The sequence below is a fragment of the Canis aureus genome, chromosome 4, assembly GCF_053574225.1.
Source record: "Canis aureus isolate CA01 chromosome 4, VMU_Caureus_v.1.0, whole genome shotgun sequence".
NCBI classification, from domain to species: domain Eukaryota; kingdom Metazoa; phylum Chordata; class Mammalia; order Carnivora; family Canidae; genus Canis; species Canis aureus.
The window spans coordinates 63,791,770-63,913,665 of record NC_135614.1 but is presented as its reverse complement, the minus strand read 5'-3'; the positions used below and the strand labels follow the sequence as shown (position 1 = coordinate 63,913,665).

At 37.7% G+C, this 121,896-nt stretch overlaps 1 long non-coding RNA gene and 1 pseudogene across 1 annotated transcript; one reads left to right on the top strand and one right to left on the bottom strand.

The window, feature by feature from the left end:
• Positions 1–1,149: 1,149 nt before the first annotated feature.
• Positions 1,150–119,922, bottom strand: LOC144312875 (uncharacterized). Its single transcript, XR_013378518.1, has 2 exons — positions 119,648–119,922; positions 1,150–1,284 (listed from the first exon to the last, which is right to left on the bottom strand). It is a non-coding gene; the product is annotated as an uncharacterized LOC144312875 (long non-coding RNA).
• On the top strand, positions 53,750–54,623 carry LOC144311913 (leucine zipper transcription factor-like protein 1; annotated as a pseudogene).
• Positions 119,923–121,896: the final 1,974 nt, after the last annotated feature.

Below are 121,896 nucleotides of genomic sequence, written 5' to 3'. Positions count from 1 at the left end.
GGTGGCCCGCACTGAAAACGCCTACTTGGAAGAGATGTTGGGGTATTCATAGCTGATCAAGGTTTTCTGAATGTAGGTAAAATATCTCTAAGCAACCCTTCTTCCTATTTTCCAATGATATATTTATGATTATTAATTTGACCCCCAAATACATTGATTCCAGGAAGAAGGAAGTAGTCCCCAAGGATGTAATACACAAAAGTTATGGTAATTGAGGATGGAAGTGTTCCATTATAAATTAAAATTTTGGAATTCTGGACTATATATCAGCCTTTTTTGGATTAAGGTAGTATGAATCTGTTACTATAATCCTGATCATTTTAGAGTATATGAAATTGAACAGAGTATTAACTTGTCGGACTAAGAACACAATGTGAAATGTAATGACCCATTGGTCAACATTTCTATCTGAATGTCAATATCTCAGCAATATGTGAAATTAAAAACTAGCCACCAGGTTGTTCGTAAAAATTAAAGAAATTGGGTATGTGAAAATCTCGGACACAAAGTTTGACTTATAAAGTTTCTTAAAGATTTTTGTATAAATACATTTTTCTATTTATCCCTTTATTATCATTAAAATTACAAGTATCATTTGTGTTCAATTAGTGTTTCTAAAGGAAGGAGAACAAAATATTCCATGTGTTGTGCTCTAATGAGTGAGAGGAAATATTGTCTAAAGTTTTGATTTTGTTAAAAGAAAAATTACAGAGTTTCTGCTAGTTTTTTTCCCTCTACTGTTAAATTTTAGACATATATGGTAGAAAGCCTTTTAGATTAGCAGAGCTTCTTAAAAGTTTTATGCTGTGAAATGAGAGCCACAGACAGTAGAAAGTCCTTTCTGTTAAAACATGCTCAATTACATGTCTAGTTTAGAGTAGCAGGCTGAAAACTAAATCGTATTGCCTAAAAAACTAATAGGAATTTGGGGGCTGGAGGCTAGCAGATAGAACCAGAGACAAAAAGATGAAGGCAACCAAAACTTAAGGAGGTCATAGGTAAAGCAAAAATTATGTGAAGATAGGAAATTGGTAATGAATGTTAGAACAATGATAAATTCTATTTCTTGTTTTGTCTCTATAGTTTTACCATGTAATCACTCTATTACTGTCTAGTTTCTGCTGCTATCACAAATTACCATAGACGGTGTGGCTTAAATAACAAACATTTATTTCTTATGGTTCTGGAGGCTGGAAGTCCAAGATCAGGATGCCAGTATGACTGGGTTCTTGGTGAGGCCCCTCTTCCTGGTTATGTCCGTACGTGGCCTATCCTCAGTGTGCACTGCAAAGAGAAAGCAAACTCTTTTTTGTCTCTTCTTTAAAGGGCACAAATCCTATCATGAGAGCGCTCTTCTCATGACCTCATTACCTCATAAAGGACCTATCTCTAAATACCACAATACCAGGGATTAAGGTTTCAAAATGTGAATTTGGGTAGGATACAAACACTCAGTCTGCAGCAAATACCCTCAAAGTAAAACTCTGCCACATGCTCAGCCTTGTTTTATTGGCAGTTTGGGGAACCGAAATAAGCAAGGCAGTGTCCAGAATGGGGCAAAGTGATATGAAGAAGAGAGAAGCAGTCACATAAAGTAAGATTCACAGTAGAGACTAGGAATAATAAGAAATAAGAACCCCTGGAGAACCCCTGGAATCCTTAGAGGTTGGGGAGATAAGGAATGTAGTTGAGGATGGTGGTTACCCAGTTGGCACTGAGGCTGGACTGGTGACCTCAGTAATCTGGGAGGATTGGAAATATTTAGGCTGTTGATATTTGGATCACACTTGTGGGGCTCAGCACCCCCAAAATGTACAGTGTCCTTGTTGCCTAATGATGATGATGGTAATAACAAAGGTTGCAGCCACCAACCTAGCTGTGTTACCCTCCCTCTGGGCACCTTGGTTCTAAAACCACAAATCACAACCTACACACACTTATCTATGAAACTGAGACAGATCCTCTTGGCCTCTTCAAATAAATGCATACTTTCTAATCATCTTTCCAATATGTACAACTGTAAAAATTATTCATACTGCTTTATTTTCCGAGAATTCACCTGTACAGACACACTTCTGTGTTGCATAACAGCACTCTGTAGGGTTTATGTATGTTGAATTTTTAAGAAAATTTTTGTCAATATGTTCCTTCTCTCAAACTTCTTACCTTGCACACATCTCCTTTCTTCTGTTATTTTTTTATTTTAACTCTAGTATAATTAATATTGTGTTATGTGAGTTTCAGGTGTACAATATAGTGATTTAACAATTGTGTATGTTACTCAGTACTCATCATAAGTATACTGTTAATCCCAGTCACCTATTTCATCATTCCCCTCTCACATCCCCTCTGATAACCATCAGTTTGTTCTCTGTGCTTAAGAGTCTGTTTTTTGATGAGAGACTCCTAACTCTGGGAAACGAACTAGGGGTGGTAGAAAGGGAGGTGTGGGGGGGTGACTGGGTGACAGGCACTGAGAAGGGCCCTTGATGGGATGAGCACTGGGTGTTATTCTATATGTTGGCAAATTGAACACCAATAAAAAATAAATTTATTTTAAAAAAGAGTCTGTTTTTTGGTTTGTCTCTTTTCTTCTTTGTTTCTTAAATTCCACTTGTGAGTGAAATCATCTGGTATTTGTATTTCTCTGACTGATTTATTTTACTTAGCTTATACCCTCTAGGTCTGTCCACATTATTGCAAATGGCAAGATTTAATTCTTTTTTATGGCTGAGTAATATTCCAGTGTGTGTGAGTGTGTGTGTGTGTAACTTCTTTATCCATTCATCTATTGATGGACACTTGGGTTGATTCTATAACTTAGCTATTATAAATATTCCTGCAATAAACGTAGGGGTGCAGATATCTTTTCAAATTAGAAAACATCTCCCTTTTTAACTCGCATCTACAAATGTTGCTTTAACTGTGACAATGCCCATTTTATTATGAGTGTTACCAAAACTGAAGAGTCCCATGTACCTAACTTACCTCCTTTCTCTTGCCTAAGCCTCTAGGTTTATAACCTCTTCTTTATTTTTATCATATTAAATTATTGTCAAGGCCTCTGTCTTTCCATCTCAGTTGAATACTTTCTCAATATCCAATACATTCTTCTTTTACCTTGCGTGATTCTAGATGTGTAGACTACAGCTCAGGTGAAAACCCAATTCTCATAAATGAAAACAAAAAGCACTGTCACTGTTCTCCTCTGAATGACATGGAAATGCTTCCATTTGGCATTTGAGGGTAGCTGCCTTTTTTGTGTGTTTTTTGTTTGTTTGTTTTTGTTTTTGTTTTTTTGTGTTTTGTTTTGTTTTGTTTTGTTTTGTTTGAGGGGATGAAGAGCAGGAAAGCTCAGTTTTTAAAGAGGGACAATGCTGGGTGAAAGGGAAACTCTTACGATTAAAAAAAAAAAAAAGAATTGCTCATGTCATGTAGTAAAAAAAAAAATATCCTTAAAGACAATATATGCCTACAGCTTCAAAACACATCTTGGAAAAGAGTAGAAATTTTTGGTATTCCAATTCTCAACTCTGACATTTATTTTTTTTTTTTTTTTTAATTTTTTATTTATTTATGATAGTCACACAGAGAGAGAGAGAGAGAGAGGCAGAGACACAGGCAGAGGGAGAAGCAGGCTCCATGCACCGGGAGCCTGACGTGGGATTCGATCCTGGGTCTCCAGGATCGCGCCCTGGGCCAAAGGCAGGCGCCAAACCGCTGCGCCACCCAGGGATCCCAACTCTGACATTTAAATTGTTTCCTTAAAAAAAAAAAAACCCACTTGATGAAAAGACAAAGGGCTATTGTTGCTAATTGGCCAAAGAAATGAGTTAGAATATAAAACATGGAATTACTATATAACTATATAACTATATAACTATATATATATATATATATATGATAAGACCATTATTTTTAAGTTTCTTTTTATCTTCATCCTTATATGTCCTAAATTTCTGTCTCTAAATACAGATCTTTGTCTGCACTAAATACCTACCTTAACTTAGCCTTAGCAGGTTCCTCTGAAAATTTAGTCATGTGAGATTACTAAAGTGCATTTATTACCAACTTAAAGCAAACAATTAATAAGCAAATGTCTACCTGCCTGTCCTCAGCTGAAATGCTTGCATACACATTCACATACACGCTCACACAGAGACACACACAATCCTCTTCATCATACTCTCTGCTCCCTCTCCTTAAGTTTGCTCCGTTATGATACCCAACAGGAAGTAAGAATAGTGCGTGATAAGTTAGAAGCAAAATTATTTAACAAATTATACTGTCTGGCTCTTTGTACTTTAGGCTTTGCTAAACTAATTGTACAAATTAATAACAACTTTGCATTGTCTTCACAAAATGGAGTTATAAGGTACAAATATGTATTACAATCCTCACCAAAATAACACATCCTAAATGAAAACATGACCTCACACAAGCACATATAAATATACCTTCTGGGATTCACAACACGACACTGGATATATGCTTATTGCTTTCTTTTTTGTTAACATTATCATATTGTATGAGATATTGTTGTATTGTAGTTACTTATTTAAATGTGTTTTTTCCCCTCAGACAAGCCTCAGAAGCAGAACCACCTACATAATTCATAGACCCAATGAAAATGAAAATGCAGGGCCCCTTGTTAAAAATCTTTAAAAATTTCAGGACAGGGACACCTGAGCTTTAAGCCAAGCATTGGGCCTTCTGAGAATGCGACCCTGTACCACTATAAAGGTTGCATACCTATGAAGCCAGTTTTGCTCCAATAATCTATCTTATTATATTTGTAACACCCAAGCTTATTGCAGTGTCTGAGAGCAAGCACTCAGTAAATGAATGTTGGAAGACAAATCAATAAGCAGCAAGCCCCCAGAATTATATATTATTCTATAATAAAGAAAAGTAGAACTCATTTGCAATAAAAAATTAAAAATTTGCTCCTGTTGTACACTTATTATACCTGGAATTTCTAGTAGATGAAATTAGAGGTTAATTAATCAGTTAAAAAGTACTGGCTACCTCATATATACAGACCTCTTTTCTACCTATTTCAGAGACTTTTAAAAAGTTAAAAGCCATAAAGAAATATGTAAATGTATGCCAATACCCAAGAGACTGGATTCTGATATTTTATTAGGAAATTAGGAGGCTGAGAGCAAGGATGTACTTCTTTCCACACTTGATTCTCTTCTCACCACCACAACTTCCCATTCAGGCCTCCTCTATATGTACACTTTGCAGTACAACATTGCAACTTCATTCTTGCCCTTTTTTTTTTTAATTTATTTTTTATTGGTGTTCAATTTACTAACATACAGAATAACACCCAGTGCCCGTCACCCATTCACTCCCACCCCCCGCCCTCCTCCCCTTCTACCACCCCTAGTTCGTTTCCCAGAGTTAGCAGTCTTTACGTTCTGTCTCCCTTTCTGATATTTCCCACACATTTCTTCTCCCTTCCCTTATATTCCCTTTCACTATTATTTATATTCCCCAAATGAATGAGAACATATAATGTTTGTCCTTCTACGACTGACTTACTTCACTCAGCATAATACCCTCCAGTTCCATCCACGTTGAAGCAAATGGTGGGTATTTGTCATTTCTAATAGCTGAGTAATATTCCATTGTATACATAAACCACATCTTCTTTATCCATTCATCTTTCGTTGGACACCGAGGCTCCTTCCACAGTTTGGCTATCGTGGCCATTGCTGCTAGAAACATCGGGGTGCAGGTGTCCCGGCGTTTCATTGCATTTGTATCTTTGGGGTAAATCCCCAACAGTGCAATTGCTGGGTCGTAGGGCAGGTATATTTTTAACTGTTTGAGGAACCTCCACACAGTTTTCCAGAGTGGCTGCACCAGTTCACATTCCCACCAACAGTGTATGAGGGTTCCCTTTTCTCCGCATCCTCTCCAACATTTGTTGTTTCCTGCCTTGTTAATTTTCTCCATTCTCACTGGTGTGAGGTGGTATCTCATTGTAGTTTTGATTTGTATTTCCCTGATGGCAAGTGATGCAGAGCATTTTCTCATATGCATGTTGGCCATGTCTATGTCTTCCTCTGTGAGATTTCTCTTCATGTCTTTTGCCCATTTCATGATTGGATTGTTTGTTTCTTTGGTGTTGAGTTTAATAAGTTCTTTATAGATCTTGGAAACTAGCCCTTTATCTGATATGTCATTTGCAAATATCTTCTCCCATTCTGTAGGTTGTCTTTGAGTTTTGTTGACTGTATCCTTTGCTGTGCAAAAGCTTCTTATCTTGATGAAGTCCCAATAGTTCATTTTTGCTTTTGTTTCTTTTGCCTTCGTGGATGTATCTTGCAAGAAGTTACTATGGCCGAGTTCAAAAAGGGTGTTGCCTGTGTTCTCCTCTAGGATTTTGATGGAATCTTGTCTCACATTTAGATCTTTCATCCATTTTGAGTTTATCTTGGTGTATGGTGAAAGAGAGTGGTCTAGTTTCATTCTTCTGCATGTGGATGTCCAATTTTCCCAGCACCATTTATTGAAGAGACTGTCTTTCTTCCAATGGATAGTCTTTCCTCCTTTATCGAATATTAGTTGCCCATAAAGTTCAGGGTCCACTTCTGGATTCTCTATTCTGTTCCACTGATCTATGTGTCTGTTTTTGTGCCAGTACCACACTGTCTTGATGACCACAGCTTTGTAGTACAACCTGAAATCTGGCATTGTGATGCCCCCAGATATGGTTTTCTTTTTTAAAATTCCCCTGGCTATTCAGGGTCTTTTCTGATTCCACACAAATCTTAAAATAATTTGTTCTAACTCTCTGAAGAAAGTCCATGGTATTTTGATAGGGATTGCATTAAACGTGTATATTGCCCTGGGTAACATTGACATTTTCACAATATTAATTCTGCCAATCCATGAGCATGGAATATTTTTCCATCTCTTTGTGTCTTCCTCAATTTCTTTCAGAAGTGTTCTATAGTTTTGAGGGTATAGATCCTTTACATCTTTGGTGAGCTTTATTCCTAGGTATCTTATGCTTTTGGGTGCAATTGTAAATGGGATTGACTCCTTAATTTCTCTTTCTTCAGTCTCATTGTTAGTGTATAGACATGCCACTGACTTCTGGGCATTGATTTTGTATCCTGCCACACTACCGAATTGCTGTATGAGTTCTAGCAATCTTGGGGTGGAGACTTTTGGGTTTTCTATGTAGAGTATCATGTCATCGGCGAAGAGGGAGAGTTTGACTTCTTCTTTGCCAATTTGAATGCCTTTAATGTCTTTTTGTTGTCTGATTGCTGAGGCTAGGACTTCCAGTACTATGTTGAACAGCAGTGGTGAGAGTGGACATCCCTGTCTTGTTCCTGATCTTAGGGAAAGGCTCCTAGTGCTTCCCCATTGAGAATGATATTTGCTGTGGGCTTTTCATAGATGGCTTTTAAGATGTCGAGGAATGTTCCCTCTATCCCTACACTCTGAAGAGTTTTGATCAGGAATGGATGCTGTATTTTGTCAAATGCTTTCTCTGCATCTAATGAAAGGATCATATGGTTCTTGGTTTTTCTCTTGCTGATATGATGAATCACATTGATTGTTTTACGGGTGTTGAACCAGCCTTGTGTCCCAGGGATAAATCCTACTTGGTCATGGTGAATAATTTTCTTAATGTACTGTTGGATCCTATTGGCCAGTATCTTGTTGAGAATTTTTGCATCCGTGTTCATCAGGGATATTGGTCTGTAATTCTCCTTTTTGGTGGGGTCTTTGTCTGGCTTTGGAATTAAGGTGATGCTGGCTTCATAGAACGAATTTGGAAGTACTCCATCTCTTTCTATCTTTCCAAACAGCTTTAGGAGAATAGGTATGATTTCTTCTTTAAACGTTTGATAAAATTCCCCTGGGAAGCCATCTGGCCCTGGACTCTTGTGTCTTGGGAGGTTTTTGATGACTGCTTCAATTTCCTCCCTGGTTATGGCCTGTTCAGGTTTTCTATTTCTTCCTGTTCCAGTTTTGGTAGATTGTGGCTTTCCAGGAATGCGTCCATTTCTTCTAGATTGCCTAATTTATTGGCGTATAGCTGTTCATAATATGTTTTTAAAATCGTTTGTATTTCCTTGGTGTTGGTAGTGATCTCTCCTTTCTCATTCATGATTTTATTAATTTGAGTCTTCTCTCTCTTCTTTTTAATAAGGCTGGCTAATGGTTTATCTATCTTATTAATTCTTTCAAAGAACCAACTCCTGGTTCTGTTGATCTGTTCCACAGTTCTTCTGGTCTCGATTTCGTTGAGTTCTGCTCGAATCTTTATTAACTCCCTTCTTCTCTTGGGTGTAGGATCCATTTGCTGTTTTTTCTCTAGCTCCTTTATGTGTAAGGTTAGCTTTTGTATTTGAGTTCTTTCCAGTTTTTGAATGGATGCTTGTATTGCGATGTATTTCCCCCTTAGGACTGCTTTTGCTGCATCCCAAAGATTTTGAACGGTTGTATCTTCATTCTCATTAGTTTCCATGAATCTTTTTAATTCTTCCTTAATTTCCTGGTTGACCCTTTTATCTTTTAGCAGGATGGTCCTTAACCTCCACGTGTTTGAGGTCCTTCCAAACTTCTTGTTGTGATTTAGTTCTAATTTCAAGGCATTATGGTCCAAGAATATGCAGGGGACGATCCCAATCTTTTGGTATCGGTTCAGACCCGATTTGTGTCCCAATATGTGGTCTATTCTGGAGAAAGTTCCATGTGCGCTTGAGAAGAATGTGTATTCAGTTGAGTTTGGATGTAAAGTTCTGTAGATATCTGTGAAATCCATCTGGTCCAGTGTATCATTTAAAGCTCTCGTTTCTTTGGAGATGTTGTGCTTAGAAGACCTATCGAGTATAGAAAGAGCTAGATTGAAGTCACCAAGTATAAGTGTATTATTATCTAAGTATTTCTTCACTTTGGTTAATAATTGATTTATATATTTGGCAGCTCCCACATTCAGAGCATATATATTGAGGATTGTTAAGTCCTCTTGTTGAATAGATCCTTTAAGTATGATATAGTGTCCCTCTTCATCTCTCACTACAGTCTTTGGGGTAAATTTTAGTTTATCTGATATAAGGATGGCTACCCCTGCTTTCTTTTGAGGACCATTCGAATGGTAAATGGTTCTCCAACCTTTTATTTTCAGGCTGTAGGTGTCCTTCTGTCTAAAATGAGTCTCTTGTAGACAGCAAATAGATGGGTCCTGCTTTTCTATCCAGTCTGAAACCCTGCGCCTTTTGATGGGGTCATTAAGCCCCTTCACATTCAGAGTTACTATTGAGAGATATGAGTTTAGTGTCATCATGATATCTATTCAGTCTTTGTTTTTGTGGACTGTTCCACTGAACTTCTTCTTAAAGGGGAATTTTAAGAGTCCCCCTTAAAATTTCTTGCAGAGCTGGTTTGGAGGTCACATATTCTTTTAGTTGCTGCCTGTCTTGGAAGCTCTTTATCTCTCCTTCCATTTTGAATGAGAGCCTTGCTGGATAAAGTATTCTTGGTTGCATGTTCTTCTCATTTAGGACCCTGAATATATCCTGCCAGCCCTTTCTGGCCTGCCAGGTCTCTGTGGAGAGGTCTGCTGTTACCCTAATACTCCTCCCCATAAAAGTCAGGGATTTCTTGTCTCTTGCTGCTTTAAGGATCTTCTCCTTATCTTTGGAATTTGCAAGCTTCACAATTAAATGTCGAGGTGTTGAACGGTTTTTATTGATTTTAGGGGGGGATCTCTCTATTTCCTGGATCTGAATGCCTGTTTCCCTTCCCAGATTAGGAAAGTTTTCAGCTAGAATTTGTTCAAATACATATTCTGGCCCTCTGTCCCTTTCGGCGCCCTCGGGAACCCCAATTAAACGTAGGTTTTTCTTCCTCAGGCTGTCGTTTATTTCCCTTAATCTATCTTCATGGTCTTTTAATTGTTTGTCTCTTTTTTCCTCAGTTTCCCTCTTTGCTATCAACTTGTCTTCTATGTCACTCACTCGTTCTTCCACCTCGTTAACCCTCGTCGTTAGGACTTCTAGTTTGGATTGCATCTCATTCAATTGATTTTTAATTTCTGCCTGATTAGCTCTAAATTCTGCAGTCATGAAGTCTCTTGAGTCCTTTATACTTTTTTCTAGAGCCACCAGTAGCTGTATAATAGTGCTTCTGAATTGGCTTTCTGACATTGAATTGTAATCCAGATTTTGTAACTCTGTGGGAGAGAGGACTGTTTCTGATTCTTTCTTTTGAGGTGAGGTTTTCCTTCTAGTCATTTTGCTCAGTGCAGAGTGGCCAAAAGCAAGTTGTATTGGGAAAAAGAGAAAAGGAGAGGAGAGAAAGAAGGAAAGAAAAGAGAAAGAGAAAAAAAAGGGAAGAGAAAAAAAAACGAAAGAAAAAAAAAGAAGAAAAAGAGAAAGAAAAAGAAAGGAGAAAAAAAAAGGGGGGTGGGGGAGGAAACAAATCAAAAAGCAAAACAAAACAAAACAAAAAAAAAAACAAAAAAACAACAACAACAACAAAAAAAAAAGAACCACAGGGGAGTATCTTCTGATTCTGTGTACTTTAAGTCCCTTGGCTTCTCCTGGAAGTTGTCCGTCCAGCTGGTGTTCTGGGGGAGGGGCCTGTTGTGCTGATTTTCAGGTGTGAGCAGTTGGGGGAGCTGCTGTGCCCCTGCCTGGTGCAGGGCTCAGTGGGGGTTGTTTACCCCGTGAGGCCGCAGGAGGAACAGCCCCAGTGGCGGGGCAGCTCTGGAAACCTGGAGTCAGCTCCGGCAGGAACTCCGTCTGCAGGGCCTGGAGGCTCCGGGGCGGGGCCGCTGATCTGCTCAGCTGGGGCAGGAGCGTCCTCGCTGTCCTGGGCCCTCCCGGCCTCTGCCTGTCCCGGGGGAGGCCGGATCCTGGGCTGTGTCCCGGCGCCCTGTGCTCCGGGGCCTGCGCTGGTGGATTCGCGCTCCCGGGCCCCGCAGCCCCCTCCGCGGAGCCGCCGCCCGAGCCCCTCCGAGCTGCTCCTGGAACCGCGCAGGCCCCTCCGCACGGAGCCTCTTCCTCTGCCCGAGCCCGGCCGAGCTGCTCCCGCCCCGCAGCCCCCTCCGCGGAGCCGCCCCCGAGCCCCCCCGAGCTGCTCCGGGTCCCGCCGTGCGCGCTGCAGCCCTTAGGGAGCTCGGCGCACTCTCCCGGGGCGCAGGTGTCTGTTAGTGTCCCCGGGAGCCCGAGGGCATCCCCGCCCTCCTGGTCCTGCTCCAACTCCCTGGAGCCCCTTTCCCCCGGGAAGGTCGGTGCAGCTCCTGCTCCTCCGGGACGGGGCTCTCCTGTCCTGGGGACACTCGCCCCGGCCTCAGCCCGGCTCCTCGCGGGCCCCTCCCCCTTGGAGGCCTTTGTTTCTTTATTTCTTTTTCCCCGTCTTCCTACCTTGATAGATGCGCGAACTCTTCTCACTGTTGCATTCCAGCTGGTCTCTCTTTAAATCTCAGGCCGAATTCATAGATTTTCAGGATAATTTGAAGGTTTTCTAGGTAGTTTGGTGGAGACAGGTGATTTGGGGACCCTACTCTTCCGCCATCTTGCTCCTCCCCCCCATTCTTGCCCTTTTTATTCCTCTATGTTCCATACTCTAAACTTAGTGGTTCCTCTCATTCCAGAAAACTTAAATCTTCAGCTGGAATTTTTTTTTGTCTGTTTATGTACACATGACTTAAGATTTGCAAGTCTAACCTATTTGATGTACCAGTTGAAATTCTTCTATTACAATAACATTGTCCAACATTGTTCACTTGAAACAGTTGCCTCTCAGCAGACAGATGACTCAAGTAGAGACCTTCAGCCCAGAGGCCCATCAAAACCACCACCTGGATGAAGGAACAAGCTTACAAAAATAAGAACCATCTGCCTTCCGTCCTTCAGAATCTTCTAGATCATAATCTACACAGAACTTTCTAGGCTCTTTCAAAATGACCATTATTTTTCTTTTAATATATCCCTATTCTGAGTTTTTTACTTTGGGCCAAGACCTAAGCTAGCACTGGATAAATTTAAATATAATAAGAAAAGCTGTTCTCATAACATTTATGACCTGATGGAAAAGAAAAACTACCAGAAAAATCATAGCAAATCATCTTATTCTAAAATTTCCAGTCCAGATTTGCTGACTCTTAAGAGTATTCTGGGTTTGGAGAAGTACCCATATCAGGTGCTTCCATAGACTTGAGCACCAGTCTTGATGTCATCTTATCACTTGCCTAGGTTAGATCCTGATCAAGTTCCAAATCTCCAGCCCATACTGGATGACTCCAAGGACAGGGACTGTGATATCGGAGTTGTTGCAATATAAATGGATAGCCTGCCACAGCAATCTTCTTGAGTGATATATTCTTGGTCAAGTTTGTGTGAAACAGGCAGGAAGAATAACAGACCAACCACATACAGCTGAATTTGGAAGAAATGCTATTAGAGCCAGAATTTCAAAGACCTGGAAGAAATTTCACAAGGCCCTCAGCGAGTAGAATTTGTAAAGACAGCAACCCTCAACTCTGTATTTGTGTCACAGATTTTCACCTGTCTAGAGCAAATATTCAGGCATTGCTCTCTTGACTTCTTTCTCTACTCCTGTGGAGCCCTCTTTTTTATGCCCCATATCAGCCTTCTTTAACATTCTTTTCATTGATTCTCACCCTAAGCAAATTGATGGGTAAATCCCTAAAGGGATTTGAAGCATCTCTGCCTTCATAGAAAAGGGCCTGAACAACTTTTATTTATTATTAGATAAAATCAATTGTCTGTGTTTTCTTTTGGTATTTTTGGCATGTGAAAGATTGCTGACAAAGCCAACTTCAAAATTATATAGTTAATGAAACTAGACCAAATGTACTAAAATGTTGGGCCAGAACAACTTTGACATTTATCGAATATTTCAATAACCACACATGTGGCTTCAGTAAGGCTTCTAGCATGCAAATAAAGTGGTTTGTTTGTTTTTATTATTTTGGACAGTTTTCAGATTCAGATCTTCTGATCTATCTTGTTTATTCCTGCTGAGATGTTGATTTTTGCAAGTCACTGAATATCTTCTCTCATTATCATAACTTTAAAAGTATACACGCCATCTCTGTCTACAGGGCAGATGGATGATCTTATCTCTCCTTCTCATTTCAGCTATTTAAAAATTATTAATGTCACATCTCTAACTACAAAAGTCCACTTATGTCCAAGTTCAAAAAATTAGATTTGTGCCTAGTTTGAAGGTCCTAATTATTGCCTAATATAAAATCTTCCCAAAGTACATTTGTAAACCAAAACGGCTTCACCTGTGCTCTAGTCAGCGGGCTATGAGTCTACTGGTTCTTTTCCAAGACATGTGATTGAGTCATGCATTCATTCCAGGCACTCCCAGGCAGGCATACAGCCTACATTCCTTTCCAAGAAGAAGATACATGTGCTCACAAGTCACTGAAACAGGCATGCCCACCACTTAGGATTTGAACCTTCACATTTCCTGGCTGCTATAAGGTAAAGGGTCCCAAACCATTTTGGGGAGTAGAAGTTTGGCTTACTTACCCAATGCAACATACACAGTATCTATTATTTATGTAAACACATACACATAACCTATGTACATATACATGTACGTGTGTATATACATATGCTTGGTATGTTTGGGATAGCTCTTGGATCAAATCTTTCTTTACTGAGAAATCCTTTGGTTATAACTGATGGTGTTCAAAATTAGTAACAACCAACATTCCTGGAAATTTGTTTTATGCTTTATTGTAAGTCAGTTTCCCTAGAAAGAGAGCCTATGATGAGGATTCTTGTGCAACAATTTATTGAGAAAATAAAATAAGGAGAAGGAAAATAAGGCATGCAAGGTAGGGCAGATAATCTTATCTCTCCTTTCATTCCAGCTACTTATAAGTTATTGTATCAGTGTAATAGGACTTCATTGCAAAAGTTGTCAGGGAGAGGGGAGGAAGCTAAGGAAAAAAAAAAAAATATATATATATATATATATAGTGACTAACTCTAGGCTGATCTCACAGGGAGCTCTGAAGCAAGAACTGCATCATAAAATTGGTCCCATCTTAAGGCAAAGAAGCCATATTTTCGTACCCTGGGTCAATCTTCTGGAGAGAAGAGTCATCTCCCACAAAGGAGGGCTCCCATTTGGCCAAAGGCAAACCTCCAGAGAAGGAGGCAGCTATGAGCCATTAGGCAGCCAACATTCACAGCAGCTAGGAGTTAAGTACACCTTCCTTTAAAGAGGTTCTACACAGGACACCAACATCAACTACAGTCTACCCGTCACACTGCTCAGACCCACCTGATTATCACATTAAGTTTACTCCTTCCAGGAATAGTTTCTCCAAGATTTAGATCACTTACAAATTCAGTGAAGACTACAAAATGTAGTTTAATAGATCAAACTACAATCAACCAACTGCTGCAGTTGCTTCCAACATTGTAACTGATTTCCTCTATAGCCAGCATCTGTGACTAAGTAAGTAGTTTGCTTGGTGGGCCCTCATTCTTGAGAAACTAAATCCTAATAACCATCTCCTTGTCAGGCTGTGGTAGCTATGGTTACATTTACACTTAAAATTGAACATGGTAAAATGAAAAGATACCCAAATGGATCGACTTAGTAACAAAAGCACTTTTCCATGCCCCCATCATGTAGCAGAAGCCCTACCTCCTCATGATAACTGGGGTCAATTATCCTACCATTATGTAACTATAACCTTAGCCTGCTGATCTACTGGCATGAAAAGCCCCAAAATAACCATGCACCAAATGTTTAAATGGATTTTTACTATGTCTTCTAGAGGAAGAATTCTCCCTCTGACAACTAGAACCTCCAGATACACAGAGCTTATAGTTGCAGGAATGAGAAGCACAAGTTCCCAAATGGGTCAAGAGAAGTAATAGTGAGTACAGCCACTTCTACTTCTACCTGTTGGTTCTCAGACACATAAAACAGCATATGATAGCCATCAGTTTAATGTATACCTCACATCCTGAAGGATGGTACCCCATCCACACAAGATGTCATCCTCAAGTTGATACCTCACCTGAAAGAGGCAATTCTACTGCTCTACCAGGCCATCCAGTTTTGGAATGGTGTGTTAGGTGGTAGGACCAGTGGATCCCATGGTCATGTGATTATCATCACACTCGCCCTGCCATAACTTGGTTCTTTGTTCAAGCCAATATCAAATGATATCTTATGTCAATAGATTAGATAGTTTGGGAACATTTGGATGGTGATTACAGCCAAGGTAGGAAAGGTCAATACACCCTGAAATACAAGAAAATCCTGGCAGAATGAATCATTGTCCCTTTTAGGGTAAAAGGGAGATCAAAGCAAAAACTTTCCCCCAAATAACTCCTTGGTCTCCTTGAGAAATGGCAGCTTAGTAGGGACTCAGTATTTGTCTTGGTGGCTGATAGATTGGACATTAATAACAGCAGTATTTGCAAATGAGAGAGAACTTAAATTGTTGGGTCATTCAAAGATTCACTCACTATGGCCTCCAACTGTGGACACTCCATTCAGAAGCTCATTGCACAAGCCCTGACGTGACTGAGGGGAGAGGAAGGCTGATATCTATCTTGTCTGGTTAGTTGTTTAGTACATCTTCTGCATTAAGGTACAATATAAAGTTACTTACACTTTGCACTCTTTTCTAAAGTTCTGACCATATGCCTTTTTCCCAGACATCATTATCACTGATCTTCCAATCTTGCTCTTATCAAGCTTCTGACCAATCAGCTACACCATTCACCACTGCCCATGAGTTTACATATATCCAACCAGCTAAACCATTCACCACCACTCATGGTTCTGCAAACACCATATCTCAGGCCACCTTCCACTCCAACAAAGTGACTAAGTCAAATCACTAAATCACTGAATAACTGCCCATTTGAAGGATTTCCTCTTACCACCGTCATTCAGTCGCACCCTTGCATGTAGCTATAGCAGAGCAATAGTCCATTTTTAGTTTATAGCCACATATCAAGTTGAATGATCTGCAAACCAAGCTCAGGCTTTTGCCTCTCATCATCCATTTGTAAGAAAGCCCCAGAGGCTGTAGATGTGAGCTGAGGGAGAGGCATTGGTGAAACACTGGTCTGTGACATGAGTGTTTCATGCAGCTTACTTTGCTCCCTGGAATTGCCCAAGCCCTAGCCTGGATCTACCACTTCCAATTTACAATGGATTGATGTTGGGCCCAAATTTACTACTTGGTGGGCTGATAGTATCCAGCTCATAATGGGAAGTTATGTCAGAATGGTCACTTGGTACCACATGATTAGATGTTCAACTTATACCAGGGCTTAATAGCATTCCAGGATCTGTTTTACAAATGGGAAGTAATTCTATTACAGGTGGCATGACCTTGATCCAGAACCCTTTGCTGAAATTCCCTTATTGGGACTTTCCAGATGCTCCAGATTGTGCTTTTCTCTAGTAGAAATACCTCTAGCACCACTGAGTCTGTCAGACCATATTGTTCAAGAGTACAACTGCTTGTTGCACAGCCTGGACTTGCTTCAGAGTTCTTTCTTGCTCTGAGATCCACTCAAAACAGCCTTTCATCTTCTCAAAAAATGGGTCACAGCAATACTCCTAAATATATAATAAAAACCCAAACAGGTCTAAAGAATGTGCTTCTTTCTTAGTGCTAGGAAGTGTATGGTGCAACAATTCATCCTTTATATTCAATGAAAATGTTCTAACATGCCTCACAACACTGGAACCTGTAAAAAAAAAAGTCACTAATGTTAAATGACACGTAATGTGTCACTAATCTGAATCTTTTTAGAATTCATCTCTTTCCCTCAGGAGCACATGTGTCTTACCAAGGCATACATTAATCACTTCTTGCTCATCAGATCTAATTAATAAGATATCATCAATAAAGTGGGCCAATGTACTTTCTGCAGAATGACCAAATGATCCAGTTGCTTTAGTTTACGTTGTGACAAAGAGAGGAAAATTCTCTGGGATAAGATTGCAAATGTGTATTGCTGCCCACCCCACGTGAATAGGAACTGCTTCTGATTCTCATTTTTTATGGATATGGAAAGCATGTATTTGCCAGCTGAATAGTTTTATACCACATAAGGAGGCTGTGTTATTCTGCTCTCATGAAGATACCAGATTTGGCACAGCAGCTGCAATTAGTTAAGTTTGCATTAGTCCACTGTCATCCTCCCATGAGACATCCAGTTTTTGCAAGAACAAGACTGGTGAATTAACTGGGATAAAGATTACCAGCCCTGCATCCCTTAGGTTTTAATCTACCAACCCTTTCAAAAATATCATTTTAAATGATATTGTTTTTACTTATTCTGACAGGGTGGAGGCAGTTTCAAATACTTCTACCTGGCTCTCTGACTACAATAGCTTTTACTCTAAAGGTCAAGGAACTGGGATGCCTGGGTGGCTCAGTGGTTGAGTGTCTGCCTTCAGGTCAGGGGGTGATCCTGGGTCAGGGGATCAAGTCCCACATTGGGGAACTCTCTCCCCACAGAGAGCCTGCTTTTCCCTCTGCCTATGTCTCTGCCTCTGTCTGTGTGTGTCTTTCATGAATAAATAAATGAATAAATTTTAAAAAATAAAAATAAAGGTCAAGGAAGTAATATGAAAGCCCTGCTGACTACAGAGTATGTTCTTTCTGATTATGCATTCAAAAATAGAGGAAATGACCACTAGGTGAGTCTCTAACCCCAGTGAACAGAGCGAATAGACATAGACCAAGACTTTGGGTTTGTTTTGTTTTGTTTTTTTCACCTGATCTTGTATGTTGCTACTCTAACAGGGGACAAATGAGGGACTTTGGGTCCCTAGGCATCAGGATCAACAAAGACAGGGATCCATCAGTTAGTGAAATGTTAGGGTGTATCCTTCTCCAAAGTATACAGTTAGTTACCCAGGTAAGTGGCAGTAGGTATCTTTGAGGGAAAGATGGAGTATCTCACTGCTGTATATACTCATGGTGTTGCTAAGTCTTTTTGCATGGATTTCTGACTGCTCTTTCAGTTGATGGGCTGTATGTCTAAGAATCTCCTCAGGATAAACTGGGCAAGGAATTGTGACTTTTCTGGCAGCTGCCTTTGGCTTTCTGATCACATATTTATGATCTATTCTGATTGCTACGTTTATTAAGCAATAAATACCCTTGTTTGTTGCCCATCTATCTTGCCCCTAGGAATGTGATGCTATATTAGCAATCTCCATAGATCCCTGTGAATAATCCCTTCCTGGCTGCCATTCCAAGCTTCTGCGCATTATGGTAACTATGCCCACCTTGCTCTAACAATTAAGTGCTACCACCTGGCTATTCCCATATCCTATCATCCCCAGGTCTGTAATAGCATCTCCTACTCAGCCCTAGTGTATAGAACAGCCACCTCATAGCTACTTAAAAATACTGGCTCTCTCTTACTGGCACACTCCTTATTGTTATAATAAGTAAAATCTCCTCCAGGACCTCCCAAGGAATACAGTCAAATGGTGGCTTTTCCAGTCTTAAGTAACAGCCCCATTCTAACATGCCTACTTTCTAAGCCTTTTAATACTTTCCTTCATAGTCTGCCACAGAAATGTTGGCACCTCTATCTCATTAAGTGTGGAGCAGCAGTTGGCAAACTATGACCCTTGAGCCAGATCCAGCCCTTTCCTTTTTCTGTAAGTAAAGTATTATTGGAACACCCAATTTATTGGCTACACCCATTTGTTTATATATTGGTTATATTACACTCAAGTTCTAAAATATTTGCTATCCTGCCCATTACAGAAAAAGCTTGCTAACACTTGATGCATGGCATTGCTTTTTCCAATCTTCTAAGAGCCATCCCAGTAGGGCATTAAAAATGCCTCTTTGGACCTCTGCCAGAGTGTTAAATCCTGTGTCACAGAAAAGTGCCCCCATATCAATATACTATCCCTAATCCTTCCCAGTAGCTTCAAGATCCACTCCTAGGCATCATCTCTTTGATCCTGACAGTACGTGTTAACTAAGTCCAGCGGCTTTTTTTGTATTCAATACCTCTTCTTTAATAGGCTAACAATTCTCCAATCTAATTTTGCTGAAATTTGACCCAAGTTATGGGTATGGTAGGCAGAAAGACAAATAGAAACAGCTCCTGAGGAAGATTTTCCCAAAGATGCCTTTCTCCTTTGAGATCTTTACATGGTCTTTAAGCAAGAGAGAGAAAATTTTATCTTCCAATAAAGGATAAAGGTCAATTCTGAAAACTCAGAGAGTTAAGGAAAATCTAGGAATTCAAGGTACTCAAATGCATCTATTTAGATATTCCCATCTCAGGCTCCCATTTCTCTCATATCAAACCTCTACCTTTAGATTAGGAGACCTTCTAAGGCTGAGAATTCAACTTTCTCTAAAGTTTCTTGCCACTTGCAGTTAAGTCCTGTTCCAGGCTATTGGCTTTGTCTGCCTTCAATCTACAGAAATTAGAGGATTTCTGACTTATATTTTGCTTTAAACTGCTGATTAATAGATTGGAGATTGTCATCATCTCTCTTCAACATATAAATGCCATTTTGCAAAAGCAAACCATTTCACAATCCATAGAGTTACTCTTTTCCTTGTACCTTTCAATTGCCAGAAACACTGAACCAGTTAGTATACCTCCTTCCATCTGTACCCTATGCCAATTCACCATAGGTGAGCATCTTAGCAACTGCACTTCTGCAGCATGTCAGGAACTATCAAGGCTCCAGCTACCCAAGATGGGGTTTTCACTGCCATCTGGCCAGTGACTAACCCACCTCCAGAATCCTGTCTGCAGAGAGCACTTCTTAGTACTATTCCTAGTACCAAATGCCCTAGGAGCAGAGCCTGAGATGGAATTCTTATATGACAAATTTACTCAAATATTATTTTCAGAAGAGGGCAAAGAAAACCAGATATGCCATGATAAAACTAAACAAGAATGAAGCCTCAGCTAGAGATCAGCTTTGCCTAATATATATAGGAATTCTGAAGCATGAATGTATCACAGATTTGTTCCTACATTAAGGCAAAGGGTCTCTGCACTGCTGTGTTCAACTCCTCTCCTACCCACGAGGCATAGCAGACAAGATGAAGTATCTCCCATTAGGTCATGAGAAATTGTCTAGAGACAGAGACTACTCTGTCTTTAGGAGCTGACACTCATAGATGAGGGATGGGCACACAAGCATGGTAAATGGGATCTAGATGGGTACCAACAGCCTACTATATACTAAATATACAGGTAAAATATCATTGTTTAAACTGAACAGCGGTATTCTTGGGGCTCTGATTCATGCCTTCCAGCTCCTCTGTCCTATTGAATATTGGCTGTTCTTAATGGCCTTTTGGGACAAAGGCCACCCTTAGATGTAGGAGGAATGGAGGTTTGGCTTAAATTTTAGGACTGCTAACCAGTCTCTTGATTATTCTAACATAAGTATTCATTTGTTTTATATATTTTTTATTGAAGCTCTATTTGCTAACATATAGTATAACACCCAGTGCTCATCCCATCAAGTGCCCTCCTCAGTGCCTGTCACCCAGTCGCCCCATGCCCCCTGCTCGTTTCCCCTTCTACTTCCCCTTGTTCATCTCCCAGTTAGGAGTCTCTCATGTTTTGTCTCCCTCTCAATTTTTCCCACTTATTTTCCCTCCTTTCCCCTAAGCCTCATGTCCATCAACAGATGAATGGATAAAGATGTGGTACATAAGTATTCATTTGTTTTGGCTAAACAAGAAAACCCTGAAATGTAAACTTTTTTCAACAGGATCAAACACATCAACATTTTATTGTGAATTCTGTTGTCAAGTCTTTCCAACCAGTATTAGAACAAATATTCAGAGAGAAATGAGGAGGAAAGAGGGAGGTTTGAGCCAAGGCAATAAGTTTAGGATGTCAGACACTTGAGGAAGAACTAGAAAAGCAAAAGGTAACATGAGGAAACCACATCTTTGATAAAGGTTCATCATTAGGCATATCCCTGCGGGAAGGCGGAAGGAAGTAAAAAATAAACTTCACTAGATTTTCTACAATAATGTACTTGGATTTGACTTTTGGTAGGCAAGACTCAGGAAGGACTTCAGTTTCCTCTGAAAATAAGAATTATCCCTGATCTCCGATAATTATTCTTAGTTTTCATATAACATTGTTACCACAACAGAAAATAGGTTATTCAAGGCTAAAGCACCACTGAGAAAAGAAAAAAACATCTTTATTTAGCATTTGTTTCACATCCAGGCAACTAATGCATCCACTGTATTCCAATAAATGTAACCGGAATAGCAATGCTGATAATACAGCAGAGACAAGAATAAAATGTTATCGGTAATTAAGGGAAAGAGTTTTAAGAAAATGACAAGATGAGCAAAATCATTGTTCTCTAAGTTACAAAAATTGTTGGATTCGATATTGTGTGAGTTTGGAAAAGCTGTAGCAGTTCTAGGTGTCCCATAGGCCCCAAAGTAAATAATACTGAGTAAATAATACTGAGTATAATACTAATACTTAGTGACCTGGGATATTCTGTACTCCGATGACTGATCACAAAAGAGACTAAGAAAGGGGATACAACCCAGAGGAAGAAAACCAAAGTCTCTAAACAATCTTATTGCTGGAACTAGTACTAGATTCTGAGCTTCTTCACTGTACAGGCAGTGCTGCTTCTACTCACACGCCTTCCCTTTTCCCACATCCCCTGACATATGATTGCCCTCTATACAGAGCTAGAACAATTCTGTCTGGAACCTAGCCTTACTTGTTACCTTGTTTGGTATACAAACAAGATCAAAGCATTCACCCAAATGTTCTCCCTGGCTGCTTATCATTATATCTAATGAATAATTTATTGAAGTAACATCAGAGAAAGGGATCGAAGGGAAGTTGTCTCTCTACATCAGGATGTTTTAGACCAATGGTATGACCATCTCACTTAAAAATGAAATGGAGATATCAATAATCACTACTCTCACTTTTCCCAAAGATCGTCAATACCCAGGGCTTATACATTTAAATCCCCCCAGCAAATTTATTTTTAAATTAGGACACATACAACTACCTATAATTGAAATGGTCTATTTGCTGTTTCAACTCTCACTATATCTGGTGTTTTCTGTCAAGGAGTCACACTATATAGAGAGGAGGAAAAATTAGAAATGCTTTCTGGAATTCTACATCTGCTGTTTCTTTCTGTAAGTTCTTAGAGAGCAAAATGAGTATTTGAATTGAAATTTAAGAATATGGATGATTCCAGGAGTCAAAGAAAAGGTTAGAGGATGATATTCCAGATTAGAAAACAGCATGGTTATAAAAGTAGAGAAAGAAAAACACAGAACATGTATAATGTTCAAAAAGATTTCTGTAACACAGATGTCATCTAGATCTTCCCGCCTTTTTAAGATATATATATATATATATATATATATATATATATATATATATATATATCTTGCTTCTTACCACCATTTACCTTTAGTGGTTCTCAAACATCAATGTACATATAAATCAAATTCTAATTCTGTAGGCTTGAATAGAAGCCTAGGATTCTGCATTTTTAACAAACTCCCAGGCAAGGCTGATTCTGCTGGTCTGTGGGTCACACTTCTCATAGCAAGAACCTAACACATACATGCACGCATATGAACATTCACAGGTTTGATGTGAGTGTTTGTTGTTATTTTTGGTAGAATTGATGAGATGAGCTAAGTGACATATCTGGATGACATACTAGGGACTAGGGAGTAACCTGCACAGTTGAAGAGAGAAATCCCTAAACTCAGCTAATTTAAAAGAAGTAGGAACTCAGATTCTAAGTCTCCATGATACTCTAACTCTCCCAGAAATTCAGAGAGTTATTGGAATAGGTTGTTCCTATTGTATAGGACTTCTATATGAGGTGAACTAGGGTGTTAAATCTATTTTACCAAAAGGGCTGGGAAGATCTAGGTAACATCTGAGTTACAGAAATCTTTTTGAATGTTACACATGTGATATGTTTCTCCTCCTCTACTTTTATGACCATGCTATTTCCTTAATCTGGAATACCATCCTTTAACCCTTTCTCTGACTGCTAGAATCATCTATATGCTTGGAGACTCTATTCAAATGTTCACTTTGCTCTCTAACAAGTTACAGAGAGGAATGGGATATGTAAGACTTCAGAAAGCATCTCTAATTTTTCCTCATCTCTGTATAACATGATTCCTTGAAAATAAGGCACCAAGGGCACCTGGGTGGCTCAGCCGGTTAACAGTCTGTCTTCAGCTCAGGTCTTGACCTGGGGTCCCAGGATCCTGCTCAGCAGGGGGTTTGCTTCTCTCTCTCTGCCTCTGGCACTCCCTCTGCTTGTGCTCTCTCTCTTTCTCTCTCTCCCTCAAATAAATAAATAAAATCTTAAAAAAAAAAAAGATTTCCCACCAAATGCACCAAATGTAGTGGGAAACTGAACATTGAACAGACCATTTCAGTTACAGGTAATTGGGGGGAAATGTACAACAGCATTCCTTATATGGTATGTCTGCTGTCCAGACATAGTAAGCATAAATAACCTCAAGAACATACGTAACAGTATAATGTAGTAAAACCACTAGAAAACATGATTGTTGAGTATTTTTACCTTTGTTTTTAATATGGTTATTTAATTATAAGTTTTCATAATTTAACTTTTAATAATAGCTGTATTTAACAACCGGTTTGCAGAATTCCTGAAATTTTAACAATGGGCTCTTGTGAGCCAGTACAAGCCAGTTCCAGTATGTCATGCCTCTATTTCTAATCAAGTCAGTTATACTGTTACCAAGGGTTGAGCTAATTAGTTTTTCCTAGTGTCTGAATGTCCCCATTCAAGTTTAAAAATGTAAAACCATCTCCTATATTTCCATGTTTCTGTATTAAATAACTTGATGAATTCTATAGTCACTACAAGTCTACTGAAGGTAATGAAGTGAATAAGCTCTCAGTTCCAAGGACAATTTGAAAAGAAAACAAAATAAGCACTCTTCTATTTTAGTCTGTAACAAAGAACACTTGCACGGTGTTTTGAAGGGTTTTCCAGAGGCCCATGTGAGATTGTCTTCACTTGTGATGTTTATCCCCATTGTGTCTGGCACCTGGATTCTCCACAGATTAAGTGGTCTAGGCTGTCAGCTTTCATTCTACCTGAGCCACTCACTAACCCTGTAAGGATGATGGGACAAGTCCTGTGACCTCTCGCTGTTTCCTGAAGTGTAAAATAAGATAAACAATGCAGAGTAAAATTCACATGATTGTGTAAGGATTTCTTATTGGTTGCCTGGAAGCCTAGAATTTTTGCAATGGGACTCCTATTGCTTGCCTTAGAAATCTTAAAAAACACAATGTTATAATGTAAGTTTTGTTTCATTTTATAAAAAAGTACAATATATTATAATCTTATATGCTTTAGAATAGCACTGTCCAATAAACCTTCCATGATGATGCAAATGTTCTATATCTATACTGTCTAACATCATAGTCACTAGATGCATGAAGCTATTGAGAGCTTGAAAGGTGGCTAGTGTGACCAATGAACTGAATATTAACATTAGAAATTCAATGAGTGGCTATTGGTAAGGCCAAGCCTTACCAAGGAGTATTTTCCTCTTTGAGATCTAGTTTCTCATATTCCAGTTGTGGCACTTTACAAATTAGGTGATAACCTTCGTATGTAAAATCAGTACATTCAAGAAGAAGTTTTAGTTCCCAGAAATTATTTAGATGCTTCTTATAGATGCTTCTTATATTGGAAATTTGTTCAATTGAACAATTATATCATATATTTCTCCATTTTATCACCAGAGATTCTGAAATTGTCACTAAAATTGGATTCTGATTCAGCAACAGAACCATTACCCATCCAAATCAATCCTCTGAAAACCCTAAAACCAAAGTGATTACTGAACTACATTCCTTAGATATCAGCAGATTATGCTACCCAATCCTGACATGTATTAGAAGCTAATGCTTTATCATCTGGAATAATTAGATCTCAGAAAAGCTCTTAAAGAATTCCTGGCTTGCCTTAAATACTTTTCACCCATTTTGAAATTTCAATAGAAGAAAATCCATGGTCTAGTTCAAGAGTCTAGCAGGAATGTGGGGAGGGAATTCAAGAGAATGTAGAAAGGGATCATGAAGAATACAGTTCTAGGATCAATGCACAGGAAAATGTGCACTAGATGTGAATCTTTTGGCAGGAGTTATATGGCAATACAAGCCAAATTTTATTAGTGAATTCCAAAGACAGTGGAAATATCTCTGTTTTACATTGAATGTCATTTTAAATAAGTGAGCCATTGGCCAGGGGTGTGGATATGCTCTTTTCTATTAACTTTTCCATTCTAGTGACATATTTTGTAATGGGATGTGACATGTAATACAAACATAGTTCCCAAAGCACGTAATATTCATCTCAGTTACTAACAATACTAAAGTTGGTTTTATTGTTTTCCCCATTTTAAATCATGTACTGCCTTACCAATAGCCACTCATTGAATTTCTAATGTTAATACTGATTTCTGTTGGATAACTAGGTTAGAATACCAGTTTTTATTTTTAGCACCTGGAGGTGCATTTATTGAAATGTAGGTTGCACAAAAAAATAAAATGGGCTAATAAAGTAGATGTCTATTTATAATATTTCACAAGATTTTCTTGAATGCACAAAATAATGTGGATGGAAATAAAAAATATTCTATCTTACCCATTTGAAAAATAGTAGTTGGATAGATTACACATAAGTTTAGTACTTTAATATTCTGATTTCAGTTTTGAATGCTTTGAATTAGACAACATCCTTCTATTGCTGAATTCATATTCTAATAATTTTAATCAAGAACATAACTTGAATAAGACTGCACTGAAATATACCACTTCTTATTCAAAAAATCATAATTTTACGGGCAAACTGGAAAGAAAACTTTTTCTAAGTGACCAGACATATAGCTTTACTTCCTCTATAGTTCAATTCTACCTCTACAAAATGAACATAGGGCTATCCTGATTCTATGAAAATCTGTTCTTCAGTATAAAGAGAAAAATCCCAAGAGAGGCATCCATGCCCATGTCCTTTACAGGTACAAACATTCACACAGAAACTCACACAGGAAAGGTTATGATATATTATTCTCATTTACTAAGTTTGTAGTATCCTAAAAGCCAAGAGGGCTAGGGCTCACAGCATTCTTGTGGTACATCTACAAACAATGTAATGATGTAGCAACTCTAACACCCATCAGCAGACATGCAGCCAAGAGGATTTATGGCATGGGAGTGAAGGGGAGTATCTACGCATTTAACAGTAGAGATGAATCTATGTACCATATTAGGACTTAAGGAGGCAGATACATGAATACATAACATCCCCTCTCAGATCCCATTAGGCATTCAAACCAACTGAGAAATAGGCATCAAGGTCAGACAGAGGAAAATTAAAATGTAAGCTTATTACAACTAAATCTGATACTGGAGAATGAGATCACCTTAAAAATAAGATCATGGCATTTTACATGTCTGTCCTTTGCCTATTTAATGCCACACTTAAAAACCAAGAGATTCAAGGGAGTGGACAGATGGTGACAAAGTATAATTACCCTAGGCTTGCCCATTCCATGAATACAACTAGATAACTATCAAACCATCCTAAATACCCTGCAAACTGACCTAAGAATGACAGAGCAAAGTCCACAACTAAAGGTAGAGAAGAGGCAACATCAAAGAAGGTAGAATATACAGAGACACAGTTTGGGAGAGAAACAGATCATAGCCACTGTGGTGGCAATGGGGTTGAACTCAGAGAAGAGCAAGAAACAGACTACCACACAGGTGAACGCAGGGGGAAGACAAATACCCATAGCAACTGGCTTAGAAAGTAAGAGGGGCCAAATTTCATGGCTTCTGGCAACCAGTGCAGCTTAAAGCCTAGAGTTTTACAATCCTAAGATTTGTATGGAACCATAAAAGAGCTCCAAATAGCCAAAGCAATTTTGAAAAAGCAAAGCTGGAAGCATCACATTATGAACTGCAAGTTATATTACAAAGCTATAGTGATCAAGGCAGTATGATACTGGCACAAAATCAGACACAGAGATCAATGGAACAGAATAGAAAACCCACCAATGAACCTATAGCTATATGGTCAACAAAGCAGGAAAGAATAGCCAATGGAAAAAAAAGACAGTCTCTTCATCAAATGGTGTTGAGAAAACTAGATAGAAACATACAAAAGAATGAAACTAGACCACTTTCTCACACCATACACAAAAATAAATTCAAAATGGATGAAAGTACTAAATGTGAGACAGGAATCCATCAAAATCTTAGAGGACAACACAGGCAGTAAGTTCTTTGACATCAACCATAGCAACTTCTAACTAGATATATCTCCAGAGGCAAGAAAAACAAAAGCAAAAATTAACTATTGGGACTTCGTTGAGATAAAAACAAACAAACAAACAAATATCCAATAAAGGGTTAGTATCTGGGTGCCTGGGTGGCTCAGTGGTTGAGCATCTGCCTTTGACTCAGTTCATAATCCCAGGGTTCCAGGATTGAGTCCCACATCAGGCTCCTCGCTGAGCCTGCTTCTCCTTCTGCCTATGTCTCTGCCTCTCTCTCTGTGTCTCTCATGAATAAATTTTTTAAAAAATCTTCTAAAAAATAAAAATAAAATAAAGTGTTAGTATCTAAAATATATAAAGAATTTATAAAACTGAACACCAAATAAACAAATAATCCAATTTTAAAATGGGTAGAAGAGGGCAACCCCAGTGGCTCAGCGGTTTAGTGCCACCTTTGGCCCAGGGCGTGATCCTGAAGACACAGGATTGAGTCCCACGCCAGGCTCCCTGCATGCAGCCTGCTTCTCCCTCTGCCTGTTTCTCTGCTTCTCTCTCTCTCTCTCTCTCTCTCTCTCTGTGTGTGTGTCTCTCATGCATGAATAAATAAAAAATCTTTAAAAAAATAAAAAAAAATAAAATGGTAGAAGACATGAATAGACATTTTTCCAAAGAAGACATTCAGATGTCTAACAGACACGTGAAAAGATTTTCATCATCAGGGAAATAAAAATCAAAGCTACAGTGAAAAAATCACCTCAAACCAGTCAAAATGGTTAAAATGAACAACATAGGAAACAATAGATGTTATTGAGGATGCAGAGAAAGGGGAACCCTCTTACACTGATGGTGGCAAAGCAAACTGGAGCAGCCATTCTGAAAAACAGTATGGAGTTTCCTTAAAAAATTAAAAATAGAGCTACCCTATGATCCAGCAATTGTGCTACTAGGTATTTACCTAAAGGATACAAAAATGCTAATTCAAAGGCACACATGCATCCCGATGTTCATAGCAGCATTATTAACAATAGGCAAATTACAGAAAGAGCCCAAATGTCCATCCACTAATGAATGGAAAAAGAAGAGGTGATATATAAATCATATATACATATCCTATATCATATATATAATAGGATATTATATATATTGTAATAGGATAATATGTATATAATAGAATATTACTCAGCCATAAAAAAGAATAAAATCTTGCCATTTGCAATGATTGGATGGAATTAGACAGTATTATTTAAGTGAAATAGGTCAGCCAGAGAAAAACAAATACCATATGATTTCACTCATATGTAAAATTTAAGAAACAAAACAGATAAACATAAGAGGAAAAGAGAGCCAAAGCAAACCAGGAAACAGACTTAACTACAGAGAACGAACTCAGGGTTACCGGAGGGGAGGTGGACAGGGACCATTGACTAAATAGGTGACGTGTATTAGGGAGGGCACTTGTGATGAGCACTGAGTGTTGTATGTAAGTGATGAATCACTAAATTCTATACCTGAAACTAATATTACATTATATGTTAACTAACTGGAATTTAAATAAAATTTTTGGGGAAAAAAGGAGCCTAGGAGGAGTAGTGGGACTCTAAGTTTGTCTCATCCCATGAATACATCTAGATAGTTATCAAATCATTCTGAACACCCAAGACATCAATCGGAGGTTTGAGAAACAAATGCTGCAAGTCTATAAGTAGAAAAGCAACCACCATTTGAAAGACAAGACAGAGAAATACACACCAAAAGAAAGAATAGGAGATAATACTCACAGCTAGAGATTTAATCAATACAGATATAAGTAAGATGTCTGAACTAGAATTTAAAACAATGATTATAGGACAGCCCAGGTGGCTCAGCGGTTTAGCGCCACCTTCAGCCCAGGGCGTGATCCTGGACACCCGGGATCGAGTCCCACATTGGGTTCCCTGCATGGAGCCTGCTTGTCCCTCTGCCTTTGTCTCTGCCTCTCTCTCTCTCTCTCATAAATAAATAAATAAATAAAATCTTTAAAAAAATAATGATGATTACAAAAGATACTAGCTGGACATGAAAAAACATAGAAGACACTAGAGAATCCCTTAGCATAAAGTTAGAAGAACTAAAGTCTAGTCAGGCCAAAATTTAAAATGCTGTAACTGAGATGCAGTCCCAGTCCCAAATGAAGCCCATAAAAATAATGATGAATGAAGCAGTAGAGGAAATCAGTGATATAGAGGATAAAATTATGGAAAATAATGAAGCTGAAAAGAAGACTGAAAAAAAGAACTATTAGATCATGAAGGTAGACATAGAGAACTCAGCAATCCCATAAGGTGAAATAATATCCATATTATAGGAGTCCCAGAAGAAGAGCAAGAAAATGGGGCAGAAGGATTATTGGAACAAATTACAGCTGAGAACTTCCCTAATCTGGGGAAGGAAGCAGGCATTCAAGACCAAGAGGCACACAGAACCCTCAAAATCAACAAAAATATGTCAACATCACAACATATTATAGTGAAACTTGCAAATTACAGATGAACAGAAAATCCTGAAAACAGCTCAGGACAAGAGGTCCTTAACCTACAAGGACAGACACATAAGGCTGCAGCAACATGTCCACAGAGACCTGACAGTCCAAAAAGAACTGGCATGATATAGTTAACATGCTAAATGGGAAAAACATGCAGCAAAAAATAGCTTATCCAGCAAGACTGTCATTTAGAACAGAGGGAGAGATAAAGACTTTCCAAGACAAAGAAAAACTAAAGGAATTCATGAACACTAAACCAGCCCTGCAAGAAATATTAAAGGGGAAAGGGAATCTAAAAGTCATAAAGACCAAAAAGGAACAGATACAATCTACAGAAACAGTGACTTTACAGGTAATACAAAAGCACTAAATTCATATCTTTTAATAATTATTCTGAATGAAAATGGATTAAATGCTCCAATCAAAAGACATAGGGTATCATAATGGATAAAAAACAGAACCCATAAATATGATGTTTACAAGAGACTCATTTTAAACCCAAAGCCACCTCCAGATTGAAAGTGAAGGGGTGAAGAACCATTTATCATTCTAATGGGCATCAAAAGAAAGCTGGAATAGCCATACTTATATCAGACAAACTAGATTTTAAACAAAAGGCTGTAAAAATAGATGAAGAAGGACCAATATCATAGGAGTCCCAGAAGAAGAAGAGAGGGGGAAAGGGAACAGAAGGTTTATTTGAGCAAATTATAGCTGAAAATTTCCCTAATCTGGGAAAGGAACTAGACATCAAATTCCTGGGAGGCACAGAGAACCCCCATCAAAATCAACCAAAGCAGGCCAACACCAAAACATATAGTAAAAATCGCAAAATACAGAGAAAAGCAAAAATCCTAAAAGCAGCCAGAGTAAAGAAATCCCTAACTTACAAGGGAAGACAAATGTTAGCAGCAGATGAATCTACAGAAACTTGACAGTCTAGACAGGAGTGGCATAATATATTCAACATGCTAAATGGGAAAAATATGAAGCCAGGAATACCTTCTCCAGCAAGGCTGTCATTCAGAATAGAAGAGGTAAGGAGTTTCTCACACAAACAAAAACTGAAGGAGTTCATGACCACCTAACCAGCCCTGCAAGAAATATTAAAGAGGACGCTTTGAGTGGGAAAGAAAGACTAAAAACAAAAAAGAATAGAAAGGAACAGAGAAAATCTCCAGAAACACCAACCTTATAGGTAATACAATGGCACTAAATTCATATCTATCAATAATCACTCTGAATGTAAATGGACTAAATGCTCCAATCAAAAGGCACGAGGTACCAGAATGGATAAAAAAAACAAGACCTAACTATATTGCTGGCCATAAAAGACTCATTTTAGACCTAAAGGCACCTGCAGATAGAAAGTGAAGGCACGGAGAACCATTTATCATGCTAATGGATATCAAAAGAAAGCCAAGTGGCAATACTTTTATCAAACAAACTAGATTTTATATTTTTTTAATTTTTTATTTATTTATGATAGTCACAGAGAGAGAAAGGGAGAGAGGCAGAGACACAGGCAGAGGGAGAAGCAGGCTCCATGCACCGGGAGCCTGATGTGGGATTCGATCTCGGGTCTCCAGGATCACGCCCTGGGCCAAAGGCAGGCGCCAAACCGCTGCGCCACCCAGGGATCCCCAAACTAGATTTTAAACCAAAGACTGGGAGGGGGGAGGAGCAAGATGGCGGAAGAGTAGGGTCCCCAAATCACCTGTCTCCACCAAATTACCTAGAAAACCTTCAAATTATCCTGAAAATCTATCAATTCGGCCTGAGATTTAAAGAGAAACCAGCTGGAATGCTACAGTGAGAAGAGTTCGTGCTTCTATCAAGGTAGGAAGACGGGGAAAAAGAAATAAAGAAACAAAGGCCTCCAAGGGGGAGGGGCCCCGCGAGGAGCCGGGCTGAGGCCGGGGCGAGTGTCCCCAGGACAGGAGAGCCCCGTCCCGGAGGAGCAGGAGCTGCACCGACCTTCCCGGGCGGAAAGGGGCCCGCAGGGAGTTGGAGCAGGACCCAGGAGGGCGGGGATGCCCTCGGGTTCCCCGGGACAGTAACAGCAACTGCGCGCCCAGGAGAGTGCGCCGAGCTCCCTAAGGGCTGCAGCGCGCACGGCGGGACCCGGAGCAGCTCGGGGGGCTCGGGCGGCGGCTCCGCGGAGGGGGCTGCACGGCCCGGGAGCGCGAATCCAACAGCGCAGGCCCCGGAGCACAGGGCGCCGGGACACAGCCCAGGATCCGGCCTCCCCCGGGACAGGCAGAGGCCGGGAGGGCCCAGGACAGCAAGGACGCTCCTGCCCCAGCTGAGCAGATCAGCGGCCCCGCCCCGGAGCCTCCAGGCCCTGCAGACGGAGAGCTCCGGAGTTCCTGCCGGAGCTGAATCCAGGTTTCCAGAGCTGACCCGCCACTGGGGCTGTTCCTCCTGCGGCCTCACGGGGTAAACAACCCCCACTGAGCCCTGCACCAGGCAGGGGCACAGCAGCTCCCCCAACTGCTAACACCTGAAAATCAGCACAACAGGCCCCTCCCCCAGAAGACCAGCTGGACGGACAACTTCCAGGAGAAGCCAAGGGACTTAAAGTACACAGAATCAGAAGATACTCCCCCATGGTTCTTTTTGTTTGTTTGTTTTGTTTTGTTTTTGTTTTGTTTTGTTTTGTTTTGCTTTTTGATTTGTTTCCTTCCCCACCCCGTTTTTTTCTCCTTTCTTTTTCTTTCTCTTTTTTCTTCTTTTTTTTTTTCGTGTTTTTTTTTTACTTCCCTTTTTTTTCTCTTTCTCTTTTCTTTCCTTCTTTCTCTCCTCTCTTTTTCTCTTTTTCCCAATACAACTTGCTTTTGGCCACTCTGCACTGAGCAAAATGACTAGAAGGAAAACCTCACCTCAAAAGAAAGAATCAGAAACAGTCCTCTCTCCCACAGAGTTACAAAATCTGGATTACAATTCAATGTCAGAAAGCCAATTCAGAAGCACTATTACACAGCTACTGGTGGCTCTAGAAAAAAGTATAAAGGACTCAAGAGACTTCATGACTGCAGAATTTAGAGCTAATCAGGCAGAAATTAAAAATCAATTGAATGAGGAGGGAGGAGCAAGATGGCGGAGGAGTAGGGTCCCCAAATCACCTGTCTCCACCAAACTACCTAGAAAACCTTCAAATTATCCTGAAAATCTATGAATTCGGCCTGAGATTTAAAGAGAGACCAGCTGGAATGCTACAGTGAGAAGAGTTCGCGCATCTATCAAGGTAGGAAGACGGGGAAAAAGGAATAAAGGAACAAAGGCCTCCAAGGGGGAGGGGCCCGCGAGGAGCCGGGCTGAGGCCGGGGCGAGTGTCCCCAGGACAGGAGAGCCCCGTCCCGGAGGAGCAGGAGCTGCACCGACCTTCCCGGGGGAAAGGGGCTCCAGGGAGTTGGAGCAGGACCAGGAGGGCGGGGATGCCCTCGGGCTCCCGGGGACAGTAACAGAGCAACTGCGCGCCCAGGAGAGTGCGCCGAGCTCCCTAAGGGCTGCAGCGCGCACGGCGGGACCCGGTGGGACCCGGAGCAGCTGAAGGGGATCGGGGGCGGCTCCGCGGAGGGGGCTGCGGGGCCCCGGGAGCAGCTCGGAGGGGCTCGGGCAGAAGAAGAGGCTCCGTGCGGAGGGGGCTGCGCGGTTCCAGGAGCAGCTCGGAGGGGCTCGGGCGGCGGCTCCGCGGAGGGGGTTGCGCGGCCCGGGAGCGCGAATCCACCAGCGCAGGCTCTGGAGCACAGGGCGCCGGGACACAGCCCAGGATCCGGCCTCCCCCGGGACAGGCAGAGGCCGGGAGGGCGAGGACAGCAAGGACGCTCCTGCCCCAGCTGAGCACATCAGCGGCCCCGCCCCGGAGCCTCCAGGCCCTGCAGACAGAGTTCCTGCCGGAGCTGAATCCAGGTTTCCAGAGCTGCCCCGCCACTGGGGCTGTTCCTCCTGCGGCCTCACGGTGTAAACAACCCCCACTGAGCCCTGCACCAGGCAGGGGCACAGCAGCACCCCCAACTGCTAACACCTGAAAATCAGCACAACAGGCCCCTCCCCCAGAAGATCAGCTAGACGGACAACTTCCAGGAGAAGCCAAGGGACTTAAAGTACACAGAATCAGAAGATACTCCCCTGTGGTTCCTTTTTTTTGTTTGTTTGTTTTTTGTTTTGTTTTTTTTGTTTTGTTTTGTTTTGTTTTGTTTTGCTTTTTGATTTGTTTCCTTCCCCCACCCCCTTTTTTTCTCCTTTCTTTTTCTTTCTCTTTTTCTTCTTTTTTTTTTTTCGTTTTTTTTCTTTTTCTTCCCTTTTTTTTTCTCTTTCTCTTTTCTTTCCTTCTTTCTCTCCTCTCTTTTTCTCTTTTTCCCAATACAACTTGCTTTTGGCCACTCTGCACTGAGCAAAATGACTAGAAGGAAAACCTCACCTCAAAAGAAAGAATCAGAAACAGTCCTCTCTCCCACAGAGTTACAAAATCTGGATTACAATTCAATGTCAGAAAGCCAATTCAGAAGCACTATTATACAGCTACTGGTGGCTCTAGAAAAAAGTATAAAGGACTCAAGAGACTTCATGACTGCAGAATTTAGAGCTAATCAGGCAGAAATTAAAAACCAATTGAATGAGATGCAATCCAAACTAGAAGTCCTAACGACGAGGGTTAACGAGGTGGAAGAACGAGTGAGTGACCTAGAAGACAAGTTGACAGCAAAGAGGGAAACTGAGGAAAAAAGAGACAAACAATTAAAAGACCATGAAGATAGATTAAGGGAAATAAACGACAGCCTGAGGAAGAAAAACCTACGTTTAATTGGGGTTCCCGAGGGCGCCGAAAGGGACAGAGGGCCAGAATATGTATTTGAACAAATTCTAGCTGAAAACTTTCCTAATCTGGGAAGGGAAACAGGCATTCAGATCCAGGAAATAGAGAGATCCCCCCCTAAAATCAATAAAAACCGTTCAACACCTCGACATTTAATTGTGAAGCTTGCAAATTCCAAAGATAAGGAGAAGATCCTTAAAGCAGCAAGAGACAAGAAATCCCTGACTTTTATGGGGAGGAGTATTAGGGTAACAGCAGACCTCTCCACAGAGACCTGGCAGGCCAGAAAGGGCTGGCAGGATATATTCAGGGTCCTAAATGAAAAGAACATGCAACCAAGAATACTTTATCCAGCAAGGCTCTCATTCAAAATGGAAGGAGAGATAAAGAGCTTCCAAGACAGGCAGCAACTAAAAGAATATGTGACCTCCAAACCAGCTCTGCAAGAAATTTTAAGGGGGCCTCTTAAAATTCCCCTTTAAGAAGAAGTTCAGTGGAACAGTCCACAAAAACAAAGACTGAATAGATATCTTGATGACACTAAACTCATATCTCTCAATAGTAACTCTGAATGTGAACGGGCTTAATGACCCCATCAAAAGGCGCAGGGTTTCAGACTGGATAAAAAAGCAGGACCCATCTATTTGCTGTCTACAAGAGACTCATTTTAGACAGAAGGACACCTACAGCCTGAAAATAAAAGGTTGGAGAACCATTTACCATTCGAATGGTCCTCAAAAGAAAGCAGGGGTAGCCATCCTTATATCAGATAAACTAAAATTTACCCCAAAGACTGTAGTGAGAGATGAAGAGGGACACTATATCATACTTAAAGGATCTATTCAACAAGAGGACTTAACAATCCTCAATATATATGCTCCAAATGTGGGAGCTGCCAAATATATAAATCAATTATTAACCAAAGTGAAGAAATACTTAGATAATAATACACTTATACTTGGTGACTTCAATCTAGCTCTTTCTATACTCGATAGGTCTTCTAAGCAAAACATCTCCAAAGAAACAAGAGCTTTAAATGATACACTGGACCAGATGGATTTCACAGATATCTACAGAACTTTACATCCAAACTCAACTGAATACACATTCTTCTCAAGCGCACATGGAACTTTCTCCAGAATAGACCACATATTGGGTCACAAATCGGGTCTGAACCGATACCAAAAGATTGGGATTGTCCCCTGCATATTCTCGGACCATAATGCCTTGAAATTAGAACTAAATCACAACAAGAAGTTTGGAAGGACCTCAAACACATGGAGGTTAAGGACCATCCTGCTAAAAGATAAAAGGGTCAACCAGGAAATTAAGGAAGAATTAAAAAGATTCATGGAAACTAATGAGAATGAAGATACAACCGTTCAAAATCTTTGGGATGCAGCAAAAGCAGTCCTAAGGGGGAAATACATCGCAATACAAGCATCCATTCAAAAACTGGAAAGAACTCAAATACAAAAGCTAACCTTACACATAAAGGAGCTAGAGAAAAAACAGCAAATAGATCCTACACCCAAGAGAAGAAGGGAGCTAATAAAGATTCGAGCAGAACTCAACGAAATCGAGACCAGAAGAACTGTGGAACAGATCAACAGAACCAGGAGTTGGTTCTTTGAAAGAATTAATAAGATAGATAAACCATTAGCCAGCCTTATTAAAAAGAAGAGAGAGAAGACTCAAATTAATAAAATCATGAATGAGAAAGGAGAGATCACTACCAACACCAAGGAAATACAAACGATTTTAAAAACCTATTATGAACAGCTATACGCCAATAAATTAGGCAATCTAGAAGAAATGGACGCATTCCTGGAAAGCCACAAACTACCAAAACTGGAACAGGAAGAAATAGAAAACCTGAACAGGCCAATAACCAGGGAGGAAATTGAAGCAGTCATCAAAAACCTCCCAAGACACAAGAGTCCAGGGCCAGATGGCTTCCCAGGAGAATTTTATCAAACGTTTAAAGAAGAAATCATACCTATTCTCCTAAAGCTGTTTGGAAAGATAGAAAGAGATGGAGTACTTCCAAATTCGTTCTATGAAGCCAGCATCACCTTAATTCCAAAGCCAGACAAAGACCCCGCCAAAAAGGAGAATTACAGACCAATATCCCTGATGAACATGGATGCAAAAATTCTCAACAAGATACTGGCCAATAGGATCCAACAGTACATTAAGAAAATTATTCACCATGACCAAGTCGGATTTATCCCTGGGACACAAGGCTGGTTCAACACCCGTAAAACAATCAATGTGATTCATCATATCAGCAAGAGAAAAACCAAGAACCATATGATCCTCTCATTGGATGCAGAGAAAGCATTTGACAAAATACAGCATCCATTCCTGATCAAAACTCTTCAGAGTGTAGGGATAGAGGGAACATTCCTCGACATCTTAAAAGCCATCTATGAAAAGCCCACAGCAAATATCATTCTCAATGGGGAAGCACTGGGAGCCTTTCCCCTAAGATCAGGAACAAGACAGGGATGTCCACTCTCACCACTGCTGTTCAACATAGTACTGGAAGTCCTAGCCTCAGCAATCAGAAAACAAAAAGACATTAAAGGCATTCAAATTGGCAAAGAAGAAGTCAAACTCTCCCTCTTCGCCGATGACATGATACTCTACATAGAAAACCCAAAAGTCTCCACCCCAAGATTGCTAGAACTCATACAGCAATTCGGTAGTGTGGCAGGATACAAAATCAATGCCCAGAAGTCAGTGGCATGTCTATACACTAACAATGAGACTGAAGAAAGAGAAATTAAGGAGTCAATCCCATTTACAATTGCACCCAAAAGCATAAGATACCTAGGAATAAAGCTCACCAAAGATGTAAAGGATCTATACCCTCAAAACTATAGAACACTTCTGAAAGAAATTGAGGAAGACACAAAGAGATGGAAAAATATTCCATGCTCATGGATTGGCAGAATTAATATTGTGAAAATGTCAATGTTACCCAGGGCAATATACACGTTTAATGCAATCCCTATCAAAATACCATGGACTTTCTTCAGAGAGTTAGAACAAATTATTTTAAGATTTGTGTGGAATCAGAAAAGACCCTGAATAGCCAGGGGAATTTTAAAAAAGAAAACCATATCTGGGGGCATCACAATGCCAGATTTCAGGTTGTACTACAAAGCTGTGGTCATCAAGACAGTGTGGTACTGGCACAAAAACAGACACATAGATCAGTGGAACAGAATAGAGAATCCAGAAGTGGACCCTGAACTTTATGGGCAACTAATATTCGATAAAGGAGGAAAGACTATCCATTGGAAGAAAGACAGTCTCTTCAATAAATGGTGCTGGGAAAATTGGACATCCACATGCAGAAGAATGAAACTAGACCACTCTCTTTCACCATACACAAAGATAAACTCAAAATGGATGAAAGATCTAAATGTGAGACAAGATTCCATCAAAATCCTAGAGAAGAACACAGGAAACACCCTTTTTGAACTCAGCCATAGTAACTTCTTGCAAGATACATCCACGAAGGCAAAAGAAACAAAAGCAAAAATGAACTATTGGGACTTCATCAAGATAAGAAGCTTTTGCACAGCAAAGGATACAGTCAACAAAACTCAAAGACAACCTACAGAATGGGAGAAGATATTTGCAAATGACATATCAGATAAAGGGCTAGTTTCCAAGATCTATAAAGAACTTATTAAACTCAACACCAAAGAAACAAACAATCCAATCATGAAATGGGCAAAAGACATGAAGAGAAATCTCACAGAGGAAGACATAGACATGGCCAACATGCATATGAGAAAATGCTCTGCATCACTTGCCATCAGGGAAATACAAATCAAAACTACAATGAGATACCACCTCACGCCAGTGAGAATGGGGAAAATTAACAAGGCAGGAAACAACAAATGTTGGAGAGGATGCGGAGAAAAGGGAACCCTCTTACACTGTTGGTGGGAATGTGAACTGGTGCAGCCACTCTGGAAAACTGTGTGGAGGTTCCTCAAAGAGTTAAAAATATACCTGCCCTATGACCCAGCAATTGCACTGTTGGGGATTTACCCCAAAGATACAGATGCAATGAAACACCGGGACACCTGCACCCCGATGTTTCTAGCAGCAATGGCCACGATAGCCAAACTGTGGAAGGAGCCTCGGTGTCCAACGAAAGATGAATGGAGAAAGAAGATGTGGTTTATGTATACAATGGAATATTACTCAGCTATTAGAAATGACAAATACCCACCATTTGCTTCAACGTGGATGGAACTGGAGGGTATTATGCTGAGTGAAGTAAGTCAGTCGGAGAAGGACAAACATTATATGTTCTCATTCATTTGGGGAATATAAATAATAGTGAAAGGGAATATAAGGGAAGGGAGAAGAAATGTGTGGGAAATATCAGAAAGGGAGACAGAACGTAAAGACTGCTAACTCTGGGAAACGAACTAGGGGCGGTGGAAGGGGAGGAGGGCGGGGGGTGGGAGTGAATGGGTGACGGGCACTGGGTGTTATTCTGTATGTTAGTAAATTGAACACCAATAAAAAATAAATTAAAATAAATAAATAAATAAAAAATAAAGTTAAACCAAAGACTGTAACAAGAGATGAAGAGCACTATAGTATAAATAAAGGGGCCTATCCAACAGAAAGATCTAACAATCATAAATATTTATGTCTCTAACTTGGAAGCAGCCAAATATATAAACCAATTAATAACAAAATTTTTAAAAACTGATATTAATACAAAAATAGTAGGATACTTTTACACCTCACTCACAGCAATGGACAAATAATCAAAGCAGATTAACAAGGAAACATGGGCTTTGAATGACACACTGGATCAGATAGATTTAATAGATATATTCAGGGCATTTCATCCTAAAGCAGCAGAACACACATTCCTGTCAAGTGCACATAGAACATTCTCCGGAATAGATCACATACTGGGTCACAAATCAAGACTCAACTGGTACAGAAAGATTGAGATAATACTATGCATATTTTCAGACCACAATGCTATGAAACTTGAAGTCAACCATAAGAAAAAATTTGGAAGGACCACAAATACATGGAGGTTAAAGAACATTCTACTAAAGAATGAATGGGTCAACCAGGAAATTAAAGACGAATTTTTAAAATACATAGAAGCAAATGAAAATGAAAATATGACAGTTCAAAACCTTTGGGATGCAGCAAAGGTGGTCCTAAGAGGGAAGTATATAGCAATACAGGCCTTCCTCAAGAAGTAAGAAAAGTCTCAAATATACAACCTAACATTACTTCCAAAGGACCTGGAAAAAAGAACAACAAATAAAATCTAAATACAGCAGAAGAAGAGAAATAATAAAAATCAGAGCAGAAATAAATGTTATAGAATTAAAAAAAAAACAGTAGAACAGATGAATGAAACTAGGAGCTGGTACTTTGAAAGAATTAACAAGATTTATAAACCAAGAGCCAGACTTATCAAAAAGAAAGAAGACAGGACCCAAATAAGTAAATCATGAATGAAGGAGGAGAAACCACAACCAACACCAGAGAAACACAAACAATTCTAAGAGAATACTATGAGCGATTATATGCCAACAAATTAGGCAATCTGGGGGAAATGGATAAGTTCCTAGAAACATATAAACTACCAAAACTCAAAGAGGAAGAAATAGAAAGCCTGAACAGACCCATAACTAGCAAAGAAATTGAATCAGTAATCAAAAATCTTCCAACAGGGATGCCTGCATGGCTCAGTTGGGTAGAGCATCCAACTCTTGATTTTGGCTCAGGTCATGATCTCAGGGTCCTAGAACTGAGCTCCATGTCAGGTTCCATGCTGAGTGCAGTGTCTGTTTGTCCCTCTCTCTCTCTGCTCCTCCCCTACTCATGTTCTCTCTCAAAGAAATAAGTAAAATCCTTTTTAAAAAACTCCCAACAAACAAGTGTTTAGGGCTGGATGGTTTCATAGGGAAATTCTACCAAACATTTAAAGAATACCTATTATTTTGAAACTGCTCCAAAAAATAGAAATGGAAAGAAAACTTCCAAACTCATTCTGAGGCCAGCATTATCCTTGATCTCAAAACCAGACAACCTCCCATCTAAAAAGGAGAGTTACAGAACAATTTCCCTGAGGAACATCAAAGCTAAAATTCTCAACAAGCTACTAGCTAATAGGATCCAACAGTATATTAAAAGGACTATTCACTGTGACCAAGTGGGATTTATTCCTGGGCTGCAGGTAAAAGATACCTGGGAATAAACCTAACCAAAGAGGTAAAGGATCTATACCCTAAAAACTATAGAACACTTCTGAAAGAAATTGAGGAAGACACAAAGAGATGGAAAAATATTCCATGCTCATGGATTGGCAGAATTAATATTGTGAAAATGTCAATGTTACCCGGGTCAATATACACGTTTAATGCAATCCCTATCAAAATACCATGGACTTAAAAAAAAAATACCATGGACTTTCTTCAGAGAGTTGGAACAAATCATCTTAAGATTTGTGTGGAATCAGAAAAGGCCCCGAAGAGCCAGGGGAATGCTGAAAAAGAAAACTGGAGCTGGGGGCATCACAATGCCGGATTTCAAGTTGTACTACAAAGCTGTGGTCATCAAGACAGTGTGGTGCTGGCACAAAAACAGACACATAGATCAATGGAACAGAATAGAGAACCCAGTAATGGGCCCTCAACATTATGGTCAACTAATATTCGACAAAGTAGGAAAGACTATCCACTGGAAAGAGGACAATCTCTTCAATAAATGGTGCTGGGAAAATTGGACAGCCACTTGCAGAAGAATGAAACTGGACCATTCTCTTACACCATACACAAAGATAAACTCAAAATGGATGAAAGATCTAAGTGTGAGACAAGAATCCATCAAAATCCTAGAGAAGAACACAGGCAACACCCTTTGTGAACTTGGCCACAGTAACTTCTTGCAAGATACATCTATGAAGGCAAGGGAAACAAAAGCAAAAATGAATTACTGGGACTTAATCAAGATTTAAAAAAAGCTAATTGAAAAAAAAAGATTAAAAAAAAGCTTTTGCACAGCAAAAGAAACAGTCAACAAAACTTAAAGACAACCTACAGAATGGGAGAAGATATTTGCAAATGACATAGCAGATAAAGGGCTAGTATCCAAGATCTAGAAAGAATTTATTAAACTCAACAGCAAAGAAACAAACAATCCAATTATGAAATGGGCAAAAGACATGAACAGAAATTTCACAGAAGAAGACATAGACATGGCCAACAAGCACACGAGAAAATGCTCTGCACCACTTGCCATCAGGGAAACACAGTGAGATACCACCTTACACCAGTCAGAACGGCTAAAATTAACAACTCAGGAAACAACTGATGTTGGTGAGAATGCAGAGAAAGGGGAACCTTCTTATACTGTTGGTGGGAATGGAAACTGGTGCAGTCATTCTGGAAAACAGTATGGAGGTTCCTCAAAACGTTAGAAATAGAGCTACCCTATGATTCAGGTATTTATCCAAAGAATACAAAAATGGTCATTCAAAGGGGTACATGCAGTCTATTTTTATAGCAGCAATGTCCACAATAACCAAAATATGGAAAAAGCCCATATGTCTATCACAGATATACAGATACTACACTAACAATACACTATATATGTTAACTAAATTTAATTCAAATCAAAATAAATTAAACCTGGAGTTTTAAAGGGCTTGGGTGAGATAAAGCCCAAAGAGCGCTGTGCTTCTCTTGGAGAGGAGGCAGTTTCCTGTCTCCAGAAGACCAGCCCAAACCCCTGTTCACATTGCCTTGCTCAACCTTGGAGTTGTGTGAGGCCTTTGTTCCAGTGGTGTGGTAGCAACAGATTTCAACTCACAAATATACCAGCATACCTAGTTAAAAAGTGCCACATTCAGGCCAGGGACAATACATTGCTCACAATATGCAAAGAGAACCTCTGAAGATGAATGGCCTGCAGGTTATAGTGGCCAGGATAAAACAGCAAAGCATACACAGCACACATTGGAGACACTCCTGGTGAAGAGGGTACCCTACACAGCAGGGCACTATAGGACCAATCTTCATAAGGCCATTACCCTCAAGAACAGAAGATGTAGCTGACTTTTCTAACACAGAGAAACAGGCACAGAGACTTAGACAAAATGAAAAGACTGAGAAATGTATTCCAAATACATTTGGAATCTGTGGCCACACCCATAGATCTAACTGAAACAGATATCAGTAACATTCCTGATAGAGTATTAAAAGCAATGATCATAAGAACATTCACTGGATTTGAGAAAAGAGGGGGAAAAATTAGTGAGACCCTTAACACAAAGATAAACAGAATCAATCAGAGATGAAGAGTGCAACAAATGACATTAGAAACAAGCTTGATAGAAAAAAAAAAAGAAACATACTTGATAGAATGAACAACAAGCTGGAAGAAGCAGAGGAATGAACTAATGGCCTAGAAGACACAGTAATGAAAAACAATCATGAACAAAAGAGAGAAAAAGGAATTATGGATAGAAAACAACAATGGGCAGGGAACTGAGTAACTCTATCAAATATAGTAACATTCATATTATAGGAGTCCCAGAAAAAGAAGAGAGAGAAAAGGGGACAATTTATTTGAAGAAATAATAGCTGAGGGTCACCTGGATGGCTCAGTCAGTTAAACATTTGCCTTCAGCTCTGGTCAGGACCCCAGAGTCCTGGGATCCAACCCTGCATCAAGCTCCCTGCTCAATGGGGAACCTCCTTCTTCCTCTCCCCTATCTCCCTGCTTCTGCTCGCTTGCTCTCATAAATAAATAAATAAATAAATAAATAAATAAATAAATAAATAAATAAAAAAAACTGAAAACTTCCCTAATCTGGGGAAGAAAACAGATATCCAGATCCGGGAGGTAAAGAGAACCCCCAACAAAACCAACAAAAGCAGATCTACATCAAGACATGTTTTAATTATTTGGTGAAATATAGTGATAAAGAAAAAAAATTAAAGCAATTAGACAAAAAAAAAAAGGACAGTAACATACGAGGGAAGCCCCATAAGGCTAGAAGGGGATTTTTCAGTGGAAACTTTCCAAGCTAGAAGGGATGGGCATGATATATTCAAAGTGCTGAATGGCAAAAATCTGCAGCCAAGAATACTCTACTCAGTAAAGCTATCATTCAGAATAGAGAGATAAAGAGTTTCCCAGACAAACAAAAACTAAAGGAGCTCATGATCACTAAATCAGCCCTTCAAGAAATATTAAAGGGGACTCTTTGAGTGGAAAGAAGATACCAAAAGTGACAGTATGAAGGCAGGAAACACAAAAGCAGTAAAATTGAATATTTCTGTTAAAAAAATAAAGGAATTCACAGAATAAAAGGTATAAAGTATGATTGTATATATCTAAAATGTGGAGAGGAGAGGGGTAAAGAATGGGTTCAAATGTAAACAACCATTAACTTAATATAGACTGCTATTTGCAGAAGAGGTTATATATAAATATAATCCTAACTACACAGCAAAAACTACTAATATGCAAAGAAAAAGAAAGCCAAGCATGTCAGTAAAATTAGCAAACTATGAAAGAAAGACAAGAAAGGATCAGAGAAAATCTTTAGAAACAACCACAAAACAACAAAATGACATAAATAGATATCTATCAATAATTACTTTGACTGGAAATGGGCTAAACTCTTCAATGAAAAAACAGAATGGATTATAAAAACAAAACCCATCTATATGCTGCCTACAAAAGACTCCTTTTAGACCCAAGATGTCTGCAGATTGAAAGTGAGGAGGTGATGGGCAAACATCTATCAAGTAAATGGGTGGCAAAAGAAAGAGTAGCAACACTTATATACTTATATTGAACAAAATAGACTTTAAAACAAAGACTATAACAAGAGACAAAGAGGGACACTATAATAATAAACAGTAAAATGTAACAAAAAGAGATAATTGTAAATATTTATGCATCCAACATATTAACACATATGCACCTGATAACACATAAAACAGTTAATAACAAACATAAAGGAACTAATACATAATAAAGCAATAATAGTAGGGAACTTTAATACCCCACTTACATCAATGAACAGATCACCTAAACAGAAAATCAACAAGTAAATAGTGTCTTTGAATGACACACCAGAACAGGTGTTTTTAAAATATATATTCAGGACATCCCATCCTAAAACAGCAGAACACACATTCTTTTCAAGGACACATGGAACATTCTCCAGAACAGATCATATATTAAGCCACAAAACAAATTCAAGAAGTTTGAAGTCTTCCCATACATCTTTTCTGACCACAGTGCTATGAAACTAAAGTCAACCACAAGAAAAAATATGGAAAGACCACAAATACATGGAGACTAAATAATATCCTACTAAACACTGAATTGGTCAATCACGAAATAAAAGAAGAAATTTAAAAATACATGGAAAGAACTTAAAATGAAAACACAATGGTCCAAAACCTTTGGCATACAGTAAAAATGGTTCTAGGAGGGAAGTTTATAACAATACAGGCCTACTTCAAGAAGCAAGAAAAATCTCAAACTAACTTTACACTGAAGGGAGCTAGAAAAATAACAAACAAAACCTAAAACCAGCAGAAGGAAGAAAATAGTAAAGATTGAAGCAGAAATGAATGATACAGATACCAAAAAAAACAAGAGGACAGATCAATGAAACCAGGAACTGGTTCTGCCGGGGGGGCGGGGGGGGGATTTATAAACCTCGAGCCAGAATTATCAAGAAAAAAGGAGAACAGACTACAATAATAAAATCACAAATGGGAGAGGGGAAATAACAGCCAAAACCACAGAAATACAATTATAAGAGATTATTATAAAAAACTATATGCCAAAAAATTGGACCACCTAGAAGAAATGGATAAATTCCTAGAAACATATAAACTATCAAAACTAAAAGAGGAAGAAATAGGAAATTTGAACAGATCAATTACCAGCAAATAAATTGAATCACTAATTTAAAAACTAACAACAGGGATCCCTGGGTGGCGCAGCGGTTTGGCACCTGCCTTTGGCCCAGGGCGCGATCCTGGAGATCCGGGATCGAATCCCACGTCGGGCTCCCGGTGCATGGAGCCTGCTTCTCCCTCTGCCTATGTCTCTGCCTCTCTCTCTCTCTCTCTGTGTGACTATCATAAATAAATAAAAATTAAAAAAAAACTTTAAAAAATAAAAAATAAAAATAAAAACTCCCAACAAACAAAAGTCCAGGACTAGACAGTTTCACAGGCAAATTCTACCAAACATTTAAAGAGTTAATAACTATTCTTATCAAACTATTCCAAAAAAAGTATAAAAGGAAGCAAAACTTCCAAATTCATTCTATGAGGCCAGAATCACCATGATACCAAAATGAGATAAAGACACTAATAAAAAAGAGAACTACAGGGATCCCTGGGTGGCACAGCAGTTTAGCGCCAGCCTTTGGCCCAGGACGCGATCCTGGAGACTCGGGATTGAATCCCACGTCGGGCTCCCGGTGCATGGAGCCTGCTTCTCCCTCTGCCTGTGTCTCTGCCTTTCTCTCTCTCTCTGTGACTATCATAAATAAATTTTTTAAAAAATTTAAAAAAAAGAGAGAGAACTACAAGCCAATATCCCTGATGAATACAGATGCAAAAATCTTCAACAAACTACTAGGAAAGTGAATCCAACTTACAGGTATTTAATGTATTGTCACCACAATCAAATGGTATTTATTCCTGGGTTGCAAGGGTGGTTCAATATTTGCAAATCAATCAACATGATACATCATATCAATAAGATAAAGGGTAAGAATCATATGATTATATCAATAGATGCAGAAAAAACATTTGACGAAGCACTACATCCATCCATGATAAAAAAAAAAAAAAAACCTCAACAAAGTAGGTCTACAGGGAATATACCTCAACATAATAATTGATCTCATTTACAAATGCATCAAAAGCCATAAGATATCTAGGAATAAACCTGCCCACAGAGGTAAAGGATCTGTACTCTTAAAACTACAGAACACTTATGAAAGAAATTGAGGAAGACACGAAGAGATGGAAAAACATTCCATGATCATGGATTAGAAGAACAAATATTGTTAAAATATCTATAGTACCCAAAGCAATCTACATATTTAATGCAATCCCTGTCAAAATACCACCAGCATTTTTCACAGAACTAGAAGAATCCTAAAATTTTTCATGGAATTACAAAGACCTCGAATAACTAAAGCAATCTTGAAAAGGAAAAGAAAAGCTGGAGGCATCACAATTTCAGACTTCAAGTGATATTACAAAGCTGTAGCAATCAAAACAGTATTATACTGGCACAAAAAAATAGATATTTAGATTGACAGAATTAAATAGAAAACCCAGAAGTAAACTCCCAATTATATGGGTAATTAATCTTCAATAAAGCAGGAAACAATATCCAATGGATCAGTCTTTTCAATAAATGGTGTTAGGAAAATTGGTCTACAACATGAAAAAGAAAGGTAAAACTGGACAACTTTCTTACACTACACACAAAATAAATTAAAATGGATTAAAGGCCTAAATGTCAGACCTCTAACCATAAAAATCCTAGAAAAGAACACAGGCAGTAACTTCTTTGACATTGGCTGTAGGAACTTTTTTCTAAATATGTCTCCTGAGGCAAAGGGAAAAAACAAAAATGAAGTATTGGGACTTCATCAAAATAGAAAGCATTTGCCCAGCAAAGGAAACAATCAACAAAACTAAAAAGCAACCTACAGAATGGGATAAGATATTTCCAAGTGATATATCCAATAAAAGGTTAGTATCTAAAATAAAGACCTTATAAAACTGAATACCCAAAAAACAAGTAATCTAATTAAAAATGGACAGAAGATATGAACATTTCTCCAAAGAAGACATAACAGACAGCCACCAGACACATAAAAATATACCCATGGTAAGCACCATCAGGGAAATACAAACCAAAAGTACAATAAGATATCACCTCATATCTATCAGAATGGTTAGAATCAACAATACGGCAAGGATGTGGGAAAAAAGGAACATTCATGCACTGTTGGTGGAAATGCAAACTGGTGCAGCCACTATGGGAAAGAGTATGGAAGTTCCTCAAAAAGTTAAAAATAGAATTACCCTAAAATCCAGGAATCTCACTACGGGGTATTTATTCAAAGACTAAAAAAAAAAAAAAAAAAAACAGATTCAAAGGAATACGTTAACTCTTATGTGTTTAGCAGCACTATTTACAAATTATGGGAACAGCCCAAATGTCTATCAATTATGAATGGATAAAAAGATGCAGTGTATAGATAGATGATAGATAGATAGATAGATAGATAGATAGATAGATGATAGATAGATAGAGATATCTATACACACACACACACACACACACACACACACACTGGAATATTATTTGGCCACAAAAAAAGAACAAAATCTTGCCATTTGCAACAACATGAATGGAGCTAGAAAGTATAATACTAAGCAAAATAAGTCAGAGAAAGACAAATACCATATGATTTCACTATTATGTGGAATTTAACAAACTAAAGAAACAAGCAAAGGGAAAAAAAGAAAGAGGGAGAGACAAACCAAGAAACAGACTCTTAACTATAGAGAACAAACTGATGATTACCAGAGGGAAGGTTGGTAGGGGGATGGGTTAAATAGGTGATGGGGATTAAGGAGTGTACTCATTATGATGAGTACCAGGTGATATATGGAATTGTTGAATATTAGATACCTGAAACTAATATAACACTATGTTAACTAACTGGAATTGAAATAAAAACTTAAAAACAAAACAAATAGATTCAGTTTAGGAAGATGAAAAAGTTCTATAGATGGTTAGTGGTGATGATTGCACAATAATGTAAATTTACTTAATGCCACTGGACCGTACACTTAAAAATAGTTAAAATCAGGGCATCTGGGTGGCTCAGTGGTTGAGTGTCTGCCTTTGGCTCAGGTCATGATCCCAGGGTCCTGGGATCCAGTTCTGTATCCGGCTCCCTGTTGGGAGCCTGATTCTCCCTTTGCCTATGTCTCTGCCTCTCACTCTGTATCTCTCATGAATAAATAAATAAAATATTTTTAAATAGTTAAAATGGTAAATATTGTTATGTATATTTTATACAATAAAGGCAAAATAAATGCAATATATAAATTTATCAAATCAACACTCTGTATGCACCTTAAACTTACATAATGCTATGCATCAATTACTATTATATCTCAATAAAAATAATACAATGAAAAAGTTTTAAAAGCAGACTAGATTTATATTGATGATTTTTTCTGATTATATCAAAATGCTTTTGGTTTAAAAAAATCAGTGCAAAACCATTAAAAGAAAAAGAAGTGAATAAACATTGTTAAAATGTCTATGCTACCCAAAGCAATCTACACATTCAGTGCAATCCCTATTAAAATACTGTCAACATTTTTCACAGAGCTGGAACGAATAATCCTAAAATGTGTATGGAACCACAAAAGACCCCAAATAGCCAGAGGAATGTTGAAAAAGAAAACCAAATCTGGGGGGCATCACAATGCCTGACTTCAAGCTATATTGTAAAGCTGTGATCATCAAGACAACATGGTACTGGCACAAAAAAAGACACATAGATCAATGGAACAGAATAGAGAACCCAGAAATTGACCCTCAACTCTATAGTCAACTAATCTTTGACAAAGCAAGAAAGATTATCCAATGGAAAAAGGACAGTCTCTTCAATAAATGGTGCTTGGAAAATTAGACAGCCACATGCAGAAGAATGAAACTGCACCATTCTCTTACACCATACATAAAGATAAACTCAAAATGGTTGAAAGACCTAAATGTGAGACAGGAAACCATCAGGATCCTACAGGAGAACAAAGGCAGCAACCTCTTTGACCTTGGCCACAGCAACTTCTTGCTAGACACATCTCCAAAGGCAAGAGAAACAAAAGCAAACATGAGATTTCATCAAGATAAAGTTTTTGCACAGCAAAGGAAACAGTCAACAAAACTAAAAGGCAACCTACAGAATGGGAGAAGATATTTGCAAATAACATATTAGATAAAAGGCTAGTATCCAAGATCTATAGAGAACTTATCAAACTCAACACCCTCAAAAAAACAAATAATTCAGTCAAGAAACGAGCAAAAGATGTAAACAGACATTTCTCCAAAGAAGACACACACATGCCCAAGGGACACATGAAACAATGCTCTACATCACTTGGTATCAGGGAAATACAAGTCAAAACCACAATAAGATACCACCTCACACCAGTCAGAATGGCTAAAATTAACAAGATAGGAAACAGCAAATGTTGGTGAAGTTGCAGAGAAAGAGGAACCCTTTTACAGTGTTGGTGAGAATGCAAGCTGGTATGGCCTCTCTGGAAAACAGTATGATGATTCCTCAAGAAGTTAAAAATAGAGCTACCCTATGACCCAGCAATTGCACTACTAAATATTTACCACAAAGATACAAATGCAGTGGTCTAGAGGGGCACCTGTACCCAATGTTCATAACAACAAAGTCCACAATAGCCAAACTGTAGAAAGAGCAGAGATGTCCATCAATAGATGAATGGATGAAGAAGATGTGGTATATAGGATGAATACATTGACGTGGATGGAACTGGGGGATATTATGCTGAGAGAAATAAACCAATTAGAGAAAGACAATTATATGATTTCACTCATATGTGGAATATAAGAAATAGTGAAAGTGACCATAAGGGAAGGAGGGGAAACTGTGGGGAAAAATTAGAGAGGACAAACCATGAGACACTCCTGACTCTAGGAAGCAAACAAATGGTTGTGGAAGGAGAGGTGGGTGGAGGGATGGGATAACTGGGTGACAGGCATTGAGGAGAGCACGTGATATGATGAGCACGGGGTGTTATACTATATGTTGGCAAAATGAATTTAAATTTTTAAAAACTTTAAAAAAAGAAAGGATGAATACTTACCATTTGCATGGACATGGATGAAACAGGAAGGTATTATACTGACAGAAATAAGTCAGAGAAAGACAATTATATAGTTTCACTCATATGTGGAATATAGGAAACAGCACAGAGAATCATAGGGGAAGAGAGGAAAAACTGAATGGGAAGTCATCAGAAAGGAAGAAAAATCATGACAGACTCATAACTATAGGAGACAAGCTGAGGGTTGCTGGAGAGGAGGTGGGTGAGGGGACAGTGTAATTGGGTGATGGGCATTAAGAAGGGATGTGATGTGATGAGCACTGGGTGTTACTATGCAACTGATAAACTGTTGAACACTACATCTGAGACTAATGATGTTAGCTAATTTAATTTAAATAAGAAAGAAAAGAGGAAGGCAGGAAGGAAGAAAGGAAGGGAGGGAGGACATTTCTGTGGGTAAGCACACATATACTGTGATTGTTAATTTTACGTGTCAGCTGGACTACAGGGTATCCAGATATTATTCTGGATAATAAACATTATTCAAACATTATTCTGGATGTTTCTGTAAGGTTGTTTTGAATTAGATTTATATTTAAATTGGTGAACTTTTAGTAAGGCACATTGCCCTCCACCATGTGGATGGATCTCATCCAATCGGTTGAAGATCTGAATAGAACAAAGGCGGACCTCTCCGGAGCAAGAGAGACTTCTCCAGTAGACTGTCTTTTTTTTTTTTTTTTCTTAAAGATTTATTTATTTATTTATGATAGACACACACAGAGAGAGAGAAGCAGAGACACAGGAGGAGGGAGAAGCAGGCTCCATGCCGGGAGCCCCACGCGGGACTCGATCCCCGGACTCCAGGACCGTGCCCTGGGCCAAAGGCAGGCGCCAAACCGCTGAGCCACCCAGGGATCCCCTAGACTGTCTTTTGACTTCATCTGCAACAGCAGTTCTGGATTCTACAGCAGACTGCCTTTAGAGTAAAACTGCAACTCTTTGCAGCCTGACAGTATCCCCACCAGACTCATCACACATCTATAATTGTGTTAATCAAGTCCCTAAAATAAATCTCACTTGTATACACACACATCTTATTCTGTTTCTCTGGAGAACTCTAATATACATGCATACATACATATATTTAGACAGAGATAAATACACATTTACAGTTTATGCACAAATCCCTTCTGCATTATACATTATTCCTTCTTTATTATAAGCAACTTCTTTGGACTATACACACAGCTTTAGTTCACACTTCCCGATGGCCACAGAATAATCCATTCTATGGATTTATTCAGCCATCTTCTGTTGATGGGAATGGAGTTGAATTTGATTTGTAAAGATTACAAAGACAACAGGAATAAATATTCTTGTTCATACATTTTTCACAATTGTCCAACTTCTTATGATAAATTCTGGGAAATGGAATTGTTGTTTCAAATTATAATTACATTTAATTCTTCTTGATCAAATTCATAGAGATTTGATTTACAGAAAAAAAATATAAGCATGCAGTTTAATGAGCTTTAACAAATGAATTTTGACAAATACATCCGTGTGACTACCACCACAGTCAAGATATAGAGTACATCAATATAAAAAGCTTCTTCATGATCATTTACAGTCAACATTAGCCCCACCACTTGCCCTAGGAAATCAATTATTTGTTTCCTGTCAGTATTGACCTGATTTTCTTTTTGTAGAATTTCACAAAAATGAAATCATACAGTATGTAATCTTTTATGTTTGCATCTTCCATTCAACATATTTTTGAGATTCATTCACATTATTACACATATCCATAGTCCATTCTTTTTTTATACTCAACAGCATTTTGTAGCATGGGTATAAACAAAATTTATTTAATCACTTATCTGGTCATGAAAAATTGGGCTAACTCCAGTCTGGGATATTATTAATAAAGATGTCTTTATTCACACACAAATCTGAGTGGATATGTGGGTTTCTCTTGGGTAGAAATTATGGAGTGGGGCAGCCCGGGTGGCTCAGTGGTTTAGCACTGCCTTCAGCCCAGGGTGTGATCCTGGAGACCCAGGATGGAGTCCCACGTCAGGCTCCCAGCGTGGAGCCTGCTTCTCCCTCTGCCTGTGTCTCTGCCTCTGTGTGTGTGTGTGTCTAATAAATAAATAGAATCTTTAAAAAATTATGGAGCGTAATTACTGGGTTGTGTTGTAAATATATAGATAATTTTATAAAAATCTGCCAAACTGTTCCAAAGTGGTTTTACTACTTTACATTCCACCAGCAACCTGAGTTTCAGCTCTTCCATATCCTCGCAACACTTGATATTGTCAGTCTATTCAATTTTAGCCATTCTACTGGGATATGATGTACAGTGTTATCTTTTTGTGCTTTTAATTTGCATTTTCCTAATAAATATCGCTGTCAAACATCTTTTCATATGCTAATTTGCTATTTTTATATCTTTTTTGAAGTGTCTACTCAGATTTTTCCCTATTTTTAACTGAATTGTTTGTCTTATTATTGAGTTGTGTTCTTTATAAATTCTAGAGTACAATCCTTTAAAAATATATCTGTACTGTAAATCTTTTTCTCAGTCTGTATCTTTCCTTTTAATTATTTAAATTAAATCTCTCATTAAAGAAAGATTTTAATTTTAATAATAACCAACTTATAATTTGTAATGGATCATGATTTTGGTATGCCATTTAAGAAATCTGTGCCCGAGCACCTGGGTGACTCAGTCAAGCATCTGACTTCAGCTTAGATCATGATCTCAGGGCCCTGGGATTGAGCCCCCTCCTCCTCCATCCCTGCCCCCACAGGCTCCATGCTCAGTGGGGAATTTGCTTCTCCCTCTGCCTCTGCCCCTCCCCCTACTCATGCACTCACGCTCTCTCTCCCCCTCTCTCAAATAAATGAAAGAAAGAAAGAAAGAAAAAAGAAGGAAGGAAGGAAGGAAGGAAGGAAGGAAGGAAGGAAGGAAGGAAGGAAGGAAGGAAAGAAAGGAAGGAAGGAAGAAATCTGTGCCTATGTTTTTTGGCCCAACACCCTCAGTGACCATAGGCTTGGTGGAGCTTCTCAGGGCTGCAACCTCTGCTACCGCCATGGCAGAGTTGCGCTTAAATGAGCACAATCAAAATGAAGTTACTAAGTACATGCATTTTGCTTGTTCAAAAAGAGGCTTAAGACTCAAAAGTATAGATTCCTGCCTTCAAGACGTCAAGCAAAGCAGGCTGGTAGAGGAGACCTTCACTGTAGAAGAGGTCTCCAAGGTCCTGAGAGGGCTGCCCGCTGTGGTCTACAGCAAGGTGGAGTTTGAGCTCATAAACACAGCTCATACCAGTGTGTTACTTCTGCAGCAGCTTTTCTCACAAGCTGAGAAGGTACCTCAAGCTACAGACAGGTATCTCTGAACTTGAAAACAGAATTATTAGAACAAGTTGCAGAATTTACATCTTCAAATAGAACACCCATCATAGATATCACGAAGCCGAAACTTGCACCACTTAACGAGAGTAAAACAACAGAACTTCTGAACAAGGAAATTTTAAGATTTCAAGGAGAATGAGAAATTGAAGTCACAGCTGAAGGCCACTGAAATATAGGCAACACATGCATTAGATGAGAAGTCAAAGCTAGAAGGGGAACTGCAGGATCTACAGCTTGACCAAGGAAATAACAAGGATTTTATAAAGGCCCAAGACTTGAATGATTGGAAAACACATTTGTTGCTTTAAAGAGTGAATTTCAGAAGACACTTAATGACAAGACAGAAAACCAGAAGTCCCTGGAGGAGAATCTAGCAATGGCCAAGCATGACCTACTCAGGGTTCAGGAGCAGCTGGGGATGGCTAAAAAAGAATTAGAAGAGAAATTCCAACAACAACAGCTTATTGAAACATGAAAGAGATTCACACCAAGAAAAATGAACAAATCAAAGATCTGAGATGACTGGCCAAATACAAACCTGAAGATTAAAACCTGAAGATTTCTTCTGGAAGCTGACACTGTGAAAGTATGAACTATTTCTTACCTCCATATTTCTTACCTTACCTCTTATTTCTTACCTAGCATATATGTGAAGCAATTTGTCATATTCCCTCTCCCTCTCCTTATTTTTTAATTGAGAAAAGGGGAACCTGCTGACTGATTTTGTCCAGTCATCCCAAACTCCTTTGCTGAGAGCTTTAGAGTTCTAGTTCCAATGCAGTAAGAATTCTTTATGGTACAGAAGAGGTGTTTAGAGTGGGAAGAAGAGTTTTATCCTTTTGCATTAGTATAAAGAGTACACCATTTCAATAAATGTTAAAGTAAAAAAAAATATCTATGCCTAACTTGAAGTCCAGAAGATTTTCTTTATACTTTCTTCCTGTAGGTTTATACTTCTAAATTTTATGCTTGGGCATAGGATTCATGTAGAGTTAATTTTGTGGGGTGTTATGTAAATGAGTATGAAATAAAGGTTTAGATTCATTTTTTCCCAAATGGATATCCAGTTTTTCAGCACTAGTGTTTAGAAAGATTTTCCTTCCCCCCATTTAATTACTTTGGCATATGAATATTAATTGGACCTATATATATATACATATGATATATATAATATATATATTAGAATCAATTGACCAGTGGACCAATATATATATTGTTCCCATATATTTATATGAATCAATTTGTGCATTTCTTCCAAAACACTTGCAAGGATTTTGATTGAGAATAGGTTGACTATATGGATCAATATGGGAAGAACTGACCTTTGTAACAAAACAGTCTTCCAATCAGTCAGCATAATTCTCCAATTATTTAGGTCTTACTTAGATTTTCCTACCCATGTTTGTAACAGTATACAGGTTTTGCACATATTTTGTTAGATATACTACTAAAATTTTCTATTTTGATGCCATAAAATCAAATATTTGAAATTTTGCTTTCAAAATGTTATTGCTAATATATATAAATGCAATTAACCTTCGTATATTAACCTTGTTTCTAAAGACCTTGCTAATTTTCCTTCAGGTCTGGTAAGTATAGATTCCTTAGTATTTCTACACATTCAATCATGTCATAGGAGAATAAAAACAGTTTTTCTTCTCTTTTTTCCATTGTGTATACCTCTTCCTTTATTTTCTTGCCTTTTTGCACTGGTTAAGCTTTTCAATAAAATGATAATAGAAGTGGTGAAAGTGAACAGCCTAGCTTCATTCTCTACCTTAGTAATAAATTTTTTAAATATAATTATTGTATATTTTCATAGAATTTACCTTCCATTCATAGTTTGCTGGATAATTTTATCATAAATGAATGCTAAACTTTGTCAAATATTTCTTCTGCATCTATTGAAATAATTATATTGTTTTTATGTTTTATTATTCATATGGTAAATAACACTTATTGATTTTCTTATGTTAAACCAACATTTTTCTAAGATAAACTCCACATGGCCATGGTGTATTGCCCTTTTCAGAAATAACTGGATTCAATTTGCTAATATTGTATTATGGATTTTTACATCTATGTTCATGAGAGATATTTGCCTTTCAGTTTTCATTTTTTGTAATTCTTTGGTTTTGGAATCAAGGTAATGCTGGCCACATAAAATAAGGTGGGAGTTATTGCCTTCTACTCCATTTTCTGAAAGAGTTGGTATGATTGGTATTATCTCATCCTCAAATATTTCGTAGAATTCGCCCGTAAGTCCACCTGGTACTAGAGTTTTCTTTGTAGAAAGAAATTTACTTACTCAATTTCTTTACTAGATTTAGGGATATGCACATTTGAAAGTTGTTTTAATTTCTGTAGTATCTGTGGTGCTATTCTCTCTTTCATTCCTGATATTTGCAAGTTGTCCCTTCCTCCTTTTCCTTGATCAAACCTCCTAGCTAGAGGTTTGCCAATTTTGCTTATGTTTCCAAACATCCAGTTCTTGGTTTGATTTTTCTCTATTAGTTGTCCATATTCTCTATCTTCAATAACCTCTTTTATTCTAAATTACCTTTCACATGTTCTTGTTTTTCTAGCTTCATAAGATGGAAATTTAGATAATTGATTTTCAATGTTTCTTCACTTTAATATGAACACTATTAACCTTTAAATGTCTCCTAGCATTGTTCTAGCAGCATCCAACAAAATTTTACATCCTAAGCCTTTGTTTTCATTAAGTTAAAATGTTTTTAGTTTCCCTATTGATTTCTTCCTTTTGATTGTTATTTTCTGAAGTGTTTATTAATTTCCAAATACTTAAGAATTTTCCAGACAATATTTTATCATTAATTTCTAGTTTAATTCTGTTGTGGTCAAAAACATACTCTATGATTTTTATTTCAATAATTTTAAAATTATTTATACCTATTTTATGTTCCGGCACATGGTCTTATGGGACATTCCAAGTATGCTTGAAAACCATAAACAATCTCCTAATGTTGTGTGGAGATGTGGAGTATTCTATAAAAGTCTAATAGTTGGGTACAAAACTATATGTCAATGACTACAGGAAAACTGGGAAATTCACAAATATGTGGAAATTAAACAACATGCTCCCAGACAACCAATGGGTCAAAGAAGAAATTGAAAGAGAAATAAAAAAAATATCCAGAAACAACAATGCAAACACAGTATACCAAAATATATGAGATGCAGAAAAAACAGTTCTAGGGAAAGCATATAACAATAAATGCCTATATTAAGAAAAAAGAAAGCCCTCAAATATACAGCCCAACATTACACTTCAAGGAACCAGAAAAAGAACAAACTACCCAAAGTTAGCAAAAGGAAGAAAATAACAACATTAGAACAGAAATAAATAAAATAGAAACTAGGACAATAGAAAAGATCAATAAACTGAGAATGAGTTTTGCAAAAAATAAATAAAATTGACAAACCTTTATATAGACTAAGAAAAAAAAAGAGAGAAAACTCAAATAAAATTATAAATGAAAGAGGATATATTACAAATGATGCCACAGAAATAAGAAGGCTTAAGAAATTACACTTGACCCTTGAATAATGTGGAGGTTAAAAACAGAGCACCAACCCCCTATGCAATAGAACATTCATGTACAACTTTTGACTACCCAAAAATTTAACTAATAGCTTAGTGTTGAACAGAGCCTTACTGATAACATTAACAGTCATTAACACATATTTTGTATGTTATATGTATTATACACTGTATCCTTACAATAAAATGAGTTAGAGAAAAGAAAATATTATTTTTTTAAAGATTTTATTTATTTATTCATGAGACACACACACACACACACACACAGAGATGCATAGACACAGGCAGAGGGAGAAGCAGGTTCCATGCAGGGAGCCTGACGCAGGACTCGATCCCAGGTCTCCAGGATCACACCCCCGGCCGCAGGCGGCGCCAAACCGCTGCTCCACCGGGGCTGCCCAAAAGAAAATATTATTAAGAAATCAGAAAGAAGAAAAAACATATTTACAATACTGTGCTGTTTAAAATCCAGTAAGTGGACCCTTGCACTTCAAACCCATGTTGTTCAAGCATCAACTGTACTATGAAAAATCATATGCCAAACAAGTTGGATATCTAAAATAAATAGATACATTCCTAGGAACATACCACCTACCAAAGCTGAATCATGAAAAAGTAGAATATCCGAACAGACCAGAAACAAGTAAGGAGATTAAAATAGTAATCAAAAACTTCGCAACAAAGAAAAGCTCAGGACCAAATAAAAAAACTCACTGGATAATCCTACCAAACATATAAAGAATTAATACTAATCTTCACAAACTCTTTCAAAAAATTGAAGAGGAGAGATTACTTTTAAACTCATTTTACAAGACCAGTATTATCTTTACACCAAAACTGAATAAGGACACTACAAGAAAAGAAAATTACAGCCAATATTCCAGATAAACATGATGAAAAAAATTTCAACAAAATAATAACAAACTAAATTCAACAATATGTTAAAAAGTCATACATCATGAATAAGTGGGATTTATCTGTAAGATGCAAGAATGGTTCCACATATGCAAATCAATAAACATGATACACCACATTAACAAAAAAGGGAGAAAATCATGTGATCATCTTAATAGATGCAAAAAAAGCATTTGTCAAAATACCACATTCATACATGACAAAAACTCACAAAAGATTAGGTATGGAAGGAATGTACCTCAATATAATAAAGGTCACATATGACAAGCCCACAGTTAACGTCATACACAATGGTAAAAAGCTAAAAGCTTTCCTCCAGGATCAAGAAGAAGACAAATACGCCTATTTTCACCACTTTATTCAATATACTACTGGAAGTCCTAGCCAGAGCAATTAGGCAAGAAAAAAATATGTAAAAGTCATCCAAATTGGAAAGGAAGAAGTAAACTATCTCTTTTGGCAGATGACATGATCTTACACATAGAAAACCCTAACAACTCCACAAAAGTTATCAGAACTAACAAACAAGGGACACCTGGGTGGCTCAGCGGTTGAGCCTCTGCCTTCAGCCCAGGCTGTGATCCTGGAGTCCTGGAATCAAGTCCCACATCGGGCTCCCTGCATGGAGCCTGCTTCTCCCTCTGCCTGTGTCTCTGCCTCTCTCTGTGTGTCCCTCATGAATAAATAAATAAAATCTAAAAAAAAAAAAAAAGAACGAACCAACAAAATTAGCTTACAAAATAAACGTACAAAAATCAGTTGCATTAAAAAAAAAAATCAGTTGCATTTCTATACACCAACAGTGAACTATCTGAAAAAAATTAAGAAAACAATCACATTTACAATAGCATCAAAGAGAATAAAATACCTAGGAATAAATTTAACCCAGAAGACGGGAGATATGCACATTGAAAATCTTATGACACTGATGAAAGAAACTGAAGAAGAGACAAAGAAATGGAATGATGCCCTATGTTAATGGACTGAAAGAATCAATACCGCTAAAATGTCCATGCTACCTATCCAAAGCAATCTACAGATTTGACCTAATCCCTACCAAACCTCTAATGGCATGTTATACAGAAATGGAAAAAAAATCCTAAAATCTGTATGGAACCACAGGAGACCCTGGATAACCAAAGAAATCTTGAGAACAAAGCAAAGCCAGAGGTGTCACACTTCCTATTGTTTAAACTACCATGAAATCTTACCTCTGTTTCTTCAACTTAGTGAAACTGACCTACTTTTGGGGGATCTCCTCCCTGCACAGTGATCCAGAAAGTACCTCCAGGCAGAAAATCACAGATATCAGACATACTGTTTTTCTTTTCTTAGACATCAAATTTTGCACTAAAAACAGATATTTCATATGCCTGCTCAACTTTCTAATTGTTTACAGCAAAATATGAATATCATAAATTATAGAGTTAGAACCTGGGTGAAACTTTTGGCAGCTTACTCCTAAAGAGGCAATCACTCTGGGGTTCTGACTGGGTCAGTCAGTGGAGCATGTGACTCTTGATCTCAGGATTATAAAGTCGAGCCCCATGTTGGGTATAGAGATTATTTAAAAATTTTATAATATTGAAAAGAAAAAGAGGCATTCACTCTTGGGGTTACACAAATGCAAGACCAGAATCTTAAAACTTTCACCCTAGGCATCTCACTTGCCTAACCCTAGCTCCAATCTCAATAAATAAAATCATAAAACAAAGTAGAAATTATAGAAAATACTTGTAATATATGTGACAAGCCAAAGAATGATATCTGTTATATTTAAGGCTCTTACAAATACAAAATATAGAAGATATAAAAATAGTTAAATAGTGAAAAAAAAGGAAGTGAAGCCACTATTATTTCATCATGGTCAGAAATAAAATCTGTGTATTTAAATCTTTTATAATTTATGCCAATATAATCTTCAAGAAATATTACACCAATTTAAAATCTCATTGGCCGGAATATTACTCAGCTATTAGAAATGACAAATACCCACCATTTGCTTCAACGTGGATGGAACTGGAGGGTATTATGCTGAGTGAAGTAAGTCAGTCGGAGAAGGACAAACATATATGTTCTCATTCATTTGGGGAATATAAATAATAGTGAAAGGGAATATAAGGGAAGGGAGAAGAAATGTGTGGGAAATATCAGAAAGGGAGACAGAACGTAAAGACTGCTAACTCTGGGAAACGAACTAGGGGTGGTAGAAGGGGAGGAGGGCGGGGGGTGGAAGTGAATGGGTGACGGGCACTGGGTGTTATTCTGTATGTTAGTAAATTGAACACCAATAAAAAATAAATTAAAAAAATAATAAATAAAATAAAATAAAATAAAATAAAATAAAATAAAATCTCATTGGCCATATTTGAAAGTTCCCAATTCTCAACCCTCCACTTCACTAAAGACAAGAGTGTGCACTGTGCTTGAGCAAAATGATAATAATTTGGAATTGCTCCTTTGGTGAGTTAGTACAAGAACTGACAATGGATGTGAAAAAATCCATCTGAAAGTTGTCTACAAATTTTCAGTAGCACCATTTTGAGCAATTTTATCACTTCTTCCGGCTGCTAAGTTGTAGGAGCATAGGCAAACATTTGAGTTGATTAAAGGTTTAATGAATAGATGGGTATCAGCAGGACAAGAAGGCACTATTATTAAGAATGTTGCCCAGGAGAGAGTTTTAAGTCAGAAATCACCTTGAATAAGGTCCAGTGCATAATAAAACTTTTTTTCCCAGAGAAATTTAGCTACATAAGACATATAAATAGAACTCAATATCAAAGACAACTTATGCTAGTGTTTAGAAGCGATAAGACAGTGCTGTTCTTTCATACTTGTCTCAAGTTTCAGTGATGTAATGGCAACTGTTATCATATAATCAAATATTTCATCAAATCTTTGCAAAGCAAAACTGGTTCATTGCTATGGAGTCATCACTTGGATTCTGGTTGTTACATTTAGTTAATAAAGAAATAAATAGCTGAACTCTGTTTGCCTTTTATATCCCATTCTCTTTGCCAAATACGCAAAGCTTAGGGAGGGTCACTTCAGCACAAACTTGCAAATTTCCAGAATAAGTGCTGATTCTGTAATCTCTTATTGTGTAATAAGACTCTGGAGAACTACCTTCTGAGAGTTAAGACTGCTTCTCTCAGCAAAACTTGCCATTTGCTATTGCAAAATATAGCTGAAGACAACTCATAATTTTGGGGTACATAATTAGGGAAACTTTCAAAATAATCTTCCTGAAAAAGATGATAGACTCATGATCCACCCGTACCTACACCTCAGTTCCTTTATTAAAAAAAAAAAAGTCGAATCACTTCTAGATGTAGAAAATTATCTTTTTAGGACACAGGCCAGGTGCCACATCAGACTTCCTGCTGGGAGGGGGAGGGAGTCTGCTTCTCTCTCTCATTCTCTCTCTCTCTCTGCCCTCCTCCCCGCCCCCCGCTCATTCTCTCTCCCTCTCTCAAATAAATAAATAAATAAAATCTTTAATAATAATAATTTAAAAAGACACAGCCCAGGTGTTCTTCCTCTAATACAAAAACCAATCCTTGAAGAAGTTGCTCTCTGCTCCATCCCATCTTAGTTCTTTCTTTGGCATCCTTCACCACTTACACCTCAGATAAAATTAGAGATGTCTCTAAGGGCTGTTCACACTCCTGGTTTAATTAACTGTTCTACAGAGGAAAAAATAAGTCTTGTCTTTTATTACCCTAAGAGAGTATACCTCCTTGTTGGCAATAAACACAATTCTTTTAATCATTTAGGGGCATTCCTATTTGCCTTCTAGTTGCAATACAACAAACTGCATTGAACTAAAACCAAGAGTAAAACTGCAACTTGGATTGGACTCTTCCATACTCCTGATGTTTTCCTCCAATTCCAGAGTAGTTCAGGCTAGGAAGTGTTTGCTAAAGCTGATGAAAGCAAGAAGAGGTACTAGATAATGACTAAATTTTCTTGTCCCCAGGCTATGAGCTCCCTGTGGATAGCATAATGTCATAGTTTGTGAGAAGGATTTTCCCAGTGGATGATATGCAAGAGGGGATTTGTGAAGGAACTTGTGCTTAAATGGATGATTAACCCAGGTATTTGTGTTATATGTTACTGTGTAACAAACCACCCAAAAACATGGAGATCTAAAGTAACAGCCATCTATTTGTTCATGATTCTGCAAACTAGGGCTGATCACAGCAATGCTTTTGATGTTGTCATTGTTGCTGGATTCATCTAGAATCTCTCACTCTCTCTCATGAATTTGTGATTTGTCTGGTGGACTGAAGGATTGAATGATACTATAAAACCCCAGACCTCACTTATGTCTCTGGAGCTTCTTTTATCAGTGAATCTCCATAGATTCTAAACGTTTCTTGCAATCGTAACTTTTCCTCTTTCCCTTCTTCCCTAGTTTAATTTAGGAGAACTCTCTCAGCCGGGATATCTTTCTTTCTTGAATACTCTCAAATGAGCCTGTGCATTGTCCCCCCTCTCCCCGTTGCCTACATTATAGCTTCATTGCAACTGCCTTTTAGCTTCTCTACATCCTCACCCCCCACTCATCCTACGCCTACTTCAGACTCCATCCACACCTCTATTGCTAACACATAGATTAGTCTGTCAGTTGCTGATAAGCAAAGTCTTCTTGTTCATGGTTTCATTCCCAGTATCTGGCACGGTGCCTGGAACAGAATAAGTGGTCAATATGTACTTGTTGAGGATGACTAAATAACAAAATCATGAATTGAAAGCAAAAATAAAAACTGCATTCCACCCCACTGGAATTTCCACAAATAAATAACATAAGCCATTCAAGGGAATATAAAGTCTAGGGGTTAGAATGATGAGTCATTACAGTGAGATAATGCCAGTATTTGATAAATCCATTGCTTCATAAGCATGACATTCGACTAAAGTAAGTTTTTCTCAAGAAAAACAGAATCAATGCAGAATAAAATATTTAAGAGAGATATGAAGTAATAATATCAGGGTGCTATTTTTCACCAGTTCTAAGTATATGAAACACCTAATAAAATCATTTTAGGCCGAAGAGATCTTTTATTATCTAAGTTTATTTTAACCATTTATGTGATCACAAGAGTCTTTAATTCCTATTTTCTGGGAATTACAATGTATAAAGTAATGAATGGAACAATATGCTTAGTAGAACAAGGGAAAATAAATGGTTACTGTTCAATCTCTTAGTCTCTAAACCCACAAATTCGTCACAGAACTCCATGTTTTATACTTGCAACTCTAAACCAGAGACATCTTTACCCATCTGGCTAACTTCTGTTCTTCAAAATTCAGTTAACCTGTTATCAATTCCAAGAAGCATTCCAGAAATCACTCTAACTGCATTAGGTGACATCCCACATGCTCCCCTAGTACACCGTATCCCCTTCTGTATAGTGACACATCATCAAAATTATATGATTGCCCACCCATTAGACTACAACCTCCTTGAGTTTGAGGAAAGTAGATACTAAACAAATGTTTGTGGGGGAAAAAATGGATTAGAGGAGGAATTAACCACTATACACTGCATTAGGACACTGATAATCCTCAAACAAAACTGGAAGGATGTCTGAGAATCACCACTTTCATTCATCTTATTTGAGGCAGGACAGTATCTAAATGTGTCTGAATATTTTTCTGCATTTTTCCATCAGCAATCATGGCCTATGATTCTATATTCTTAATAAGTGACTGCATTAAGGGAGAGGAAGAACAAGGATATGGGGAATAAGAGGAGTGGGGAGTCTCAAAAGGAATCATTTCCTCCTAAGTAAAACTGCTTCCAAATTTTATCAATGATAATAAATTAATGTTTATTTATTTAGATTTTCCATAACATACACTGTGCTAAGGATATCCTAGTATTACTTCTTTTCTTTCTCACAACATGCCTATGTGATGGGACTACCTGAAAAAAAAAGATGTTCAGTCATATAACCGGGAAGGAACAGAAGCTTGGATCAACTTCAGTTCTGGTTGATTCCATAAGCTCATATTAAATTTCAACCACTACATTATATGGCTCCAGTGTCACTGAAACATTCCAGCAAGGAAGCTCCCTTGTCTTCATGCTAGAGTCTGTCCTCTGAATCTAGCAATGACAACTATAAAAGTACTTTCAAAAGATTAGGGTTATTATTCTATTATTTCCTAATAGTATTTTTTATAACAAACACATCCTCAGACTTTGAATTCTCTTTGAGAAAAAGTAAATTTCCCTGCTGACATTTTACTCAATATCCATTTTAGAAAGCAACACCAAACTGAAGTCAGAAGGCCATCAAACTGTCACTGTGTTATTGGTATTGCTGGACTAGAGAACATGTCCTGGAGTCAAGAGGCTACTCCCCCACGCTTTACTGAACTTACTTCCCAGTCCCTGGAAATTCTGAACATTTATGGAGTTCTGAACCTTCCCTTGGTCTACCCCTACCTCCCCATCTCCCCTTCACTCCCCAGAAGGAGTTTTTGCTATGTTTATTTGTTGGCCCTTTTCCCAAATAAAGGGAGCACCAGGGTCAGATACATATAATTTCCAGAGCCCAGTGCAAAATACAAATGTAGGGCCCTTTGCTCAAAATTAGAGAAAAGATGCTGTTAACAATAGTAACATATTAAACTCTTCTCTGTTCTGAGACCTCACTCTCTATTTGTTATGGGGCTTTTATTTACTACTTAAAGTCATTCTAAGAAAAATTAAAATATGAAATTATTAGCAATACCCAATATGTCATAGTGATCACTGCCAAATCACATCAGCTGGCAACCTGAATAAGATATTCTGAAATTTTGTTGAAAGCAAAGGATTAGAAATACCTGACTTGCAGTGGTGCCTGGGTAGCCCATTTAGTTAAGTATTTGCCTTCACCTCAGGTCATGATCCTGGGATCAAGACTCACATCCCTGCTCTGCAGGGAGCCTGCCTCTACTCTACTTTGGACTCCCTACTCTGCAGGGAGCCTGCCTCTACACTACTTTGGACTCCCTGCTCTGCAGGGAGCCTGCCTCTCCCTCTCCCTCTGCGCTCCCCCTGCTTGTGCTCTCTCTCTCTCACACACACACAAACAAAAAAATAATAAAATAAAATAAAATAAAATAATAAAATAAAATGAAATAGAAATACTTGACTACTTGACTTGCCAAATCTATTACATATACATTTATCATTCACTTTCTCACAACCAAGATTTATCAAATTATTGTTAATTATATCTGTTGCTCTTTCAGTTAGTGGTCTCTTGTATAAGATGATATGCCCAGGAAGAATGGAAAATCTGAATTATCATTCATTTCAGTACATTTTTCCAATATAATTTTAAAAATAAAATAGTTTTATTTTATATGCTTTAAATACATATTGTTATATGTTTGGAGCTACAAATTTATCATTTTTATCATATGACTTATGTAGAAACTCCCCATCATGTAACTTAATTAGCAAAGACAGTAATGGTTGTCAAGTCTTTGAGTTAAGTCAGACTTATCTTCTATTATTAAAAAAAACTGACTTTATTTTTGAGTTAAAATAAACATTTTAATGAGGATTCATTTAATGTAAATAAAATACTTAATAGGTTGCAAAATATAAAACCACGGAGAAACAAATTCACAGAGATTACATTAAAAGGTGGATTACTGAAAGTAATAAGATCAAGATTATTATGGTATAGGTCTAATGTAATAAATGTATATTACAATTTGTTATAATTTGTAATTTGTTATAAAAATACTATGCACTTTCTCATTTCTTAATTTGTAATAAAAGCAATATTTTGTGTGACTAATGTGTCAGTCATTATTTGAAGAATATTATATGTGTTTATGCATCAAACCTCAGCATTTGGCTATGAGGAATAATTAAATAAGAATTATTCATAAAAGTAAGGAATAGGGGTATCTGGGTGGCTCAGTCAGTGATGTGGCTGGGTCTTAATTTCAGCCCAGGTCATGATCTCAGTCTGGGATTGAGCCTCATGTTGGGCTCCATGCTTAGCAGGGAGTCTGCTGTAGGATTTTCTCTCTCCCTCTGCCTGTGCCCCTCCTCCACTCACACTCTTTCTTTTTCTCTCTCTAAAATAAATAAATAAAATCTTTAAAATAAGAAATAAATAAAATAAAAAATAATTCCAGTAATTTAATTATATATTTTCAAAACTTATGTATGTGTAATAAAAGAGAAAGCTATATATAGTACAGTCAAAAACTGTTAAGACAAGTAGATATATTTTTTTCTTAATAAAGGATGGAAAATATAGAATGAATATCATTTAAGGTTAATATATTAAATGAATATAAGTTGTTAAGATATTAAATGATATTCATTATTCCATAAGACGAAACAAGATAATTGACTACATGGAATAAATATTTTGTGATTTACCATATTAAGTAAAACACACTAAATCTGAAATAAGTCACATAAGATTTTTATCTCTGGATTTTAGTCAAGATATCTTAAGTATTTTGGCAGCCTTTTAGGTATTTAATTCACATTTAAATGAATCCTCATAATTAACATCTTTAGTTTTGGCTATTTATAGATACCTTTCCTGTCCAAGTAATATCACATCCTACACACGAAAACCAATAATAGTTCAAAAATAATTGCTTAGATTCCAGGATTCCCCATGGTAATGTATGTTCCACAAAAGTGCGGATCTTTGTTTTACTAACTGATATATCTCAAGTGTATAGAATATGCCTGACACTTAGTAGGCAGTCAAAAGGAGTGTACTTGTGATGAGTACCAGATGAATGGAAGTGTTGAAAACTAAATTGAACACCTGAAATTAGTATTTCACTGTATGTTAACTGAATTTTAAATAAAACTTTAAAAATTTTTGTTGAAAGAAGAAAGAATGTCTTTAAAAAATCAATTTGCTATTTCTATAGGATTAATTCTTAGCAGTGAGATCTTGGTTCCCAATAGTTATAATTTATTTGCATTTTAGGTTAATAGAAATAACTACATTTTTTAAAAGTTTGTACCAATCCATCTACAAAATTGTATCAATCTATATATAGTCCTTTCAGCAATGAATTTTCATTATAATAATTTTCCCACATCTTCATCAACATTTGGTATTTTCACTCATTTAAAATTTTTTCACCAATCCAATAAGAAAAAAGAAAGAGCATCTATTGTCAATTAAATTTGTTTTGTATTGCTTATTAATGATTGTCATTATCTTTATATATTAACTGTATTTTTCAGCAAATTTTCTTCATGTCATGTTCCATTTCTTAATGTTTTCAGAAGCAATCTTATTACTAAGGTTTTATATATTTATGTGCTACAAATCTTGTACTGCCTATATTTTCTGTCTTTTTATTTCATCTAAAATTTATTTTGTGATATATACATTTTAAATGCTGCAGTGTGAATGGTACTTCTCTACTCCCCTTTCCTTTCTCTCTACATTCCCTTCTCTTGGTTTACAGGACTGAATCTCTGGTTAGATGGAGAATACAGACAATGATTGTGTTGGAGTAAGTAATTCATCAAAACTATGTTACACAAGATTATTAGTATTATCAAGGGAAAGTTTTATCTTAGCTCTTTTCAGAACTTTAAGCATTTAAGACCTCCATCAGCAAAGCAGAACTGAACCTGAAATTACCTCACCCCGATTTCATCTACCCAACTCCACAGAGGAAAAAATGCAGGTGAAATTTATTGACTGGATGCTGGAAGGTTGCAGAAGGTAAAAAGAAAGTGAAAGAAATGAGGGGTATGTGATAAAGAACAGGGAAGTATAGCAGAATGAGGGGTGGTGTTCTTACTGTCCTAGGAGGAGACATATAGATGCTGATCAACTCTAGGTGTTGATTTTCTTTATAAGTTTAAGTGTGCTTGTTAAAAAACTTAAGGCTAACCACTAAGAGTTAGGACATATTATTTCCAAACCATTTGCAGGGAAAAAGGAACAAAGAGAACCAAGTCATATAAAAATCAGTAAAGAAAAAGAAACACCAAGAAAGCACGCAAAAGAAAACCATAAAATATAATTGCAACAATATATTCTAGTATATTAGTAACTGTGATAAATTGCTGTGGGTTAAATTCATGTATTAAAGGATAAAAGTTCTCATCCATCTCGAACATAGCCATATATCTTTTTCAGAGATCCAAGTATAATGAAACAATTCAGGAAGGTTAAAAAATAAAGAAAGGCAAAAAGGTATTTAAGACAAAAGCTAAATAGCAGATACAGTTTTCCATAATGGCTGCACCATTTGGCATTCCCACAAACAGTGTACAAGGGTTCCATTTTCTCACATCCTCGCCAACACTTGTTGTCTTTTGCTCTTTGATAATAGCCATCCAGACAGGTGTGAGGTGATCTCACTATGGTTTTTATTTTCATTTCTCTGATGATCAGTGACATTGAACATTTTTTCAAACAATTGTTGGCTATTTGTACGTCTTCTTTGGAGAAATGTCTGTTCAAGTCCTTAGCCCATTTTTAAATCAGGTTGTCAGTTTTTCTGCTATTCAGTTGTAAGAGTTCCTTGTATATTTTGGAGATTAATCCGTTATCAAATATGATTTACAAATATTTTCTTCCATTCCATACATTGCCTTTTCACTCTGATTGTTTCCTTTGCTAAAAAGTGTGTTAAGAGAGTATATTTCATGTTAAGTAGATCTCATATTAAGTAGGTCTATTCTTAGCACAATAATATAATTTTTAAAAGATGAATAGGTATAGTAACAATATGAGATAAAATAAATTCAGGATAAAAATGACAAATGAGTGACAAAGGTAGATATTTCATATTAATGAAATATAAAATATATTAAAACTATTAAAACTTCAGGGTCTCAGATATTTGTATTCCTGACAGCCCTTAATATTAAAATCTTATAAAAATACAAATAAAAATCGACTCAAAATCACAGAACTTTTTAACACATGTATATTTAAAAATTAATTCACTGGACGCCTGGGTGGCTCAGTGGTTGAGCGTCTGCCTTTGGCTCAGGGCATGATCCCGTGGTCCCGGGATCAAATTCCACATCAGACTTCCTGCATGGAGCCTGCTTCTCCCTCTGCCTCGGTCTCTGCCTCTGTCTCTGTGTCTCTCATGAATAAATAAATAAAATCTTTAAAAAAATTAATTCACAAGGGGCACCTGGGTGGCCCAGTCATTTAAGCATACAACTCTTGATTTCAGCTCAGGTCATGATCTCAAGGTCCTGGGATCAAGCCCGGGGTTGGTTCCATGCTTAGGAGGGAGACTGTTTCTCCTTCTGCCCCTCCCCCTGCTCATGCTCTCTCTCTTTCTCTCTCCCTCAATTAAATAAATAAAATATTTTTAAAAATTAATTCACAAATGACAATATAGAGAATTTGTGATACACAATTAAGTTGTTTAATCTATAAATTGTCATAGAACTTTGTTCGTTTTTTTGTTTTTATTATTGGAGTTCAGTTTGCCAACATATAGCATATCACCTGGTGTGTCATAGAACTTTGTACCCAACAAACAGAACATATGTTCTTTTCAAATACATGGAACAGTCACAAAAATTGGCCATGTATTAAAAAATAAAGGAAATGTTGATAAATTTCCAAAGCAGAGTCAAGCAACCATATTAACTGATTGTAATCCAATAACATGCTATTGAAATCCGATAAAATAAAATCCAATTAAAATTTAAAAGTTAGCATGAAAAGGACAGCAACTCAAAAGGTAACAACAAAAGGTCAGTAGCAGTTTCAAAGTATCAACCAGAAAAACCAAAGCCTCTAAATAACTTTTGGATTAGAGAAGAAATCAAATGGGGCATCTGGGTAGCTCAGTGGTTGAGTATCTGCCCTTGGCTCAGGTTGTGATCCTGGGGAAGAGAATAAGGCAGAGTAGATGAACATTTAATGAACATCTGCTACATAGCCACACCGGTACTCACGGAAAAAAAAATACACTTACTGGAAAAAAAACTGCTTATAACAAATGACTAAGCTTCCATCTCTGGAAGTTAAGCAAAACCCAGTAAACCAAAGAAAGAAGATAAAAATTAATAAAATTTAAACAAAAAATAGACGAAATGGACAATGACAAATATATTAGCAGAATTATCAATAAAATCAAAAGCTGATGTTTTTAAAAAGGCTAGAACAGTACATAAAATAAAGATTACTAAGTTTGAACAAGGAAAAAAGGAGAAAGAAGCAACCTAAGAACCAAAAAAGGACATAACTACAAATATAGAGACTTTTAAAACGCAAAAAAAAAAAAAAAAAAAATCTCTGTCCAACATAATATCAGTAAACTTGACAATTTGGCAGAAATTAATTTAGACTTAAGTCAGAATGTTAAAATGGAACATTTTTGTTTCAGTTTTGGTGGAGGTTCCAAAAGGCAAAAACTAAAAGAACAGATGCAAATACTCCTAATCGCCAAAGTGAGGTGCTAAATGACTTGTGCAGAGCCTGCAATTGATGTTCCTTACCTGTAGCCCATACAAGAGAGGCTTTGAAAGGGTTGAAATTGTTAGAAATTAAAAGAGTGTTGGCTCACTGGCAGCTCTCCTCCTACTCCATGGGTAAAAGTGTGTCTCCTGCAGCCTAGGACACACAGTGGACTGCTGCCTGACTCACCCTTGAAAATAGATTTGAGGTGCAAAACTGAAGAGTTACTGCTTTCTTGACAATGGTAGATTAAAGATGCATAATCCCTAAAGACCAAATGGGAAACCCGAAGTAGGAATGTCATGATGGAGTACTCCCAAAAGAGATCCTATCTGTATGAGTTTCCTAAAGCTGTTGTAACAAAGTATGATCAACTGGGTACTAAAAACAGAAACACGTTCTATCCCTGTTCTGGAGGCTAGATGTCTGAAATCAAGGTGTCAGCGGGACTGAGCTCCCTCTGAGCCTATGGAGAGTCTTTCCTGTCCTCTCAGCTCCTGGTGGTGGCCATCAATCCTTGGTGTTTCTTAACTTGCAGTTGCCTCCCTATAATTCCTGCTTCTGCCCTCACATAGTGCTCTCCCTGTGTGTCTATCTTCTCCTCTTATAAGGACACCAGTCATATTGGATTAGGGTCTGCCTTAATGAACTCATTTTAAGTGAATAACATTTGCAAAGATCTTATTTACAAATAAGGTCACATTCACAAGAGCCAAGAGTTGGAACTTCAACATATCTTTTTGGGAGAACACAATTCAGCCCACACCACCACCTAAAAGAGCATCTGCTGGGGAAAGAAACAGATTTAGCAGATTTACCCAGCTGAGGACAAGATGCTGCCTGAGTCAAGAGGGGTGTACTAGGGGGCCCTGCAGTGACATCTCTAAAATGCCTACAAAGCACACCAGGGCAAAGTTCCTCTAGCAGAGAAACTCAGTGCCAGATTGCCACTGTGTCCTGCAAATATGACTCTCCTGCCCCTATCCTTCCTCCACTTTGCAGGAGCCAAAACTACACAGAGAAATGGGAGCAGAGGAAGAGAGGAAGAAGGCAGAGGAACTAGAGAAGCCATCAGACCCTCCTTGGTCCTAAAGGCTGGCTGAGACAGGCCTAAGTTAGGGAGAAACCAAGCTTTAAGTTGGAGTGAGGCCCAGCATTTGTTTGTATTTTAATTATTACAACAGGCATGACATGTACATTCTGAAAATAAAACTGCCCTTGTAATTGAAGGGTAAAAGGTTTCTAAAGGGAAAATATGGGACCAGGGACAGTGAAGAACTAGACCCACAAATGGGTTTAGATGGGAATATGTGGAATGATAACGTTGGCTTTGATTATAAGCTATAAGTTCCAATTTTGAATATTCTGCCAACATATGCTATTTTACCAAATTGGCTCAAGAGAAAGTTGAGATCCTATAGAGCTTTATAATCCTAGAATAAAGTGAAAATGTTTCAAAAGAATTGGCTCATATATTACACTTTTTAAAAAAAATAGTTAAAAGCAAACTTTCAACTGTGGAAAAAAAAAAGCATTGAGATATATAACATAAAGACATACAGTGTTTTAAAATTCAAGATTGATTCAATGTGTAAACTCCCCAGTCTGTAGGCAGCACAGGATGACACTTAAACATAAATGGAGATTATACAGCCTTTGATTTCACAACCAGTAAAACACAAACTGTACAACCTTCCAATAATCCAGTTATTCAGTCAGCATATGAAGCCCAAATCTTACTAGTATGTTTATGAAAACAAATATAACCTCTGTTAAGATGGTTAGATAGGAAGATTAAAGACTTCTAGCCTAAGAGGCTTTGACAATCAAGTTTTATGTCTAGAAACAAACTGTGGAAATTCAGCATCTAATGACATGCAAAAATAGAAAAGGAAACTAGTTTGATGTCCACTAGAGAGCTGCTATGTAAAAACTCATTTCCTCACTTCCATTATAAAAAGTATAACATGGTTGAAATAAGTATAAAGAGCAGTGCATTCACATTGATACAAAAGTCTTGAGAAACTGCCAGTATTCATAACCTCTCTTGGATTTCTTAGTTCCCTACAGAATACTGAAGATCAATTCCAACGTTTTCCTCTAGATAGACTCAAGTTGGTAGCCTGGAACCTTATCAGAAGAGCCACGTGGCACCAAGATGTTTCCTAGAAGGGCTCTCATTTCCAAGTGGATGTATTTCATTGTAACCCAGGATCCATCAATGATTCAGAGTACTGTGGTTTCAAAATGATTAATATGTAAGAGTTGTAACAATATGAGTCATATGAAGGGGAAAAGGTATGAGGAAATAAAAACATCATAGGAAAGTACATCACAAATTTGTGAGCATGATTAGTCATGAATAAGAAAGTATATAGGGTGCATAACCCTGGTCATTCATTTTCTCCTCATCTGGAAAATGCAGATTACTAATTTCAGAAGATACATGTAATGAATCACAAATAAAAATCATCATGGGTTTTACTTTGCATTATTCACACAAAAGCCACGTTGAACTCCCAATATGAGCCAGGAATTGTGGTAGGTGCATAATTGAACATATAAATGAGTGGATAGATGTTGGGTAGGTAAGTAGATAGATAGACAGACAGATAATACTCCTGACCCTCAAAGATATCCTTCATCAGGAAAGTCATCAAACAAGTAAACATTTTTTACTGACTAAAAACCCAAAAAACAAAATCAAGTATTCAGGCTCAGAACATGGAATTTGGGAACTCCCCTGAGGAAATTTTTGTGCCCATTCCATTAAACTGGATTAGATTTTGATATATTTATAGCACTCAGTGTCCATTTTTTCTCCTGAAGCACAAGATAATATTAAGTTCTTAAGTTCCTCAGGGATAACTTATTGCAAATTTGTAATGTGAATTTAAAATACCCCCTTATCTTTTTCTTGCCTCTAAAATGGTGGGATACAGGGGGGAAAACACATCTTTTATGAAAGTTGTTTGGCATAGTTAAAATGACAAATTTTTAGGCAAATATATGTAATTTGTTAGGTGTGCAAAATCCTAGATTGCTGAATAAATAGCATGATAAATTATGTCTCCCTTATCAAAGCTGGCACATGGAACACTAATTTTCCCAAACTTAGGTGACCATGGCAACTAAGGTCATTTAGAGCAAGAACTGTATCTTTATTAAACATGACAAACCCTGCAGAATTTAGCACTTGCCTTGCTTATAGTAGGTACTTGGTAAATACTGGTTGCATTGAGTAGTCACAGCCCAACTGTATTGATCAAAGTGGTATTTCCCAGATTTTTTTAAAAACTAGTTTGGGCACCTAGGTGGCTCAGTGGTTGAGCGTTTGCCTTTGGCTCATGTCGTGATCCCAGGGTCCTGGGATCAAGTCCTGCATTGGGCTCCCTGCTCAGTGGGGAGCCTACTTCTTCCTCTGCCTATGTCTCTGCCTCTCTCTGTGTTTCTCATGAATAAATAAATAAAATTCTTAAAAAAAAAAAACTAGTTCTTCAGGGTTTCCATTTTTTTTTATTCATTGGTTTGTTCCTTTGTTAATATACTAATTTATTCAATCCACTGGGCAAGTACCTACTATACACAAAATGAAGTGTCATGCACTGTGAAGGAAACAAAGTCCAATCATACAGGAATCCTCAAGAAGTCCACAGTCCAATAACACATTTGTAGCATTTACATACATCAAATACAAGACACACCTCAATAACACATGGAAGATAGATAGACACCTGTACTGACTATATGTAGCTACTAACCATATGTGGCCACTGAGCATTTGAAATTTGGCTTGTACAGTAAGTGTAAAGTACACACTGGATTTTGAGGACAATATGAAAAAAACAATGTAAGATATTTCATTAAAGTGTTTTATATTGATTACATTTTGAAATTATAATATTTGGCATAAATAAAATATTAAAACTAAATAAAACATTTAATGTATTTAATTAAGTAAAGTATTAAAATAACTCAAACTTGGGGGCACCTGGGTGGCTCAGTGGTTGAGTGTCTGCTTTTGGCTCATCGCATAATCCCAGGGTCCTGGGATTGAGTCCCACATCAGACTCCCCGCTTCTGTCTTTGCCTCTCTCTCTGTGTCTCTCAAGAATAAACTAAAGATTTTAAAATAAAATCTTTAAAATAAAATAAAATTACTCAAACTTGTTTTTTTTAACATTTTAATGTGGCTACCAAAAAATGTAAAATTACATACATGATTCACATTATATTTCTGTTGGACAGTGCTTATACAGATAAGGGATTATAGATGTTTAGAAATCTTAGCAATTACTTTTAGCATTGAGGGAGTGGGGAGCAGAAGATCAAAGGAGACTTTGGAGGAGTCTAGCATTTGAGCTGAGCTACTTTCTCAAGCTTCGACTCATATGAGAAATGCAGGCAGAGGTTTCAGAAGGAACAAACTTGAATTTGACATCATCTATGACCACTGCAATTTGATCAAGATCTAGCTTTGTCCTACTTGAGGGGCTCCAGACTGATTTCAACATATATATTTCCCACTTTCCATATATTTATATGCTTTCCTATCTTCAGAGCACTCTCATTAAGTCACTTTTGACATTTGGTATTTATATATCACCATAGATACTATGGTATAGACTATTTCCTCCATCTTAAGGAGGAAAAAAAATTAGTAGATTATCGGTAAAACACTCAGGTCATAAGGCCAATAAGATTAAAAAGCAATATTCCTGAGTACTTTTCCTTAGGCTCTTCCTTTTTTTTTTTTTTAAAGATTTTATTTATTTATTTATTTATGAGAGACAGAGAGAGAGAGAGGTGGGGGGCAGAGACACAGGCAGAGGGAGAAGCAGGCTCCACACAGAAGCCCGACATGGGACTTGATCCCGGGACTCCAGGATCATGCTCTGGACCAAAGGCAGGCACTAAGCCACTGAGCCACCCAGGGATTCCCAGGCTCTTTCTGTATATACCATACTGCCTCCCTCTTATAGGATCCCTCTCTCTGAAGCCGTTTTGCAACCAATCCAATATCCCAGGGGTTCTCCAGGTGGACTCCACCTTGGACCCAGGCACCTACTGGGAACCCCTGAGAAAGAACCAGATCCTAAAGTGGCCCCGAGCAACCCTGAGACAAACCCAAGTTGCAGGTCCAAGGCAACTACATCCAAGAAATAAAAGAATGAAAAATATTGTCCTTGAGTGTTTACTATGTATCAAACACTGTGCTTATCCTTTATTTCCCTTATCTCATTTACATTTCAAGACAACCTTTGGGAATAAATATTATTAAATTGTTTCAGGGTTGGAGATTTCCCACAGCACTTAGTAATGCTGACATTAACTGATCATTACTATCCTCAAAATCTCACCCTGTTTTCCTGGGTTTATGGAATCTTCCTGGCAGATAATCCTAAGAATCCCCTTGTTATTAATACCTACAAAATCTCAATTATAGTTTCATAGTCCAAAATGGTAATTATGCCATCCATTTGAATGCATAACAATGGTTTCACCTTACATTTATTAACTTGTAGCTAACTACAAGCTAACAAATATACCAAAGATTTTCTATGATCCACATAACCACACCATGAAGAATGTTCTATTTTTTTTCCCCATCTTATAGATGAGTAAACAGTCTTTAAAAGGTTAAATGACTTGCCCCAATGTTAGGCAACAGTATATGGCAGAACTGAGATTCAAACTCTTGACCGTCCGTCTCCAAAACCCAAGTTCTCTACCTTTGATTCTCATTATTCTTCAATGCCCTGACCAAACTGAGAGCCACTGAAAAAGACCATAGGATCCATACCATTTGGATTAAGCAGCAGGAATGCCACTCCATGTTATAAAGAGAGCCAAACAACAGGTTTATTTTCATCCTCCCACAACATTTACCATGCAAAGTGAGACTGGACAGCCTTTGCTCCTTACTGGAATGGTTTGTTGATTTGACCCTTACACTCTGAGGACTTCAGAATAAGTCTCTGTGATTTGCTTTAATGCTTGTTCTGAAGACTATTTGCAACTATATAGATGAGCCTCTGAGTGTATGTTCATCTACATAAAAAGAAACCAAGTGACTAGCTGCAGATGGCACCACAGGTTAGTGACAAACAATTATAATTAGGCCCCCAAGTTAATACCTGTTGCCCAGCCTACAGCACAATATTGCTTCCACAAAAAGCAGAAGGCAATACCTCTGTTTCTGATCTACCATACGCTAGACAATCCTAACAATCTACTACAGTTTCATGCCCCAACTGTTCTTTAATTACCATCAGCCCTGATGATTGCATAGGGAATGAATTTTGTGATAATGACATGTTCCAGACCTAGGATAAGTAATTCATGGGTTATGGCTTCATGGGCTAGCAAGGGACTTATCAGACTTAATACGATTCTACACACATTTCTGCTGACTCAGAAATGTATATAAAATATAGACTAGCACACTGGGACATAGCAGTTTTTAAAACTCCCTCAGGGAGTCTTTGTTCTTAAATCAATGCTCACGTGCAAGTGTATGCTTGTGTATGTCTGTACCAATTGCACTGGTTTGTGTTATAGAATAAATCACTTGGAAATCACTCTAGGATAATTCCATGTAATTGCTAATGTGATATTAAAACAGTGTTGATTTCATAGTGCTTGTTATTTGACTTAATACTCTCATAGCACTATGCTTAAAAAAAAAAAAAAAAAAAGCCCTAGTGAAATTCATGGCCGTATCTACCTTCTTACCCTATATATCTGTGATGCATGTAACAATGTAATTTACATTTACCTGATTTTCCATGAAGCTAGCCATTTACCAGTACTTCAACAGATCTGACTACTTTTTCAGAGAGTAAATAAGTGATATTACTTAAGCCCCTCTTGTAGTTGAACTATAATAATTGTTTTAACTGTAATTAAAATACCTAGTGTTTACTAAGAACTCACCAGGAACCAAGCACTGTGAGAGGCAGTTTACATGCCTCTCAAAATAACCTTCTCATTTCAATGTCATTAATAGCCACATATCACTAATAAGAAAATAGAGACCTTATAAATAATAGTCCCCGCTCATAAAGTCAAGCTCTCTAACTTCAGAAAACCATTTTTAAATCACTATGCAAAATTTTTGAGAAGGTCAAGGGCATGTTATTTAGTCTCTTATAAACAGAGATTAAGGGAAATGAATTTCTGGGCTTAAAATATTTCAAAATATAATTGAAAAAAAATCCTATTTAGGTCTAAGCTGTGTTCCATCTTGAAGATCCATAACTGCTACCTTAAATACAGTTTGACTTGTTTACACACAGCAGCAAAATATAACAAATACACACACACACCAAAAGTTAGGGTCATCAAATTAAAAAACATGCTGTGAAAAGTTCTGAGTTTATGGTTCTAGCTATAACTAGTTCACAAATAACTTCTGAATTTCAGCTGTTAGAGGAAAACACATGTAAATATTAACCTAGCAGATGTAGCTTATGTTAGAATTGTAGCACCATTTATCAGGAGGAGCATGTAAGGGCATCTATGATTGTGTTTGAACACATACATGTGCATTTACATGGACTGTATTTATAATCATAATAAGTCATGACTGTTTTCCCAGATCTGTATCTATAAAATGAATGCAACCACTCAACCAATAGCCAAATCTGCAGCACAGATGTGGCCCAGAGTGCACAGAATAGTGTTAATTTTGTTGTCCTTTTAACATACAAGACTCTTCCTTTTCTGAAAAATAAAGTTAACTCTGATTCTGTAGTTTTTAATCTTTACCAAACTTCTCTCAGTACAAACAGCTCTAACTAAATTACACAAAGTTTCGCACATCCCCCTTTCCTCCAATAAATGTACTCCCAGGAGTCCACTGGTAATACGTATATAGTAATGTTCTGTTTCCTTCTTTTTAAAACAGTTTCATATACATGAGTCTTATTGTGCTGCTTCTGTGATATTAACTCTGGAAATTGTGGATGGATATGTGACCAGCTTATAAAATAAACAATTTAAATTTTCTCTGGGCTACAAGAACCAGTGGGCTACTGTTCATTCCTAAGGGTGATTTTCAATACAACGTATTTAGATTGGACAAACTATTAGCCTCTAGGGTTCTGCCAAAGCATTCCACTTGGACTCCAAGCAATAAAAAAGAAAAGATAGTAAAGACTCTTTTGCCCTAATTTCCTGACCCCTCTGGCACCAATCTGGAGAGGTCTAAATGGATAGGCCTGAATTCTCAAAGGATCTACACCATTGCCATGTTTCCAATCCCTTTTTGTACATTTTTATGTCTTGTCTTGATCTCATGTACTAAAGAATTTAACCACTTCAAACCACTTTTCCACCCAGTTCCTACTAGGTCTTTCATATTTTTAGACACCAAATATTGTCAAAAAGCAACTAAGAACTGATTTCTTCAAGTGTTTCGATTACATTGAAAGATTTTCCCAAAGATCACAGATTTACTTCACCAATAATAGTCCTTGCTGTAATCTTCATATTGACTTCATTAAATAGACTGAATATACATATTAGAAAATCAGGATGATAGTGCTAAAATCAAAACTCTTTGAACAAAACTGACCATCATACTTCCTTGATTAATATCAGGATTCAGGCAATAGCACCAAAATAATTACATAGGACTTCATTCATTCATTAATTCAACCAACGAATATTTCTTAGAGGATTATGTCTAATGCTTTATGCAATATTGTAGAAACAAAAACAAATTACATATTTTCTCCTAAATCTTCTAAAGATATATAGAATAAAAAATGATATGTAAATAAACAAATGCAGTGAAATGTTACAGGTGTTATCACTGATCTTCAGGATAAAATGAGATCCCAAAGGATAGAATAATCAGTTCTATCTTTAAGGGAAGAGGAACAATATTATACAACTATAACTGAAAGTGAAAAACATACACACAGCCACATCTCTCTAATTAGGAGTAGATTAAGAACTTGAAGTGGCCCAATATAAGGAAAAACTATTATTCCAAAATTCTCACCAATTCTTTGTATAAGGAAGAGAAGGCATTAGAAGATAACCCTGTTATCTAGTTATACTATTAATCCAATATCTTACACAAGGCAAGACATTATGGAATCCAAACATCAGAAAGGGGGAATCAAATGTTCTCTGCATGATGACATAAAGTGTTGCAGGCAGATAGCATTGACTTGGAAAAAAAAATCTTTCTCTGCTTTAATAGGGAATTAGATTGTGTTATCTCTGAGAATTATGATTTGATCAAGGAACTGTGTGTGTGTGTGTGTGTGTGTTCTTTCCAAAGCTGCTAGTAGAAAACTAGAAGGATTCAAGAAGAATTCAGGGAGGAAGACATATCTTTATCACACTAGCAAAGAAGCCCCGAAGTGTGCCTGAATTGGGACATGGGATTGCCACATATGGTGATGCAGGCTGTGTAACACAAAACTCCAGGGCTTGCTTTTCATGATATGACATCTTTAAAGTGATGGAAGAAAACAACTGTCAACCTAGAATTCTACATCCAGTGAAAATATTTTTCAAAAATAAAGGCAAAATAAAGATTGTTGGGACAAACAAAAGCTGAGAGAATTTATCACCAACAGAGCTGCACTACAGGAAGTTCTTTAGACGGAAAGGAAATGATACCAGATGGAAATTTGGATTTACACAAAGGAATAAAGAGCACTAGGAATAGTAAATGTGTTCGTAAATATAAAGAAGTTTTTTAAATCTCTTTTAAAAATTAAATAACTGTTTAAAGAAATAATAATAATATTGTATTGTAGGGCTTATATACAAAATACCATAAAGGATGAGAAGTGAAATTGAACAAATATTGCTATAAGACCCTTGTATTAAATATGAAGTAATATGTGAGGGTAACACGTGATAAATTAAAGATGTGTACTATAAATCCTACTTCAAATGCCAAAAATATGAAGCAAAGAGTTATTAGTGAAAAACCAGTAGTAAAAATGCAATCATACAAAATATTCAATTCATCCAAAAGAAGGCAAGAAAAAAGGGGAACAAAGGAGATATAGGATAAATAGAAAACAAATACCAAGATGATAGATTCAAATAGAACTATACAATAATCATATTAAGTGTAAATGGCCTAAACATTCCAATTAAAAGGAGCAAAGATCATCAGATTGGATGATAAGGTAAAACCAAAGGATATGTTGTTTCCAAGAAATTCACTTTAAATAAAAGTCTCAGATTGGTTAAAAATAAAAGGATGGAAAAACATATACTATGAAAACACTAAGTCTAAGAAAGCTGCAGCGAGTATACTAAAGTCAGAGAAAGTAAACTTCAGAACAACAAATATTATCAGGGATAAAGAGGGACATTTAATAATGATAAAGAAGTCAAGAGGACATAATAATCATCAATATATAAGCACCCTAAAAACAATGTTTGAAAATACATGAAGCAAAAATGAATAGAACTTAAAAGAAGAAATAACAATCCATAATCATACAGTCAAAATTTCAACATACTCTTTCTCAATAATTGATAGAACAACCAGACAAAAAATCAGAAAGAATAAAAATGAGGGGAAGAAAAATACAAAATTCAAGACTGTGAGCTTGTCTTATAAAGTAATTGGGAAAGACAGGTAACTTGAATGGGATAGTAATAGGTTTAGTTATAAGATGAAAGACAACCCCTGGAGTTCGGCAGTGTACAGTGTCCCTGCCATATGTGATATACTCATTTCCCAATCTCATTATACTTCAGGGCCTCTCTACTAATGAGTGATAAAGATATGTCCTTCTCTCAAGATTCTTCTTGAATACCTTAATTTCTCACTGGTAACTTTGAATAGATGTGTGTGTGCACACACACATACACAAACACTCACACAGATTCTCTTGAGCAAACAATAATTCTCAGAAATAGTACAGTCTCTAATCAGGGAAAGCCATAATACATAACAATTCAGAGCTGTGATTTCCCAAAGTTTGGATTTTAGTTTATCGTAACACCACAGAGGCTTTAGCAAAAAGGCCCAATGTGGACACCGAGTTTCCAATCACTGCTTGATATATGAGTAAAAACCTAGCCATCTTGCCTTGATTTGGGACAGTTCTGAAGTGCTATCCAAATTCTAAGGCTCTTCTTGGAGTCAGTTGTGACCTCTGCAATAACAGAATCCCACTTCCTTCCCTCTGTGTTGTTCCCTAAGAGCACTCCCCAGTAAACTTCTTACAGGTAAACCTCCATCTTATAATCTATTTCTTGGGAAACCAAATCTAAGATAGAGGAAATTCACAGAGATTCAAGAGAATATAGCCAAAATCAGAGAGACTGAACACACCAATGTGTAAGGAGTGGGCAAAAGAAAAGGAAAAGAAAATATATTGAAAGGGGAAAGGACATAGAGGTAAAGAAGAAACAATGAAAAAAAAAAAGAGAATTATAAGACTCAAATATCCAACTGTTCATTAGGCAATTGGATAACAAGAATGGGAGAGGTTAAGACTGGATTTGGAAGTTTTACCATAAAGATGTGATAAGTTACCACACCAAATGAAATTCAGGAAAGAAGGATATTTAAAAGAATACATTAGGGGCACCCAACTGGCCCAGTGGACTTAGCATTTGACTCTTGATTTCAGCTCAGGTCATGATCTCAGAGTTGTGGATCAATCCTTGCACTGGCTCAGCATGGAGTCTGCTTGTCCCCCTCTCTCTGCTCCTCCTCCTGCTCTCTCTCTCTCTCTCTCTCTCAAAGCAAGCAAGCAAGTGAGCGAGCAAGCAAGAAAGATAGCATTAGACTCTATTCAATGATATATCTGCTGAAGTGCTTAGGAGTGAAGTAAACGGATATATGCAATTTACTTTGAATCGTATGGATTGATGGATGGATAGAGCAATAGATAGAAAAAGAAAATACCATTAATTATTAATTATAGAATTTAGGTATTAAGTACAGGGGTATTCACTGTACAGTTGTCCCAACTTTTCTAAATGATTGAACATTTTATAATAAAATGTTGCTGGGAAGAAGAATCCATTGAATTGACAGTGGGTAAATTGATGACCTTTCCAGAGAAGTTTTAGTGCAGTTGGGAGATATGTGTAAGAAACAGATTGCAGTAGGTTTGAGAATGAGCAGGATGCCAAAAAAAAAAAAAAAAAAAGGAAACTATAATTGTAGACATTTTTTCCGAGAAACTTGACTGCTAAGAGAAAAAAGACAAATAGGACTATGACTAGAGAAGGATGCAAGATTAAGAGAGGTAACCATTGTTTGCTTTCTTGTTTTGTTTGTTTTATTTTGTGTTGTTTTAGATGAGAAACTTGCATATTTATGGCTTGTGGGGAAGGAGTCAGTAAAGAGGCAAGTTAAATACTCTTGAATGTAATCTTCTCAGCTTTTCCTAATCCTTAACTCAGAGCTTTTCCAAAGACAGTACATTGTTAGTAATATTTATTATTATGAAAAGGAATATATTTAAATAATATATAAAATAACTGTTATGGGTTAAACGTTAATAAATTTGTAGTTCTGGACAAATACCCCTAAGTAAGAGTTTGCTATGAAATCAGAACCAACAATGCCCACACTCTAATTCATAGGAATGTTAAGAGAAAAAAATATTCCTAGATAGAACTTTATACAAATCTTCGAGTGTCTCAGTCCAGTAGGCTTGATTTCAAGCACCAGTGTTGCATTATTTATTCACGTGATTTGGGACAAGATATTATCTAAGCCCCAGTTTTCTCAACTATTAAGTGGGAGCAGTAATCATATCTCCTTCAGAGGGTTGTTATGACGATTAAATGACAGGAAATATGTACAACATTTAATCAGCTCTGGCATATATGAAGTTCTCAGTAAACAGTGACAATTATATAGGAGTTTCTAAACACGGTATTCCCATTGTCTGATGTGAAACCAGGAAGAAACTTTGTGAAGATACATCTGAATGCCTTGATATAATACTTGGCACTGGAAAATGAGGTACCAAATTGAAAATTGCAGGTGCCCAGACACTATTCTTCTTCTCAGACATAATTAACTTGGGCTGGGTTGTGGCTTCTGCCAAGAAAAATGACTACAAGTTTCTCCCTGTCTGTTCATCCTGAAGGTGTCAACTAAAGCATAGCCTGCTCAGACTAGTTACCTGCCCAGACTAGTACCCAGAGGCTGAGATGGAACACCCTGAAGGCAAAAGTATCCTTCTAACCTCCTTCAGCCTCACAACTCTGATGTGGATTTTTGTTTCAAAAAAAAAAAAAAAAATCGTACCATCTGAATATCCTGCTCCTCCAGGAATGTTACAGCTGACCAGACTCCTTCAAAGCACCCTCTACTTCATAGGCAGCTTATATGAAGCTCCCAAATCAGACATGCTTTTGTAGCCATGAAGTAGGAAGAAAAAACTTTTATTCCACAGGGCTCTAAGAATATGAACTCCAGTAAGATCAAAGGTGGCTTTTGGGTGGGAATTGCAAATACAAGACTGGTATCGTCAGCATTATGTTGTTAATACTCTAGAAGCAATTAAAATCCACATGTAAAAACAAATAGTCCCATTAAAATAAAAGACCCTAACATGTTGCCCTCCTTCGATTAGCCCATCAATGCCTTCCCCTTACAACTTGGATGAGTCTTAGGTAAAATAGAATTAGATGTGTCAATTTTAATTTGACCTTTAGTAGGGCAATAGGTTGCTGTGCAGTATTATTTGTGCAGTATTGTTCCTCATGATTGGAGTGGTAGAACTTGACCAAAAAAAACGGTTCCATAAAAGCTAGGGTTTGGGTTTTTCCCTTTACAGTGAGAAAAGGTAAAAGACTAAGCTGGAGTGGAAGAGAAGTGAAATATAATCCACAATCCTTGGCTTACAACAAAAAAGGCCCACTAGCTTAAAAAATACTGAAGTTGTCCCCCAATTCCTGTGGAGATTTTTACACATATTTCTTCTGACTTAGGTCAAGGTATTAGAAAGTCTCTCTTAAGGAGTGGAACTGATTAATTCAAGCTCTTACCCAGACTGACTCAGGACAAAGGATAATGATACAAAAGAACAGGTTGTGATGTTGAGTAAGGAGAGAGAGTGAGGCTTATGGTTTCATGGTACCAATAAGCTTAAGGCTTTTATTTTCAGCTAAATCCTTGAATTTCTAGTTTAGAAGTTCACCAGCTTACCAGTTCTGGCCAAAGGGAATGTGATGAACTGTTCACATTCCACCCCGCCCCCCCCCCCAATTCTGCAAATCAGGCAGTCTTTTATCTTTTATCTTTTTTTGTTTGTAATTCATTATTTTCAAACTTACAAAAAATTACAAAGTTGCTTCATCAGTTACTATTTCTACGTGTGTATATATATTATTTTTATAAACTTTTTAAGAATAAATTACATACACAACTATTGTTTCCTCCTAAATACTTCTGTGTGTACTTCCTAAGAACACAATCATTCTCTGACAATAATCACAGTATAGTAACTAAAATCTTGGAAATTCAAAATTTTATTTTCTAATCCATAGTCAGTAATCCAATTTTGCCATTTGTCTCAGGGATATTCTTTATACATTTTTTGTCAGCCCAGAATTCATCCCAAGATCATGCCTTGTATTTAGTTTTCACATTTCTTTAGTCTTATCAGAGTTGTCTTTGATTAGGATATCATCAGTATTACTTCTTTTCAGCTGAGAATCAGAGATATTGAAGTGTAAGAAGTTTTCCAAATGAGACCTGATTTTTGCCAAGCTTCAGTGTCCATAACTAAGATTTGTGCTTGATGGCTGGAGACTCCTGGCAGCTCTCAAAAACCCAGAATTATTATCCTCTCTAGTCACTCACTGAATGAACCTCTCCTTCCTTCAAGTCATCCAACAACCATTTGTCTTAATCAGTCACGGTCTGTTATGGTCACAAAAGTGCTGACCCATAAAAAACAATCTGCTCAAAAATCAGATTGTTTTCCTTTCAGACACCATCAACACCCTTGCTATGTAAAACAACATGTATGCTTATTTGGCCAGAAAGTAAAGAAGAAGAGAACAAAGACATGATTATAATTCTAACACTAAAATATTGGGAAATAAAATGCTCATTCCAGAATAAAATTAAAGTTACTCCCAGCTTCCCACAACCCATGTATTCCTCATCTCTCTATGTGTGTAAAAGAGCTTAACGGAGAAGTACAACACTTGATTCTTCATAAAATACTTGGAATCACACTCTTTTCCCCCTGATAAAAATGTATATGTAAGGCTGTATTTCCTGAACTCTTCATTCTTAATGACTAATGAATTCATACCATAGCATTCTAGAAAACAATTAACAAGGAATTATTAGCAGTAATAGTATATATAATATAATTCCACAGGGAATTTTTTTAAATGAGAAACCAAATGAAATAAGATCAAAGAATTTAACAACTGGCAGGGACCATAAGATCTCAAGGACCCCAGTCTTCTCATTTATAAATAATGATCATGAAATTCAGAAAGGTTGAGTGACTTGCTCCAAGACACACAGTAACTAATGGGAGAGCAAAAACAAAAACATAAATCTTCTGACAAACTACATAGATCACTGCCACTGCAAGATGCTGCATAAGGCAGGTATCTCCTATTAAAGTCATGTGAAAAAACAAATTTTTGAAAATTAAATCCTATTTTAAAATATTCTAAATAAAATAAAAAATAAAAAACAAAAAAGCTGACATACAGTGATTTCTCTAATTTTTTTATAAAGTTTACATTTTCAGGTCATATATTCCTTCACTTTCTTCAAAGATGAAACTTGAAATTTTAGAGCAATTTATGCTAGGTACCAAAACACTTAATAGTTTAGAAAACCTTAAAAGGGAATGCTGGCTGTCCTTAAATTAACTACTGCATTAAACCACTGTTTTATCCCACCAAGGCAGGCCTAGAAATTCTCTAAAGGCTTTAGAGACAGAATAACCCTCAGAACTACACTCAGCCACTGGACACAGGAGTTTAGGAGAAAAAAATGTAAGATACAACTGGGCATTTACCTAAATATTCATTTTTGGAGAATATTCTCTGTGTCAAACCTGTTAGTCTCTGTCTTCTGTAACTGAAAATTGCTACTTTGAGTTTTCTTTGATGTTCTTGGGTCTCTCATTATGGTTGAACCTTTAGTACCAGGGCTGTCATAGGACTGTCATATTTATCTGTGGAATAAAATGAGAGCTCCAGCATGTAGATCGGGATAGATACTGGAAAGAATAAAATTCCATTAGGTCCACACTTGGTTATGAAACCAAGCTGAAAACTATAGTCTTCAACTCATCTATTTCCCCAAACTTCCATTACCAGTTGTGCTGCTTGGATTCTGAAGCTAGGCAGGCTGGGATTAAAGTCCTATTACTACCTCTTGATAAATGTGTGAGCTTAGAAAATTATCTAACCTCACTCAGGCTTAGTTTCTGTAGTAAAATGGAAGTGAAGAAACCTATCCTACAGGGCTGCGATGAGGAATTAATTCCCTGCTCTTAGATGATAGTTAACAAATAAAGATTCACTGTATTCTAAGGTAGGCTTTTCCTAAGGCTTATCAGAGACCAGGGAGAAGAATAAAAGAGCTTGTACAATATCACATAATAAGTCAAAAATGATAATTGGGTTTGTCACTGTGCTACATGCAATGTGTGACTCTTCCCTTGTACTGACAATGAGACTTTCCATTTTCCATTCTAGAACAATCCTCCTTAATGACTATCTCATTAGATTTGTTTCTGAAGGGGTTACTATGCATAAACTCTCTGAAAAAGCTAATTCTCACTCCATCAGCCACAGCCTTAATAGAGAGTAATGAGTTAAATGAGAATACTAAGTAAGATTTATACCTGGGAGAAGGCTGAAGTTGTAGGGGAGTGGACTAGACATCTCCTTAGTATTCTTCACTGTGTAAAACATTTACTATCCCTGGGGTTAAAAGATCCTGGAAGTAATCTGCACAATAGATTTCCATAAACATCTTATATTGCCTACAGGGCTCATTGGCTATAAGCCAACTGGGAAAATTTCAAGTTACTACAGAGATTGGCAAATACTGGGAACTTGTTAGATAGCCTGTGATTCATACTTGTCTTCTCAGAATATGCAGAAGTCAATCTACAATTAAAGAAAAATTTGATGTAATATCTGATCCTAGCTGGTATCAAATTCTAACCAACAGTACAGAAATATGTGCCTTGTCAGGAAAGGCCTCAGTGCCTGTTAATTTTCTACAGAAATTTATCTTAACTAAGATATGTTCTTCCACATATGTGTTCCCAGAAGCAATGGAATGAATAACCCCAGGAATTTTTCTCCTAGAATCTAGGCTCAATAGGGAGAAAAGAAAAACAAAACTCAGAGAACAAATTTTCAATTAACCTTGCCCAGACAACACAGAGCTATGTCAAATCATATCCCAGCCAAGTTCACTGATTAGACCTTTGAGGACGTTGAGTATTCCCTCTACAGGATGTGGTCTGGTGACTGGATTTTAGGTCAGAGTTCAGTTTTATTCGTGGTATGTCAACCAGTCAGTGACCTCAGGGAAATCTCTTCAGCATGCCAATCTTCAATTTCACTTTCATTTTTGACCTGTTGGGTCAGATTCTTCCTGTCCTCCCATCTGAGCTTCTACCATCGACCACATCGACCACATCCCCTTTGCCAAGACACCCCTCCCTTGGCCTGCCCCAGCCCTGTTTCACCCCTCCAGCTAAGGTAACACCTAGTTATAAACTAAGTGTCAAACTATTGCCCGTTTGAAAGGGAGATGCCTTTGCTTGTTGGGACACACCTTTTTCAGGCACCCGGAGGCCCTACAGCCAGGTGGAAGAATCATTGCTACTAAATTCTTGGTGGTCCAATCAACTAGACTCATGTATAAGGCATCCTTAAGACAACATACACACCTACAGAGGATTGAATAGATTGTACTTGCTAAATAATGTCTGAAGAAGGATTTCAGTACTCAGAGAAAAGATATTACATAAACACGGGTTATGATATTATTAATACTGATCTACACCCAGCTCTGTAGACACTGATTTGCTACATAAAGATCAGCCAGCTGAAGGCCAAAAGACACTGAGTAATATCCTGTTAGGTCATTAATTTTCTATTCAAACTGATGCTATTGATCCAGATGACATGAGGCTGCTAAGACATGGTGAGCAGAGAAGAATGTTTATACTATGTGGGAAAAGCATTAAGAGATGAAGAATCCAGATAGCAATGAAATTAGAACTGTAACAAAAAATGAGTCCTTCCAAAAAGGCTTTTTTGTACAGATGTGAAATATTCTGTTTAACAAAGATTAATCAAGCACCTTTTATGTGCCCAGCACTATGCTAAGTACCAAATACCAAGGTAAACAAGATATGGTCCCTACCCAGCTTGAGTTCATATTTCTGTACCATGTTATCTTTTGCGAAGTATCAAATCACATGGCTCTTTGTTAAAACTAGGGATTCCCACCCCCACTCACCAAGCCCACTAGATTAAAGGTCCAATGAGAAGGCTGGAAATCTTCACGTTTTAGGGATGTCTCTGATAATTTGATGATTAGTCAAGTTTGGGGAAACACTGGTCTAGTAAAACAAACATCTGATGAGTATAAGAACAATTTTCTCTTTGATCGTAAATAATAATTTATGTAATTTCTCAACAGAGTGAAGACCACTCAACTCATCTCCCACATAGCAGCTAAAGGCCTGTCTCAATCTTATACTTTCTTTGGTACCCAGCACTTAAAACTGCAAAGAATGGAATGGATAAACATTTGTTAAATAAACACCAAAGTAGATAGATAGATGATAGATAGATAGATAGATAGATAGATGATGTATTAGATACATAGATACCTAGATAGAAGAAAATATCCTTCAATTTATCCCATTAAAAAATTATCTAATTCTGAACTACACCTGCTAAGTAACACACTTTGATCTTTTTTGTAACAAACCTCTTGAATCTTTCAACCATATTCTCTTGGTGACCTTCAATCATTTTTGGAAAAAATATGTGAGGTATAGATCAACACATAAACAAACAAAAAGATTTCGGAACCCTACTACCATCACCACTCCACATAGAGAACTTTTACTTAATGATTTCTTTAGAGATGAAGGATTTTGTTTTCCTTTTGCAAGAAATAAAGATGCCTTCTCTCCAGATGACCAAATAAGAGATAGACTTCTATCATTTTTGTCCCTTAAGCACTAAACCTGATTCCTTCCAGAATTAAGCAGATAACTTTGCCAATAATCTTTAAAAAATATTTCCTGATGACTTTTTATTTCCTTCAAAATATCATAATTATATTACAAGGAAATTGTACGGAAAGCATCCAACTTTGTTCAGAAGAAAAATTGATAATCTGGCAGAGTTAATGGTATAATGCAAGAAACATGCTTTGTTTACGTGGAATTTGGGGGAGGGGAAGAGATATTCAAAGTGCATATGAGGTCTTTGGTGATTTTATATTTGAAATCCTTGTAATATAAAAAAAATGATGTCTTAAGCTCTAGTTTGGTTTAACTTTTAATTGGTTGAGTCTATGATAAACATATAAGGCAAAAATAAATCTCTGAAAGCATTCTTAGCCAGTATCTATTCTTGCATTTATTGCCGAAGCATCCATTTATCATTCCTGAGAAATAGGATCAGTAACATCATTTCATCTTTCTTGGGGCAGTTAAGAAGTAGCCTTTTCAGGAGCCAAAAGAGATAGCTGTCTCATGAATTTCATTTTTTTTCAAGTCCCTTGTTGCTACAATTTTAGAAAAAAATGTGTTTGAGGTCACTTAGTGTTCATGGCAAAACAAGAACATGTGTCAAAGGAAATGAGTGAGCTGCCCTATAGCGACCAACAGTTCTATCCAATCATGATCCAAGACTCAACAGAAATTAAATTTAACTGATCCTGAGTCAACTGAGAAGTAGAACTCTCAGGTTCCCATACGTTTTTTTGCGTGGAGCATCCACAGAAAAAAAAAAACAAAAATTATTTTGCTCAGTTGGATCATCAAGGATCTCTTACTGATTTCATAATGTTCCTCTTCAGACACTAAACTTGTTTCTGGATATCATGTACCATGTCTCAAGAGACCAGCTAGCTGCCAATGCAAAATCAAAAACCTTATGTATCGTGAAAAAAAAAAAAGAAATGAGCATATTTCCATATTGTTTGTGTATTTGTTTTTATGTAAGAATTAGAGGCAACCAGGGAATGCCCTACAGAGTAGAGAGAGCTTTGAAGACCATGAAGCTTAATGAGGCATCTTTTCATCAGATGATGTCCATTTTAGTGGAACAGCCAAGTCTAATTCCACTCCTTGCCTGTGCAAAGTGATTAAATAAATCGGCCTTTCCTAATAAAATTTCTGACTGCCATATCACCAACCTAGAGTGAGAATATAAATTTTAGGGACATTTAGCCTTTTGGAGAAAGGATGGCCTAAGAAAAGAAAATATGTCAACATCTATACTAAAGTCAGAATGTGAGAATTTGAAAAAAGTAGCAAAATATGATTTAGCACATTCTTCTCCTGAACTTTTTCCTGAATATCTCATTACTCCTACCTTGGATCTTATTGCCATTTTGTATATTTAGGAATGTCACTTTCTGAAATTTGAAGTTTCCCATGAAAGATCTTTTAAAAATGTTACCATCTGTCCACTTGACATCAGTCTGTAATTATGCCTCACCTTTACTGATGATAAATATTGTCAATCAAAACTAAATATCTGTTTGTGAATGTCCCCTATGTATCTCATGTTTCAATGCCAAATTCTAGTGATGTTCCTGCTTACCACTAAGGCTTATTATGTTGGTGCCATATCCTACTTGATGATATCCTAGTTGATTAAGTTTCAACTGCCTCAACATTCATGTTCCTCAAATGCTTTCCTCATTTCTCTTCTTACTTTCCTTTGCACAATCTCATTTGGTGACTTTATCCACTCTCACTTCATGTTGGTAATATGTAGATGATTTACAATATATGTTCTCTGCATAGACCCTAATTCCATAAAACCAATACCAGGCCCTCTCTGCTCAATAGCCACGGGTTCCCAAATCCTCCACCTCCTATATTTCCATATATACTTATTATGTTGCCGTGACTCACTACCATAGTTGTTGCTCTCTTACTTCATACCATAAGACCTTACCAGCCCCACCCATGCATAGCATTTTGGTTGTGGCCTTTTACCTTTTTAAAGAATACAAAGTGGTTTGAAAGATCTGTTAAGATTTCTCAAAAGTGAAAAAAAAAGGATTTCTCTAAAATGTATTAGGTATTTGGGGGTCTTTCAGCAACTGAGCTGAGAAGTAGGAGGTGAGGTACACTAAACTATAAGGAAAAGTATTGTTTAAAGAACTAGCATGTATTAACTTGCTATAATTTTTTCCTGAGAAGTTAGGTGGATAGGTTGTTCAAATATTAGGAGATATTTTATGCTAAAGGAATATCACCCATATACAACTGTAATATCCTTGTAGGCAGTGTCTGCATGTGAGTTTAATTGTTTTTCCAGGTCTTTCCAAGTGACCAGAAAATCTGGCATTAATTAAAGGGTAGAGGTAAAGTAGCACACGCAAACGTGAAGTTCTTTCAAGATGACCTTTTAGAAATAGGATGAAAATTGAAGGCTTTGCTCTGAGGGGATGTGGCAAAGGTGGCAGATGAACTAGAAAACATCTCAAAAGATCATGGGTGACCTACAACAAGCTTCAAAGTGAGTAATCTTGTTCAAAGTGACAAAGGTGACAAAGATAGACTTGTGGTACTAAGATAACATTCCTAAAGTTCAACCTATACATACCTAGCATTAGAGCAACTGTAGCAGCCCATTTTGTAGGTTCTGCCAAGATTCAATCCGTCAAATTGCATATGAAGCCATGTAAGTCCCTCTGAAGATGATTTAATATCTAAATATATTATCACAGCATAGTGAATGTGCCAACTTCTTTCATGGCTTTCTATCTTTGAATATGCTATTGCCTTGGTTTTGAATGCTCTTCTATTTTATCTTATATGGATTCAGTTCATCCTTCAAGACACAATCCAAATACACCCACGCCCCCCAGGTACTGAGTCAATGGCAAGACAGAAGGTTCAACAGCCAGAAGAGCCAGAAGCCCCCAGAGGCTGCCCAGAGTTAAAAGTAAGGAAGCCCAAGTTGTTACCAACTTCAAGGGCAAGCACATGGCAAGAAAATAGGACAAATCCAAAAAGATCTGATTAAGGGAGATATAGTTAATAGTGATGAAACAGGGCATGAAGAGCAAAGGCAGAAGCAAGTAAGTGGGCCAAGATGGCTATCACCAAAGGGGACTGAAAATTCTGTGCTTATTTTTACTGAATATGGGCTTCATGGTTGGCTGAAACAAAGGCATAGCATCAAGATAAATTCTGTACATTGTTTATATCTTTAAACTTCTGTCTCCCCTAGGAGGATAATAAACAATAAACAGGATAGGCAATAAACTCCACAGGAAAGAGCCTTTTCTTTATATTTTTCTCTGTAGTTCCAAGGAAAGAAAGAAAACCTCAGTGAGTACAGTCATACTGCATCTCATTGGCTAAATGGGTATCATTTGATTATTACCTGACAGGATCCTTAAAGGTTATCATCTATTCTGAATCTCTTTTATAATAAAGATTATATGATTGATCTGCTTCCACCTTTGACCTTAAGCAATTGTCTTTATTGTCTTTACCACCTATCTGGTAATTCATTATGCACTATCTATAACAGTATTGTGCTATCTTTTAATTTGCTATTTGTTTTAGTTTACCTATCTCTTAATTCCCAAATCCAACTGTAATCTTCTTGTAGGTAGTGCTTATTTGCAAGTTTATTTTGGTCTAATGTTCATTGCCAGTAACCAGAAAATCTGGCATTGATTTGCACAAGACTTTTTGTTCAAAATACATTTTGGAGGCAGAAATAGAAGAAATAAAACATGAAAGTTTTATTTTTAACAGTATGAATTCAACCTAGGAAAGCCTCAAAAAATTTTATGAATTCCATTTGTTTCTTTGAGAACTGGTTGTTTTTATGAATGAGAAAAATGGAAAAATGCTGATTGTTTTCACAGTTGAATGTAGGGTAAAAGCTTTGGATGTGGTAAAATGCTCTAGGAGATTTTCATACACTTTTTCCCAAACTTTAACTTAATTACTGGGAAACAGGGTTTTGAAAATATGTCTATGACACTATGCTATTGCTGATGACATGATGTGTGTGTGTGTGTGTGTGCATTTTTAACTACTTTAACTTGTTATTATTCTATTAGATCATTTTGACCATTTAATTTCATTGGTGTTACAAACTAATTCTATGAGAAACCTAATCACTCAGTATCCAATATCTCTTTTTTGTTCTGCAACAGTGAGACAGAGTTACTGTGACTAAAACCAAAGTAAACACAAATTAGTAGTTACTTGGGGGGGGGGGTATTTTCTTGTTAAAGAAACACCATCTTCACAAGGAGCAAAGCTACCAGTGGTACATTTATAGTTCTGCCTTGGGCAAGAGAATAAACTAAATGACCTCCTTCTATCATTTCCAACCGTATGATTCTATCAGCAAAAGGCATTCAGAGTCATGTGATACCATAAGCCAAGACTGCTGGTAATTTCAATGTCTTTCAACATTTTCCCAGGAGTTTTATCCTCTCTGGGCTATAAGCTTCATTTCAGAAATATGGGAAATGAGTATGATAAAGCAAACAGGCATTCCTTTTGGATCAACTTGGAAGGCCACGTGGGCTATGCAGTTACACCTCAGCAGTCACACCTATATGTTCTTGAGCATTCCCATCATGACTCAGTCCGGATATTCACTTAATAAGTGAGTTCACACTCAGGAGACATAGCCAAATTTCAACCAATTCACATTTCTCACCTTTGGCAGCACTTGACAAGTTTGGTCAACTATGGTTTTCTACAAAACCCCAAATAGGTTAAGTTTTTACTGGACTCTAGTTCCATTGTATAATCTTTTTTTTTTTTTTTTTTTTTACATAAACAACACGTGATTCAAGGGCAAAGAAGTATACTACATTTTGACTAAAAAGAACTTTGATCTTGTCTATATAAGCCAAGCACTTTCAAACATAACATACCTATAACCTCCACATAACCATCCCTGGCCTTAATTCAGTCTTGGTTCTATACACTGCTAGAAATAAAAATGAAAGGAAAAATCTGGGAGCAAATAATACTATAGAATTAGACATGGACTCTTGGCAGTCAAAAAAATGACTCAAAAATGTATTTCATATGCTTTCTATCAGATAGAAGGCCCAGACTAACATCTGTGAAAAAATACATCCTCTTATTTCCTAACAAGGTCCAGCAGATCCCCAGGAAACCCACAACACTATAATACCCTGAGAGCCTTTGACAACTCTTGGCCACTTTGGCTCTATGATAGTCAAAAACCCATTGTCCTTAGAAATTTTCCTTCAATATAATTACATAAGATATTCAAAGCAAAAAATTTAAGTTTTAAGCTGTTTCCTCCATCCAATCCAGTTTTTCCATCAAATTGCTAACAAAATAATGAACAATTCATTTGCTATGTGAATATTCCCATTTTTGCCACAGCATGCAGTCTAAAGAGGGATACAGTTATTTCATTTAAAAAGATAAGAAGTGATATGGCTCATTTATTGATGAATTTTTTAAAAAGCAAACCACAAACCAACATGTACCATATAATTCCTTGTGCATGTATACACATAGAAAAATAGACTATAAAGCTATAAACCACTACTTTACTGCTGATTATCTCTGATTGATGAGATTATGAATATATTTTTTTCCTTACATGTCAGTCTTTTCTGAAATGTTTAAGGCAGCATGCATGACTGTTTTTTCCTGCTTGTAAATATAGTAGTTTTTAAATTTAAGCATATAAACATTTATCTAATATTATAAAGAAACAAAATTTTTTTCATTTAAAAACATGAAATGAAAAAACATTAGTCGGGGATCCCTGGGTGGCTCATGGTGATCCCTGGGTGGCTCAGAGGTTTGGCACCTGCCTTTGGCCCAGGGCGCGATCCCAGAATCGAGTCCCGCGTCGGGCTCCCGGCATGGAGTCTGCTTTTCTCTCCTCCTGTGTCTCTGCCTCTCTCTCTCTGTCTATCATAAATAAATAAAATAAATCCTTAAAAAAAAAGAAAAAATATTAGTCAAAATAAGTCTGCACTAAAGTGTCAATTAATTATTTTCCCTCAATATGAATTTCACCTGGAATTTAGTTCAATCTTAAGTTGGGAAGTTATACTAAGAACCCATAAAATATATTCATTAAAACCTTTCTATACAGTCCTCCAGCATCCTATAGGTGTAGCAAATGAATAAAACTCATATGAATTTTAGCATCTCTCAGCTTCTAAACATTTTCATTACTTCCACAACCAAAAAGTACCATTGACCAAATAAATCTTAAGCTATAACTCCATCCCAAAAAAGGAGATGAGTCACAAGCCACTTTTTAAAAAATACAATAGGATTTTTTTTGCTTGTAATGAATGTTGAAAGGGAAATGTTTTACTTGTCCTGACAACTCTAGCAAGCTATAGCCCAAAAATCTGAGTAGGATATTGAGCCAAAAGCTTTTCTAAGGCTAGACAAATACCAGCAGCATTAATAAAGGACCAGAGAGACACCTATTGCAGCATTCTTGGGGGTTTACAATGCAATTATTGTTTTATGAGAAAAGAAGGCATCTTGAATGCTGTGACAATTTTATTTCCTAGGGGCCAGAAAAACTAGAAGGTGAGAGGGACATAGTATTCAATGAGAGAAAAGTCTAGTGGCTGAATGCCTTATCAAGGAGGCATTTATGAGATTTTTTTCCACTTTTACAAGAATTTGTATTAATCTCTGGAGTCAGAATTTTGTTTCTGTGGCAATGAAGATGCATGTAAACACCAGGGAATATTTCTGTGGTCCTGTCTTTCACTAGATACTATGATGGACAATCTGCTCTGTTCATGAAGATACATTTTAGTCCAAGTTTGGTCTTTCAGGATGCACCAATAATGTACCAGCATCTCTCCCTACCTCATGAAATACATTTCCTCTATTTTAAGTTCATTTAATGGCAATTCAAACTCTACTTAACCATATGAAATTAGTCAGTCTCAAGGTCTGAAATGAGTAATACTCTGCTCCTTTACCAAAATTGTAACTAATGGTTAGATCTAATTCTGCATTCCTCTTCCTACTCCCTTGCCCATAACTGGAGAGGGAGAGGTAAGATTTTTTTTTAATTTTTTTTAATTTTAAAAAAAGGTCTGAGAAGTTCAACCTGTCTTTCCCATTCAAAGCCAGGCCTTTGAGCTTCCCTCTATTGCCCTGAAAATTTGACCTATTCTTCTGATCCTACTACCCTGGGCAAAACAAGCCAACAAAGAAACACAATCTGGTTCTCACCATAACCCTGGATACTCTGTCCAGTGCACAATCTGATTTTGTCCTTCAAACCAGAAAATACAGAGTTCTTGATTATGTGGAGGGAAAAGGTTGATTTCTTGCTGATCTTCCCTCTTTACCCAGATTATACCAATGAGAATGAACAATTGCCAGGTTCCTCCCAGAGGGAACAGTGCCCTGGCAATGCATGGTACACATGATTTGTATGTCTAAAAGGAGCCACTGACAATGGTGGAGAAAGCCAGAAAACATCTGGGAAAATCCCTGACAAGGCATGCCTTCCTTTCAGCCTCTTCACCAGGTGTCACACACGGGACCAAGCATCATCTTTCTCAGCCCAGTACAAACTTGTACCATGGGATTTAGGCCAAGCATGATTCCTTTGGGCTTGCCCAGTTCAAACTTGTAGGTGTGTCCCCTCCACTCTACCCCCAACCAACATACCCACACACATGCACACATTCACATGCCATCTCAGCCCATCCCATATGTAATCTCATCAATCATAAGGGAGTATTTTATTTTTAATTCTAAAACTGCATTATATACTACAGATGGTTTTGTAACCTTTAGACTGTGGGCCCCAACAGTTGTCTCATGCAATTGATATGTTTAACTTGTTTACTATTATAATAGAGTGACAAGGCTAACACTTTTTAAAAAGAGTATGCTAGCTTCCACATTTCTCTGTAAGTCTAGATAGGATAGGCTTTGAGCCTGAAACAGAGAAACAATAACAACAAAAAAGAGGTAGAAGGGAATTATTTAAAAAAAAAAAAAAGGTACGAGTCTTCTTGTACTAAAACTAGTATTGCCCAACTATTTTTATAATAATAATTAATCCACTGAAATAATCTTACAGTATATCTAACAGCATTCAGGACTGAGGTGTTCATTCCCCAGTTGCTGTGAGTGTTAACTGCTTTCAACTAGGAGGTTTTCAACCAAGTGGTTCTCTAGAAATTGCCCTCAGCTGAAGGAGAAAGCCTGACCAAAAATTATGACACCTCCCCTCCCCCAGATACAGCCTGTATCTAATGTCTGATCACTGTGACGCTAGAAAGTCACAAGCCCCTTATCTCAATGGGAACAACTCTAAAGGACCATCCCTACTCCAGAACTCCCCATAAGATCATCTGAAGCTTCTGTTGCAATTGTATTACAATGCAACTTTTCCCTCTGACTTCCTGTTTCCCTCACCTCTCACAGTCCTGAGATCATACCCACGTGCACCTATGAGCAAATCTCTATCCCAGATTTTTCACCTGGGTAACCAAACTGATGGCAGCTCCTAGATGCTGTTCTGGGAACCACACCCTGAAATAAGATTTTGGAGCTGGATTTATCACCAACTGGACAGCAATGAAGGCTAGTGGTAAGTGGTACACTGATTGCCCTTAACATGCAATGCAATTGTGAAAAACTTCAGAAGTGAAAGGACCACCAATCTAATTTGCAGGACCTATTGCAAAGACTTAAGATTTTGTGGGGCCCCTTGTTCAAAATAAAAGTGGGAAGAGCAGAAGTCTTGCTAAAATATAAGGCTTTTTCATTTTCTTCTGCAGTCTCTGACTTCTCATATGGTTTTAATTTGCTATCTATTGTGGTCAATTAAAAGTTTTAATTATTAGTTCGAGTCTTACTGCTCATTTTTATATTGTGCAATATCATTTTTAAATGCAAATATAAGATTATTTAACTTGTATGCAGAGGCAGTGAAATAATACAATTTGTATTTCCTAACTTACGCATATATCTGTATTTCATTCTTAGCAGAACAGTGGAAACACTGCACAAAAATTACTGTTTTCATTTAACTTTTTTATATATGCATATCCTACCAACACTATCTTTGGCTTATTGATGAGTTATATAGGACTGGAAAGAAAAAAGCTATGCCCTATCTTTCTCTTTCCTTCTGTATCCCAGCTCCCATTTCTTAGCTGTAACCTTAAAATGCTTATCTTCTACTTGATTTGCAGCTCCCTGACTTCCCACATATGCTGGGAGAATTCTGTATTCATGAAACATGACCAATGCTTTGTGCTAATAAAATGGTGAAGAATGATGGTCAAATATAATGCACCTATCTCTGCTGCTTATTCACATACCCCATTGCCCCCATTTGACTTCACTTACAAAATACAGTGCAAAAATAAAATTATTAAGAATTTCCAAAAAAGAAGAAGAAGAAGAAGAAGAAGAAGAAGAAGAAGAAGAAGAAGAAGAAGAAGAAGAAGAAGAATTTCAAGATAGTGACAGCATGAGGTTAAGCCAAGCCTAGGACTTCTTTAAGCTCCGGATCCTGGTGCAGTTCTGCTGGTTGCAAATCCATAATGCTAGCCTTGACTGTGAACTAGGTCGGGACATTGTGAGAAGGAAATATACTGGCAGAAACATCTCAGGCATCTGCTAGATTCGTAAGGACTATGGAATTGCATGGTTGTTACCGGAGCCATTGATGCACTGGAGAAAGACAATGGAAGGCTGATCATGATTAGTCACCAACATAAGGTGAAATGAGAAAGACAGAGGGCATTTTGGCAAATGAGAATCCCATCTCCTGCCACCAAAGAGCAGAAAAGACTGAATACTTAATGACTGTAGTAGCATAGCTCCAAAGAGAGCTGAATTCTCAATCTCAGCAGTTTTGTTCTACCAAGGCCAAGGTCCCGATTGGGAAAGAATGGAACTCTGAAAGTTGGAATGAGAACATCTCAGTTGATTCAGTCAAATATCTTGAATTCCCAGATTCCCTGAGCCAGAGATCAGCCAACCTCTTCCATAAAAAGCCAGATAGTAAATATTTTAGACTTTGTGAGCCATAGAGTTGCTATCACATGTACTCACCCTTGCTCTTGTGGCATGAAACCAGCTATAGATAGAAACAATAGACAAGTGAGTAGGTGTGGCTCTGATACAATAAATCTTTATTTACAAAAATAGACCAGATTCAGCCAGCAGGCCAAAGTTTTTTCAGACCAATCAAATAAAAAATCATAGATAAAAGTGGAACAGTAAAGATCAAGCACAAACAGGGCCAGAAAGTACAAGAAAGTGGCCTAAGCAAACAGCCAACCCCCATGTCCTCTACAACTGATGCATCTAAGCCCCTCATTCAGCTTACCTCTTGTAATGCAATGGGGGTGAGAAACTCCTCTGAAGAAAAACAAGTGAGCATTATTGGCTGGTGAATCAACTTGCTGTGTGGTGCAAGCCAACACTGGGCTATTGCTGTGCTATAATCCTGCTCAAGGTGAGAAGTAATCCTTCCAAGGACAGGACTTTAGGTAATGCTGGGCATACATTTCGTGTAGAAAGAAATTGGCCCGAGGCAAGGGTGTATGCAGAATCTTGGGGTGAGAAGTGCAGATGGGGGAAGAAGGTTATGAATGTTCAAGTGCTTAGGAGGAGGAAGAATGAAAGACCAAGAAAGAGGCATGTAGATAGACCCTAGAATCTCAGAGTCTATTTCCTAGAGATCATGACCTACCATGGTTTGCCTTGTCCTTACGTTTATTCAAGTAATCTTTTTAGTTCCTTCTGGTGTGCCAGCCATGGTAGTAAATGATGAGATTTCCAAAGTGAATTAAATGAGGTCTCTAATCCTTGAGGAGCTCACTATCTAAATGAGAAAAATAAGCATGTGAACAACTAACCTGAATAGAACAGGATCAATGATACTCTATTTAACAGAATAGAAAAAGTGCCGCAGAAATCCAGAAAAAAGCAGAAGAATGTAGAAAAAATTTATGGAAAATGGAACATATAAGTTTATATAATGCATTAAGTGGGGGGGAGGAGCAAGATGGCGGAGGAGTAGGGTCTCCAAATCACCTGTCTCCACCAAACTACCTAGAAAACCTTCAAATTATCCTGAAAATCTATGAATTCGGCCTGAGATTTAAAGAGAGACCAGCTGGAATGCTACAGTGAGAAGAGTTCGCGCATCTATCAAGGTAGGAAGACGGGGAAAAAGAAATAAAGGAACAAAGGCCTCCAAGGGGGAGGGGCCCCGCGAGGAGCCGGGCTGAGGCCGGGGCGAGTGTCCCCAGGACAGGAGAGCCCCGTCCCGGAGGAGCAGGAGCTGCACCGACCTTCCCGGGCGGAAAGGGGCTCGTGGGGAGTTGGAGCAGGACCAGGAGGGCGAGGAGGCCCTCGGGCTCCCGGGGACAGTAACAGAGCAACTGCGCGCCCAGGAGAGTGCGCCGAGCTCCCTAAGGGCTGCAGCGCGCACGGCGGGACCCGGCGGGACCCGGAGCAGCTCGGAGGGGCTCGGGCGGCGGCTCCGCGGAGGGGGCTGCGGGGCCCCGGGAGCAGCTCGGAGGGGCTCGGGCAGAAGAAGAGGCTCCGTGCGGAGGGGGCTGCGCGGTTCCAGGAGCAGCTCGGAGGGGCTCGGGCGGCAGCTCCGCGGAGGGGGTTGCACGGCCCGGGAGCGCGAATCCACCAGCGCAGGCCCCGGAGCACAGGGCGCCGGGACACAGCCCAGGATCCCGCCTCCCCCGGGACAGGCAGAGGCCGGGAGGGCCCAGGACCGCAAGGACGCTCCTGCCCCAGCTGAGCACATCAGCGGCCCCGCCCCGGAGCCTCCATGCCCTGCAGACGGAGTTCCTGCCGGAGCTGAATCCAGGTTTCCAGAGCTGACCCGGCACTGGGGCTGTTCCTCCTGCGGCCTCACGGGGTAAACAACCCCCACCGAGCCCTGCACCATGCAGGGGCACAGCAGCTCCCCCAACTGCTAACACCTGAAAATCAGCACAACAGGCCCCTCCCCCAGAACACCAGCTAGACTGACAACTTCCAGGAGAAGCCAAGGGACTTAAAGAACACAGAATCAGAAGATACTCCCCGGTGGTTCTTTTTTTGTTTGTTTTTGTTTTTGTTTTTGTTTTGTTTTGCTTTTTGATTTGTTTCCTTCCCCCACCCCCTTTTTTTCTCCTTTCTTTTTCTTTCTCTTTTTCTTCTTTTTTTTTCTTTTTTTTTCTTTTTTTTTCTTTTTCTTCCCTTTTTTTTTCTCTTTCTCTTTTCTTTCCTTCTTTCTCTCCTCTCTTTTTCTCTTTTTCCCAATACAACTTGCTTTTGGCCACTCTGCACTGAGCAAAATGACTAGAAGGAAAACCTCACCTCAAAAGAAAGAATCAGAAACAGTCCTCTCTCCCACAGAGTTACAAAATCTGGATTACAATTCAATGTCAGAAAGCCAATTCAGAAGCACTATTATACAGCTACTGGTGGCTCTAGAAAAAAGTATAAAGGACTCAAGAGACTTCATGACTGCAGAATTTAGAGCTAATCAGGCAGAAATTAAAAACCAATTGAATGAGATGCAATCCAAACTAGAAGTCCTAACGACGAGGGTTAACGAGGTGGAAGAACGAGTGAGTGACCTAGAAGACAAGTTGACAGCAAAGAGGGAAACTGAGGAAAAAAGAGACAAACAATTAAAAGACCATGAAGATAGATTAAGGGAAATAAACGACAGCCTGAGGAAGAAAAACCTACGTTTAATTGGGGTTCCCGAGGGCGCCGAAAGGGACAGAGGGCCAGAATATGTATTTGAACAAATTCTAGCTGAAAACTTTCCTAATCTGGGAAGGGAAACAGGCATTCAGATCCAGGAAATAGAGAGATCCCCCCCTAAAATCAATAAAAACCGTTCAACACCTCGACATTTAATTGTGAAGCTTGCAAATTCCAAAGATAAGGAGAAGATCCTTAAAGCAGCAAGAGACAAGAAATCCCTGACTTTTATGGGGAGGAGTATTAGGGTAACAGCAGACCTCTCCACAGAGACCTGGCAGGCCAGAAAGGGCTGGCAGGATATATTCAGGGTCCTAAATGAAAAGAACATGCAACCAAGAATACTTTATCCAGCAAGGCTCTCATTCAAAATGGAAGGAGAGATAAAGAGCTTCCAAGACAGGCAGCAACTAAAAGAATATGTGACCTCCAAACCAGCTCTGCAAGAAATTTTAAGGGGGCCTCTTAAAATTCCCCTTTAAGAAGAAGTTCAGTGGAACAGTCCACAAAAACAAAGACTGAATAGATATCATGATGACACTAAACTCATATCTCTCAATAGTAACTCTGAATGTGAACGGGCTTAATGACCCCATCAAAAGGCGCAGGGTTTCAGACTGGATAAAAAAGCAGGACCCATCTATTTGCTGTCTACAAGAGACTCATTTTAGACAGAAGGACACCTACAGCCTGAAAATAAAAGGTTGGAGAACCATTTACCATTCGAATGGTCCTCAAAAGAAAGCAGGGGTAGCCATCCTTATATCAGATAAACTAAAATTTACCCCAAAGACTGTAGTGAGAGATGAAGAGGGACACTATATCATACTTAAAGGATCTATTCAACAAGAGGACTTAACAATCCTCAATATATATGCTCCAAATGTGGGAGCTGCCAAATATATAAATCAATTATTAACCAAAGTGAAGAAATACTTAGATAATAATACACTTATACTTGGTGACTTCAATCTAGCTCTTTCTATACTCGATAGGTCTTCTAAGCAAAACATCTCCAAAGAAACGAGAGCTTTAAATGATACACTGGACCAGATGGATTTCACAGATATCTACAGAACTTTACATCCAAACTCAACTGAATACACATTCTTCTCAAGCGCACATGGAACTTTCTCCAGAATAGACCACATATTGGGTCACAAATCGGGTCTGAACCGATACCAAAAGATTGGGATTGTCCCCTGCATATTCTCGGACCATAATGCCTTGAAATTAGAACTAAATCACAACAAGAAGTTTGGAAGGACCTCAAACACATGGAGGTTAAGGACCATCCTGCTAAAAGATAAAAGGGTCAACCAGGAAATTAAGGAAGAATTAAAAAGATTCATGGAAACTAATGAGAATGAAGATACAACCGTTCAAAATCTTTGGGATGCAGCAAAAGCAGTCCTAAGGGGGAAATACATCGCAATACAAGCATCCATTCAAAAACTGGAAAGAACTCAAATACAAAAGCTAACCTTACACATAAAGGAGCTAGAGAAAAAACAGCAAATAGATCCTACACCCAAGAGAAGAAGGGAGCTAATAAAGATTCGAGCAGAACTCAACGAAATCGAGACCAGAAGAACTGTGGAACAGATCAACAGAACCAGGAGTTGGTTCTTTGAAAGAATTAATAAGATAGATAAACCATTAGCCAGCCTTATTAAAAAGAAGAGAGAGAAGACTCAAATTAATAAAATCATGAATGAGAAAGGAGAGATCACTACCAACACCAAGGAAATACAAACGATTTTAAAAACATATTATGAACAGCTATACGCCAATAAATTAGGCAATCTAGAAGAAATGGACGCATTCCTGGAAAGCCATTAAGTATAACGTTTAAAAAAAATATAATGTTTCCTTCCCATAGGCATTAATATGATTCCTAATTCTGTCTTCCCATCCAATAATTACTCTCTACTGTTTCCTGAATAAAAAACATCAAAATTCAGGGTGATTATATTACCACTTTAAAATACCTCTTCCAACTCCTTTGCAGCTGGCCAATGAGATATAAAAGCAACTTTATTAGATGGGATTCTGAAAAACTTCTAAAACTTATTATTTAAAAGGAATAGAGCAAGCTCATGTGTGCCTTTGCTTTTTTGCTTTTTGCCCTTGGCCTGACATGTGGACATAATGCCTAAAAATGAAATTTAAGTCCATGAGGATGAAAGCCATATTTTAAGGATGGGAGAAAACAACAAAAAAAGAAATGATCCTGATTCCTTGTTGACATCCTCAAACACTGACCCTGGAATGATTACCTCCATAGCCCTTGATCACTCTGAAAACTCAACCCATATTTGGTTAGCCACTGTAGTTCAACTATAGGTTACATGTGGCCAAACAAAATTTTAACCAATAAACTATGCAAAGGATAAACCAAGAGATCTATCATGCAGATTCTTTTTAGTTTGTTTATCTTCCAAGAGCAACACCATGAATTTCATTGGCCTTTCTTGAAGTGACATCAGTTGTGTATATTTTTATGCCACTTCTCTCCATGCATGAGGAAACCTGGAATTTTAAGTTGAGAAAACATTTCACAACAGAAGCCTAAATATCCTGAAATTAAAAGCAGCAAAATGAGAAATATGATCTCTCTGTTTCAGGTTCACAGATACTTTACAGGTAATCCCAACTTTTCATAAACATCCTCAATGTTAGATTGACGATTTAGCTTTTATTTTGTTCCTTGTGATAAAAAGATTGTAGTATGGGGCCAGAACCTTTATACTCTAATACTTTCTTCCCTCTCAATGCATCTCTTAACTCTGAAAAGAAAATTATTTCTACTTCATTACCATGAGTCTAGATGGCAATACTGGAATTAAATTTATGATGTCACAACTCAGGTCTTTAATAACACCACACAAGGAAATATTCTATTGGTGGATCTACTTTCAGCATTTTTCTTACTGTGATTAATCCCCAACAATAACCATAGCAACAAGGAAAGTCAAGAAACCAATATTGTTGAAAAGAGGTCTATGGAGAGAAATGAGAATGTAAGCAGTTCAGTTAAGAGATATACAATTTAGTAGCTGAAAAGCCCAACAACGGTTTCTAATTCCATTGTGAGAGCTTTTCCAAGGCTGTACTTCAGTTTCCCCTTCTATAAAATGGAGATCATACTGTGTCTTGTAGACCATGCTTTGATATTTTAAAGATAAAAATCTTAATGTTAAGGTGCATTAAATCTCAAAAGGGCCAAGTGTGTACACATGCGCGCGCACACACACACACACACACACATACACACACACACACACAAAATAATAGAATCACTGGCTTTTATTCAGAAGACATCATTAAAGGTCAGAGTCCATTTCATCTTATTTTTTAGGAAAGTTTTAAAAAGAAGTTGCATAAACTGGCTATAAGACTATGATTTCCTAATATGCTTTGGATCACTGAGAAACACCTCAAGGATTAAATTTTTTTCAAGGGAAGCTATGGTTCTGGAAACAGCATAGGACTGAGTGAGGGTAAGTACAAAAATGAAACCTTCCACTGCCTTAGAGTCTGGAAAAACATCTTGACTCTATTTCAGATACACCTGAGTCTTCTGGGGCAACAAATGGGAAATCACAGCTCTACCAACAAGCACCAACTTGATATTTTAGAGGCTTACTTTTTTTTCTTCCTACAACTCAGACAGGTTTTTTTAAGTCTTAGCAGAATGGCTAGACTAGGTAATCCACATAAGCAGCTGCTGCAATGTGATCTTTTTCTAACATTTTAATGTAGAGCTGTGAACTTTTCTGGCTTTAGGCTATGTTGAGAACATTTGGGGTAAACTTTCTTGATTTAAAGGTTATTGCTGTTAGGACTCTGTCTGGTCTGCTTCAGATGGAGGGTCTGCACCAGTCACCCATGGTATCAAACTATGCTGGATATGCAAAGCAGCTGATGTACGTATAAATGATCTTCAAATAGTACTTCTATGCCCTTTCTTAAAAATCTTAAGTTTATTTCTTAATTTTTATTTTCTTAAATGTAATAGCATTATATTTTCTAGAGATCAAGGTATTTACTCATATCTTTCTTATTAACTTCTGGGATAGGGTTGAGTGATCACCAGTGCACTGTAGAAGGATAGCACTCAAGCTTTGTCATTCAACCACGTGGGTTCCAACCACAGCTCTGCCACTAGCTGCAAGAATTCGGGCAAATCACCTCACCTCTACATTTCAGTATCATCATATATAAAATGGGGGTATAGTTGTATCTAATTGATAGAGCTGGTGCCTGGATTGAAAGAAAAAATACATAGAAAGTGTTTAGTAAAGAACACATAGTAGTCACTCATTAAATGTTTATCTCAGGGGCTAATGTTAAAATAACAGGTAATACCAATCTTAGAAACCAAGTGAAAAGGAAGGAAAAAGAAAGAAACCAAGTATATTATACACTGGTTGTTATTATAACAGTTGGAAGAGAAGAAAAGAATGGACCTAAGGCTTTTAATATATATTTTTAAGACAATATAGCCCCCTCTGACTCCAGTTCCACCTACCACTCTTGTCATCAACTGGAGCTGGTCTCTGACCCCTGAGTTTGCTCTTAGGATAAAGACTTCCCAGATAGGCTTGCTTCCTGCTCCAAGGACTCCAAATTGCCCTTCAGAACAATTTTGTATTGTTTTACCATCCTTTGGGGAACAAATTCCAAAGCAACCACGTTGTTGACATCTTAATAAAGCTAGTTTGGACACAATTCACAGACACTACCTTACTTATTTTTACATATAATCCTCCTCACAACCTTGCTAGGTCAGTATAAATGCACATGATAGCTGTGGGAACTTGGCTTAGAGGAAGGGGACGTGCCCCAAATTACATGTTGTTTAAGCAACAGAAATGGGCTATCTATGGATCCAAAGCCTGTGTTCTCTTCACTTTGCCACCTTTGTGTTCTCCCCACATCACACTGCCTCCTGATATGCAAGTCCAATGATGGAAATAGTACCTTCTAAGGACTTGCATTTAGTAGGTGCTCAGTAAAATATTTGCTGACTGGAAATATATCCCGGAAGTCAAAAGTCCCTAGTCTCCTAACTGCTATTGATTAATAGGATGGTCTCTCAGCCTTGTTTACTTATTCTTCTTTTAATCTATCTGAAAAAGTTAGGTACTAACCCCTTCTCTGCATACAATAATAATCACTATATCAATTAGAATACTTTGGGCTGCAAGTAAAATACTCAGCACTCAGTAACAAAATAATAAAGAAACTTAATTCCCTCACTTAGTAAGATTCTGGAAGTGGCATTTCTGGCTGGTTCAGTGTCTCATTCAGGATCTTCTTCGAGTCTCACACCTCTTCATGAGATGAATGGTCATGATGAATGGTCATGACTACCCTAGCTCCAGATATGTCCTTGCATAATAGCATCCTAACTTTAAAAAGGAGGGAAGAGGCATTGTCTTTTAGAGCTCTCTTGCAAACCCCAAGCAGACTTCATCTTCATCTCACATGTAATTAGCCAGAACTGGGTCACACCACACAGTAGACAAATTGATAAAAAGAAATGGGATTGTCAAAATGCACGTTAAGTCTCACATGAGATATGTCTTATTAGTTTCACTACAGAGATGATCGCATAAGGTTCAGACACAAGAACTGAGTGGGAAATGGGAGTCAAACCAGAGCCCATATGACTCCAAAGCTACCCTATTCGTTATTGTTTGCCCAGAAGTTAGAGAGAAGCTTGTCTGGGAAATTTTTTTTCAAATAAGATAAGAGAATGTTAAGATAAAGTTTGGATGAAGATGCCAAAATGCAATAAATATTGAATTTGAAAGGAGGTATGAGACCACATAAAGAATTTACAAAGAAGTCTTCTATAAACAGGTTACTTGATTCTTAGCCACACAGATGAAATAAAAAGATGGGGTATCAGAAATTAGAGAGATATTTATAAAGAGGATTTCTTTGGGATGAGCTTTTTATGTGTCCTTCTGTCGCCTGTTTTGCCTTCCCTCAAGCCCAGGATGAGGGAGTTTCTTCAATGGAACCACTAAGAGAACTCAATATATATCTTCTGCAAGTTATAGAGAGACACAGTGAACTGGTATTTGTCAGAAATCTGAAAAACTCTAAAAAATCAATGTGGTAATTGCAAAATATGACCACAGATTCCTCTCATCATGCTATTTAAGCTCTTATGCATTGTGATTTTGTCACTTCCTCCATCAAGACACAGCATCTACTTCCTTACTCCTTGAATCTGGACTGGTCTTTGGACTTCCTTTGACCAATAAAATGTGACAATAGTGACATTTAGTGACTTAGAAGTCTAAGCCTTAAAAAGCTTTGCAACTTCTACTGTTCTCTCTTGGGATGTTATACAGAGACTGCTACTTCAAAAGTCAATCTCACCTGCTGAAAGACACGGGTTGAGGGGAGAAGAGGGACACCCCAGGCAACAACCAGTACCAACTGTTAGACATATGAGGCCATTTTGGGTGATCCAATCCAGCCAACCCCCTTGCTGAATGCAGCTTGTGAGCAAACCCAGCCAAAACAGGCAAAGAAATCACCTAGTCAATTCAAAGGACCATTAGAAATAACAAATCATTGTTATTTTAAGTCACTGTGTGGGTTGTTTGTTATGCAGCAATAGATATCTGAAACAGCTGGCTAACTAGTACAATGTAAAGGAGAGGCTGCAGCTGTACTGTAATTTGACTGTGTTCCCAGGATTTATTGAGGAAAAAGAACCATATGTGTTGACACAAAAGGAAGAGAGCATTTGATATTATTTGAAGCCATTTAAAATACTGCTTAAGAGAATTACTTTGGGGTGAGCACATCTGTGTGGAGTGATCAAACAAAGAGAAAAGAAAAAGATGGAAGAAGAGAAGAAAAGCAGGAAAGAAGGAATGAAGGTGGGGAGGGGGGGTCCATGAGCTGAGAAGGGGATAGACAACTTAAGTATCATCCATATCACAAGACACACAATCAAATGGGTCCAATGGCAGTTTCTGAAGAACTGACTGAAGCACTCTATAATTCAGAATGCCAAACCATCCTGAGATAGTACCAATCCAATAAGAACTTTCCTATCCCTCTTACTCTTCCACTGTTCCCTTAGTTCAATCCTGGCAGGATAGGAAATATTTATCAAGTAGTTATCAAGCTAAGAGAGGAGGAGAAATACCAGATGGGAAAAAAGGAAAAAGGCCATTGTGAACAGACGGCCCAAGGCAAAGCCTAGCTGGAGAAAAGGGAAGATTTAGTTTTAAATCAAGTTCAAAGTTTTGATTATTACATGAAACTAGACACCGTGAATGACTCCATTGAGACTGCATTTTTTTACTTTGAAGGACCAGAATGTCATGAAACTGCAGAAGTTTTCATAGGGGATAGGGCAAGAATTTTCCCTAATTAAATAGTTTTCAAGTGACAGTGGGAAACAAAAGATTGCTATTGGCTTTGCCTTATCCCTATTCAGACTCCTGCTTCCAGAGACCTTGCACTAAGTGACTTTAGAAGGGCCATCTGGTGAGTAGGTGAATGGTTGAAGGTTGCCTTAGTGATGTGATGGTTGCTGGGGAGGTTATTCATCCCCCTCCCCCCCCGCACAAATAACTCTTGTTACAATGACTAAAAACCCACCATCAGAAAGGCAGTCATTTTTAGTCCTAGCTTACTATCCTTAGCAGTCATATTTTTAAAATATACAATCTAAGATAGGCAACAAATCATGTCATTCACACAACAGTATAAATTCATTGTAAAATATATTTGGGTGCACTGATGTAACAAGCAGAGGGGCTGAAGGCAGGGAAGAAATATGGAAGAGTAGCCAAACATCCCTGAAGACAAAACCTACTGCACAATTTTGCCTGAGGTACCCTCTACGCTTTAGGCCAGTGGTTCTCAACTTTTCACAAGAATTACTTTGGGATCTTGGAAAAATGTAGATTTCATATCCCAAGCCCTAGAAATCTATTTCATTGGTTTGCTTGGAGTCCAGGAATCTGGATTTTTACAAGTATTCAAGGTGATTCTGAGGCAGTGTGTTCACAGACATGTTCTAGAAATACTACCTTAAATGTAAATGGATAGGAATAGAAGACCATAGCTGGTCACAACAGTCTGAACAGATTTCTCCACAAAGTATATTCTTGCAATGAATAAGATAATAGGAGGGAAATTTCAGAGCTCTTAGAAAGAAACATGTTACCTACCATGCTTCTTTCATGCTAAGCTGATTGTTACACATAACGTTGGTTTGGAGGAAAATTGGAAAAAAAAAACTAGAAAACTAATCCATTAGAGGCACACATCTATTATAAGAGAAATCAATGGTTAGATTTTTGAAAATGTAAAAAACTAAGTGCGACAAAGATGTTTGCTAGACTGGACTTTAGTTAAAAATAAAAGATTTCTTATTGCCCCCTAATACTAAGTGAAAATTTGTCATTTTGCTGGCATAACCTGTGAACCTCAATTTCCTATTATTTTATCCCTTCATGTATCCAACCAGTACTGAGTGAGTACTTGTTATGAAGAACACACTATTTTCCTAGAAACAGGAAGTATTTCCAGAAACTATCCAGCCCTTTACTTCCATGAATACAAGTTTCAGGTAAACTATTCCAGGAAGACAGATAGACTGTTCTTAAAAGCTTTCAGGTTCTTAAAAGCTTCCCATAATTTCCCGTGGAATACACAGTCACTGCAAAGTCTCTGAACATTCTTGTTTCAGGATCTAATGATCATGGACAGTATCATTAAAAACCAGGGAGAAGTAAATAGACATCAAAGGGGGCCACATGGTACTTGCCATCATTCCCCAGAATTCCATCAACCCAGCACAATGAGCCACCTCTGGTCAATAATTAAGAAGTACTTCTAATATCCATATGCAGGGAGATCCACAGTTTTGCAGGAGTTCCAAGAATTTTCTAAAACTTGAACACATTTTTCCATACATCTTGTGGAATGTTTTCAGAAAACTAAAAACCGAGGCTTCTATAACAGATTGATTCACATCTCAGAAAGTGGAAAAGAAAGGAAGTCATTTTGTCAACTAGTATAAGAAGAAAAAACAGCAGATAAATCTCTCTAGGCAGAGAAATTGTTGGTCCTATGAATTTAAATTCATAGACTAAAAATCTGTCAGCCTTTTCCAGATTCTTTCACAGCATCATGCCTCCTCCAACGTTTAAGCACTAATTGATTCATTTTATGTTTTATTGGATTTAAAGTCATTTTAGTCACTATTTTTAACTGTTTTCTCATTTATGTTCCTCCTCCCGCCATTTGCTTCAAGCCCCACATTAAATTATACATTCTCTCACATGTCTCATTATCTTACATTTTTTCTGTCATTCTGCAGCTGCTCTCCTACGTTCCTGCCTCAGCTTTGTTTAGTGCCAAAGAGCTGTTTTTTCTAACACTTCAAAAACACATGGCATTTTTTATGGGCACAAGTATCTTCACTTCTGTCAAATAAAAAATTGATTCATAAGGAAAACATTTTAAGTATGTAGATGTTTTGAAAGAAATGAGTAACTCATTAAAAAAAATAAGTATGTCTGAGAATAGAATAAAACTATTGCCTGAAAATTGAACATAAATATCTTGGCTTTTAAGGATATTTGAATATGCATAGATTCCCCCAGTTATCTTTTAGTTTTTACCCTTCATGTGATTCTTTTTTAGAATATTCTCATTTTTAAGATTCAGGACATAATACACAAAGAGCAAACAACTTTTTCTTAAAATTTTATTTATTTGTTTTGAGAGAGAGAGATAGAGAGAGCAAGTGGGGGAAGGGGCAGAGTTAGAGGGAGAGAGAAAATCTCAAGCAGGCTTCATGCCAAGCACAGAGCCCGACACAGGACTCAATCCCACAATCCCAAGAACCTGACCTGAGCCAAGATCAAGAGTCAGACACTTAACCAACTGAACCACCCAGACAACCCAAGAGCAGATAACCTTTGTCCTAAGGCTAACTCTGCCTTAGGTGGATACTGATCTAGGAGAGAATCAAAGTTCTATACTGCAGCCTTTCCCATGTCTCCTGAAACTTTGCTAGCAATCAGATTTGAGGATAAGAATTGACTCAGTTTGACAATGGCAACTGGCCTCACTGGTGAGTCCTGGAAAGAGAGTGATTGCTCTCTAAGTCTTATTTACCATCTTCCTCTCTATGTAAACTGAATATGCTTTAATTTCTAACTGCTAGCACCCATTCTTTTTCAAAAGAACTATCTTCAGGCTGCTAGAGTCCCTTTGTATTCAGGCATGCATACCTGGGAGATATGAGAAGTTCAGGGAACTGGGGAGAAGATGAACAGAGGAAACAAGGTGCCCCTTAACAACTAACAGAGATAGAAAACCCAGCTCCCTTGCCTCATGCCGTGACAACACTGAGGCACAACTAACACTCCAGAGCTGATAGACATTTTGAGTATCAGAGGAGTAGGTTACCTTGCCCAAGGTGTCACAGCTAGGATACAGGAGGGTTCTCAAAGAAAGGCACAGATGTGAACTAAATTCTAATTAAATCCAGAGCTTTATCCTCTCTTTCTCTTTCTCTCTCCTTCTGTCTCTCTCTCTCTCTCTCTCTCTACCCTCTCTCATCTTCTCTCTCCTTTTCTCCACCCACACATACATACACAACAAACAATACCACAAAAACAGTAATTCTGAATTGATTCAGAACACACACACCCACAGAGAAACTTGTTTGCTTGCTGCATCAGCATAAATGTCAATCAAAAAGAGCAATGCAGTCTCTCTTCTCCAGTGTCAAACTGCCCTCTCTCCCAAGAAACCCCAAAGGATACAGGCAAAAACTTCCCTGGGTGCTCTCATAGCCAAAAGGGGAAATGAGTAATACATATGAATGAGCCTGACTAGAATTACTTATAAATAATGAAGGAACATGCAACACTTACTCTCTCATCACATCTTCCCAGAGCATATGCTAAAAAGACGTCTGCTTTTTTAGTGTGATGTGAAGGGCACTGAAAAGTCAGCCTAGACCAAATTAGTGTCCCTCTTCCAAAGATCTACCAACTGTCTAAACTTTTCAATATTGTAGTAACTCCTCTGGGCAAAGCACAATCTCCAGGAAGCCTCTGTTAAATATATAAATAAATCTCCTTGGAATGACAACAACAAATTAACTCATTATCAGCTCTTAATCAATTAGCAAGGATTTATTTCTCAGTGCGGGGCTCTGAAGCACACAAGACAAACAAGTTTTGAAGGGTGTAAGATTAGGAAAGCCAAGATACACTGTAGGCCCCCTGAGGCCTCATAGCAGGAGTGAGCACTGTAGTGTGGTTGTATACCAGGAGGGTGCATTAAGGACCCTGGACACCCAGAAAGGAGATATAGGGAAAGGCTACCTAGGTTCCAACCTGCCACATGCATTCTGTGTGACCTTGGGCAAAGGAACTCAGTCTCTAAATCTCCTCATCTCCAATCTCTTCATCTGTAGAATTTAAGAAATCATGGCATTTAGTTTATAGAATAGTTATGAGGACTCAGTGCAATTATGAATATAGCACCATTAAGCTCATGCCTGGCACAGAGTAAAGCTTCTAAACATGTGAGCTATCTTTATTGATGTTGACATTGTTATTCTAATTACTTGGGAATGAAATGATGAAAGGGATGAAGATGCTTTTAAGACAAATTTCAATGACTGTAATTTTGCTTAAGTCAGTCCAGTACATTGACCACAAAACAGAAAAAGTCAAAACAAGATAATTTAACAGACAACTAAGCATACTATCATACTAAAATATTCAATCACATTATCTGAACAAAGTGTTATAATCTTGTTTCTTCTCTGCCTTCCACTTTGTCTCTCCTTTTTTCCCCATCTCCTTATATTTTATTTTCCTTTATTCATAAAATGTCCTTTGTATTGCTTTAAAATGTAGGTGATATGTGTAAGTTAAAGATTTAAGACTACCTACAAAATTGTTGGTTTTTTCTACCTGCCTTTAAAAATTATATTTATTCATTCATGGATTCAACAAATAATGTGTGAATCCTACTCTAAGCCAGGCACTATACTAGGGGCTGGGAGACAGTGCTAAATAAGGAGATGAATATCCACATATGCAGAAAGTACATTCTAGAACACAGCTTCTGAAGAGTACACCCTCTCAAGCCTGCTCTTTTCTTCCCAAAGGAAACCTGGTGGATTTTACAAAAGATAAAATCCCCTCTGGACTAGAGGTGCTAAAGTTTGACCTGGAGCATGTAGAGTGATAGACATGCTTGCTCTTGGATGGAATTCCTAAACTGGACCTGCCTCCTAGGTCGCCCTTTAAAGATTCGAAAATTCCAAGATTCATTCTTCTTCAATTATGCCCCTGGGTTTAAGAGGTATTAACAGAGTAGTTTTTGGAAATCAAACAAGGGAATTCTGAAATACAGAAAGAAGTCAGGCCAAAGAGGAAGATATGAGAATACTAAACTCTGAAGCCTGTAAAAGAAGTCTGTTGAATTTTAATATTCTTCACTAGAGTGTTTGTAATTGTTGATCTTGTATGGAATCTAATAGTCCTAGTGAAAAATGTGTTAGGCCTTGAGTCCAAGGATATCATCATTATAAGTACATAAGTGCCTAGGACAATATAATTCTCTCTACGGTACTGCTGCTGTGGCCTTTGATCCATGATCTATTACTTACTTATTTATTGATATATAAAAATGAGCTGTCAAGCTTTTCCTAAGAAGTCCAAGGGCACATGAACAAAATGTAGGAAATATACAACCACAAAAAATAAACCATGAAGCATAAAGCAGATCCTCTAAAGTCCAGGGCACTCTGCCTAGGTGAGCAGGATTAATCAAAAATATACTTTCTAGACACACCCTGAATGTCAACAAACAAGAACTCTATAAAACCAAAAGAAGGGGGATCCCTGGGTGGCGCAGCGGTTGGGCGCCTGCCTTTGGCCCAGGGCGCGATCCTGGAGACCCGGGATCGAATCCCACGTCGGGCTCCCGGTGCATGGAGCCTGCTTCTCCCTCTGCCTGTGTCTCTGCCTCTCTCTCTTTCTCTCTCTCTGACTATCATAAATAAATAAAAATTTAAAAAAAAAAAAAAAAAAAAAAAAAAAAAAAAAAAAAAAAAAAAAAAAAAAAAAAAAAAAAAAAACCAAAAGAAGGAAGTTATATAATAAAGGCTTATATGAGACATAATATACATTGGCAAAACCCTGATCTAAACAATATGAATTTATTTACATTTGGCCCTTCTTCAGAAACAGGCCTGAGACTTTCACTAGAAAGTATGAAGAGTATGATATCTTAAACACTAGCAGGGCCGGAGGTCATGTACTTGGCTTTCAGCATTTAGTAATATTTTAAGCCAATTAAAATAATTTGGTTTCACAGTGGAAAGATTCCATTAAATAATAGCTTTGTTCACTATGAGTGTGGGTTGTGTGGTTCTTTATTGAGTAGGACAAAACTGGAGAAACATAAAGAGTAGAGATTTAATTCAGACAAAAGCTGAGGGACTGTCTGGAATCACCCTTGCCCAATAAACACAGAACAAAAACCTGGTGAATTGGGTCTGTATTATCAGCCATTTCAATTGATACAGGTCAAAAGATTAATATTTATTGCTATTCCCTTTCTCTGTGACCTGAAATTTTAGAACATGGAACTCTGTTTTTAATACTAACTTTCAATCAATATTCCCCCCCCCCAAAAAAAGTTACATACATATAGTTCTTTGCTCTTCTTTTTTAATCCCAGCTAAAACACAGGGATTTCATTATTTCCCTGAATATGACTCCACTTCATTCTGCTTGTGATAGTCCCTTGTCTAAAAGCCCATGATCTGTTAAATTTGGTCTGCCATAGACAGCCAGTTCAGATTGGCTGAAGAGCCCCACCCCCCAAGAAATCAACCTGGGTCCAGGATGAATCCATTTAACTGTTGGCACAAAGTAATTTACCAGTTAATTCCTAAACTCCCCACCTAAATCTGGCTGTGTAGTTCAACGTTTTTGACAAAAGTACTGGAGTCTGCACACAGTGATTGAATACCCCAAATTTTCTGCTGATAGGCTTAAAGATACATAGACATGTTTGGGCTGTAGACCAGTGGATTAAGGCAATAATTTGGTAACCTACAATTGAACTTTGAATGTAGCATCACTGTCATGTTTACAAAGAGGTCTCCCCAGAAAATGAGTGCACATCAGGATGATCTAACTTCTTAATGGTCCCACTTTTCCTGTTGCTCTGATAGCCTCACCAGTCTTAGAGAAAGTTTCAGCATCCTGTGTCATTACCCTTAACAAAATGCATGCCCATGGTGTGTCTTCTTGCTCAGCTTATGAAGCACAGAGCCACTAAAGTCTAATTACCACCAGAAATGACTCTGTTGTATCCTCAACAGGATCCTAAAATCTTCCAACTATTCCCTATTTGAGGTGTGGATGGAGCTTTGCCCACTGTTTCTTTCTGCCTCAGAGGGGAAAGCCAATCACCAAGGTTATGCAGTTTTACACTTAATTCACTAGTTGACCCTAGCATGGTAGACATTCATTATCCTCAAAGGAGAAAAGCAGTCCAAATCTACTCTGGGCGGACTAACTGATTCATGCACATATACTTCAACTTCTGCTCTAACCTTCCATATGCCTATTCTATTGCCTGTTACTATGCCTATTCTATAAAGTACTAACTTAGCAGAAGAGTAGAATGTTATCCAAGTGTAAGCATTCTAATATTTCATCCCCTTAGAGAGAAAATCCTAACTCTCCATATTCCTCAAGCAATCCTCTCTTCACAGTAACTGTTTTTCATCTGCCTAAAATGTATGTACATATAACTCTGGGACATATATTGTGACCATCACATCACCATCCCCCAAAGGGCAGTCATATTTATAAAGACCTATTAGCATCAATTACATATGCTTTGTGTCTTATTCTCAAACCTATGTATCAGTCAGAAATCCTGTAAGAAATAGATGCTACAAAGGACTAACTGAAGAAGCCTCAATAATGTACCTTTACAAAAGTGTGGACCAGGTGCACCTGGGGGGCTCAGTTAGTTAAGCATCTGCATTGGCTCAGGTCATGATCTCAGTGCCCTGGGATAGGCTGTGTTAGGCTCCCTGCTCGGCAGAGAATCTGCTCCTCCCTCTTCCTCTGCCCTTTCCCCCATTCCACTCATGTTCTCTCTCTCTCAAATAAATAAAGACTTTAAAAAATAAAAAATGTGGACCAGATTAAGACTACCAATGAAGAATGATGAAACATGCAAGGACCAGCTATCATGAAAAGCTTCTACCTCCTCCATACTAGATGAGATAAAAAGAGGATCATGTTACCCTAGTGAGGGCCAGAGTCATAAGAACAGGACCACCTAATTAAAATACTTGGAACTATAGGTAAAGGAAGATGGCCATTGACCAAACAAGGCAAGGAGAAACAGAGAGAATAAAATTCCACTTTCTTTTATCTTCTGTCTGCTAATTTCCATCATTACTAAGCTCACATGAAAACCAGAAGGCAAGAGAGTTTGGGTGGCACAATCCATAAAGAGGTCAGGCTTTCAAGAAATAAAGCTTGGCAGAGAAGGGTAAAGAATGAATTTGGAGAGGAAAATGAAAAGTAATCAGCAGCATTTCATGTCAGAAGGCCCTTACTAGAGGATCAAGATTCTCTGGACCAGAAAAGTAAAACTTATCAAGTTTTAAGCTCTCAGGAACTGGGAACAGGGCAAAAGGAAATCCCATCCCATGTGACTACGATTGGAAACAGCTGAAGGCGGGGCACCTGGGTGGCTCAGTGGTTGAGCATCTGCCTTTGGCTCAGGGCATGATCCCAGGGTCCTGGGATGGAGTCCCACATCCAGCTCCCCACAGGGAGCCTGTTTCTCCCTCTGCCTATGTCTCTACCACTCTCTGTGTGCCTCTCATGAATAAATAAATAAAATTTTAAAAAAGAAAAGAGCCAAAGGAATTAGTTTCAACCATAAAACGTGTCAGAGCTGGGGAAAGCAGATTAGCAGACAGGCCTAAAAATAGCAGATGGGTTAAAATTGGGATATAAGTTGGGGACTAAGGGCCAGGTTATATAAAGGAGGGTGACTGGCAATTTTTGCCAAAAGGGCGGACTTGTCTGTGGTTTATTCAGTATCAAAAGATACCAGAAGGAAAAAAAAAAGATACCAGAAGGAAAAAGAAAAGATTAGTATAAAACTAAGAACAGAGCAGAACACCCAGCATAGAACAGGGAGAAGCAAGACAAAGACCCAAAGATCAAGATGCCATAAACCATATAACACGTTTCCTTCAATGATCAATCAGAAGATACAAATATAAATAAGTCAAGGCCATGGAATGGATAGCAATATTGATGTGTTGCGAACTGATTTTATTTCTTTAAAATGAATTATATCAGAACATAAAAAGCCACTGCGCTAAAAGATATCATGTAACCTGGCAGATTCTTCTAATCAATTTAGAAACCCTCTCTTTCATTTTGATAATTTGCCAGATTAAAAAACAACAACATTCTTTAATACCATCTATCTTCCCTTCCAATAGAGAGAACAATTTGCATTTATAAAGACATAATTGGTGAGTGTTTCCAAAAAGGGAACAAACAGTGTACACAGAAGACAAATCACTAGAACAATTCCCTTGGTGACTGATACCTGAGTATCAAGATGAGCCGTAATTCTTCCATAATTTTCACTATGTCAAGGAAAGCTGAAGTCTCATGCTGTAAAGTGCTGCTTCTCTAAAGCAAATGCAGAGCAGAAGGAGACTGGGAAGCATAAATGGGGAACAAAAACGAGGGATAGATATCAGGATAGAACATGGAAGAGCAGTCATTCCTACTTGCCAAACTGAAGTCAAACCAGGAGCTTTTGGTTTAGTGGCTGAGTCACTGGAGGAATCTATTAGGAAGCAGTGGTTCAGGTAGTAAAAAGACAATGGGTATAGATAGAGTGATTCAGCAGAGGTGGTTCAAGATAGGAAGTCAAATGAGCAATAAGGTGACTCCAGAACTTTTATCTACTGAGCCTAGCCTCTCTCAGGTCAACTTGTTCCCAGCTTAACCCTACTGTTCTTGTGGACAGTCACCTAAGTTTGTCATTTCCAACTAGGAAACTATGGCTGATTTCTGAAGTGTAAGGTGTTAAAAGTTGACACAGAGCGGGGGCTATGGGAATGTAAAAAAGGAAATGGATATGAAAAACACGGTAAAGTATCATAAAATACACTGACACGCCAGAACATAGCCACATACAGATTTCAGCAATGAACAAATAATAACATCTGTTCAATGCATTCTGACCCAAAACAAATCAGGAGAGTAGAGAACCAAATTTCATCCTTTGGACAAATTTAATAACCTCTGTTTCCCTTTACAGTTCTTTGTCTTCTTCTTTGTCCTATTTCATGAAACTGTATCTGTCAAGGTGATATGAAAGGTTTGACTGCTAACAAAATCTTGCTTTTTTATCTTATTCCCACATTTGACCATAAAAATGAAGTATGATTACAAAGAAAGGAAATGAGGTATGAAGAATAAAGCTACATGAGACCCATAGCATTAATGAATTTTGTCACAAAATTCACAAAATTTATATTTTTTATATTTTACATATAATAGGTGTAAGATGATAATAAGTTGAATGATACCATAAAAAAGATTGATCATGAAAAGCAACTGAATTCGTAACATGAAAAAGTCAGGCACTGGTGTTTGTTTTTATTCCCTTGAATTGGGTACTTAAGTCCAAAGAGAAAGACTAAAGTTTTTACAGAAGCCATGTGTCAAAGCAAAACAAAACAAAACAAAGCACTATACTAACAAAAATATATTGCTCTTTAGGGAAAAAAAGTAGTTAAATGCTTCTTCCATCTTTACCCAACATGTGGCTGAAAACACAAATGATAAGTGCTCTGAGAATAAACCAATGTGAAAGTATAGAAGAAAAATCCCAAATATTTTCCAGCTCTTCCTTTGGGAATGATTAGGAGCCAATGTGGTAAAGAAAGCCTGGCTTCATCCCAGCACTTCACTACTGTGAGGAATAGTGCAAAATCAGAGCCAAAATGGGGCACAGGGTGACCCCACAGAGGTCAACAGCTTTTGTTGATCCAGGTATCCATGTAGCAAAGATGATATAAACTGACAATGAATCTCTTTGTCCTGGAAATTAAACCGGAAATCTCAAGACTGTGTTTTCAGTGTTTCTTGGCTTTCATCCTGTTAGAAATCCTGCCACATTTCAGTATTTTCATTCTTGTCCTGGATGAAATCACAAAGCAGAGAGGCACTTGAGAATTCTGTTTTTAAATAAAAGTAAACATTTCCAAGTGAGTTTAGGTCTCTGTTTAGTATTTTTGTGACCCAATTACTGAGCTTAAACATTTTACAGATGTCACATTTCTTGGTGGCACAAGTTTATTGAACCAAGATCAGGTTAATTTTAATGAGAATGTTAATATGTGTCTATAAGGTGTTTAATAAGCATTTCACATCATACTTTTCAATGCTTGGTCAAGAATTGCACAAACAGTGGTCTTTGGGGTTTTTTTCTTTATTCTCCATGTTTGGGCACCTAATGCAAAGATTATTTTGGTTTGTTCTTCATCATGTGAGTGAAAACTGTATAGATGGCAACTTCAGATTTTTCTGAACCAATTTTATTATTCAGCAAATTAGTTATTCAATAAGAAGTTAGGCATTTTCTAAAACATATTGATCTTTTCAAGTGAAAAAGACCCAATTCTGAAAGAACGACTTTGAAATAGAAGAGAATAGTTCTTAGATTTAATTTCCTACCAATACCTCAGTGGTGTATATTTTTGTGGTTGGATCTGACCTCTAATAGCATCGCCACTGAAGGATATGGGACACTGTCACCTGAATCCATGCTGCAGAGGAATT